Source organism: Capra hircus, chromosome 16 (genome assembly GCF_001704415.2).
Source record: "Capra hircus breed San Clemente chromosome 16, ASM170441v1, whole genome shotgun sequence".
NCBI classification, from domain to species: Eukaryota; Metazoa; Chordata; class Mammalia; order Artiodactyla; family Bovidae; genus Capra; species Capra hircus.
This window is the reverse complement of record NC_030823.1, coordinates 27357941-27493617: the sequence shown is the minus strand read 5'-3', so window position 1 is coordinate 27493617 and position 135677 is coordinate 27357941. Positions and strand designations below refer to the sequence as shown.

General features: G+C 48.2%; 4 protein-coding genes across 10 annotated transcripts; 2 read left to right on the top strand and 2 right to left on the bottom strand.

The window, feature by feature from the left end:
- On the top strand, positions 9813 to 12637 carry LOC102183441 (left-right determination factor 2). Of its 2 annotated transcripts, XM_018059978.1 has the most exons (5): positions 9813 to 10062; positions 11287 to 11317; positions 11417 to 11533; positions 11732 to 11974; positions 12274 to 12637. In XM_018059978.1, the coding sequence occupies exons 1-5, from the start codon at positions 9813 to 9815 to the stop codon at positions 12635 to 12637; spliced, it is 1005 nt and encodes a 334-aa protein (XP_017915467.1). The 2 variants fall into 2 exon arrangements, with proteins under 2 accessions (XP_017915467.1, XP_017915466.1); XM_018059977.1 differs by having other exon boundaries at positions 11287 to 11533.
- On the top strand, positions 14845 to 51549 carry TMEM63A (transmembrane protein 63A). 3 transcript variants are annotated; one of them, XM_018059927.1, is made up of 24 exons: positions 14845 to 14866; positions 18720 to 18888; positions 20700 to 20899; positions 23296 to 23375; positions 25511 to 25574; positions 26545 to 26582; positions 30911 to 31053; positions 32015 to 32066; positions 32471 to 32579; positions 33555 to 33625; positions 37312 to 37392; positions 37614 to 37737; positions 37831 to 37964; positions 39232 to 39369; positions 40765 to 40918; positions 43583 to 43689; positions 43832 to 43918; positions 44390 to 44452; positions 45412 to 45574; positions 46492 to 46597; positions 47774 to 47941; positions 48630 to 48745; positions 49104 to 49166; positions 50605 to 51549. In XM_018059927.1, the coding sequence occupies exons 3-24, from the start codon at positions 20711 to 20713 to the stop codon at positions 50767 to 50769; spliced, it is 2415 nt and encodes an 804-aa protein (XP_017915416.1). In that variant the 5' UTR covers positions 14845 to 14866; positions 18720 to 18888; positions 20700 to 20710; the 3' UTR covers positions 50770 to 51549.
- On the bottom strand, positions 52081 to 90473 carry EPHX1 (epoxide hydrolase 1). Of its 4 annotated transcripts, none has more exons than XM_013970075.2 (9): positions 90455 to 90473; positions 69572 to 69759; positions 67038 to 67218; positions 61181 to 61408; positions 60478 to 60607; positions 59745 to 59950; positions 57214 to 57322; positions 53186 to 53302; positions 52081 to 52586 (listed from the first exon to the last, which is right to left on the bottom strand). In XM_013970075.2, exons 2-9 carry the CDS (start codon positions 69752 to 69754, stop codon positions 52385 to 52387), a joined length of 1356 nt encoding a protein of 451 aa, XP_013825529.2. In that variant the 5' UTR covers positions 69755 to 69759; positions 90455 to 90473; the 3' UTR covers positions 52081 to 52384.
- On the bottom strand, positions 114134 to 124741 carry SRP9 (signal recognition particle 9). The gene is made up of 3 exons (XM_005690525.3): positions 124378 to 124741; positions 119927 to 119995; positions 114134 to 115706 (listed from the first exon to the last, which is right to left on the bottom strand). Exons 1-3 carry the CDS (start codon positions 124447 to 124449, stop codon positions 115587 to 115589), a joined length of 261 nt encoding a protein of 86 aa, XP_005690582.1. The 5' UTR covers positions 124450 to 124741; the 3' UTR covers positions 114134 to 115586.

The following is a 135677-nucleotide window of genomic DNA, read 5'->3' as shown; positions in this document are numbered from 1 at the left end:
CTGAGGATCTGGGGAGAGTCTGGCCTTCTTCCATTGGATTTGTCCTGAAAGGCCCAGAGGGGACTTCCCTGGTGGTCCAGTGGTTAAGACTGTCCCTTCCAATGTGTGTGTGTTGGGGGCGGTGGGGTGGTGGGGCGGTGGGGTGGTGGGGCAGGGGGAGGAGCTGGATCCCTGGTCAGGGAGCATGCCTCATGGCCAAAAACCCAAAACATAAAACGGAAGCAATATTGTAACAAATCCAAAAAAGAGTTTAAAAATAGTCCACACTAAAACACTCTATTTTTTAAAAAAAACAAAAGGTAGTAAAGTCAGATCTGCTGTCCTCGAGGACAGGAGGTGAGAGCGAGCAGTGAGGATGGGGAAACACTCAGTACCCCTGACTGAGGGCCTGAGGTTGAGGACACTGTAGGGGGATGGGTGGTGGGAGCCATGATCACCCTCCTGTCTCTAGAGCCCAGGATCTGACCCCCAACCAGAATCCAAGCTGCTAGCTGAGGCCTAGTAAGAAGACATGAGGGTCAGAGGTCATCTCAGGGGCTTGGTCAATGGGACTGAGCTGGACCTGGACTCAGAACCAAAGAAGACTTAGCTCAGTGAAGGGTGGAGCCCAGGAGTGGATTCCCTCCTAGATTAGAGCCCAGCATCTGAGGGGGCTCCAGGAGGGGTTCCCAGCCTGGTGCAGACACACTGTGTGTGACCCAGAGACATCCCTAGGCCCAGGTCCCCTGGCTGCCCCAATCCTGCACCCATCGGCCTATTGATCCCAGACCTGGGAGCCCATGTAGCTCCTTGGGGGTCTCCAGACATGACCCTGGGTGGGCAGTGGGGCATCCTTGTCCTCCAAAGCAACTTGGCCTCAGTGTCAGCTGGGCCAGTACTTCCCAGGGGTTCCCTGGGCTAAGGAGGGGTGGGGACAGGGAAGGACTAAGAACCCAGGTTTCGGTTCATCCACACCTTCCAGCTGAGGGTGGGTCCTTGCTGTGCCACTCATCAACTGTGTGGCCTTAGATGGGTTTTCTACCCACTTCAATATACGTCTCCCTCTACAACATGGGGATAATGTACTTTTCTTAATCCTGCTGCACCGCGCAGCTTGTGGGATCTAAGTTCCCTGACCAGGGATTGAGCCCAGACCCTCGGCAGTTAAAGTGCCAAGTCCTAACTACTGGACCTCCAGGGAATTCCCAATACTGAAATACGCTCTCTTTTTTGGACAAAAAACATGTCAGTATTAATGGAGAGGTCATCAGAGTGCCTTGCACAGCAGCCTCCCCCGCCATGCGTGCGCAGGCAAACACACACACACACGGTGCTCAGTAAATGGTAGGGGTCTCTCAACTGATAGTTACTTACAATGTTTAACTTTTTACAATTTTAAGTTAACAATGTCTTTGCATTATTTTATAGTTAATACACACAGTACAGAAGTCAAAAGATACAAAGGCGTTTGTGAAAAATGTCAGCCTGTGGACCCTCCCTGTCCTCCAGAGCAGCTTGGCCTTGGCATCACAGGGCTGGCCCTTCTCTGGGGCTCCCTGAGCTGAAGTGGGGGTTGAGGGGGAACTAAGGACCCACATCCAGTTTCGTCCACACCTTCCAGCTGAGGGCGGGTCCTGGCTTCAGTGTTCACTGAGCCACTCCCTGGCATGAGACCTCAGGAGAATCACTGCGCCCCGCTTTGACAGCTGTCTGTGGTCAGCTGGGTGAGGCAGAGAGGGGCCCGACTTCTGCAAGGAGGGCCAGGAAGGACACCTCTGCAACCAGATAATAATGGCTGGTCTTGACTGAGCCATGCTTCACTGAACGCTCACCATGAGCTTGCGCAATACGTATTATTAGTGTTCCAAGGTGCAGGGAAGGTAATGAACTTGTGCAAGGTCACTGGCCAGGGCTGGCTCCCCTCAGTGCTCTCACTGGCAATCTATGGCCTCGGACCAGGGTCTTCACTGCTCGGAGCTTTTGGTGTTCAGTGTCAACAATGTCTTCCTCCCAGGGTGTGAAGGAGAAATGGGAGGCGAGTGAAGCAAAGGGAGATCCCAGACCTGGTGGGGCGAGGGTGTGGAACCACCCAAAACACAGCATTTAGGGAACCCTTGGGCTGCCCGCCCCCCTTTCTGGCACTGAACCCAAGCTTCCTCTTGAATCCACTGCCCTTTTGACTCCTTAGCTGTCCCCAGGATACAGAGAAGGGGAAGAGTCATCAGTAAACATTTCTCTCTTTTTTTTTTTAGTTCTATCAGTTTATTGCTACCAACACACCTCCCTCCATCCTCATGCACGCATGTTCAGTCATGTAACCCCATAGACTGCAGCCCACCAGGCTCCTCTGTCCATGGACTTTTCCAGGCAAGAATACTGGAGTGGGTTGCCATTTCCTTCTCCGGGTAAACACTTCTTAATTAACAGAAGAGAGGGAGGCAGGAAGAGGAATGTATGGAGACAAACTACTTCTAGAAATTCCTTCTTCCGGGCAAGATTTGAGGATAGAGACTAGTTTATGTGGGTGTTTTTCTTTCTGGACATTTTTTATTTGGGTTGGGGGGCACAAATAAGAGACTAATACTGATAACAACTCTTTCAGAGGAAAAATAAAGAAAGAAAATAGAAAACAAAGGGAGAGGGTAAGGAAGAAAAAACAACTTGTGTTACAATCACAACTGTGCTTTTCTGAATCCAGGAAACTCTTGTCTCTTGTTTTTTCTTCTTAATTTTTCTTTTCCTTTTGGCCATACCGCATGACATGCGGGATCTTAGTTCCCCGACCAGGGATCAAACCCACACCCTCTGCATTGGAGTCTTACCACTGCACCACCAGGGAAGTCCCCAGAAAAGTCTTATCTTTATAATGGAGAGGCATGTTTGGACTCTACTGCTGGGCAGGGGTGCGAGGTGAGGAGGAGTCAGAGGGGAGTTTGCTGCTGTTGACGGAGAAAGACGGGCAACAGCTTACCATCAGCAGACTCACTTTTGTCCCCTGGACAAAGCCTGCCTACTGTGTGGTGTGGCTGACCACAGACAGGGATGTGCGGAAGTTGCCCTCACCATATACTCTCCAGGTGTTTGCTCTAACAAAAAATGTTCATTGACAGATGGAGCCTTAAGCCGTTAAGAAGAACAAAACAAACAAATACACAGAACCAAACAAAACCAAGCCTGTTTGCATCTCCTCTAGAGGCTCCTCTGTGCAGGCAAACATGGCCATTCTGCACACATGACCGATTCCAGAGCCTCCCAGGTCTTCTGCACTCTTGTCCTGGACAGGGTGAGAGCTCCCCCAGTAAGGCCCACCACAAAGGAAGGAAAAGATGAACTCTTGGGTACATTTTTAACGTTGGAGGGAAATGGCAGGATGGCTCCCTGCAGTGGGAACAGCGGTAGGCAGTGAAGGAGATGCTGTCGCTTTGATCTGGGCCTGGATTTGATCTGGGTGGCACAGCCACCCCATCCCCTCCAGCTGCCCAGCCTGCCCCAGCCAAGACCCGACCCTAGAAAATGGGTGGCCGGCTCACCATGCAACTGCGTCTCCTCTGAGCTCCACTCACTTAGTCTGGTGTAGATCCCCTTGCCCTCTCCGGTGGCACAGAGAAGGGACACTAGGGAGCTGGTGGTCTCGGCTCACGGCAAGAACCTCAAAGGCTCTGGCAGCTCCCTGTACCCTGGGAGACCCCAACCCAGGGCCGGGGGGAGCCTGTGGAGGCCACATCTCCTCTGCCAGAGGCCCATGGGCTTGGCAGCATGGGTGGTGGAGGAGTCTGGGCGGGCGCACTCACTCGGGCAGAAGACAGTGCTCCCTGTGTTAGGGGAGGGAGCCGCCCACCCTGGCCAGGCACCACAGTAACCATCTGCGTGAGTTATTTTATGACAGGAGGCCCCAGTGAGGAACATGGAACTAACACGCCACCACCAACCGGAAGAGTTCGGGAAAGGTCAAAAGGAGACACCACTGTCTGACCGCCTCCCAGAATCCTCTCGCTGGCATCCATCTTGGCTGAGCAATGCGTGCGCCACCAGGCAGGACTCTGGGTCAGAACGATTGGCCAAAGACAACCTGGAAACTGATCCCATCGCTACAGAACCTGAGACTGTGGACAGACTGAGGCAGAGCCGTTCTCCTGGGCTCCCTTACCCTAACTGCTCTCCGCCCAGGTGCCCCTTCCCAGTAAAATCTGTTGCTTTGCTAGCATGTGTGGCACCTCAGACGATTCCTTCCTGACTGTTAGACGAGAACCCACACTCAGGCCCTGGAAGGGGTCCCGCAACATCTGGAGCTCGCAGGGTAGTGTTGGTGGGATGGCTTGGGGACTGTAGCCTCCCTGGGACTCTCATGGGCTTTGAATATAGGGACATAGGTGGTCTGACAACTCCCCCCACCTGCCCCCACTTCCTCTTCCTGTCAGCTCTCATCCAGGAGACAAAAGGGCCAAATGAGGCTCTGTGAGCTGGGAAGTCGCCCTTCCTCCAGCCACTGCTGTCCCGTCACCCCATGCTGCTCTCCCTTCCCTCTGAATCCACCCCTTTCCCCACGGCCAGCCCCCTCCCCGAAAGCCTCCTGGCGGGAGCGAGTGTCCACCCACCGCCCTGTGGGTCAGGGTACAGCACGTCACTCAGCGCAGGCCTGGGTCCTAAGCCTGGACACCCTTCCTCCAGGCCTCGACGGCTGGCTTCTGGTGAAAGGGCTGTGGAAAGGCGGTTGCCAGGCCAAAGCTACGAGGCTACAGATGGACTTTGTTCTGGGTCTGTGGCTGGGAGAGAGTTCCCCCAGGGTGGACTCCCACACCTCTGACCTTGGCCTGCACCAGAAATTGCAGAAAAGCCTCTTCTTCCTGAAGGACAAACCCCTCCCCCCAACTCAATGCCCTCTCTCAGGTACACTTAATATCACTCTCCCTTTCAGGGAACTTCTTTTTTTATTTTGGCTGCTCCAAATGGCATGTGGGATCTTGGTTCCCTGACCAGAGATCAAACCTGCGTCACCTGCATCAGAAGGGTGGAATCTGAACCATTGGACCACCAGGGAAGTCCTCAAAGAACTTCTTACTGAAATTCCTTTGTTCATCACAGAGCATCTATTGAAGGAGGCACCCAGCATTGAGGTGATGGATGGATGACTCACACAGTCCACTCCTTATAACTCAGCTTCTGTGTCCTCCCTTCTACACATCACAACTGCCTGACCACGAGAACATGATTGTATGTTTCTCTCTAACAGGAGACAGTTGTCCTTCCTACCTATGCAGCAACTCTCTCTCGGTTCCAAAGATTAGAAGACTCATCATCCCAACGGTTATTGTATCGATCACAGGGTGTATTAGTTCCTCCTCAAGTTTGGTCATGGTCTCACTGAAAATTCTGTTTCCTAAAGTTAACCTTCAATAACTCGTGTATAGAGACCTCTCTGGTAGTCCAGTGGCTAAGATTCTGCAACTAAAAAATTCTGAGTGCAGCAACGAAGACCCAGCACAGTGAAATAAATACTTTTTAAAAAGAAAAAGAATAAGTTACGTATATAATTTTTTAAAGACGGGTAAAGGAGAGAGGAGAATGATTACTTTATACAAAACAATACACTCGGACTTCCTTTTGGGCCAGTGGCTAAAACTCCATGCTGCCACTGCAGCAGGCACATGTTTGATCTCTAATCTCTGGTCAGGGATGTTCTCTAGGTCAAGCAGTATGGGCAAAAAAAAAAAAAAAAGTCAAACCAAACAAAAAACAAGCATAGAGAGACTGTGCAAAGCTGTCAGTGACCCACCCTTTTAAAGGGATGATTACACTAAATGAGGCCCCTAGGGTGGGTTCTAACTCAATCTGTCTGGTGTCCTTCTAAGGAGAGGACATTTGGACACGTGGAGAGACACCAGGGATGTGTGGGCACAGAGGAAGACCATGTGGGCACACAGCGAGAAGGCTGCCATCTGCAAGCCAAGGGGCAAGGCCTCGGAAGAAACCAAATTTGCTGGCACCTTGATCTTGGACTTCCAGCCTCCAGACTGTGAAGAAACAAATTTCTGCTGATTTAAGGCCTCCCCTCCCCACCCCCCCACACAACATTTTGTTATAGCAGCTAGAGCAGCAGCCTGAGACAACCTTCCTCAGAAGGTGGTTGCACAAAACTGTCCCAACCTCCCCTGACTGACAGGGATTGAGATACATTCTGATTTCACAGAGGCAAGTGTGTCAGAATTTGAACCAATTGAACTAACAACACTGGTGGGTAGGTGGGGGGGAATGTGGATAGGGAGATGATGGGGGCAGTGATATAGGCTTACTTTGTGGCTCAGCTGGTAAAGAATCTGCCTGCAGTGTGGGAGACCTGGGTTTGATCCCTGGGTTGGGAAGATCCCCTGGAGAAGGGCAAGCCTACCCACTCCAGTATTCTGGCCTAGAGAATTCCATGGACTGTATAGTCCAAGGGGTTGCAAAGAGTCGGACACAACTAAGTGGCTTTCACTTCACTTGCAAAATAGAGGACCTCCCTGGTGGTCTAGTGGTTAAGAATCTGCCTACCAAGGCAGGGGACACGGGTTTGATCCCTGGTCCGGGAGGATTCCACATGCGGTGGATCAACAAACCCTGTGCGGCACAACTACGGAGCCTGCACGCTGCAACTACTGAAGCCCACTCACCTGGAGCCCGTGGTCTGCAGTAAGAGAAGCCACCACAATGATAAGGCCGTGTGCTGCAACTGGAGAGCAGTCCCCCAGCTCACCGCAACTAGAGGAAGCCCGTGTGCAGCAACGAGGACCCAGGTGGGGAAAAACAAATAATTAGAAATTATTATTTTTAATTATAGAATTGTACTTAACTATAAGAATTCTAATAATAAAATTATAATTTGAAAAGGGTCACAATGATAGATTAGTAAGATTCATGTGGTGGGGAAAATATCTGAGTTTCTTGGTAAGCAGACTGTCTCTGGGAAGGTGAAGTGGGAGACGAGCAGCAAAGTCACAGAGGCTGACATTTTTCACAAACACCTTTGATCTTTTGACTTTTGTACTATGTGTATTAACTATATAATAATGCAGAAACGTTGTTAACTTAAAATTTTAAAAAGTTTAACATCGTTAATTAGTATCAGTTGAAAGATCCTTACCATTTATTGAGCACCTATTGTGTGTGTGTGTGTGTGTGTGTGTGTGTGTGTGTGTGTGTGTGTACGGGAGTGCTGTGCGAGGCACTCTGATGACCTCTCCATTAATACCGACAAGTATTTTGTCAGAAAAAAACCATATTTCAGTATTGGGAATTCCCTGGAGGTTCAGTAATTAGGACTTGGCATTTTCACTGCCGAGGGTCTGGGCTCAATTCCTGGTCAGGGAACTAAGATCCCACAAGCTGCGCGGTGCAGCAGGATTAAGAAAAGTACATTATCCCCATGTTGTAGAGGGAGACATATATTGAAGTGGGTAGAAAACCCATCTAAGGCCACACAGTTGATGAGTGGCACAGCAAGGACCCACCCTCAGCTGGAAGGTGTGGATGAACCGAAACCTGGGTTCTTAGTCCTTCCCTGTCCGCACCCCTCCTTAGCCCAGGGAACCCCTGGGAAGTGCTGGCCCAGCTGACACCGAGGCCAAGTTTCTTTGGAAGACAAGGAGGACCCGTTGACCACCCAGGGTCATGTCTGGAGACCCCAAGGAGCCACATGGGCCCCCAGGTCTTGGGTTGGTAGGCTGATGGGTGCAGGATTGGGGCAGCCCAGGGCATCTGGGGCTGGGGCTCGGGGTGTTTCTGGAGCACCACAGCAGTGCCTCCCTCATCAGGAAGGGGATAGGAGTCCCTTTCCCCTCACTTCTAATCCAGAAGTGAACCCACAGTCAGACTCCAATCTTCACTGACCTCACAGCTCCCTTTGGTTCCAAGCCTAGGCTTTGGTCCAGTTTGTCCCCATCCGCAGAGTCTGCAGGATGACCTCTGACCTCACATTTTCTCTCAGCCTTCAGTGGGCAGTCTGGACAAAACCAGCCTGTAAGAGATAGGAGGGTGGTCGTGGGCACCTGGCCCTGCTTCTTACCTGCCCTCCTGCCTCAGTCCCTGTCATCCATCTTTCCAGGACTCTCTGGGGGCCGGGTCTGTGGCCCCCACCTCAAGACGGCCGGCCCATTGCCCTCCATCCTACCCTCAGCTCTGGGCAAGGTCCAAATTGGTCCTTCAACGGGGTGAAAGTAAAAGTGTCAGCTGCTCAGTTGTGACCAACTCTTGTGGCTTCATGCACTGTAGCCCGCCAGGTTCCTCTGTGCATGGAATTCTCCACGCAAGAATACTGGAGCACGCCCTTCTCCAGGGACTCTTCCTGACCCAGAGATCAAACCTGGGTCTCCCACATTGCAAGCAGATTCTTTACCACCATCTGAGCCACCAGGAAAGCCCAAACCCTCTATTCCCTTGGTCCCTTTCCTCCTTCCAGACAGAAGATCTACCTCAGGGGCCACTAAAGCATCTCCAGCCAACCTGACCTGGCAGGGTATTGGGCCAGACACAGGTGAGAGTGGAAGCGGGGGAAGCCGGGCTCCTTCTTCTGCATGACAAAGGGTGGGGGCTGCCCTCCCTGCCTGACGGCTAATCAGCCCATTGTCAGAAGTCTCCCAATCCACACTGGCTTTTTCTTTTTCTCTTTGGCCTCTGGCTAGGGTTACCAGATTTAGCAATTAAAAATATGAGACTCCTGGTGAAAGGTGAAATTTGAATTTCAGATAAACAACAAATGATGTGCTAAAGTATGTCCCAAATTGTGTTCTGTATTTTATCTGGCAGCCCTACCTCCTGGATGATTGCCCAATTGTTTTACTTCCCCACTAAAACTCCTCTACCATGCAAATCCACATTCATTTGGTGAAGCTTCAGGAAATTGAAGGACATGCCCCCTGCCCACACCGAGCCCCGGGTCACCTGGGTTGAGTCCACTTGGCTGCTTCAGAGGATTGAACAAGGACTCTGGCTGGAAACATCTGGAGGCTGTGGAAAGAGCTGTGGGCTAGGAATCAGACTTGACTTCATGCAGGCATCCATCATTAACTGTTGTGAGCCAGGGGTATTGTTGCCTCTCTGAGCCTTGGTTTTCTTAGCTCAAAAATTGGAGGAGGGAACAGGCACTATGGTTTTTCAACTCCAATCTCTGAATCTGTGAACAGCCAGGGAGAAGGAGAGGATGAGGTTCCTTATTGGACAAAATCCCATTGGTAATAAATTACCTCAGGCTCTCTTGTCTAGGAAGGTCACCCCTTCCCCCCTAAGCACTGGGAAAAACATTGGGTTTTCCAATTGTGGACAGCCCAGGAGCTCAGCAGCCCCCAGGAGTCCTTTGAGCACCAGGCTTAGGTGCTCATCCTTGTAGGCAGAATCGGTCCTTAGCCAGAGAGCCAAGGTGTTGGTGTGCACACAGAGTAGCTGTAGCAAGAATCAGGACTCTAAGTCCACACCAGGGACTGGAGTTTGCTCTGTGACTGAGGGACAGGGAAGAAAGCACATAGAGATCCTGCCTCTTCTTCAGGGAACAAGCTTTTTAACTTAACTGGTCCGGCAATCCCGGCCAAGGTAGAGGCACCTGACCACAATAATACCATCTGTTCACAGTCTAGACAGCCCCCTCCTCGGGCTCAGGGACCTGTCTGGATGCTGAGCTCCCAGGAGGTCTGAGGGGTGTGACCTCCCTTCCTCCCGGCCTCTCCCCCCTCCCACCATCCTGGCCCAGCCCAGGGCTGCTATAAAGCTGGCCCAGCCTGGCTCTCAGCACACCCCACTGCTGGGACCCTCCTGGAGCCTCATCTGGGGACACGTCTACTCTGCCCCTCCTTCTCCCCAGCAGTGCCATGCGCCCCCTGTGGCTCTGCTGGGCCCTCTGGGTGCTGCCCCTGGCTGGCCCTGGGGCGGCCCTGACTGAGGAGCGGATCCTGGACAGCCTGCTGCAGCAGCTGCACCTCAGCGAGGTCCCCATCGTGGACAAGGCTGCCGTGGAGGGGCTTGTCATCCCCGCCCATGTGAGGGCCCAATACGTGGCCCTGCTGCAGCGTGGCCACGGGGCGCGCTCCCGGGGGAAGAGGTTCAGCCAGAACTTCCGAGGTGAGGCCCGCCCTCCTGCTGCAGCCTGGTCCTCGTGGTGGTGGTGGTAGCTGTCTGGGGTGCAGGGTCCACAGGGTGGTGAGGGGGGACCATGGCCTGTGAGGACGATGGGCCTGGGCTTCTGGTCTCTGTCTGCACTGAGGACCCCGCCTCTCAGGGCCAGGAGGAGCAGGGCCGGCTGGACTGGCTGACAAAGCCAAGGCAAGAACAGGGAATCATGGGGCAGGAAGCAAAGTGGAAAGAAGAAAGTTAGAGAAGACAGATGTTCAAGGTGCCTTTGTGCTAGGGGACAAAGAGGCTGGCCTCCGCAGAGTGTTGCCTTAGAGAGAATGGACCTCTGCATTCAGTTTTCAGCTCTGGTATTTGTTTTTGGGCAAGTCTCCCAACAACTCTTGTGTTTCTTGAAATGAAATGAAATTAGCTTTGACTACTTCCCAGAGTTGTGGGTATTCTCATGAGATGGAAGGTACCAGGTCTGAGTCCTATGGCAGCCTCTCACTTCCCCAGGGCTGGGGCTCACCTCCTCAACACCCACAGATAGACCAGGCCAGGCACCTGGGGAGACGAGGAGGTCGGTGCTGGACACCTCAGCAGGGTGACTGCTGGCAGCCATGGGGCTGGCTGATCAGGTGATCGCACTGCCAACCTGGGGTGCTGGGGACCGATTGCTGGGGCCTCTTAAGAGCGTGTTGTGCCTGACCTCACCATTTCCCTCAGGGCTTGGTAATTCCACAAAAATTGCCCCTGTTCCTTTTCACTGGCAAGAGTCCCCTCACCAGGCAGGGAAATGAAAGTAAATTCAGAGCTCTTTCTCTGCCTCTTAGGAAAAGCGGGTTTCAGCTGGTGACTGTAGATTTTCACTGGCAGGTCCTCAGCCTTCCACCCTCCATTCCCACTCCTGGCCCTTTGCCTAAAGAAGCCTGCAGGTCTGGGGTCTTCACTCAGAGTCCCAGCCCTTGCTCAGTATCCCAAAGCTGGCCCTCCGCTCACTAGTGGTGAGGGGGGGTCACCACTAGTACACAAGCCCCAACCCCAGATGATGGTTTTGGAGAGCCTGCTTGGGGAGTGGAGGTGCTCTGTTTCTGGCCTGGCCCATCAGTTTCCCAGCCTCCAAACTCTCCCTGGGGATTCCTGGGGAAACCCCGTTCCTTCGCCCTGAGCCCTGCATCCTCAGAGCTCGCCTGGTGCTCAGAGGGGCCCCGCTGACCCCGCTCCTGTTCCCAGAGGTGGTCGGCAGGTTCCTGGCATCCGAGACGTCCTCGCATTTGCTGGTGTTCGACATGGAGCAGCGGCTGCCACCCCGCAGCGAGCTGGTGCAGGCCGTGCTGCGCCTCTTCCAGGAGCCGGTCCCCAGGGCAGCGCTTCGCAGACACGAGCGCCTCTTCCCGCGCAGCGACCGCGCCCGGGTCACCGTCCAGTGGCTGCACGTCCGCGACGACGGCTCCAACCGCACTGCCCTCATCGACTCCAGGTGCGGAGGTCGAGGCTGCGGTGTGGGGCTGGTGGGGAGGGAAGGAGGGCTGAGCCCGGGGCGGGAGGAGGGGCGGCTCGGTCCCGGCGGGGACACGCGGGAGCGGGTGGGAGAGGTGCCGCCCCCGGGGCCACCCCGGGCAGTCCCAGTCCCCACGCCTGAGCGCGGGCCTGTGTCTCCCTCCGTGCGGTGTCGCAGGCTGGTGTCCATCCACGAGAGCGGCTGGAAGGCCCTGGACGTGACCGAGGCGGTGAACTTCTGGCAGCAGCTGCGCAGCCCCCGGCAGCCGCTGCTCCTGCAGGTGTTGGTGCAGCGGGAGCACCTGGGCCCGCTGGCCTCCAGCGCCCACAGGCTGGTCCGCTTCGCCCCCCAGGGGCCGTCGAGCGGCCGGCAGGGGGAGCCCCAGCTGGAGCTGCACACCCTGGACCTCAGGGACTACGGGTAGGTGCTGTGGGCCACTGCGGGTGAACCTATTTTGAAAGGGGCAACTTTACAGGGTGCTGTGGGAATGAATGAATATATAAAATATCTCCTTCCACTCTTGGGAGTAATGTCAGCTCTAATGATTATTTTGGGGGTTATTTCTGGTTATCCATCCTTATGACAAATATCCAACATTTTGAACATAATGAGAGATAGATCAACAATCTTTCCAGGTGTGCCACTAGGTCTCACCCTGGGCCCCATGACCCCTGCCCTCTCAGCTGACCTCTGACTCTGCCTCTCTTTGCTCCCCACAGAGCTCAGGGAAACTGTGATCCTAAGGCACCGGTGACCGAGGGCACCCGCTGCTGCCGCCAGGAGACGTACATTGACCTGCAGGGGATGAAGTGGGCTGAGAACTGGGTCCTGGAGCCCCCAGGCTTCCTGACCTATGAGTGTGTGGGCACCTGCCAGCAGCCCCCAGAGTCCCTGACCTTCAAGTGGCCTTTTCTGGGGCCTCGACAGTGCATCGCCTCAGAGACAACCTCACTGCCCATGATTGTCAGCATCCAGGAGGGAGGCCGACTCCAGCCCCAGGTGGTCAGCCTGCCCAACATGAGGGTGCAGACGTGCAGCTGTGCCTGGGACGGGGTGCTTGTGCCAAGGAAGTTGGAGCCGTAGGTGTGGGGTATAGTCATTGAAGGACTTGGCTTGTGTGTGTTGAAACTGTCCCGGGTGCCAGAAGAGATGGGGATGACTGAACTGATGATGGCACATGCCCTGTGCTTCATACTGAGTTCTGACCAGTTAGCTCGCCTTCTGATTTTTGTTTCTCAGGAACAAGACTCCCTGGACACTGGGAGCCCCTGCCCAATCTTCTCTCCTCGACATTTTTTCACTGCACTGTATCCTAAGCACTTACCTGTGTAGATTTTGTAACCTAAGAAGAGAAACCCCAATTTGTCATTGTTTCCTTGTCCTCTTATTGGACCTGGGCTGAGCTCCGTGGTATGGCTGGGAGATACAGTTGCTGCTCTGGGCTTAAAAATCTATAGTAAATAGAGGTTATGCATACCTAACTCAAATAATAAGGGTATTCTGCAAGAAACAAATAAAATACATTTTATTCTGTTTTACCCAGAACCCTGCAAATTGTGAGAGAACAGAAAGTTCTATAGGAATTAGGTCAACCAGATTAGAAAACTTAAGGAAAAGACTTTCAAAGACTTGTTCAAGGTCTCAATTAAGTGATACAGGATGCTAGAATTGGAATGCATTGATTCTAATGTGCCTGTCCTCTGAAGATTGAGGCAGAACTTTTTTTTGTCATTGCTGTTGCTATTTTTACTTCTCTGGGCACAGGGAGTGGGCTTTATTTCAATTCTAGTTGATACAAAATTTTTAAAATCTGTGATTAAAATCATCAGCTACAAGAATGTGAATCACTTCTTTAGATTTGAGGGCAGATAAAGGGAGCAGGTGATAAAATGCTGATGTAAGATTTTGGAATGCCAAGATTACACGGGCTTTAAACTGAGTTTGATACAGGATTCAGGCCTGGGACATGGCTGTCTTGGATTCCTTCCTTATCTTTACAGCTCAAATTAACTGTAAATTTCTACATCCTCTAAATTTCCATTTTCTTCTCTATCAGATAGGAACAATCCTTGACTTCTCTGTACTTCTACTGGAAATTTAAGGAAGTAGTGTTTATAAGCACTCCACATGCTGCCTGATACATAGTGGGGCTATGGTTATCTCACCTCACATGTTGATCTGTCTAACCTTCTCTTGATTTTGAAACGACCTACTGAAAGTCAATTTAGAAATACCTTCCCTCTCTGAAATCAAGGATCCTAACTTTTCTTTTCAGTGTCTCCACCAATGTAATCACTGGGGTTAGAACCTTACACTTCCCTGGACCCCACAGCACAGATCAGGGGTGGCTGCATTCATTGTGGAAGGGGAAGAATAAAGACGCAAGGTGGAGGATATTCGGGGAAGAGAGTGGACAGAGTCCGTCTGAGGCGCCAGGGGGAAGCCCAGTGGCCACACGCAGGCACCTGCTGGAAGTCAGTTGTGGGTTCCTTGGCCGCTGGAGGGAACCGCAGGAGGAGAGATGGCCAGGCGCTTACGGGTAGGCCAAGGGCTGTGTTGAGCACAGACGTCAAGGGCAAACTCTGGAAATAACTAGTGACTGGGGGTTGGGGAGAAGGAGAAAGCCAGCAAATGGGTCAGAAAAGCACTGCTAGAGCAGAAGACACCCCTGGCAGGCTCCCTCCAGAGATCCCCAGGCTGGCTGGGGAGGGAGATAAGGTGAATACATTTACCACGACAACAAAAGATGAAAGCCCAGAAATGGAAGAGGGCCAGAGCCCTGCAAAGCTGTGCAGGTACTGAGTGCGGAGCTGTTCAGCATTCACAGATTTTTAGTGCTGGAAGGGACCTGAGAGAAAGCTTTGGTCCAACCTCCTGCGGAAACGGAGGCCTGCGGAGGAGGGCGGACTGCTGCAGCCGGCGGGCTGTGCTCTTCGGGTTCACTGGGGGCGCTGTCCTCATTGAACGCCAACCTGTGTGTTGCCCAGAGCACACCCCAGCGCCCTCGGGGAGCTTACAGTCCAACTGCGGGGGCTGCCGCTCAAAGGGAACTCTCTGGGACCCAGAGCTCAGCGAGCTGGGCTAGAACGGTGACCCTGGCGGCCCAGTATTGGCAGTTCCGGCTTTGGCTCCGGGGCACCGCCGAAAACACTGCGACTTCTATTTGGGGCCAAACGCAGGAACCCCCCGCGGCCCCCTCCCCCGCCGCTGGCCCCAGGGCTTTCACTGTCAGGCTATTCAGAAAGATAGCGGAGCCGGAGCCGTAGTCTTCCGCACTGGGAACCAGGTGACGACGGACTACGTGGAGCCGAGGTGCGGGCTGAGCCTACCCGATTTCCCTACCCCCCGACCCCACTCCGCCCCGATACAGGGGGGCTTAAAAGCTGGTCTAGGAAATTCAGTGCACTACAGAAAAATCAAGAACTTTCGCCCATGCGCTGCCCCCGCCTCCCACGGATGTGATCACCCTGTACTAGGCCTGGGGCGCCCCAAGGTGTCTATCGGGGAAAGGGGGACGCGTCGGGGGGCCGGGGAGGGGAATCAGCCCTGGCGGCACTCTCCTCGGCCCCAGGACACAAGCTGGCCGGAACGGGGCCTGCAGACTGCAGGGAGGAGCTGAGCGCAGTGAGCAGTGGCCCCGCGCCGGGCCTGGACGGAGGATCGCCCAGGGGCACACGGCGCCGGGGGCGGGAGGCGGCGGCAGAGCTGACACCCACTCGGGCGTAGCTGCAAATTGGGCAAGCCGTGGACGCGGCTCTGCGCATGTGCAGGAGAGCGGGGAGTTTCACTTTATAACTTTTAAGTGGTCAGGACGCAGCCCCGCCCGACCAGGTGGAGCCAGACAACTTCTGGTCTGCTCGGGTCGCTGCGCCGCCGCCGCCGCAGGTAAAGGGGAAGGGGCGTTGAGAGGGGGGATGACGCCTTCTTCCTTTCCCCGAGACCGGCAGGACCCGGGGTCTACGCCAGGGTGCCACGTCTAGTGTCTGGTTCCGGGGTGCGGGCCTCTTGCCTCCGCAGCCCCAACTCCGGAGCAGGGGTGACCGAGTGGCTGGGAGGAGGGTGTCTGTCCCCGGGCTGCGCAGACCTCGCGCCTCGCTTCCAGCGCCGCGCCTGATGGCTTTACGCAACTTCCCAATCCAAGGCTCCAACTTTTCGCTTTTAAGGCTAATCCCTTTCTCTTCCCACCCTCTCTCTGGGGATTTGTCAGCTGGAATCGACCTCCCAGCCTAGCCCGGGGATCTCAGCCCAGGGGCTGCTTTTTCTCTATGCGAGGCCGGCCTGGGTAGGGGCCGAGTATCTGAGTCCCCTGCCCATGGGAAGGTAGAAACCACTCTCTGGAGTCCTGAGGAGGGAAGCTAGGGGTTTTGGAGGATAGGGGGAAGAAGAGAGCTCTGCTAAGAAACCAAAACCGTAGAGGTTCCAGTACCTGATAAGCCTGGCTACCTGAGACTCTGGGGTGGCCTCTCTTTCAGCTCAGTCGGTGTTCTGAAAAACAGGAGACCACAGGGGTATACAAAATTACACCCTTAACCCCCTTTGCTTCCTTCTGAGCTGAAGTTGTGTGACGGTATCCAGCCCCTAAAGTGTGGAAGGTTTGAGGTTAAGCCAGTGGATTGTGCTCACCAGTCCAGGCCTAGTGTGTACAAAGGGGCTGTGTGTGGGGGCATCCTGAGGACCTTCTTGGGCCCTGGCTCAAGCAGAGTTGTGGACTGTTGCTGGGGATGAGGGAAGACTCCAGGTCATCTCTTATTGGAGAAACAACCCGTATTTCCCCTCTCCTACTCCATGCTTGCCTTTCTACTTCCCTTCTCTGACCCCTGTCGGAGAGTCCTGAGTCTGCTGCTATCTTGAGGTGGAGTATACAGGAGAGGCTTCTTTCTGCCTTCACACACCTCTTGTCTGGGCTTCCCTGGTAGCTCAGATGGTAAAGAATCCACCTGTAATGCGGGAGACGTGGGTTCAATCCCTGGGTTGGAAGATCCCCTGGAGAAGGGAATGGCTACCCACTCTAGTATTCTGGTCTAGAGACTCCCATGGACAGAGGAGCCTGGGGTCACAAAGAGTCAGACTCAACTAAGCAACTTTCACTTCACTTCACCTCTTATTTGTTTAGTTTATGGGCAAAGATCTCCCTTGGGTGTTCACTGTACTCTAATGGGAAAAATGTCAGATGGGGTTTTGCTATCATGTTTCCCATTGTCTGGAGAGGTGACTTAAAAGCAGATTTGGAGTGCCCATGAGGGTTCAATGCTTTATGGGCATTGCCTCCCACTCTCACCCTGCAGGAAGCACATCATTGTCTCCATTTCACAGAGAAGGAAGCCAAGGCGTGGAGTGGTGAAGCCACGTGGTGCTGGGAGCCTCACTTCAGAGTCTGCTCAGGGCTTCAGGCCACTGCAGTGGGACTCTGAGCCATTTCCCTAGTCCCCCACTGCTGGTGTCTGGGAGGTGAATGGTTGTCCAGGTTCCTGGACCCTGTTTGGTGGGGCTTTAAGGAGAAGTATGCAACCTGCCGTCTAGAACATCAGAGTCTTCTCTTATGGCAGAGGGCCTGGACCTGTTTGTCGTCCTGCCATCATAGTAACAAAGTCAGAAGATTTGATGATAAAAATACCCTGAATTTGCAAGAGCTGATGATGCTCACACATTCTGCTCCTGTTTGTGGCAGGGAGGAACAGAGATCTTCTGGTGTGCTACAGGGGCCAGCAGCTGCCAGCTTGGATGGGCAGGGGGTTAGCATGGGCGGCTGACTTCTTTGGCAGTTTGTGGAATGGCCATCACATTGAGCCCTCTGTCCCCTCGCCACAACCAGACTCTGGGGTGTACGTGGGTTGAACTTTGAGTTGAGTCCTGAGTCACCTGCTGCTCACCTGACCCCAGGGCCTCAGCAGTATATCTTGGCTTTCCTGAATGAGATGATGAGCAGAGAGCTCCCTAGAGAAGGGATGGATAAGACCAGGCATCCATAATGTGTATCTGACAAATATGGGATGACTGAACATGACCAGGCAGGGCACCCATGGCCACAGGGCCTAATTGCTGGTTTGGCCCCTGCCCAGCGCTATCAGTCTTTCAGCCACTAAGCCAGCTCTCTCCCAGTCGCCACCAGCTGAGTCTCCTTTTCTCTCCCTCCTGCTCCTCCTGAGCCTGGGGGGGCCACCCTGTGGTCAATATGTTGCCAGCTGCCCTCTCAGCATGCCCGTTGGGGAGGATGAGGATGCAGGGGGCTGGCCCTGGAGGGACTGTGATGGTTCTGCAGTCTTGCAGACTTGTAACAGGTGGAGACAGACCTCAACTAAGCAGAAAGGTCTGAGAGACACTGCGGCCCCCCAAAGCCATGCCCACACCTGGAAGGCGCAGAGGGGACAGGCCACCTCTGAAGAGTCCTGAGGTTTCATCCCAGGCTGGCTGGCTGACCTCACCGAGTCCTTCTTATCAAACCTTGTTAAACCACCCGGGGGAGACTGTTTGACTTAGTGGCGTGACTGGGGTGGAAAAGATGGGGAGGAGCGTAGGTCCCTCCCTCCCATTAGGCCTCTGCTCTCTCAAAGCTCCACACAAAGCAGAATTGGTGAGGCGCCCCCCACCACACCCCCCACCGCAGCAGCGCCTCTTGCCCTTGACAGTGCTCCCTCTGTGACCATTTTATGGGGATATTTTTTCCCCCACTTCACTATTCAGGGCTTCCTTGTTGGTTCTGTTGCATTCTTTTTTTTTTTTTTTTTCCTGATTCTAGTCTTTGGGGGACCTGGAGAAGCCTTCCCAGCTACCCTTGGGGCCTGTGTGGGGTCCTGGACTCCGTCTTCCCAGAGCCCACAGCTCCCAGTGCTTCTGTGGGAGGAGTCCCAGTGCCCGGGGCTCACCAGGGCCTTGAGCCCTCGGACAAGAGAGGCTGGAGCTTCAGGTGATGTTGGGGAGGAGAGAGGAGAGAGCAGGGTGCACAGAGGAGGGTGGCCCCTTCATAGCACTAGGTGCTTGGAGAGAGAGCCAGGACAGGAGGGAGCCCGTTGGGGAGAACCGTAGGCTCTGGACGCGTGTTTGAGTTCCGAGACACCGGGCAAGTGTGAGTGCAGGGGAAGTGTGCGGAAGGGTTTCACGCCAGAGCACCCGGCCTGGGAAAAGGACAGCTCCCACGTGACTCTGGTTGTCTCCTGTGTTCCTTCAGGGAAGTCTGCAAAGGCTGGTGCCCCATGACCTCCATCAGGAAAGCCCAGCAGGAAATGAGCAGCGGACCTGAGGCAGCTTGGGAGGCGGCCAGGGCCACCGCTGCCTTTGCCAGCGCCAACTGAGGCCCTCTCCAGGGGACACATCCACACTTCCTTCCCCAGCATCTGGTAAGCGTGGGACAGGAAGGAGGGGCAGGCCTTCGCCAGCCAGCGTCAGGCTGGGTGTTGCATTGGGGCGGTGCCACTGGGTGGGGTTTAAAGGAGAGAAACTAAGACCATCTGTTTCCCAGAGGCAGCTTTTGTGACTCTGCGCAGGGCCAGCAACTCCGTGGCTCTGCCATCACACCCTCCAGCCACTGCCAAGTCTCTAATAGGGATGACAGAATGACTTGGCCTCTCGGGGAGTCCTCCCATGCCCCCGGACCTACTGCCTCCCCCATGCCTCCTGCACCTCCTGTCCTGTGTGCATGAGATTGTCCCAAAAGAGCTGTCCGAGTGGCCAGAATTGGAAATCACTGGCTCCCCAACACACACCCAGACTGTATTACTGCACAGTACAAATATCTGTCTGTTCTTTGTACCGTTTCTTGCCTCCCAGATTTTTGCCCCTCTAACAGGTAGGAAGACCAGACTTAGCCAAAGTCCCCTGGGAATCTAGTCTAACTAGGTTTAAGGAGATGGGACCTTGAGAGGAAGGGATGCTGAGCATTTTTCCAGGCTCCTCAGCTGCAGACAGTGTGAAAGCAGGCCAGAACCTGGGCACTAACACTGGGGCCTTAGGAGTTTGGAGATTTCCATTAGTTTCACCTGCGGTTACCAGGCGTCTCTGAAAGGAAAGGTCAACAACTAGCCTGGAGCAATATTTGCTTTGGAAATGCTGGACCTTCCAGAAAGGCCAGGAGTGCAAGAATGAGAGGGCAGAGCCTGGGGAGTGCTCCAGTGATGCACAGTGGGTGACTCAGGGGTCCCTGAAGAGGCTTAGGGCCCTGTCCTCCTCCCCCTTTGCCTTCTCTGTCTCCTCCTCTCTGCTGCTCTTTCCCTGGCTTTTTTCTTTTTTTTTCTTCAAATCTTTCTCTCTTTTAAAAACATATTTATTTGGCTGCATTGGGTCTTAGTTGCATCATGTGGGATCTTCATCACGGCACAGGGATTCTCTGGGTGTGGTGCACGGGCTCCAGGGCATGTGGGATCTTAGTTTCCTGACCAGGGATGGAGCTCACATCCCCTGCATTGTAAGGTGGATTCTTATCTACTGGGCCACTAGGGAAGTCTCCTTCTCTGCTTTTTAATCTCTCACCAAACAGGTGTGGGTAGTCAGCTGCAGAGGGAATGTGGCAGAGCAGAAAGGGAACTGGCGTCTGAGACCCAGGAGGCTGGGTCTGAGGCTCGACTCTGCCCTGACCAGCTCTTTAATCTTAATGGAACTCTTAAGGCCCTGAGCCTCAGTTTCCAAGTGTATGGTGTGGGCCTATCTCTGAATTCCCAGCCTGACATCTCTTGAGCTCTTGTCCATGGCTCAGACGATCAGCAGTTGTTGCATTTGGACACTCTTCCTCCTCTGTTGATTCCTCTGCCCCATCCTGTCCCCTGCCTGCACTCCAGGGCTCCCAGGACCACTCCCGCCCCTCACCCCACAGGAATGACTTCCTGACAGTCATCCCTGAGGCTGGAGGAACTTGGCACCCTTTAGGCAGGCTCCTGTCCTTCCCTTTCGTCCTGTTCATCCTTGCCCCTGGGGAGGCAGCCAGCTGTGTCTTAGATGAGCCATCTGCCCCGTCCATCTGACCCTTGGGCTACATCTACAATGGAGCTATTCTCTGTAGACTCTGCCGGGCACTCAGGGCTGGTGTCTGCCTCTACCGGATCCCTGTGCCCCAGCAGCCCCTGGTGGAGACACCCGCCCTTGGCTCTGCCAGCGCTGGCTGCAGAAACCACGGGAGAGTTGGTGCCCTGACTCTCTGTTGGGTCTCCTTCTCCAGGGAGGACCAGCATGATGACCGACTCCCCTTTCCTGGAGCTGTGGCAGTCCAGAACAGTGGCCATCCGCGAGCGGCTGGGCATCGGGGACCAGCCCAATGATTCCTACTGCTACAACTCGGCCAAAAACAGCACCGTGCTCCAGGGGGTCACCTTCGGGGGCATCCCCACTGTCCTGTTCATAGATGTCAGCTGCTTCCTGGTGAGACCCCTGGGGATCACATCAGTTATTTGTTTAGCACTAACCCCCTCCCCCGCCACAGGGTTTCTGGAAAACTCAGATGAGGAGCCAGACATCCCTGGGTTTATGTCCCAGTTCTGCTTCCTGGCTGTCACCTTGGGCATATTACATAGCTTACTGGGGTCTCAGGTTTCTGCTCTGTGAAAGGGAGGTAATAATTCTTATCTCGGAGATTCTTGGAGAAGGTTAAATAAGGCGAAGCATGTAAAGAATGTACATTACTGCTCTTTTGTTTATTATCATTGTTACCAAGTTGTCAGCCCATCATGTGTCTAAGGCCCTTAGGAAGGGTCAGTCTGCTGGGATGAGAGATGTGACTGGAGAGTGTGGATGAGAATTAGAGAAGCTGCAATTCCCAATTTATAGATGTCACCCTTGTTCTCCGCTGGGGTCCTTGGGCCTTTAGAGAATCAGATGTGGGGAAAAGGAGAGAATTGGGGGAAGGCGAGTACACCCTATTAGCACCACTCCTCACAGTGGACTTTTGTTAATTGAGACCTCCTTGTTCCCAAAGACCCCCACCACCATCACCCAGTTTGAAATATGCCATCTTCCCCCCTAGACTGGCTCAGACTTGCTAGGTGTGATTTACTGGGGTGCTAGGGCACCTTCTTTTCAAAAGTGTCCATGGGATGGTTGGTCTCTCTTGTCACCTTCTCCTCACATGTAATGGAGACCATCTGGGTAACCAAGGTAAGAAGGGGTGGAGGGAATGGACCGCTTGGACTGCTTTGGACCAGAGGCTAGGCTTGGGTGGGAACCTGGGAGAGGGGAGTTAGGGTAGCCTAAAGTGCATGCTAAGTCACTTGAGGGCCCTGTGCCCTAAAGGAGGCAGCTATCCAACCCAAGTTTACTTGCAGGAAAAATGTTCATAGGGAGAGAGGAAGGCGGTTTTTACTCCTCTTTCCATCTTCCTCCCTAGGATTAAGGCCTAAATTGTTGCCTTAGAGTTTTGCTACATTGTTGATCTTCTATTGGCAGATTTGGAAACCTGTGTGCTACTCATGCTGCTTTTACCATAAAGGGCTCTTCAAGTGTCAAGTAACCTACCTCTTGGGGCCAAAACCCATTCATAGGTTGAGAACAGTCCTCTCTACTAGGCGTGGTTGGGTGGGGGGAGTAAGCGCGAGTGTGGTGATGGATTTCAGGGTTGGTGGGGTTAATGGAGGAGGGTCGTTCTGGAGCTGTTATCCAGCGTCTTCAGGGAGGGGAGAGTCTGGGCCAAGGAGAGAAGTCAGGAAACACAGGCTGGGGTGGGTCTGTCTTGAGCAGGGTTTGATGAGAAGAGAGAGTCACTCTCTGTTGGAGTGTGCTGGTGGGGTACATTTTTATTGCAGGAAGATTTGAGGACTGGAGCCAGAGGAGCCTGAAAGACATCAAGGCGTGGGAAACATCTACCCCACTTGAGCCAAGGCAGCAGCCAGGGCAGAGGGCTGGCACTCATTGAGCGGCTTTCATATTTTTCTGATGACAAGACTCACCTGCCCTTGAAACTATATCACCAACTTCCACCTTCACCTTGAGAAAATTCAGCTGGAACTTAGCCACTCTGGAGTCCAAAACCTACATTTAAAAACCACAGTCCCTGACCAGGGCACTCGGGGATATGCTGATTAAAATGTGTCTTTCTACCTCCCTGGATTTTGAAGGGGGGGAGCCTATCCAGGGTAGGGAGAGAGGCAGGGGTAGGGCAGAGGACCTGCAAAGGAAGGGAGGAGAGAGTATAGAATCCATGGGTTTTTAGAGCGTAAATGGGGTTAGACTTGAGTCCAACCCCTTCCGTTGCCATTGGGCATGCAGGGCTGTGGATGGCCCTGGCTTGTGGAAGGGAAGCCAGCTAGCACTGGGCCTTTGGTGGGCGTTGCCTCCACGTGCTCTGTGCCAGGTGTCCCCAGGGATTGCCTCCTGGAGAACCAAACTCAAGGTAGGGATCTGACCACTTCTAGCTCAGCCTGCTATCATGGTTCTGTGATTAAAAATGCAACCTGATGTGAGGGTGGGAGCTGGTCCCAGGGGTGCTGACAGGGCCTCCCTACTCAGGGGCCCTTGCAGGCAGACCAGGGCTGAGGAAGGTTGTGGCTGCCAGTGCTGCCTTGAGAGCAAAGGATAGGCCCTGGGAGCTTGGCCGGGAGGCCACCAGGGCAAGCTCAGTGTCAGCACTGACGGGGATGGGGGCTGGTGGAGGGGGTGGGCACAATGTTGAGCTCTGGAGCTGTGTGGCCTCGGGCAGCTCAGCACCTTCTCTGGTCCTCTAGCCCTCTTGAGTCTAGGCAGGTGGCCTTTGCCCTGAAGACAGTGGTCTCTTCTAATTAGAAGCCATCCAGTAAGATTTTACTTGGTTTCTTTTCTACTTTTAGTTTTTAATAGTGGTATTTTCCATCATAAGAAGAAAATTCTGGGATTATGGCCGCATTGCCCTGGTGTCAGAAGGAAACAGGTAAAAAGACTCATTATTTAAAGTGTGTGTGTGTGTAGGTGGGGGAATGGGGAGAGAGAGCACGAGAGGCTGGGAGGGGCTTGTGAAGCCCACCAGGCATAGCCCGCATGTGATGCCCATGTTAGATGGTGCTCATTAGTATGTCTGCCAGGCCTGTACCAGAAGCTGTTGTCTCTGCTCTTTACCGCAGACCCGTGAGGTTGGCCTCGGTACCTTCTTTGTGGTGGTGAGAAAACCAGGGCCCACACGCTCAGCTCTCCCTTGGGGCTTGGAGCTGGCCGTGGCCATGAACCTTCCGCTTCAGACTACAGAAGGAATCTAGTTGCTTCAGATAATTCAGGCTTTCATCATCGAAGAAGAATGCCTGCTTTCTTCCTTGCCTTGAGCATTTCCAAGTGCATCTTCTTTGAGATTAATTAATTTGGGGCTGGGGACGAAGAGAGCCGGGTTGGGAAGGGCAGCAGGGCTGCAGGTGAGCTGCTCCCATCCCCGGGGCAGGGTCCGCCCGTGGCCTGAATCCACCAGCTTCAGAGGGCCTGGGTCAGAGCACAGACTGCCATGGCCGGGACTCAGGGCCTTCCACCTCCACCTTGGGCTCTGCTGGCTCTCTGCGCATGTCACCTCAGCGGGGAGAAAGAGTTCTAGGTCTGCACAACTGGAATTTCCAGCTCCAGCTGATCCCCCTCACCCCAGGATTTTGTGTCAGAGGCCGAAATAGGAAGTGAGTGGGGAAACAAGGACAGGCCCAGGCTCCCTATCCTCAGCCTCCCCAGGGCTTCCCCAGGCAGGGCCCCACTCTTGCTCCACAGGTGGCTCCTGTGTTGAAATGTGGTCTGTGCAGGAGGGTCGATGGGGGTTGTCTATCGATGCACCTTCTTTCCCCACAGTCTCCACTCTGGTTTGCAGAAGCCCGGGGTTAGGCTCCGGGGCCTCTTGCTTCAGCTGTATGTGAGCCTTGGGCCATTTAGGGGAACTTTTGAAACACCTGGTACATTTTTGGTGCATTCACCCTTAGGAGGACTGAGTGCATGCTTGCGTGCGTGCTTAGTTGCTCAGTTGTGTCTGACTCTTTGCAATCCCATGGATGCACTTGGAAATGCTCAAGGCAAGGAAGAAAGCAGGCATCCTATAAAGCTCACCAGGCTTCTCTGTCCATGGGATTCTCCAGGCAAGAACTGGAGTGGGTTGCCATTCGCTTCTCCAGGGGATCTTCCCAACCCAGGGATCGAACCTGGGTCTCCTGCGTTGCAGGCAGATTCTTGACCACCTGAGCCATCAGTACTACTGAGTACTACAGCAGAATAGAGCACTTGGAAATCAGGAGACACTCCCACTTCCGTGGCTCTGTCATCTTGGTCAGGACCCTGAACTTGAGCTCGTTGGATAGTTTCCTCTGGCCCTTTCTTGCCTGGAGGGTTACCGTGAAGGTCACATAAGGCAGTTCTTTGGAAAGGCTTTGGCAGTTCAGTTTCACCAGGCCTTGTGCCATTAGAAGTGGGATAGTGAAGCTGGGTGCAGGAAAACAGAGAGAAACAAAACTTAGCATGTTGCAAACACCTCAAATTGGCAGTGCATCGGAAGCATTTATGGGTTACTCAGAAGAAAGGATGTGCCCAAATCAACAATGTAAAATGCCCCAATTTGTCAAGTCCAAAATACATGTTTTGGACATTTCCTCATCTGTGAAATTAGGTGCAACCTGTTATCAATGGTGGTCATAATTTAACTGACAGCATCCTTTCCTTCTTAGCGATTCAAAAAATAATTGTGCCATTTATAACCAGAGCTGTCTTAGATTTAATAAGATAGTAGTTATTCCAAGTTTTACTTGCTATGTTGGGAAATATATTGTAAACAGGCGACGCTTTGAAGTCACTTTATCTATATCAGTCACAGGGCTGAGGTTCAAGGGGGTGAAACACAGGATGGTCCATTGACACTCTGGCCCCCTGTTCTTCATCCCACATAGCAGAGTTTCATGTCTCACCATTCCTTGCAGCGGTCAGTGTCTTTGCCTATAGTTTTATGAAGGCTAGTTGCTTTGGTCCTGAGCTCCAAGAGGGAGCAAGATACTAGACACAAGTTTTAAATTTTTTACAATAATCATCTGTCATTTTTCCCCTTTGTGTTTCTAGTGAGTCCAGATTCCGGAGACTGTCATCTTCCTCTTCAGGGCAGCAGGACTTTGAAAGCGAGCTGGTTGGTATTTAAGGGGCTGGTGTGGTTGTGGCTGGGAGGCGGGGCTTTGCATGGATGGGCAGGAATGAATTGGCAGGGAGAGGGCAGTTGTACTCCTGGTGAGCTGCTAACTTTGCTAACCCTTGACCTTGAGGGGCAAGTGCTGGTGACAGCGCTTCTCTGCTTTGACAGAGGCACCTGAACTTGAGGATTACTATGGCACAGATGGCGGCTGAGTGACCCAGAATCAGGAGACTTGGCTGATTCTCGGGCGCAAGGCTACAGCACTTGTCTGTGTTACCATATTTATGACTTTGTGTGACAGTTAATTGTTAACTTGCCTGCTGGTTTATGAGTCAGCTGCAGGCAGGAACCAAGTCTTATCCAGCTCTGTTCCCCATCTCCTGACACCCAGCAGGTCCTAAGTAACTGGCGAATGAATGACAAGCCAATATTTGTCTTTCCCAGCTGGGTGACAGTCCAACTTTAAGGCGAGCTAAGTTTAAGAAATGTGTTGGACAATAACACCCACGACACCCTGTCCCTCTCTAAACCCCCCTCCAGGGAACTGGCCAGTTAAGCAGGCTTGTTTCCTTGGCTTTGTCTTGCATCTCATTCAGTCATTTTGAAATGAACAGAAGCCCTCATCAACTTCTCCAGAGTGGCGCTGAACTTTCATCAGCTCTTGATTTGAATTTCACCACTTGACCCAGGAGCCTGTATAATTCCACAAATTGTCAAAACTTGAGAGGTTTTCCCAAGATGTTCAGGCCCAGGATGCACGTTACAAAGGACTGGGAGCACGCAGACTCTGTCGTATTTGAACAAGAGTGTTGCTTGCTGAATTGGGGACAGAAGCAGTTTGTTGTTTGTTTGTTTGTTTTTATATAAAACAGGAAGTTAGATTGTTGCTTAGTGTCAAAGCTGATGATTATATCTGCCTCGGAAAAACAGAGATTATTGGAAGCTAACCCGTGTTCTCCATTCCCAGGGATGTTGCTCCTGGCTGACCGCAATCTTCCGCCTGCAGTGAGTACAGCGTGGGTGGCTGGGGATGTCTTGTTTGGGTGGGTTTGTTTGGGTCCAATCAGGAGGAGAGAGCCAAGGTGCTGATCCTGAGCTGGAGTCTCTTAGATACTTTTCAGGCCCAAAGCAGTATGTAGGGGCAGAGAATTAAAGTGGCCCAGGCAGCCTCTATGCAAGCTAATTAAAGCTAATTTTTTGCTTTAGGCAGTAATTCTGTCTGCTTACTATTTATCACTGATATATTTGCATGGAAGCTCTTCTAGGCAGCATCACATGTCTTTGAATTGGTGAACAATGGAGAAATAATGATTGTTTAATATATTCCGCTCATTTGGTTAAAAGTTAGCTGTTTTTCAAAACCTGGACCCCTTGGAGAGAAAGAGGTGCTTGGGGCCCAGTTAGCTGCGTAGCATGTGATTGGCAGAGTCATGATATGAGGCTCGGCTCTGCTGCCTGTGGTGTCTTCTGTCCCATCTGAGAGATCACTGTTGTAAGGTGCACACTATTTTACACAGCACCAAGAATGAGAAAATGCTTTCTATTAACGCTGTGATCAGCTATGATCCCACCCCATTTCAGAGGTGTTGAAAAATGAAAAGGTTATCTTAGAACTGATGAAATGTGGTACTTCCAGGACATTGGGTAAATCCTTCTCTCTGGCACCCTTCTCTTTGGCCTTCATTTTTCTCAACTAAGCTAAGAAACACAACATTGTAAAGCATTTGTACTCTCCCTGCCCTCACACACACACAAAGACTGAGCGCAACAGCAGCTCTGCCTAATTCAGGTGCATTCATATGTGTGAGACCATGTTATAAAGAGCCGAGGTTGCTAAGGCTTGTTCCCAGGGGAACTGGCAGGAGGCAGTCTGTGCAGAATAAAGCAGAAGTCTATTCTGAAGCCAGAGGAAGCAGGGGGAGAGGTTTCTGGCGGGGAGGAGAGGACTGAGGTCAGGAAGGGTGGATTTGCTAGCCTCTCCCATCCCTGCCCATTATGAAATCATGTCAGTGTTTCTTCTTTGCATTGGAAGTTGTCACACTCTGTGTAGTAAGTCTATCACAGTCAGAAAAGAATCAGCGAGAAGACATTTAAGCCACCCCTAGCCCTGCCTCTGAAAGGTACCTACCTCTGGCGCGCTTTCTGCCCCGCCACTGTCCATATCACTGCTGGTTGTGGCTCAGGTGATCCCCACCCCAGACTGTGGCCCCAACTCTCCGCCTGGATCGGGTGGGGCAGAACAGAAATTTTGACTCATTATCTTCATGGTGACTGGAAAAGACTGCTTACAGTTTGCCCTGGATTCCACCCCTATGGTTTCCATCTTTGCATGTCCCCTTCCAGCGTAGACCTCGCCTCTCACTGAATGGGGCTGTAACCTATACAGCTGTGTATTCTGCTTTGTCATATTAATGCTATTTGTTGCTTAGTCGCTAGGTTGTGTCTGACTCTGACCCCATGGACTGCAGCACACCAGGCTTCCCTGTCCTTTACTGTCTTTTGGAGGTTGATCAAACTCATGTCCATTGAGTCAGTGATACCATCCACCCATCTTGTCCTCTGTCACCCCCGTCTCCTCCTGCCCTCAGTCTTTCCCAACATCAGGTCTTTTCCAGTGAGTCTGTTCTTCCGATCATGTGGCCAAGTATTTGCTGAGTAAGCACATGTTATGGCAAAGTGTATGCATTTTGGTAGTTTATTTAGAAGTGAACACAGTGTAATCAGTTGCAGCGTTTTTCCTCCAGTTAGGCAGTAAAAAGGAGGGATCTTAGCAAGCATCCCCACCCAGTGCCAGGCAGGCATCAGGCCTTGATCCTCACTGCCCCTTGTGTGCCTGCTGAGTGGCCAGATAGTCAGCAGGTAGCGGCCTCTCCACTTTAGGTCCTAGCCTCCCGTGGTTCCCATGACCCTCTCTGGAGGGGGGTTAGCTGGATTCAACTGTGGTCTGTCTGTGTGGCTGCAGAGCCCACTCACCACACCATTCACCACAACTTTCAGACCTGCCTTTTTATCCTGTTCAGTTCAGTTGCTCAGTCATGTCTGACTCTTGGCGACCCCATGGACTGCAGCACATCAGGCCTCCCTGTCCATCACCATCTCCCAGAGCTTGCTCAGATTCATGTCTATTGAGTCGATGATGCCATCCAGCCATCTCATCCTCTGTCGTCCCCTTCCCCTCCTCCCTTTAATCTTTCCCAGCATCAGGGTCTTTTCTAATGAGTCAGTTCTTCGCATCAGGTGGTCAAAGTACTGGAGCTTCAGTTTTAGCATCAGTCCTTCCAATGAATATTCAGGACTGATTTCCTTTAAGATTGACTGGTTTGATCTCTTTGCAGTCCAAGTGACTCTCAAGAGTCTTTTCCAACACCACAGTTCAAAAGGATCAATTCTTCAGCATTCAGCTTTCTTCATAGTCAAACTCTCACATCCATGCATGACTACTGGAAAAACCATAGCTTTGACTAGATGGACCTTTGTTGGCAAAGTAATGTCTCTGCTTTTTAATATGCTGCCTAGGTTATTTATAGCTTTTCTTCCAAGGAGTGTCTTTTAATTTCATGGCTGCCATCACCATCTGCAGTGATTTTGTAGCCCAAGAAAATAAAGTCTGTCACTGTTTCCATTGTTTCCCTGTCTATTTGCTATGAAGTGTTGGGACCAGATGCCATGGTCTTCATTTTAAGCCAGCTTTTTCACTCTCCTCTTTCACTTTCATCAAGAGGCTCTTTAATTAGTTCCTCTTTGCTTTCTGCATAAGGGTGGTGTCATCTACATATCTGAGGTTATTGATATTTCTCCCAGCAATCTTGATTCTAGCTTGTGCTTCATCCAGCCTGGCATTTTGCATGGTATACTTTGCCTATAAGTTAAACAAGCAGGGTGACAATATACAGCCTTGACACACTCCTTTCCCGATTAGGAACCAGTCTGTTGTTCCATGTCCGGTTCTAACTATGGCTTCTTGACCTGCATACGGGTTTCTTAGGAGGCAGGTAAGGTGGTCTGGTATTCCCAGCTCTTGAAGAATTTTTCAGTTTGTTGTGATACACCCAGTCAAAGGCTTTGGTGTAGTCGATAAAGCAGAAGTAGATGTTTTTCTGGAACTCTCGTGCTTTTTCTATGATCCAGCATATGGTGGCAATTTGCTGAAGCGCTTCCTTACTTGGGCTCTTTCCTCCTTTCCTTTCGGCTGCACTGGATCTTCATGGTGGCGCCCAGGCTTCTCTCGTCTCAGCGTATGGGCTTCTCTGGTTGTAGCCTGTGGGCTTAGTTGTTCCACAGCCTGTGGGGTCTTCGTTCCCCTGCCAGGGATTGCACTCACAGTCGCCTGCATCGGAAGGCAGATTCTTAACCTCTGGACCACCAGGGTAGTCCCTCCCTGAGTTCCTTCTTCCCAGTGCGGTGCTTTCCTGGACTTCTGAGACCAAGACCCTCAGGGTACCTTCATGTCAGGAACAAGAGATACCCCCCATGCCTTCTCCCTCCGTAGCAGGAAAGTCTGGCTGTCAGAAACCAGAATTTTAATTTTCTGAGTGCCCGGATGACCCAGAGCCTCCAGATATAGCCCTGAGGGTGGGAAGGGGTGGAGCAGGTTGCCTCCGCTCCCCACCTCTGGGGCCACAGCAGGGACACAGGGAGGAAGCAGGGCTGGTCGGGTGGACAGAGCCTTGCAATGTTTGAAGCAGTGACCTCACCTCTCTTGCCCAGTTTGTCTGAGGGAGATGGGAGAAAGGGTGGGGGCTGTGAGCCTGACACACACAGCTTTGCTCAGAAGATTCCCAGCAGCCCTCTGGTCAGTGGCTCCGCTTATTCATGGATGCAGGAAAGGGCCGAGGGATAATTGTACTTACATGCCTCACTCCCATACAAATGCAGGCACAGACGTTTCTAGAGACAGTGAGTGGAGTGGTGCAGGTTCTTTCATCCAGGAGAACGGGGTGGAGGCTGAGAGGCAGGCTCTGGAGTCCACGTCGTCGCTCTGCTGTTACAGGCTGGGTGATTATAAAAGGTTTATTTTTCAAAAATGTTTATTGTTTACTTGACTGTGCTAGGCCTTAGCTGTGGCATGTAGGATTTAGTTCTCTGACCAGGGATCAAACCCGGGCCCCCTGCATCGGGAGCATGGAGTCTTAGCCACTGGACCACTAGAGAAGTCCCAGATTGCAGAAGTTAATGTGATTTTTCTGTTCCTGTTTCCCCACATGTAATATGGTAGTCAAATTGGGACTTACCTCCTAGATGGTCGTGAGGATTATATGGGATAATCCGCGAGAGGGCCCAAGGGCCTGGCCCGGTACCACTACTCATTAGGATTCTGTGTGTGTCTTGGCCAGCGATGACCAGATCCTGGAGTGGTGTGGGGAGGACGCCATCCACTACCTGTCCTTCCAGAGACACATCATCTTCCTACTGGTGGTGGTCAGCTGCTTGTCCCTGTGCATCATCCTGCCTGTCAACCTCTCAGGGGACTTGCTGGGTAAGGACTCCTCGTCTTGCCTGCATTGGGCCCCGGGCAGAGCATCAGCCCTGGGGAAAGGGCTCATGGTGCTGGGTCAGAGCCCCGGGATTCCTGCTGAACTCAGATGTGAGAAGGTCTCAGGGTGACTTTCTGAACTGGCCCATTTGATTAAAGACCTGGTGGAGAATCCACCCCAAACCTGGGCCAAGAGTTGGGGACTCTAATATCTAAGTAGGAGGAAGACCTCAAAATCTGTAAGATCAGAGCTTTCAGAGTGTGTTTTATAGCTTCCTGCCGCCACCCAAATCAGGTGGCCACAGTTAGTGGATCTGGAAGATGGTTGTGATGCTCAGAGTGAAAATAAGAGCGTGGAATTCTATTTCCAAGCACCCACAGAAATCCAACATCCAAAACACCATCATTAATCCACTTCTTTTTTTTAAAGAGTTTTTGATGTGGACTATTTTTAAAAAAATCTTTGTTGAATTTGTTACAGTATTCTGTTTTATGTTTCTTTTGTTTTTGTTTTTGTTTTTTTTTGGTTGTGAGGCATGTGGGATCTTATTAATAATTCCCTGACAAGGGATCAAATCTGCACCCCATGCATTGGAAGGTGGATTCCTAACCACTGAACCACCAGGGAAGTCCCATAAACCCACTTATACCCAGTGATTCCCAGCTTTGGTTTTGGGAACAGTTTAGGATGTATCTATATTTCCAAAGGGATGCCACGAGACTCTCAAAGCAAGATGAAGTCAAATTTTGACTTTAGGTAGGTTGAGAAGAAGTTGTCAGGAGCATCTTGGAGTAAAGCAAAGACCTTGGGTGGTGTAGCTCTGAAGACTGGATAAGTGTCACCATCCTCGGACTGGTCTGGATATCGTATCCTTCCCCTCCTCAGAGCTCCACAAACCAAGGTTGCTCCCCCTACCCGCCGCATGTCTCTAGTGTGACCCTGAGTATCTGTGCTTCTCTGCAGACAAAGACCCTTACAGCTTTGGGAGGACAACAATCGCAAACCTGCAGACTGAGTGAGTACAAGCTGGCCGGGCATGAGGGTGCTGATGGGTGAGACCGAGGAGAGGGTGGGCTCTGGAGCCCAGAATAGGCCAAAGCGGGAGGGTTAGCACCCCAGAGCTTCTTTGCCGCTAGCACCTGTCACTGGGCTATGGGCGTGGACATGCCCCAGGCTGCTGTTGTCTTGCAGTGGGTCTTAGGAGACCCGGGGGTGTCATTTGGGGCTGGCGTGCATTTGCCAGCACAGCACCCTCTGTAAAGGGGCGCTGGCCATGCCACCTCTGCCAGAGGAATCTGTTTTGATGAAGCCTTTGGCCTTCAGCTCAGGGCCATGAAGGTAACAAGCCCAGCCCCTGCCCCTCAGCCCCTGCCTGGGGGCCCAGCCCTGATGGCAGGTGCTGTTCCCCTCTCCCCACAGCAACAACCTCCTTTGGCTACACACCATCTTTGCTATCCTTTACCTCATCCTCACTGTGGTCTTCATGCGACACCACACCCAGTCCATCAAGTACAAGGAGGAAAGCCTGGTGAGTAGGGGATGGTCTGGGCATGTGCTGGGGAAGGTCTCAGGTGGGAGCCAGAAAGGACTGGCACAACGCTTATTCCCCAGCACCACAATGGCAGTGAGCGCAAGGGGGCCTCAGGCTTGCGTGTGTGTGCTCAAAATTGGCATTTAGAATTTCTTTTTTTTTGATAGATTGTTTTAGGATTTGGCTATTACCCGCCGTTTGGGTTTGGGCTTGTAGTTACTGATTCTAAGTAACTTCCAAGAAGTTTGACTTGAGAGCAGCTCCTTCTCTCTTTGCAGCCGACAGCTTGATGGGGGTAGGGGAAGTTTCTGTTGTTACTGAGTCACTCAGTCATGTCTGACTCTTTGTGACCCCATGAACTGCAGACTACAGCATAACAGGCTTCCTTGTCCTTCACCATCTCCCAGAGTTTGCTTAAACCCATGTCTACTGAGTTGATGTTGCCATCCAACCATCTCATCCTCTGTTGGCCCCCTTCTTCTACCCTCAATCTTTCCAAGCACCAGGGTCTTTTCCAGTGAGTTGGCTCTTGGGTCTTACTCTGATCTGCTGTGTGACCTCTTTTGAGTCACCTCCCCTCTCTGGGTTCTTTCTCAGTCTCTTGTCTTGCAAAGGAGGCTCATAGAAATTGCTTTGGAAATGTATTTTTTTCTTGGCTGTGCCACTGTGTGACATGCAGGATCTTAGTTCCCCAACCAGGGATTGAACTCATGTCCCTGCAGTGGAAACACAGAGCCCTAACCTCTATACTGCCAGGGAATCCCCTGGAAGTGTATTTTTGACTGCCTAGAAAAGATGCTATGTAAATAACAGACTTCAAGGCTCTGTCAGGCTTGGAAGATGAGCCTCTAAGCCCCTGAGCCCCCATTGTTTTCCTTGGGGAGGAAAACAGGGTGAACAGCTTGAACAGGATGTCCTTCTGCATACTGGCTTGCCCTTGTGACTTTTCTCGCTGGTGTGTTTCTCTGGCAGGTGAGGAGGACCCTGTTTGTCACAGGACTCCCCAAAGATGCCAAGAAGGAGACGGTGGAGAGCCACTTCCGGTGAGCAGGGCTATTTCCGCTGAGAGGGAAGGGGAGCACAGCCACCCTCTTGGTGGGACGGGCACCTTAGATGAGCTTGGGCACCCACAGAGACCCCCCAGAGTGCCTGGCCCAGCCACAGAGCCTTGGATACTACTGCGGGCAGGCTCTGCTGGGGCTGCAAGGGCCTGGGCTGGGGTGATGCATCCTCTGCCAGAAGCCACATGACTGCAGTAACCAGAGTACAGGCCGGCATGTGGGAACAGAGAAGCATCTTGTGAGCTAGTGGGGAAAGAAGAGGATTCATAGGAAACCCCCCCTCCCCACCAAAAAAAAAAAAAAGGATTCACTCTGGGCTTCTCCGTGTCCACTTTGCAGAAGAAGAGATACCTGAGAAAGACTAGTCTCGGAGGGGAGGGACCTGGGCCTGCATTTCATGGTCCATTCTTCTGATCAATGTGTTTCCTGAGTAAGCGCTCTGTGCCCAGAGCTCTGTCCTCCCAGAGCTCACTCAGCCCTCCCGGAACCTTCCTTCTGGCAGCCTCCTCTGAGCACCTGCACAGGGATTCCTGCAGGGGGGAGGCTGGAGAAAGGGCTTTCCTGTACCAGGAGCCAGCACGAGTCCCGCGCCCGCAGCAAAGGTCATGAGGTTAAGGGGCCCGACAGGCAAAGGCAAGTCAGGCCTTAAGGGAGCCTCGCTGGATCTGCTCGTGCATCTGCCCCAAAACCAGAGTCCGCCTGCCTTACTGCACTGTGCTTTTCGCTTATGCTTCTGACACTAACAGGGGCTGTCCCCCCCACCTTCCTCTAAAAGGAATTAACTTAGAGCTCCAGTTAATAAGTCTCCTGGGCGTAAAAAAAATGTCTCGGCTTAAACCCCTCTGATAGCTTTCTAACTTACCTGACCGGTCTGCCCGTATTTTTACGACTGCACATGTAAATTGTTTACAGCCTCCCAAGCTTAAGAAGTTCTAAGAAAAATCATTAGAATAAAACTGATTAAGGGTTTCATTATTGAGCCAATACTTGCCGCCAAGTTTTCTTATCTTTTAATATAACTTTATTTAGTACTTTGAAGGTGATGCAGATTAAAGAAAAACACTACAGGGAAAATGCAATTAACATTCATTAAGGAAGAGAGCCAAGAAATGTTAACAGGCCTTTTGGCCAGAAGATAATGTAAATCACCTGAGACCCTTTGTATATGGAAACATTTACAAAGAGAAAGCCTGGTCTTGATAAGGGTCAGGGCTGCTGACCCTACATAACTTTATATTATCCATTGATCTCTATGTACAACCAAAAGTATAAAAAGCTTTCTTGAAAAATAAAAGACGGACCAGTTTCTCAGATCAGTTTCTCAAACTAGTTTCTTGGAAATCTGGCTCCTCCCGTGTCAACTCTCGCTTTCTCCCTCTCTCCCTCTCCTTTTCAGGCTGATCCCTTGGAACACAGAGGCTCTCCCTGTCTACTTATTTGCCAGGGCTTCTAAGACCCACGCGAGAGGGAGCCCAAGGCGGGGCACCCTCCACTATTCAAGCAGGTGCCTATGGCCTAATGTAGACGGTACAAGTTTCTTGTCTTGAGACTTTATTAGCTTTCTGTGTAAACCAAGGAATATCAGCCTCTTTTCTCCACTAATTTTCCTACTACACTATTCTTTCCTAATCTCTCGTTAAATCTCTAATTAAATAAGTCTCTCCTTGCCGACTTCGTCCCCACTTCAAATTCCCTGGATCCACCGGGGCTGGACCCCGACATTCCTGTGAGAAGGAAATTATGTGTGTACAGTGCTATGAATGCAGAGCATCATATGGCCCATCAGGAAAGGGGGTGGTACGGGCAGAGCAGGCCAGAGACTCCCAGGATCCTGGGCTGGAGGGCTGGAACCCCAGCCTGGGAGCTGAGGTTCCAGTCTGTGTTCCTTCCTCATCAGCAGTCAGTAACTTGTAGTATGGGTTAAGGGTTGGGTGTGGCTTAGCTTGGGCTTCCCTGGTGGCTCAGTGGTAAAGAATCTGTCTGCAATGCAGGAGACCCAGGTTTGATCCCTGGGTTGGGAAGATCCCTTGGCTAGGAAGATCCCCTGGAGGAGGGCATGGCAACCCACTCCAGTATTCTTGCCTAGAGAATTCCATAGACAGAGGAGCCTGGCAGGCTACAGTCCATAGTGTCGCACAGAACACATCTGTGTTCTTTGAACACAGCTGAAGCGACTAAGCAACAGCATGGCTTAGCTTTGCCTTATTTATGAAGAAGACTTTCTAAACAAATGACTCAAGTTCAAGTTCAGTCGCTCAGTTGTGTCTGACTCTTTGCAACCCCATGAACCACAGCATGCCAGGCCTCAAATTACTAATATAAACAGAATTGTGAAATGAAATGTTTAAAATTTATTGACTAACCTCTTTTTCAGAAACTCAAAGCATTTTAGAAATATTTTTCTCTATGTAAACACCGGATACTGGAATCATTTTTCTCGATTCCTTGAAACAGCTCCCCCATGTGTCCTGTTAGGCAACATCTGGAAACAGTGCGTGTGTACGTGCCCATCTGTGTCCAACTCTTTGTGACCCATGGACTGTAGCCTGCCAGGCTCTTCTGTCCGTGGGATTTCCCAGGCAAGAATACTGGAGTGAGTTGCCATTTCCTCCAGGGGATCTTCTCAACCCAGGGATCTAACTCGTGTGTCCTACATCAGCAGTCAGGTTCTTTACCACCAGGGAAGCCCATTGGAAACAGTAGCTCCACTTAATGTATTACCTAAAAGAGAAAAAAAACAGTCCTTGCATTCCCATTACAAACACCAAATCACATTTTCTCCTATTTTAGGAAGCTCTTCTAGTGAACACTGCTGCAATCCACAGGGACTGATGTGTGAATCAGCCTTTTAGCAAGGATGCTTTCACTGTTGTTCTCTTCCTCAAACCTCCTGTTGGGACCTGAAATTGTGACAATTTCAGGCTGTCTTTTACTTAAATGTAAACTTAGTAGATAGGGATTTACATGGTTCAGGAATGCCCAGGAGTTGTACATGTGATTATGTGTATATGGTGAGAGAGCATCGTGTGGGGGACAGGTGTGGGCCCTGGACCTGGGCCACCTGGATTCCCTTCTTGGCTCAGAGATGCACTAGTTTCGTGATCTTGATCACAAGTCATTTTGCCTCTCTAGCATTTATTTTCTTCATCTGTAAAGTGGGCACAGAAACCTCACAGGTCATGGTAAGGATCAGATAAGTTAATGTTCTACAGTGCCTAGCCAAGAATAAGTATACATGCAGTATTTTACTATGATTTGTGAATGCATTTGCTGGGCTAAGTGTCCTTTGCTTTCATTGGACCTGTGATTTTCAAAAGGGTCACAAACTGAATAGGATTTCAGTGATGGTCTAAGGTAGATAGGACCTGGAGCAAACAACAAATGTATTCCCTTGCGTGGGTAGAAGAGGTAATGGATAGTGTTATTTTTTTCTCCAAGAGAAGTGCTGATTTAAAGCCAAGTAGATGTAAACTTGTCAGTTTCAGGCAGTTACTTTCTTGCTATTAAAAAGGACCTCTTTGTATTATATTTCAAAATTTCCCCCTTTGGTAAAAGACAAAGAGGTGCAGAAATGAAAATGTAATTGCTCTGCCACCCTTGGAGTCTTTGGGGTCTCTCCTGCCAGGGGTTCTCTTTCCCAGTGGTCTTCTTTTGCTTCCGTGGCACAGGGACGCATATCCCACGTGTGAAGTGGTGGAGGTCCAGCTGTGCTACAACGTGGCCAAGCTGATTTACCTGTGCAAGGAGAGGTAAGGGAGGGCTGGCAGGGCGGTGGGCATGGGCAAAGCTGGCCTGCAGCTTTCTGACCCTTCCCTCTGAGATGCCCACCTTCCTTCCTTGCTGGCTTCAGCTCCCCCAGCGAGGATGGGAGGAGGGTGGCTCTGCCCTTTCCTTGCTTAGAAAGCTGGTGGTGACCAGTGGGTAATGACGGGTATCATTGCGAGTCTGATGTTTGTCCCTCCCACTACAGAAAAAAGACTGAGAAGAGCCTGACCTATTACACAAACCTGCAGGTGAAGACAGGCCAGCGGACCTTCATCAACCCCAAGCCTTGTGGCCAGTTCTGCTGCTGTGAAGTGCGGGGTTGTGAGTGGGTGAGGGCCCACACCCCACCGGGGGCGTGGGTGCTGGGCCCCCTGACACCCGCACAAGGCCATGTCATCACACGGGGTTGTGTCCTCTGATAGGAGGACGCCATCTCCTACTACACGCGCATGAAGGACAGGCTGATGGAGAGGATCACAGAGGAGGAATGCAGGGTCCAGGACCAGCCCCTGGGAATGGCCTTCGTCACCTTCCAGGAGAAGTCCATGGCCACCTAGTGAGTGTGGGTGTGTTCTTTCCTTCCAGACAACTGGCTGTTCCTCTCGGGTTGAGATGGTCCTGCTGGACCACCATCTCTGGCGTTTGTTTGTGGCGTTTGCATCTCCTTCTCTGGGTGTGGCTGGCGTGGGGGCCAGTCACCCACTCCACTCACTCCCTCGGTGAGCCCAGCCTGTGTTTGTGTGACGACTGGGCTTGGGTGATTGTAGCTGAGCCCCTCTCTGGTTGTCGTAGCCTTACCCCACTGCTGGCTCTCATCAGCTGCCCAGGGATCCTCTTGCCTCTGTGGCCCAGCATTTTCCCAGGTGGGATGTACCCACCCTCCTTCATATATCCACTCTGGAATCAGATTCTCTTTCCGTGTGTGTCCTTCCCATCTCCCTGCAGAGGCACCACTGGGGGCGGAATGCTCACTGCTGACAGGAGCCTGGCCCAGGGGAGTGGGTTTTCACCTCGGCTCTAGCTCCTAAAGCACTCTCATGCCTGGGATCTCCATGTCACCTTGTGCTGGGGGCAGCAGGGGATGAGGGCAGGAGAGGGAGGCGGAAGGGAGGTGACCCAGCAAATGCCCCTCCCCCTGCTTTCCCTGCCTTGGGCTTCATGAACCCTGGGAACAGACCCCCTGGATGTGCCCTGCAGACCCTGAAGTGAGGCGGGGTTGGGAGGAAGGCCAGTGAGAAGGGGAAGGGTGTTCTGAGACGGGAGTGGGGGCTGGTGGGTTCTTTGTGGGAGACTAAAGGGGGAAAGAGTGGTGAAGGTAGATGTGGGAGTCCCAGGGAGGGGTATCTTGGGGTCATAAGTAATGCAGTCTAATGCTGCTAGGGGGTCTGGGGGGAGGTGAGGGAGTGAAACGGTGAGGCCACGGCCCCGGCAGGGGGATGCAACCAGCCCAGCTTAACAGGCAGAGTGTAGCAGGGGGGCAGCACGCAAGGAGGAGCCCCCTGTGCTGGGGTGATGGGAACAGTACAGGGGTTTAGTCAGACAGCTGGGATGCAGACCTCACTCTGAGAGCCTGCATTTCCTCGTCTGTAAAATAGTAATGGTAATCCCTGATTGGCAGGCTTGTTCTAAGGATTGAACAAAGTTCTGCACATAGTGGGCTAAGAGTGACATCTCTTTCGCAGCATTAATTATAATAAGCTAATGATAAAGTAGAAGTCCTGTGCCACGGGGCTCCCAGTCTCCCATGGTCCTATTTGCCCCATGTGTCTGTACATGGTACCCTGAGGGGTCTGGACCCTGGTCATTTCTGCATTTCCTGGCAGCATCCTGAAGGACTTCAATGCCTGCAAGTGTCAGGGCCTTCAGTGCAAAGGTGAACCACAGCCTTCGTCCCACAGCAGAGAGCTCGGCATCTCCAGGTGGTCGGTCACCTTCGCCGCTTACCCCGAGGACATCTGCTGGTGAGCCCACAGCCAGGAAGGGGTGAGAAAGAGGCCGGGGTGTCCTGTGGGGCTGCCCAAGTCACCTGGAAGCACAGGTGTGACCTGGCACTCAGGGAGACACACACTCTCCTGCACCCCTCTGGGCCGGGGGTGGGGAGTATCATGGGAGGGCCTGTCCACATCCAGGGCTTCACTCCAGTGTTTCTCCCTGGCATCAGTGGTGTCCAGTAGGATTATAATAGGAGCTGTGTGTGTAATTTTAAGTTTCCTTTTAGCCACATTAAAAAATGTAAAAGAAACTGGGGAGTTCTCTGGTGGCCTAGTGGTTAGGATTCCAGGCTTTCAGTACTGTGGCCTGGCTTCAGTCCCTTGTCGGGGAACTGAGATCCTGCAAGCCATGTGGTGTGGCCTAAAAAAACCCAAAAATTAAAAATAAAGAATAGGTCTAAAAAATGTACTAAAATTAACTCTCATAAGAATTCTCTCTCTATATATTATGTTATCATGTCAACATGTAATCAATTTTTAAAAATTGAAAGGTTTTACAATCTCCTTTTCCTGTGTTGTGGTCTTTGAAATACAGCATGTATTTGACATTTCTGGCCCATCTCTGTCCAGACCAGCCACATGTCAGCACTCAGCAGCCACCTGTGACTCGAGGCTGCTGTATCAGACAGGGCAGACTTGCATTTAGTGCCAGCTGCCTCTGGCCTAGGGTGCAAACTGGTGACCTGAGCTGTGTCCACGGGAGCCTGAAGCATGATGCCCAGGGCAAGGAGGCCCGGCAGAGGCCCCAGCTCGGCTCGCCGTCCAGCCTGGCCTCAGTTCCTTGTTCAGAGCGAGCTTTGGGCCCTTGCCTCTGCTGGCTGTGCGTCAGCCCCTGGGAGTTCTGCTCTGGTTTGCTGACCTTTCTAAACTTGGGACTGGTTATCACTCTGCTCTTGGTGGAGGCAAGAAGCCAGGGAGTTCCCAGCTGGGCCTTTCGCCTTTGCCTCCTGCCTCCCTCCTCCTCACACCCCAGCTCATGGGCCCCTCGGGGGTCCTATGTCTCTAGTGTGTCTGAGAAATGCCACATTGGAGCCTTGTTTGGTCTGCTTGGAGGCTCCTGGTGTCTCTTCAGGTAGGTTCTGGCCCCAGACTCCAGCTGAGGAGCCATGTTAGCAGCAAATAACTTGTTTCCCCCCTGAGCTCACAGGGACCCCAAGTTTGACCTTCTTGGAGCTGAAGGTCAGTGCAGGACACTTGCCTGTGCTCCTGAGGTCAGAATGAGCCCTCAGCTGGAGCCCTCGGTCTAGTCGCTTGCCTTGCCTGAATCTGACCTTCTGACCCACCTTAGCCAAGTGCACTGTTGGTGTCTTAGGTGATCAGAGCCTGAGAGATAAGCCTCCAGGGCCCATGTCCTCCTCTCTGCAGGAAGAACCTCTCCATTCAGGGCTTCCGCTGGTGGTTCCAATGGCTGGGCATCAACTTCATCCTCTTCGTGGGGCTGTTTTTCCTGACCACACCCTCCATTATCCTGTCCACCATGGACAAGTTCAACGTCACCAAACCTATCCACGCACTGAATGTGAGTGACCTTTCTGCCAAGCCCCTCCTGGGGGGCTGGCGATAAGAGGGTGGAGTGGGAGGTGGAGGGATGAGGCCAAGGGCTGGCCTGGCAGGGTGGGGGTCAAACTAAACCAGGAGTTTAGTTTCAAACTGAACCACTCGACTCATGTCTGTGTTTTTGAGCCCTGGGCATATATGGCAGCATTTATTACAATGTGTTTATAGTAATGTTATGTGTATGTGTGTGTGTGTGTGTGCATCCATGTATATGAATATGTATAGTGAAGTCACTCAGTTGGGCTGTAGCCTACCAGGCTCCTCCATCCATGGGATTCTCCAGGCAAGAATACTGGAGTGGGTTGCCATTTCCTTCTCCAAGGATCATCCCAACCCAGGGATCGAACCCGGGTCTCCCACATTGCAGGCAGACGCTTTACCCTCTGAGCCACCAGGGAAGTCCGTGTATGTGTATATGTGTTACTATAAAGATATAGATACAGCTCTAATGGAATCAATCCACATGCTCAACAGTAGGGGAAATTTGAATTGAATGAGGTGTATTCAGTCTGATAGATCATTAAGCTTTCATTAAAAAATTACATAGATTTTGTGGCAGACATGGGGGGCTTATGATAAGATCAGGATGTAAAATTATCTCTCAGCAGTGGTCATAGTGATGTGCTTGTGAAGTGTGCTGCTGTGGGAAGTGGCTAGCAAAGAATGAAAAAACGTCTTTTGCTCTCTGGGATAGCAGGATCATGAATCAATTATTATTGTTGATTTTTCTTTACGTTTCAGCTTCTGGTAGTCTTATTGTATTTACTCTAGATAGCTAATGAATGATTTTTAAAAAAAATCTTACATGAATTGATAACAACTAAACACTCCCTAAAATGGCATCTACCTGGTTTCCCATAATTGGCTTTGCTGAAATATCATCCTCAGTCTTGTTTTTTTCAGTTCCACTTGGCATTTGGTTAATCATACCCTGGGAAACACACAGTGGACAGAGGGCCTGAGGGCCTGGTCCTAACTCTGCCATTCCCTAGCTGATGAATTCAGAGCCTTGCTTTTTCCTCTAAAGACTGGTTTTTCTTCTATAACACTCTGCCATGTTATACTCTTGGGGCTGTTGTGATAAATGGCTTAATAGATAATTTTAAAAATGCATAAGTTTTTGTTGAGATTTTCAGCATGTCATTAAAGAATTGATGCTTTTTGAACTGTGGTATTAGAGAAGACTCTTGAGAGTTCCTTGGGTAGCAAGGAGATCAGACCAGTCAATCCTAAAAGAAATCAGTCCTGAATATTCATTGGAAGGACTGATGCTGAAGCTGAAGCTAAAGAACTGACTCATTAGAAAAGACCCTGATGCTGGGAAAGATTGAAGGCAGGAGGAGAAGGGGACGACAGAGAATGAGATGGTTGGATAGCATCACCGACTCAATGGACATGAGTTTGAGCAAGCTCTGGGAGTTGGTGATGGACAGGGAAGCCGGATGTGCTGCAATCCATGGGATCACAAAGAGTTGGAAATGACTTAGCGACTGAACTGACTGTATGGTTGGGCTTCCCAGGTGGCTCAATGGTAAAGAATCTGCCTACTAATGCAGGAGATGCAGGTTCGATCCCTCAGTTGGGAAGATCCCCTGGAGAAGGAAATGGCAAGCTACTCCAGTATTCTTGCCTGGGAAATACCATGGACAGATGAACCTGATGGGCTATAGTCCCTGGGGTTCCAAAAGAGCTGCACAATAACTTAACAACAGTGTATGGTCAAGGCCTGTTCTTTTGAGGAAGGATCTGCTGATTAGAATTCCCCTTTGTCTATTTTATAGAAAAATACCCTTATTTCATTGTTTGTGATTCTAGTTTTAGTTTCTTACAGTAAAGCAAGATCTTTGCAAAGATACTTGCAAAAAGTACAGAATCCTAGATTTCATTTTCCTTGCTCTTTTCCAGTTTATTTACTGTTAAATTCAACAGCATTTTTCAGAAATTCACCTTTATCAAGTCTTTCCAAAGTGTCCAACCTAGTATTCAAAGAAATCTTCTATTGTTACAAGATTCATTTTTTCAGAGAAGGTAATAAGTTAATCAAATCATGAAACTGCAGTAACAAGTACAACAGGCATAGACCGGATTGGGAACTAACATGGCACCGCTTTGGGGAGCTGTGAGTGGGCCAGTGGGAGCTGAGTGGGCAAGAGGCTGGGGAAGGGCCCTGGCCAGCAGTACTATGTCTTCCTTTGGTGTCTGCTGTTGGCTTTTTATAGGTAACAGAAGAGGTTCTCTATCTGGCCAGGAAGATGAGCGGAGCTCAGTTGTATGTGAAGTTGCTTTCGTCCCTCTAAAGCGCTATATAGGGACTTGCCTGGAGATCCAGTGGTTAAGACTTGGTGCTTTCACCGTAGGGGCGTGGGTTCAATCCCTGGTCAGGGAACTAAGATCCCACATGCTGTGTGGCATGACCAAAATTTAAAAAAAATAAAGAGCTGTACAAATGTCAGGTGCTGTTATCATCTATTCAGCCAGCATTATGGAATATCTACCCTGTACCAGGTACAGCATTGGTTCTAGGGGACAGATGCGACCAAAACCGAGTTCACTGAGTCACCATGGCAACAGGTCATGACCCAGATCGCCCAGGCTCACAGCTCTCTCTGCTGTGGACTTTTTCTAGGACCCCATCATCAGCCAGTTCTTCCCAACCCTCCTCCTGTGGTCCTTCTCTGCCCTGCTCCCCACCATCGTCTGCTACTCTACACTGCTGGAATCTCACTGGACCAAGTGAGTGTTCTGAGACTCACCCCTGAGGGTGGGGGTCTCTGGCCCCGCAGCCTACCAGCGCGATGGGCACACAGCAGGGGCCTTCCTGGGAATCCCTGGGGCATCTGAGGGACTGCGAGGGCTCACGTCTGACTTCCTGCAGGTCAGGAGAGAACCGGATCATGATGACCAAGGTCTACATATTCTTGATCTTCATGGTGCTGATCCTGCCCTCCCTTGGCCTCACCAGGTACACATTACCACCTCCTGCTCCACGTTCAGAGCCAAGGTCACATCCAGAGAAAATGCAAATGGTTTGGAAGTGGATCCAAATTGTTAACAACATTTGAACCTGTCACACCCTCTTGGAGTGCAGTTGTGCTGGCACACTGATACTGTCAGAGAAATAGGTTCTTTCTGCCTTGAAAACAAAAAAGCTTAAAAATGAAACTTATCATGGACCTTCCACTTAGGGAGCAAGTCTAATCATGGCTTTGGTTATTCAGCGGAAGGAAGCTTTTGTGAAAGCAGGCCCTGATGAGTTATGGTGTAATAAGTAACCAGTGTAGATGCAATGTAGAAAACCAATGTAGATCTTGAGATTAGGCCTTTTACAAAACAAACAACAATCAAAAAAAGCAGAAAGAAAAAAAAAGAAAATATAGGTATGATCACATGGAGTACTGGAAATAAATTCTTATAGGATTTATTTTTCTTTCAGTTTGGATTTTTTCTTCCGGTGGCTCTTTGATAAAACGTCCTCAGAGGCCTCTATCAGGTTGGAGTAAGTATCAGCCACATTGAGTTCTGGCTCTAGGTCCCAGATGAATGTCCCCCAGAGGCTGGGACTCTGGCGACAGAGGGGGAGGGTAGTCTGTGCTTCAGCGCCTGTAGCCTCTCCATCACCCCTCCAGCTTCCTGGCTGGGCTGCACCCTGGGAACTGACCCACTTTGTGCTACGTGTGCAGAAATGTGGTTAATCTTTTAGGTTAAAACTCAATTAGTGACAGTCTCCTTCATCCTTTGAAACTTACTTACTGAGAACAGAACCGCTTGGGGAGAGGGAACTGCTAGGTCTCAGGGGTGCCAGGGAAGGGAAAGGGGAATAGTAATTAACACTGCAACCAGAATAACTGTCTGGTCCCGGGTTATTTTTGCTATGAGAGTGGAGTTAAACTTATTTTTAAATGTGTGTCCTTGTTAGTATTTTCAGCTTATACCACACCTTTTTAATAATAATACCTGTTATTTAAGAAGATGCTCTGCTAAATGCTTTATTCTGTTTCTCATCGAATCTTCACAACAAGCTATGAGGCAGAAATGAAGACTATTTCCATTTTACTGATGAGGAGACTGAGGCCCAGAGGTGTTGAAGAACTTGCCCAAAGCTACCCAGCCAGTTAAGAGACAGCTGGGATACAGTCCAGCCCCTCTGATACTACACTGTAGGTCCTGATGTAGACCCTAAGGTTCAAGATAAACTTTTCCAAGGGAGTGTTCACAGGGAGGCCTGCGCATGCCTATCTGAAAGGATAGAGCGAATTTTCTTAAGTTCTCGCTGGGTAACCTGAGGACTTGGGAGCTGGCAGCTACAGACAGACTCACACCCAGCCAGCTCAGGTCTAGGTTGACTGTGATAGCCAGATGGCCGAATCCATGGTCAGCTCTCAGTCCCTCCTCTGCCCAGCTGCGGGCTCCTCTCCCTCCCTGGGAGCTCAGCTCGCACACCCGGTGGCTCCCCAGGTGCGTCTTCCTGCCCGACCAGGGCGCCTTCTTTGTGAACTACGTCATCGCCTCGGCCTTCATCGGCAACGGCATGGAGCTGCTGCGGCTGCCTGGCCTCATTCTCTACACCTTCCGCATGGTCATGGCCAAGACCGCGGCCGACCGCAGGAACGTCAAGCAGGTACGAGGGGGGAAGGCGCTGCCTTCATCCCAGAGCCTCCCCACCAGCCACATTGACCTAGTGGAGTGCCAGGCACCGTGCTCAGGGCCTCCTAGTTAGGCTCAGGGCCCCACTGTGGGGAGTGGAGGTGTGAGGAGCCTGTGTGAAGGTGGCCTGGCTGCACCATCCTCCATCCACTCTGTCTCAGGCAGAGGAGAGAGTGGGGAGTTTTGCATTTCAACCGGCCTGATCTCTCTCTCTCTCTCACACACACACACACACACACACAATTAAGATCCATACATTCCTTTCCCATAGCCCTCCATTTGCATAAATTGTTAGATTACCCGAGAGGTCAAAGACATTTGGAACTGATGGCATTTGTTTTAAGACTCTAAATTGGGTGTGTGAGCTTCTCTTTTACTCTCCTTTGCTGTTGTGGGAACCATGAGCGGAGAGGCCCTGCATCCTATCACTGAATCTTCAGAGCCCCTGTGAGATGGGCCCTACTGGAGCCCACCTTGCAGATGCCCAGACTGAGCCACAGGGAGGTCAAATGCTTGGCTGAGACACACGGCTCGAAGGGGCAGAGCTGACCTTGGGTCTGATGCCAGAGTCTGTGGAGGATCATTCTATAGTCAGACATATCCCTTCTGTCCTTTGGAGGCTCACAGGCCTGTTGGGTAGACACGATTAGAACAAGAAAAACACTATGAAAACATGCGTCATCATGCCTTGAGAGGTCTGGGTGTGAGCTAAGTGAAGCTGGAGGAGGCTTGTGGAGGGGCAGAAAGGGCCTTCCTTGAGAGGTGGGGGTTGCTGTGAGTCTCCCGTTTCCAAAGTCCTCCCCGATGTGTTCTCCCTGACCACCTAAGAGAGCATGGAGGTGGGCTGGGGTGGACCAATCCCCTAAGTTCCTTACCGTCTCCCCCTCCCAGCACCAGGCCTTCGAGTACGAGTTTGGAGCCATGTATGCGTGGATGCTGTGCGTCTTCACCGTCATCATGGCCTACAGCATCACCTGCCCCATCATTGTGCCATTTGGTGAGTGGCCCTGGAGCGGTCCCAGGGTAGGTGGGTGGCTGGTTCCGCAGAGTTCCCCAGGACAACCAGCACCAGGACGTCATGGAGCGCCCCAGACAGAGGGCCTCTTGTAACCCCGAGAACCACAAGCTGTGGCTCATAGCCACCAGCCACACCAAATTTAATTTCATGTCTCATGGATTGCCGCCACTGGCCTTGCAAACTGAGACCTCTCTGAGTCCTCCTCCGGTCTGATGGCCTCTGCTGGCTGAGTGCTTCATTCTCAGCTGGTTCTCAGCCAGCAGCACTCGGGGAGGCCGTGTTTGTCGCGGTGGCAGCCACTGTCGCCCTCCATGTGGATTACCACGCTTCACTCTCTCAGGATCCTTCAAAGCAGGTCTTATTTCTGTCCCCTTTTCACAGAGAAGCACTTAACGCTGTGTTAGTGAGGAAAGGAGGCAGGATTTGAACTTAGGACTTTGAAGGCCAAGGTCTCCTTGACTTAGAAGGCCAAGGTCTTGCAAATAAAATATATCTTCAGGAGCTGGCAACAAATGGAAGACTCTGGAAGGAAACAGAACACCCAGGAGACTGTTGACGGAGGTTTAGGAGGAAGTTTTCATTTTCGCTATATAATCTCTTGTACTGTTTTAAAGATCTACAGTAGTGTTACTCTTTCAAAGCAACAACAAAAATTTTTTTTTAAGAACCTGACATAATGGAAGAGGCAGCACCTGCGTACCTTCTGTGCCATCCCTGGGTTTAGACCCTTGGGCATCTGTTGACAGCGATGGTGCAGGGCGTCGGCTTGGGTGGGAAAGGAGAGTGGGAGCACTGAGGGGCAAGGGGAGGGTCTCAGCTTGCTGGGGCTGCTCAATGTGGGAGGAAGTTGAAGCCAGACATCTGGGTGTAAAATCTCTTTCCCCAAAATGGTCCTAGAACTGTAGTGATCCATGAGGATACACAGAAACCTCTGCTCCCTGGGGTCAGAAAGAGGCTAGGAAAGGGGAAGAAGAGAGGAGAGGAGAGAAGGGGAGGGGAGGGGCTGGGGAGAGTGAGAGCCAGGAGATGCAGGTAGGCGTGGAGCCCAGCAGCTGCCTGGGCTCCAGCTCCGGCACAAAAAGTGCCTCCGGGAGGCAGGGGGCAGAGCAGCCCCTGGTCCCAGCCGAGGTCCAGCTCACAGCCCTGGCTCTGCAGGCCTCATCTACATCCTGCTCAAGCACATGGTGGACCGGCACAACCTCTACTTCGCCTACCTCCCGGCCAAGCTGGAGAAGAGGATCCACTTCGCGGCCGTGAACCAGGCCCTGGCCGCTCCCATCCTGTGCCTCTTCTGGCTCTACTTCTTCTCCTTCCTGCGCCTGGGTAAGGGCCCTGCCGACTAGGGCAGGGGTGGAGGGCAGGAGGCCACCCCCAGCCTCCCATTCCCACACCAACACCAGCCAGTCAAATCTCTCACTGCTTTAAGAGCATCAACTCGGTGTCCAATCAGAAGGTGGTACCCCAGCGTGAGGACTGATTGGGTGCAGCACTGACAACCCAGTTCCAAGCTCCTGAGGTCAGCTGTAAGCTGGGGAAGGCCAGCTCCATTGCCCCAGACAGCCTTCCAGGGAAGATGAAGGGACTGGACTGCAGGAGAGCGGGAAGTTTGTCCGCGTGATTCTTTTAGGGTCCTCACATGTCACAGTGTGGAGGAGGTAGGGGCAGGCAGGAGGGAAAACTGCTACTCTTGGGAAAAAGGAAAATGCAGAAGAGATGCCTGACTCTGCCCAGGGCACTGGAGACTGGAGGGAACCAACCCAGCAAGGAGGTTGACCTCTTGCCATTGACTCAGTGCCCCAGTGTCCGAAATTGATGCCGGGATGATGGCAGCTATTCAGTGCATCACTGTGTGCCCCTGGGGGTGAAGACAGCGTCCCAGCTGCTGGAGGTGGTGGGAAGGGGGTGGGAATGATGTCTTCTCTTTTATTTTGGCCTGAGGGAGAAGCCACACAACAGTTCGTGCAGCAGGTGTGACCTCCCTCCATCAAGGCTGGCATCCCTTTGTCCCCAGGTCTGAAGGCTCCCCTCACCCTGTTTACCTTCCTGGTGCTGCTGCTCACCATCCTGGTCTGTTTGGCATATACCTGCTTTGGATGCTTCAGGCACCTCAGCCCTCTCAACTACAAGGTAAAGGGCCCCTCCCTGATCGCTGCCCCGCCAGAATCTGGCAGAAGATGGTTGGGTTCATCCTCCAGCCCTCCTCCACCTCTTCCCATAGCAACAGATCAGCAGCCCTCTCCAGATTTTATTTATCCACGGGGAAGGCGTGGGTAGTTGGCTGTGATGTGTAGCTTCCCCGCCCTTCCGCTTCCCTGCTCCCTATGCTGCCTTCCCCCTGCCACCCCATCCTCTCTTGGGCTGCTGCTGGTAGCTTTGTGCCAGCTGGTACTATTATTCTGGGTGTCAATAGTCTGTTTGTTTAGAGGGTGTTAGTTCAGAAAGATCGGTTATGTTTATCATTGCAAGTTTTTGCTGTTATCTGCAGACAGAAGAATCGGCGAATGACAAAGGCAATGAGGCGGGGGCCCACGTACCTCCACCGTTCACAGTAAGTGTGTTTCTCACCCGACGCTGAGCACCTGGACAGGCCCAGCCAGATGGGCCTCGCAAACACGCTTTGATCTTCTCTCTTAAGACAGAAGTCCCCTGACCATGTGGCAGGAGGGTTTCTGAATTAATGTCATTTGAGAAGGAATCCCTGGTCCCTCCGGATGTTTTCTCTCGCATGTGTGAAGCCACATCCATCACTGAGAAGATAATTAGTTTTACCACGATACATACCCATCCCCCTCAGTTTCAGTTCCCTGCTCACTTTCCTTCTCTGCATATTTCATGCTTGGTGAGTTTTTGTTGTTGCTGCTGCTGCTGTTGATTTTTCAATTGGGGGATCGTTACTTTACAATATTGGGTTAGTTTCTGCTGGACAACAGTGTGCATCAGCTGTAAGTACACATATACCCCCTCCCTCTTGAGCCTCCCTCCCACCCCTCAACCCCTCATCTCTTTCCTTCTCTGCATGTTTAATGCTTGGTGAGTTTGGGCCTTTACTGAAGCCATTTCGCAAGGCCCTGTGGTTTGATGAAGGTTCATCAGAGCATTTCATCAGCACCTGCCTATGTGAGGTGCTTCATGAGGCATGAAGAGGGTGTCACACTAACTCCTCTGAATTCAATAGATGAGCATGGCACCTGCTCTGGAGGAGGGCACTGTTAGAAAGATACCAGGACTTCTTTCCTTCCTCGTTCTCCCCGTTTCTGGCCTCCAGGGTCCTGCCCCTATGCTGGGCTTGGGAAAGGAGAATGGAGCCCCAAGCTCCCAGAGCTGTGGCTGCTGGCCTGGCAGATCAGGCTGGGACTGACCGACAGGGCTAGGACAGTGCCGATCTGGGTCAGTAGCAGTATTCTTTGCGATGGCTCCCTCCCACGTGTCAGGCACTCTTATTAGTGTCTGTCCTTGGACCAGCCCTGGAGGTTTCAGGAAGATTCATCGCCCAGAGGTACAACTCTTGAGTGTACCTGCCAGACACGGCAGGTGGTGGATGTAAACCCCTCATTCTCAGCCTGGTTTGGGGTTGGCAGCCAGAGTCTGGGATTGAGAGGAAGCACAGCCTACATAGATTCGCTCAGCTACTCAGAAGTCCCACTGACAGCATTCTAAACCTGTCCTGTGTTGATAGACCTGATTCCTATAAAAAGTGGCTCTAGAATTGAGGATGTTTTGTCTCCTCTGAGAAAGAGGTGTGCTTTCTTCTCTAGGACCTTGAGACCAAGTGGCTGTGCTTTCTGATTTGCTCTGGCTGCTGGGAGAATGTGCTAGTTGCTGTCTTTTAGGTCCTCATGTCCTAAGCTGATGTTGTTTCTTTATGTGTCCTTTATGAGAATTCTGTGTGTCTTCCTGCTGGAGGGAGTTGGGACAGTAGGGGCAGAATGGGGTCTGGAATCTCGTGCCCAGCCCTCCCAAGCACTAACACTCCCATTTGTTGGCAGCCCTACGTGCCCCGGATTCTGAACAGCTCATCCTCAGAGAAAACAGCCCTGTCTCCACAGCAGCAGACCTATGGCGCCATCAACAACATCAGCGGGACTGTTGCAGGGCAGGGTCTGGCACAGAGCCCGGAGGACAGCGTGGCAGCCGCCGACCAGGAGGACTGAGAGCTGGGGAACTGCTGGGCTGGTCCAGGCTCGGGGCCCTGGGGAGTCAGGAGGTGAAGAGACACAGGTGGAGAGGTGGCTGGCCCTCGAGCTCAACCAAGTTCAGGACTTCTTTCCATCTGCTTTAAGCACAGCCAATCTAAAGAGATGAAAGCAGAAAGGGGCTCTGGCCCTTGGCTGAGCAGGGAGGCGGGACCGCCATCAGATGGGGTTCTTTTGGGCGCGCAGACCTGGACTCTCACTTGCTCGCCTGAGGTTCTATTTCTTTCCAAGTCCCCTCCTGCACAAGCGCCCAGCTCTGTGGCTGGGATGATGGCCCTGGTGATTTTTAGCAGGATCATGTGTTGAAACTGTGTCCCTCCAACCCACGAGTGTGGTGACAGAATCAAGCAAGAGGAGGCTGCACCATGTGGAAGACCTTCTCCCTCTGAGCATCCAGACACTGCCCACCCCTCTCCAGGCACACACACATACCACTGATAACCAAAGAGGCTGCAGCAGCCACAGGCCTGAGATGGGTTCCTGATGGTGATCCAGGTCCATCCCAGCTTCCCCTCACGGGTACTGGACCCTTCCCACCCCTGCCCCCACCCCGGGAGTGAGTTGCAGGAAGCAGGAGGGGTTGTGGGCCAGCGCCAGGCTGCAGCAGGCTTCTCCACATCCCCACCAGGGTTTTTTTTTTTTTTTTTCATGTTGCCAGTGACATAGTGGCTGGTCACCTGGAGTGGCAGGGATCATGAGGACCACTAATAAAGTGCCCACTCAGCCAGACTGCAGAGATCCAGCCTTCCCTGCCTCTTCACATCCAGTGCATGGGGCTCCATCTGAAGCCCTTGATTCCATCTGTCTGTTCCCTCCAGAAGGAACAGTGCTCAAGGCCTCCTTGAAGCCAAGAGAGAACTATACCCACAGAAGGAGGGGCGCAGCCTCTTGCCTTTCTCTCCCGACCAGACCCCATGGCTGCAAGGCTTCTTTGGGCACTTGCTGGAGAAGCTGCCTCCAGGGGGCGCCAGAGGCACAAGCCTGCATGATGGGTGCGGGTGGGGAGAGCTGGGAGGCTGCCTCCAATCGCTGAAGCAGACAGTGAGGGTCCCCACTAGTCACTTGGCCTCGCTGCCTCTGCTCTGAGCTGCCCCTGGCGGGGACCCGGATAAGCAGAGTGGCCTCTTGGTTCCCCCAACAGTCCATCATGCCTCCCAGCAAGAGTGGAATGGGACATCGCCCCAACACAGGCTGCAGGCTTGCCAGCTCGGTGGGAAGGGGCACCCTATGTGGGATCGGGGCTCAGCAAGTCACTTGTTCCAGCCACTCTTAGAAGAAAAATCATTTATCATCAAAGCCATGTTGCTTAGCAAGTGCGTGGGGAATTTGCGTGGAAGGGTGAGCCTGGGGTCCCAGCATGGGCAGGGGACGGCAGCAAACACATTCCTGAGGACAGGGGCATCTCTCCCCACAGAGGACCAGAGATGGGGAGTGGGCTCCTTGCCAGCCCCACTGCTACTGGGAGCTGGGCTGGGAGACCAGGGACTTCTCTGTAAAAGGGCGGGTGTCAGGAGGGAGCCTGCCATGCTAGGGCAGGGGCTGCTGGGGAGGTGACAGCCAGGTCCCGCCGGGGTCACTGCCGCTCCTGCAGCCCCACAAACTTGCGGATGTCCTGGGCGAGCAGCTCTGGCTCCTCAAAGGCGGCAAAGTGGCCCCCACGGGGCATGTAGGAATAAGAGATGAGTTTCGGGTACTTGGTCTTCACCCACTTTTCTGGAGAGTGTATCAGCTCACAGGGGAAGGCAGCAAAGCCCGTGGGCACGTACACCTTCAGCCTGGAAGAGACGAATATCTCACTGAGGGGGAGGCCGGGCCGGCTCTCCCACACAGCCGGGGTTCAGGGAGCTGGGGTGGGGGTCAAATTCGCTCAGCCACATGGATCCATAAAAGGACAGACCTAGGTTTTAAGCACCCACCTCAGCTCCAATCCCATAAGGGCCCTCTTTTCTGGAAGCGCTGCCCTAGCTGGAAAGTGTGGCTGAGGTGGGAACAGCCTCCACCTCCCACCTTTGCTCCTTTTTCCCTTTGCTGCCATCTGAGGGTCTCCTTATGAGATCTGTCAAGGGGTTCCTGAACCATTGTGCCACCTAAGGCTAGCCTTGGCCCTGGGGGAGCCCCTGCGGATGTTTGGGGACCAGGCCTGGCAGCAAAGGGATCTGCTGTCTCCATTCGCTTCTGTCTGTGAGCTAATTCTAAAGAGAGGCCCCCCTCCTTTAAATTGTGTTCCTGTTCTACACACCTGGTGTGCACCCAAGGCTTGGCTGCACTTATCCATATCAAATGTCCTCCTCTGAGTCCAAGCAGGCCACCCCCCTGCTCTCTGTCTCAGGGGCACCCTCCCCAGAAGCCCCTTTCCGGGCTCAGCTGGACTTACGTCTCATGCTTATTGACCTGCGCCAGGTTCTCCTTGTAGAAGCGCTGGGAGGAGGTGATGGTGCCCGTTGTCCAGTAGAGCATGATGCCCGTCAGCAGGTCGTCCAGGGAGAACTTCCTGGGAGAGCAGACGGGAAGGCCACGCTCAGTGCCAGGAGCGCCTGAGAGCTGCCACTTTCAAGCTATGTGTCAGTGCTGTGTCCACCTGGCACGCCTCTTGGGGCCTCACCGCCCACTCAGTGACCTTATTTCTCCCTGTGCTACAGGCAGGCCTGGTCCAAGGTCACCAGTCACCGTGAGGACAGGTAATGTAGAATGATGAGCACGTACAAGGCAGCCTGTCATCCTGGGTGGTATCAGCCAACCCCGTCCCTGACCTGCCTGCAAAGGTTCAGGCCAGATGGGAAGAAGCAGGTGTGGTCAACCGAACCAGGAGCTTGGCTGGTCACCGCTGGGTGGTCTGTGGGGAGGGTGCTGCAGCCTCTGCTCAGCCCACCCCTCAGTGCAGGCCCACCCCTGACCGGTCCTGAGCAGACCCTGGTCTCCGGGCAGCCTTTGGGACCCTGGCACCAGGAGAAGCAGGCAGGGTCAGCAGCTGCTGGGGCATTTGTATTCACCAGCTGCCAGCTTACCTCCTGCCAAACCTGTGTCACCCCAGGAAGGAGCCGTGGGCCCTGCAGAGACCCTCCCCAACATGCTCAGCACAGGATACCCCTTTTCTTCTCTAGCCTGAGAACTGCTGAGCAGGTGAAGCCCACCCAGACTGCAGGGGCCCCCACTCTGGGAGGAAATAATCATTTGGTACCTGTTGTTAGAGCACGTGGCCTGTGGACTCTGGAAAGCTCCACACCCTCTCCTGCCCGCCTGCCCCTTGGGCCGTCGCCCTCTCCAGTCGGTGCGGGCCACTCAGCCCAGCCTGCGTCCACAGCCCGGAACTCTCCATGACCTCCCCCTCTGCCCATGTCATCGGCTGCGACCCATGGGCCATGCCTCCTGGGCCTCCATTTCCTCACTGCTCTCCCCAACTCATCCTCCACTCGCCAGCCTCTGTCCTTGTCTCCTGGAATAACCACCCACCACTCCTCAGCCCCTCTAGTTTCCCTGACATGCACTCACCCCTTCAGGGTCTTTTTCCTGGGGGCCCTCTGCCACCTTGAACCCCCCTACAGCCCACAGACCCAAGGGGACTCCAGCCGTCCTGACAGCCGTGCTTACCATCCTCAGTTGCCACGTCCTCAGAGGGTCCCAACAGCCGTGTGCCCACCCACAGCCTCCCGCGCACCCACCTTCCTCTGTGAGGAAGTCTAAGTTCATGGAGCAGCCATCCCTAACTGCCCTCCCCCCTCACCTCCCAGGCCGTTCCCTGGTAGATTCCTGATTCGGGGCTCAGGGGGAGCTGTTGCTCCCTTGTCCTGAGTCCTAAATCCCTCCACCTGCCTCTTCAGGCCCAAACGCCACTCACCTCCCACACTGTCCCCAGGCCTTCCCTCCCTCCCTCCCCTGCTCTCTCTCCCATGCCTCCTCACTCTGCGCACCAAATATCCTTGCTGCCCAGGCCTCGTGGGGAGGGTCTTCTCCCTAGGTCTGTCCTCCCAGCCTCTCTTCTGGAGCCAGTAAGGCTCCTCCCAGCACCCCTGGACGCTGCTCTGCTGTGCTCTGTCTTGAGGAGATCCGCCCCGAGACTCCAACTACTAACTCACTGAGAACACAGTGGGAAGAGCTGCTCCAATTCGACCCCTCACCTAAAGCTCCAGATCTGTGAGCCCAGCTACCAAGTGGACACCCCTGCCCGGGCATCCTGCCAGCATCTCCCACTCGGCCTGTCCGTGACAGAAACCAGCTCAGCCTCTTGGCATCCCTTCCAAGCGCACTGCCTTTGCTCGTATATATCCACTCCATACTCGATGCCTGGACTAAAGAACATTTGCTGCTCCGCCTGCAAGGCTCCTCAGCTCCAGGCAATGAGCTGAGTTGATCCGGCAGAAGCCAATTTGCCAAAAATGGTCAAAGGTCAGTTGGCTAAGTGTACTTGTTTGCTTCAGCTATTTAGATACAGTTGGTCAATCATATTTTTATCCTCAGAACTGCAATCTAAGGAATGTGCAATTCACCTCTGCCCTGCTCCCAACTAGCGCAGCCTGAGACAGGAGCAGAGAAAGGAGAATCTGAGGGGCACAGGAGGGGGACAGAAGAAGGTATTAATGTTAAATATGAAAATAAAGTAAGAAAAGAGGCTTCTCAGAGACAACATCTTCATAAGACACCTTCGTATTCAGGGATTATATTTCTCTTAGCTCTCAGTCCCTCGTCTCTGAAATGCTAGATCTCTAGCCACGGCGGCATGAAGCAGGGATAGAGATAAAATGAACATTTTCAAAACGCAGTTTTGATAACAAAATTAAAACCAGTCAATGAAAGCTGAACAGTTACAAGAAGCACTTACACTTGGGAACTGGCTTTTAGCGAGTTGGCCAAGTGCTTCCCCCTCCCCTGCAGCTCCAAGCACAGCTTGAAAACTACCACAGCAACCATTTCTACCCTCCTGCAGCTAGCGATCTTTCTAGAACACAGATCTGATCATGTCTGTCTGCTGCTCAAAGCTTTGGTTCTCCAGGCACGCAGGTGGGCAGAAACTGCAGGGGGCAGCCCGCGGGCAGTCTGGTTGGCCTCATACCGGGTTCCAGGTATTCGTGTGCAAGGAGCAGGGCCAGACCCCTTGCCAAGGTGCTCTTAGTGGCATCCCATCAACCCTTGGGTGCTGCCCTGTGTGGGACTGGGGAGACAGATCCCATGAGAGGCTCTTCGAGGATCCATCTGTAGGTCTGGCCCCATTGTATTTACACCAGCCTGGGGACAAATTACCCCTTCCAAGTACACCATGCATTTTAATCAATCCAACTTCTGCTTCTGCTTTTCTCTTTGCCTATATTCCCTTCTTCCACCCTTTCCACCTGGCAAACTCCTATTCATCCTTTAAGGCCCAGGTCAAACAGATTCTCCCAGTCATTTCCCCTCCCTGTCTCTTAAAGCGAATCCCCCTTTCTCTGCGCGCCCACAGTCCTTTGCATGTATCTTTAGAGTTCATTTCATCAGACAACTATTTGTGGAGCACCTACTATATGCCCACCTTTACCAGCTGGTGGCTGAAATGGTAAAGAACCTGCCTGCAATGCAGGAGACCTGGGTTCAATCCCTGGGTCGGCAAGATCCCCTGGAGAAGGAAATGGCAATCCACTCTAGTATTCTTGCCTGGAAAATTCTATGGACAGAGGAGCCTGGGAGGCTACAGTCCATGGGGTCTTAAAGAGTTGGACATGACTGGGTGACTTTCACTTCACTTCACTTAGTACATGCTCAGTGCTGTTTTAGGTGCTGGGCATGGCTTAGACCAAGTCCCTACTTCCGGGGCCAGATCCATACACTCCTTCTCACATATTAGACACTGGTGCTCTGAGTGTCTCTGAAGGGGTAAAAAAAGGGCTGGGCCCTGGAGCAGGTGGATCAGGGCCAACCTTGATGAAGCTCGAATCAGGCCAGGGACCTGGGAATCATGTACCGTACAGGCTGCAGCCTTTAAGGTTCCAGGAGACAGGACAGCCTCCCCACATTTTCTGTAGCCACCCTGTAGGACCAGCTTCCAAAAATGATGCAGACATACAGCCATGATGTCAGGCTTGTCCAGGATTCGGGAGGGACGGTCCTTGGGCTGCTCTCATGTCTTAGTGACAAAGAGGCTCTTGCTGCCCTCCGGACTCCTTGATCCCAGGAGGCTGTTTAGCAAACAGAACCGCCTTGAGCCCTGCATCCTATTTTTTGTATCTCCATTGCGCGGCTAGACCTCTCTGGGCCTCAGCTTCCTCATCCAAACATTGGGGCTGGGTTGGTCACAGGCTGAGGATCTGTGGGACACCCAACAACAGATGGAACTCGATGATGATCCCACTCAGAGCAACCAGAGATGAAATCGGTGAGAAGGGAGGTGGGTGAGGAAGGTAAGCCGACAGCAGGCAGGGGTGGATGGGGTCTTACCTCTCTAGGCCTCCATCCTCCAAGTCTCGGAATTCTGAATTGGTCCAGGTAGAAAACTTCTCTAGAATATAGGCAGCCAGTCCCACAGGAGAGTCATTCAGAGCACAGCCTGGTGGGGGAAGAAGCAAGGGAGCGACTCAGGGCTGGGATCAGACAGCTTGCCAGCAAGAGGGGTGGTGCTGGCCCCACAGAACAGCAGTGTGGACAGGAAGCCTGTGTCAGAGCACAGCTGTGCCCTGACTCTTGGGGTGCTCCTGCACCTCACTTCCTTAACCCTGGGCCTTGGAATCCTTACCTGACAAAAAGGGATAACACCTCACCCACTACTTCATTGATATCCATATGCTATATGGGCAGCTTCCTTTAAACCAAAGACTACGACTCCAGGTTTTGTAGGATCCAAATGAGAAATATATATAAATGCTGTTTTTAAAAAGTGTGTTTTTTTTTTCATTTCTATTCTGTGATTAGTGAAAAATTAGAAACAACCCAAAAGCCCAAAATAGGGAATCAGTTGTAAATAAATATCGATCCACTCATAGGCCCAACGATAAAGCAAGCATTAAAAATGGGATGGATGGGGGCTTCCCTGAATGGTGAAGAATCCGCCTGCCAATGTAGGAGACACGGGTTCCATCCTTGGTCCAGGAAGACCCCACATGCCAAGGAGCAGCTAAGCCACAACTAGTGAGCCTGTGCTCCAGAGCCTGGAAGCTGCAACTACTGAGCCCACGTGCCACAGCTCCTGAAGCCCGCATGTCCTAGAGAGCCTGTGCGCCGTAATGAGAGAAGCCACCGGAATAAGCCAGCACACCGCAACCAGAGAGGAGCCCCCCCCGGCCACAATTAGAGAGAGAAAAGCCCGCAGAGCAACAAGGACCCAGCACGGCCCAAAATAAATAAAATTGTTTTTTAAAAAAGAAATCCTTTTTAAAAACGGCATGGATGGATCTCACAAGTAAAATATTCAGCCAAAGAAGCCAGACTCAAAACAGCACCTATTGGAGGATTCCAATGCATGCAAAGTATAAAAAGCAGCAAAAGCAATCCATCTGTCAGGTCAGGAGGGTGGCTGCCCTGGGCGTGGGGGGCAGTACCCAGAAGAGGGTGCAGGGGCTTTTGGGCTGGTGGGTCACGCTCTGTTTCTTAAATGAATGCTGGTTGTATGGACAGATTCCATTTGTGAAAATGCATCAGTCAAAATGCTAGCCAGTTCTTCTGAAGGCCTGGGAGAGGAGAGGTAGGGAACGAGGTTATAGGTGACTGTCTTTTCTGTTTCATGCTTTTTTGCATCTTTCGATTTTTTGACATTGAACATGGGTTACTTTTATAATCAGAGGGAGAAAACTGGTTCTATAAAACACTGTTCTTATTACTGTGAGCTGCCCAAGGTGTGTGAGTATGGACTGTCATGGAAACTCTAAAAGACCACGGCAAAATAATTCCTAGGTGTCCTCTGAGTGGGGTTCAAGGAGTTTCTAGTGGACCCCTCTGATATCATATGATTGTAAAGGGGGCCTTTCTTCCCTTGTCTTACAGATATTTTACAGGTCTGCAAATTGTTGAAAACTAATAGTAATGCAAGTGAGTCTAGTTCACAGAGAAGCAAGTGAATTTTGTCCAGAGGGTAGATCCTACAGATTCTCTTCACAAGGTTAAAAAAATTTTTAAGTTTTTTAATCTATATGAGATGTTGGATGTAAACTTATTGTGGCAATCATTTTACAGAAGATGTAAGTCAAATCATTATGCTGTACACCTTAAATGTATACAGTGCTGTATGTCCATTATATCTCAATAAACCTGAATGAAAAAAAATCCAGTGGAGATATACTTGATTATTACCCTATAGATTTTGACAAGTTTTGTATCTATTAGCCAATTTAGTGTTCCTAAATGCCTTTGAACTGTTCTATTTTGCATGTTACTAGTTGCTTTAGTTAGTTAAATAAAATTTTGACATGTGTTCATTTATTTTTATGATTTTATCTTAAAAAAATTTTTTTTTAGAATTTGGAAATTACTTTATTGACAAAGATACATAGTATGCCCCTCCACATTAGTATAGCTATATGATTGATACCTTAAAAAAATATATTATCCCTTAACAGGGCCCTGATGGCAGAAGCTCCATCTGTGCTGTCTTCGCTCACCGAATTGGGGAGCTCTCCCAGCCCTGGGGCACCCCCCCTCTTCCCACAGTCCCAGAACTGAAAAACACTAGGCTTTGTCTTACCCCCTCCTCTGTCCATCTCTAGGCTTCTCCCTGTAGGACTCATGGGTAGAGAGACCAGGGGTCAAAGTCACTAGGAACGCTGATTCTGCTCAGTGAAGCTGTTCAGGAATTTGGCCAGGCAGCGTAAGGGTGGAAAGAGCTCTGAGTCCCTCACAAGAGGTTTTCACCCCACGAGCAGTGTTCCCAGGGTAGGTGAGGCTTCCCCCGCTGGTTGGGAGCCTTGCTGAATGGATTGGATGTAACCTCACCCCCACCCCCCACCGCTGAGCCAGGTGCCTTGCGCCTGCGCACTCACCCACAGTGTCCGGCTTGGTACTCTGGATGTGCATGTAGCCGCTCTCCCTCAGTAAGCTGAAGAAGATCTTCTTAAAGGGGTATATCAGCTCCATGTCTCTCTCGGTATAACCGAAAAGCCCCCCGAAACACCGTCCCAGAGGAAGGGTCAGGGTGTAGAAATTTCTTAAAATCAAAGCCATGTTCAAGTGCAGGCCCTTGATGTGGCTGGGGGCAGAGAAGGGTCAGGTGAGCCTGGGTGCCATCAAGGACGGGGAAGTTGAGGGGGAGATGGAGGAGGAAGCAACCACAGAGCTGGGGAGCACAGGGCCAGCCCCCATCAGCAGCTGCCCCCTCGGGTGACCACATGAGGTGAAGGAGCAGGCTGGGGAGAAAATACAGGTTCTACAAAGTTCTGGTCAGCTCTCTCCCAGGACTTGGTCCATCAGAAAGGTCTGCTCCCTGACTGTCCCCCTCCTCTAGCTGGCTCTCCCTGCCTGGGCAACTGGCCCAGACTCACCAGTCCTGTGTGACACCACAGGGAGGGAGGATCCGTGTTGAACTGCCCCAGGCAGAGCTGAGTGATAGGGACCCTCCCTTATCTCCCCTGGGCCCACAAACATCCCGCCCGCGTGGCCGCTGTGCCGAGCCTCAGAGACTGTGCCCAACCTTCCTCCCTACGCAGACATTCACCTCGCACGGGCTATGCACACACACCTGCATACATACACAGAACGCCTGACAGCCACCCTCACCTGGGCACCAGCTGGGCTATGTTGGTGCAGATCAGGGCCCCCCAGTCCCCGCCTTGAATATAGAATTTCTGGAAGCCCAACCGCAGCATCAGCTTATAAAAGATCCTGGCAGTGGCCACTGAGTTGAAGCCTGGTTGTTAAGGGGAGAGAAGAATCATGGGAGGTCACACCTTTGGTCCTGCCAGAGACCTTTGCGATTTCTCACCACCACCCCCCTCCCCGCCCACCCTGCCCTACGCTGAGGGGAGAGCAGCTCAGAGTGGGTGAGAAGGAATCCTGGGGCCCAAGGGTGGGGTGCCCAGTGCCCAGAGGCAGTGCTCCTCGTGCTAGCCTGGGTGCAGGAGACGGTGAGGCCAGCCCTGCTGAGGGTCCATGGGTCCACACTGTGTGCAGTGCTTAGTCCGCCTTGCTGGTCCGGAATAACACAGAGTCCAGATGTGGACCCGCCCCGAGTGGGCAGCTCCCAAGGACACGAGCATCCAGGCCCTGAGCCCACTCTGGACAGTCATGACTCTGCCTGGTCCCTGGCCCGCCACGCCCCTCAAATCCTGAGAAGACACACTGGCCCTTTGGCAATCAAATCATCCCCATTGCTTCTCTTTCCTCAGGGCTCAGACCCTCCCCTCCCCCCAGCTCCCTCAGGCTCTGAAGGAAGCCGGCTCCCCACCCTGGGGCAGGTGCCCGGCCCGCAGCAGCCCCATACCCTTCTTGGAGGATGCCTCGGAGAAGCCGTAGCCAGGAATGGATGGACAGATGACTTCAAAAACATGCTCATCACTCAGGCCGTGGTTCTTGGGGTCAGTCAGGAGCGGGATGATCTTATAAAACTCGTAGAAGGAGCCAGGCCAGCCGTGCACCATCAGCAAGGGCTTTGGGGTTTGGCCGGAGGGGAGGTTGGGGGGCTTCACATGGATGAAGTGGATGTCCAGCCCTGGGGGGACAGAACACAGCCAGGGCTGGGGGAGAGGGCCCTGTGGTGGGGGAGGCTGCCGTCGCAGCTCTCGGGGCAGCCAGTCAGGCTTTGAGCCCGCCTGAGCGGGACCATGGTGCTGCTACCCCAGGTGCCCCATGGGTGCTGACCACAGTCACCACCAGTGGCGCTGGTTGAGCGCTTACACTGAGCTCCAGACCCCCAAGGGGGCTTACTCCCAACCACCTGCAAGTGATGGACTGCTGTGGCCCTGCAGGTGAGAACGTGAGCTGTCTGTGAGGCTGGGCCAGGCTGCTCTCAAACTGCTGCTCGTGGCAACGCTCAACGTATTCACTGTTTAATAATTTACAAATTGTGGAGGGGGCAGGTAGCCCTATATATCCAGCAGTAGAGAATGAAACCAGAGAAGGCAATGGCACCCCACTCCAGTATTCTTGCCTGGAAAATCGCATGGATGGAGGAGCCTGATAGGCTGCAGGTCGCTAAGAGTCGGACACGACTGAGCAACTTCACTTTCATTTTTCACCTTCATGCATTGGAGAAGGAAATGGCAACCCACTCCAGTGTTCTTGCCTGGAGAATCCCAGGGGCGGGGGAGCCTGGTGAGCTGCCGTCTATGGGGTCGCACGGAGTTGGACACGACTGAAGTGACTTAGCAGCAGCAGCAGCAGAGAATGAAACAAATTATAGTTTAACAGTACACTGTAAGGGACTTCCCAGGTGATGCTAGTGGTAAAGAATCTGCCTGCCAACACAGGAGATGCAAGAGACCCAGGCTGGGAAGATCCCCTGGAGGAGGAAATGGCACCTCACTCCACTACTCTTGCCTGGAAAAATCCCATGGACAGAGGAGCCTGGTGGGCCACAGTCCACGGGGTTGCAGAGAGTCAGACATGCCTGAGCTATGATCACACAGTACACTGTAATACAGTAGAGTCCCTGTAATACAATAGAGTCATCTAAAATGACAGTGTCCGTGTGCATTGAATATGGAAATCAGTCCTGTATATGTTGCTAAGTAGTAAAAGCAAACTATGAAGCCAGATCCATGGTATGACCCAATTTCTGTAAATACTTACATGTATGCATATATTTATATGGTGTGTATAGGAACTTTAAAGTCTGAAAAGATAAACTACAGAAATGTAAAAAGTAGTCCTTTCTGAGCAATAGAATTTCAAGCAAATCATAGTCTTTTTTGTGGTTGTATAAACTTTAAAATTTTTCTACAATGGACATATGCATAACTTTTTTTTTAAGTGGAGAAAATTATTTTAAGGTAGCGTGCTGGGCATTGAAACAGCACCCTGGCCAAAGATGGGTGAATGGATTCCAGGCGCCCCCCCCTGCTCCGCCCCAGAGTCCCTTTGAGAACAGTCTCTTCCCAAGCAAGTGGGTGTTCATAGCAAACACGGCCAGGGAGACTGTCACACCTCCACCATGAGGGCTGGCATTGACAGCAAGGTCTGTGGTTTATTCACTCTACAAATAATATGTGCTTTCTGTAGGAAACAGAAAGCAAAGATAAATCAAAAGCCGGGGGTGGGGAATCACATGTAATCTCATGATCTGAAGAGAACACTGTGTTACCCGTCCAACATTTTAAAATAATTTTTTAATTTGGGGACAATTTTAGATGTATAGAAAAATAGTGGAGCTAGTACTAGAAGTTCCCATATACCCATATTTAGTCTCCCCTACTATTAACATCTTGTGTTAGGATGTACATTTACTATAACGCATGAGCCAGCACTGATACATTAATAACTAAAAGTTCATATTTTATGTATTCAGATTTCCTTAGTTTTTTTTTTGTTTTAAGTGGTGGTAGGAACATTTAACACAAGACTTATTGTCTTCACAAAGGGATTTTTTTTTGCCTTTTTTCCCAGAGTTTTAAGTGTGTTGCAGTGTACAGTGTTGCTATCTATAGGTTCACTGTCATTCAGTGGCTCCTTAGAATTCGCGTGTGTGTTGCGTGTGTGTATCCAGACACTGAGTTGTGTCCAACTCTTTTGAGACCCCATGGACTGTAGCCCGCCAGGTTCCTCTGTCCATGGGTTGCCATTTTCTTCGCCATACTTAGAATTTACTCGTCTTGGATAACTGAAACTTTATGCCCGGTCATTAGTAATTCTATAGTTCCCCACCTCCCAGCCCTTGGCAGCCACCATCCTACTCTCCGCTTCTATGAGCGCAACAATCTTAGATATCTTATATAAGCGGAATCATGCAACCTTTGCCCCTTCTGTGACTGGCTTATTTCACTTATCGTAATATCCTCAAGGTTCGTCCATGTCATCACATCTTCTGAGATTTCTTTCCTTTTAAAGACTGAATAATACTGGTACATACACACATACAATGGAGTATTACTCAGATTTCCTTAGTTTTTACCCAGTGTCCTTTTTCTATTCCAGGATCCTATCCAGGACACCAAGTTACATTTAGCTGTCAAGTCTCCTTAGGCTCCTCCTCGGCTGTGACAGTTTCATACGTTTTTAAAAACAGAGAACATAACTTGCCTTTAACAAAAATAGAACCCTACATACGTTCTATTTTGGAACCTGATTTGTTTTTTCCCACTTAACAATATATCCTGGGTGTCCGTCTATGCTGCTAAATTTACTCCTAAAGTTGATTTTAGTAGTTAATGTTAACTCCTTTGGAACACACAGATTCGTGTGAGAGATTATTTTTGATTCAAATTCTATCACATTATCATCTGAGTTTAAAATTAGAAAAAACACACATATACATCCATTCTGTATAGCAGTGTATACACAGGCGATCCCTGGAAGCATGTTATTTAACAGAAGCAGATGCTGTCCCTGGGGAGGGACGAGAGGGAGACTCTGTCTCCTTCTGTACTTTTTGAATTTTAAATATTGAAAATTTAAAAACTAAAAAAAAAAGTTAAAATTTGCCCTACGGGTTCTCCTTCCCTTTGGGGTGAAAGTGTTCTCCTGGTCGCCCTGTGGATCTGTGGTGCCTGTAGGATCTCTGTGCCCAGGCTGCCGGGTCAGAATTGAGGAGACAAACTGGGCTCAGAGGGCAGCCACGGGCTTGGTGAGGGGAGAGGGCAGTGGGGAGCAGTTGGTCACAGCTGAGGGCCAGTGCTGAAACAGTGGCCACAGGTGAAGGAGGAGGGGACAGGCTGGGACACCAGAGAGCTGGGTTCCAGCCCTGAACCTCCACTTCCCTGTGACTTAGGCGACTCCTCGCCCCCACTGGGAGGTGGTGGCTCCCTGGAGGCCTCCGCGTGAGCGAGTGTGTGTGCATGTGAGCGCGTGTGTGTGCACACGCGCGCAAGTCGTTTTGGTTGTGTCTGACTTTTTGCAACCCTACAGGCTGTAGCCGGCCAGGCTTCTGTGGCCATGAGATTCTCCAGGCAAGAATACTGGAGTGGGTTGCTGTGCCCTCCTCCAGGGGATCTTCCTGACCCAAGGATCAAACCCACATCTCTTATGCCTCCTGCACTGGCAGGTGGGTTCTTTACCACTAGTGCCACCTGGGAAGCCCCCGAAACCCCTGCATGTCTCAGACTCTCTGAGAACAGAGACTGATCTGTAGCAGGACGTCCAGGACATGGCCTGGAGCCAGAAGCTCATCACAGAACAGGGAAGTGGCGGGGCCAAGAAGGCCGAATAAGGGGGCCAGTGGGGATGAGGAGAGAACGTCGAGGAGAGGTCACAGATCGAGCCGTGAGCAGCTCCCGCACAGGGGTCAGTGCGGGAGCAGAAAGGACCCTGAAAAGGCCTAAACGTGAGGGAGGAGGATGGCAGCAGAGAGAGTGAGAAGGGAGGTCCTCTCGGGCGAATTTCAGGCCAGGGAGTCAGGAAAAGAGACACACTGACACACACACATACATGCAGTATGTGAGCAGTTAGAATTTTCCATTTATACGTATTCCTTGGGTGGAAAATTAGGAACCTGGGCAATTTCGACACTTTTCAGCCTTGGGAAGGTAAATTCAACTTTTCTGAGTATTTTTTTTAAAGATAAACTTACATGGTACAACTGCTATGGCAAACAGTATTACAGTTCCCTCTAAAATTAAGCATAGAATTACTAGTTGACTCAGCAACTTCACTTCTGGGTATATACCCAAAGAACAGAAAACAGGAACATAAGCAGATATCTGTACATTCATAATCACAGCAATATTTTTCACAATAGCTAAAAAGCAGAAGCAACCGAAGTGTCCATTGACGGATGACAAAGTGTGCCCTTATTCAAAATGTACCATTACTCAGCCTTAGGAAATTCTGACACATGCTACAATATGGATGAACCTTGAGGACATCATGCTAAGTGCAATAAGCCAGTCAAAAGGACACAGAACACATGATTCTACTCATGCAAGGTCCTTAGATTCAGAATTCATATTTAAGTTTACAGAGACAGAAAGCAGAATGGTAGTTTCCAGAAGCTAAGGAGAGAGAGAGAAACAGGAGTTAGAGTTGAATGACAGAGTTTCAGTTTTTGCAAAATAAAAAAAGTTCTGAAGATAGAGGGAGGTGCTGGCTGAATAACAATATAAAAGTATTTAATCCACTGTGACATTACAGGTAGCAAGGTACACTTAATGCTTTCAATGGTCAACTTTATGTTATGTGTATTTTACTATGTGGGTGTGCTCAGTCGAGTCTGGCTCTTTGTGACCCTATGGGCAATAGCCCGCCAGGCTCCTCTGTCCATGGGATTTTCCAGGCAAGAATACCAGAGTGGGTTGCCATTTCCCACTCCAGGGGAATATTTTACTATAATTAGAAACAAATAGATAAAGTTGTACAAATTAACAGCATGAGTTTGATTTTCTTAAACATTTCTATATCTGATTCTAAATCTGTGTTGGGCTAAAAAAATACTTTTTCACTATGGAAACTATTATCCCAAATTAACTTAGGTTGGGCTTCCCTGGTGGCTCAGAGGTTAAAGCGTCTGCCTGCAATGCGGGAGACCTGGGTTCGATCCCTGAGTCGGGAAGATCCCCTGGAGAAGGAAATGGCAACCCACTCTAGGATTCTTGCCTGGAGAATCCCATGGACAGAGGAGCCTGGTGGGCTACAGTCCACGGGGCCACAAAGAATCAGACATGACTGAGTGACTTCATTTTCACTTTCACCTTTCCAAGAACATTTTGAAGATAGCTTTCCTTCCAGGTGAAGTTGGGTGACAACTTATGACACTGTTGGGACAGGAGGTCTAAAGCTACAGAGACAGGACAGTTTTTATTCAAACCTTGACTGACAGCTTGAGCACCCTTAAACAGTCACAGTATCATAGACTCCAAAGCCTCAAGGAGAGGCTGAGTTGACTGAGGTCATGCCCCGATCTAGGTCTCATCTCCATCCTCTCAAAGATTGTTCCATCATTCAACTGGATGGTGCAATTCTTTGGTTTTTATTTATATGTTTTCCCATTTAGCTCAAAAGACCATTGGATTTGTTGGGATTTTGCATTATTTTTGTATCTGAGTGGGGTTATACCTTCCAAATACATCTCACTGACCAATAATCAAATTCTGGGTCTCCCAGCTTTATTTAAGTCCCAGTGTTATTTAAGTGTCTATGAAGGTCGTTTCTGTCATACACATCCCCCTCCAGCTGGTGTTTTGGAAACATACCTTCAATCTTAGTTTTGAAGTGAGGGTATTTGTTGAGAATCTCCACCTGCTTCCTCCAGTCAAATTCATTCCTCCAGTAGGAGATGATTTTCTTCAAATAGTTGGAGTTGAAACCATAGTGGAAACGACTGTCCTCCAAAGGTGGAGTTAAACGGACCCTGTCAATCCTCTGATGTAAGTCCTGGAGAAAATGTGAGACCCCAAGGAGAGGAGGTGAGTGGGGCAGAGCACAAGAGAAAGTTTGTTTTCAGAAGACAGAGAAAGTCCTGCAGCCACCAGACCCCATGCTACAGCAAAGGCAAAGCAAAACTCCACCAGACGGGATGAGGAGGCTCCTGACCTGCAGACATGTGCTCTGGGTCGTCAGGTTTATCCCAGAATAAAGCTCCTGGCTTCCCAATGGTGGCTGTTCTCCAAACACACAGTTTTCACTTTCAACTTCAGGTTACTTCTCATTTTTGTTTTTAAATGTATGAACAAAATGTGTTTTTAATTTATCGAGGCTTATATATAGCAAGGGGGGCTTCCTAGGTAGCTCAGTGGTGAATCTGCCTGCTAATGCAGGAGACGCAGGAGATCCCTGGGTTGGGAAGATCTCCTGGAGGAAGAAATAGCAGCCCACTCCAGTATTATTGCCTGGAAAATCCTGTGGACAGAGGAGCCTGGTCAGCTACAGTCCATGGGGTCACAAAGAGTTGGACACAACTGAGCGACCAAGCACACAGCACATAGACGGCAGGGGGTGGCCAACTTTTTTGTTTCTGTTGTTTTTTTGGCCAACTTTTTTCAAAAGGGCTAGATCATAAGTAGCTTAGGTTTTCTGAGCCGCAGCTAACCTACTCCGTTCTTGTAGGATGGAAGAAGTCATAGATGGTACATGGACAAATGGGAGTGACTGTGTTCCAATAAAACTTTACTTATGGGCACTGAAATTTGAATGCCAGGTAATTTTCATGTTACAAAGTATTATTCTTCTTTTGATTTTTTCCAACCATTTAAAAGTGTAAAAACTGTTCTTAGCATGGGAGCTGTACTAAAGCAGGTGGCAGGCTATTACACATAAAATAGATAAACACCAAGGACCTACACTACAGCTCAGGGAACGCCACGCAATGCTCTGTAAGAACCCGTATGGGAAAGTGAAAATCGCTCAGTTGTGTCTGACTCTTTGCAACCCCATGGGCTGCACAGTCAATGGAATTTTCTAGGCCAAAATACTGGAGTGGGTAACCTTTCCATTCTCCAGGGAATCTTCCCAACCCAGGCATCAGACGCAGGTCTCCCACATTGCAGGTGGGTTCCAATCTGAAAAAGAATGGATATATGTAATATTTATAATTGATTCACTTTGTTGTACATCTGAAACTAATACAGCATTGTGAATCAACTATACTCCAACGTAAAATCAAAATTAAATTAAAAAAAAAAAGAAGGCAGCAGAATAGATTTGCCGACTCTGATACCAGTGTTAAGTGCTACACTATATGTGAGTATGTGTGTGTTAGTCACTCAGTCGTGTCCAACTCTTTGTGACCCCATGGACTGTAGCCCGCCAGGCTCCTCTGTCCATGGACTTCTCCAGGCAAGAATACTGGAGTGGGCTGCCACTTCCTTCTCCAGGGGATCTTCCCAGGGATCAAACCCGGGTCTCCTGCACTGCAGGAGGATTCTTCATTGTCTGCTCCTCTTCTCACCTGCTAGATGAGAAGCTCTTTGAGAGAAGGCTCTCTCTCTTCTTCCAAGTACTTGGCACTAGGTCTGCACACAGAAGGTGCTCCCATACCCACAGAATGAAAGAAACGATGGGTAGGGATGCCCCAGGTCCCACCCACCCTCCCGGTCCTGCTCAAGCCTGGCTCTCAGCTTAGCCTACTCCAGGGTCACACCTATCCCTCGTGATTCCAGCTGTGTGTGGAGGACGGGGCCCAGGCTTTGGCATTAAAAAGATCTGAGTCTAAATCTGCCAGCTTATTATCTCGGTCACTGTGCATCAACGGCTTTGGCTCTCTGAGCTTCAGTTTCTACATGACCGCAGTCACTGCACGTGATCACGGGGGGCTAAACGCACAGCAGGTGCCTGGCTGCAGCTGGCCCTGGGCCAGGCTCTCTGCGCTGCAGCTTTTTATGTCACCACAGCCTTGGTTTCACTCATGATCTCCACCCAGGCTCCAAGAAGGCCTCACTTCTGCCTTTAAGCTCATCCCCAGGGTTTCAGGTGGGGCACAGAGGAGGCAGAAACAGCTGCTCTCTGTGACCCTTAATGTAGATAGCTGGATTCAGCGGGCAGTTGTTTCCTCACACAGGCACTACTGGGCCTTGGGAACCAGGAACATGGAGACAGAGGAGGGGGAAGGAGCAGAAGGGATGCGTGGGCAGAGTAGGTGAGTCCAGTGGGAGAAAAGCAGGCAGAAAGCAGCCCTAGAGGGAACACTTCGGAAGACCCTCCTTGGTGCCAGGCCTAGCCTGAGGCCCAACCCCAGATGGGGCCTCCCCGCCCTCCCCTCTGCTCAGCCGCCTGGAAAGAGGTGTCTTACGTTGATCTCCTCATCTGATGTTTCCACCTTGAATGGGCGGATGCTCTTATCCTCCCCAGCTGTGGGCCTCACCCCAGGCCCCCACCATCCATCTTCAAGGGGCAAAGTCTCCTCCTTGTCCTTGGAGACGAACCAGTAGATGACAAAGCCCAGCACTGAGGCGAGGAGTATTTCCAGCCACATGACTCCTGCAAAAGCAACAGCCCATCAACAACAGAGTCTGCCAGATAGCCCTTGACCTCTGGCTGGAAACGCCAGAATCCTGATTTCTTTCCCACCCAACCCTCGATTTTGTGTACTTTTGACATGAAAAATAACATCAGCATTTGTTGTTTAGTTGCTAAGTCCTGTCCAATTCCTGCCACCCCATGGACTGCAGCCCGCCAGGCCCCTCTGTCCATGGGATTTTCCAGACAAGAATACTGGAGAGGGTTGCCTTTTCCTTCTCCAGGGGATCTTCCTGACTCAGGGATCAAACCTACATCTCTTGGACTGGCGGGCGGATTCTTTACTGGTGAGCCACCAGGGAAGCCCAACTTAAGCATAGTATGGAAAAATTGGAAAACAATTGAGAAAGCCACAAAAATCACCATAATCCTACCAAGCTATGGAATTCATAATCAGATTTAGAAAAAATGAAGCTGGGTTGGCTTCTGCATAGCCTTGGATGGTGGGCTCTGCATGTCTGAGGCCTCATGGTTCTCTGAGGGGGTCTCTTCCTCCAGACATTTCTGAGAAGCTTCTCTCCACTGTTGTGACATCCCTCCCCCACAGGAGTAGCAGGGACATCTCTGAGCAGCGGGCTCAGGAGAGAAGATAGAGTCACGCTTGCCCTTTGCTGTCTCTCCCTGAGAGGGGCCTCTCCTCAGGGTGTACATACAGGGCAAGTGGGGAGGTCTGAAAAGCTGGGAGGTTAAGTGCATCCGGGGTTGAGGGGAGTGTTCGGTGGCCCAAATGTGGGCATATATCTCAGCTGGTTGTCAACAGTTTTATTGAGATTTAATTCACATACCATGTAATCCAGTGGTTTTCAGTATATTCACAGATACATACAACCATATTCACAATTCAAGAAAATTTTCATCACTACAAAAAGGAACCCTGTACCCTTTAACTATTACCGGCACTAGTCCCCCACACCACTCTGGCCCTAAGCAGCCACTAATCTACCTTCTGTCTACAGACTTGCTTATTACATTTCATATAAACTCAGGTGTTTTAATCATTTGTCTGACTCCCCTACTTTTTTCGCAAAAGGGTAAAAAAGAAGAGCTTAGTTCCTGCAAACCAGTATCAGGCCGACAATGGCTCGGCATTATTATCTAGCTATTTGTTTTGCACGTTTCCAAGGAAGTAACCCCCCTTCCCCTGAAGGTTCACAGTCAGAGAAGTGTGTGTGAATATGGGTTCCATCCTCAGGCCAGAGACCTTTGCAGAGCCACCTCCCAGGCCTAGCCCAACTGCCCCCTGGAAACCTGGGGCACGGGAAGGATGCCGCTACCAAACCCACCCCAGTGTGCCCTCTATCCACTGCTGGGGGCTTGCCAAGGCCCTGCGGTTTGCTCTGCCAAGAAAACATGCACAGGCTTCTCCCACTTCCCACAAAGAGATGCTGTGTCTCTGCCAGGGAAACCCCTCCCCTTTGAGAAGAGCCAGCTGCTAGTCTTTGTGTTATTCGAAGGCAAGGACTTTGAGGTGCTGGGGAGCATGTGGGAAAAGACGGAAGGCAGAGAGCAGAGCTGCCCTTGGCAGTAGGAAGAGACAGATGTGGTTCACTGGCCAGGTGGGTCATAACGTAAGAGTCTGGAGCTGGGAAGACAAGAACTGTGTCTATCCTAGTCCCTGCCCTGACCACAGTGCCCAGCATAATGTCTGGCAAAGAAAGGCATTTTGCCAATATGTGTGCGATCAACATATACAGTGGATGCAATTAAGATGTTGCAGGATGGGAGCTGCAGTCATGATGAACAAGAGGGGTTAACTTTAATCTCCCAAGTGAATGATACACATCATCTTCCTTACCTGACTTCAGCACAGAGAGGTCAAGAGCACGCTTGTCACTTTCCGCTGGGTTATAAATGCCCTACTTTCCCTTTTCTGTGTTGAATTATCCCAGGGCTTTCACTTGTCCATATGAACTCTGAGTTCTCACCCTTTGAGCAGCTCCTTGGGAAGCAGCCAGGGAAACAGAGTTGTGAAATACTGCAACCAGCTCCATGTTAGGAGACTGCAGGTGCCACCTTCACCCTCCACCGCCTTTTTACAATTGCTGGGTACTACCCACCTAGCAGATCTGATATGTGTGCAGAGAGTTATCTCCCCTGGACTTCGACAACAAACAGAACCATGAGCTAGAGTGTTGAAATGATCAGTATTCAGGCACTGCATCTAAACTCTGGGGACCTGGACAAGGGGCACCATGATGGGCCATGCTGGCAGAGCCCAGGGCAAAGTGACAGATTCAAGGAGAAAGTTTAAAGCCCTTTCTCTTGCACCTTAATTAAGATAATGAGAGTATTAGTTCTTGGTTCAAGGACGGTACTTTAGTGCTATTGATCTCAGATTACAAAGCAAGTTTCACTGCAGCGTGTTAATTTGCCACCTATTAACTACCCTTTATTTATTAGCAGGTATTAAATGCACCTGAAGCAAGGCGCTCTAGGTTAGCCCAGTGTAACAGGCATTGACTGTCTGCTGGTGGGTTTTCAAGGGATGTGATAAACCATGGCCCATGCAAATCCATCCACTAAAGAACCAAATTTCACTGAACTTTCCTTATCACTTAAGGTAAGAACCAGGGCAGGCAAGGCACTTGCCGCAAATCACATCGCACTTTCGAGGATTAGAATCTGTCGTCAAAGCATTCATTCCTGGTCTGTCGCTGAGTATGTTGCTCCTGCCACCCCGACCTACCCACACCATCTTATTTCCTCTCAGCATCTGTTTCCAGCCTCAAGCCTTCATACCTGCCCTTTGGGTCCCAGTCAGAGCACAGGCGAGCCACGACTGCACGGGAAGCTTCTCTCAGGTCAGAATATTTTTTCCCCCCAAATTAAATAATAATAAACAAGACCTTCCCCTTCCTCGCGCACTGGAGCAGCGGGTCCATAAGGAAGGAGGTGGTTGGTCCGCGAACTCCGAGAAGAGGCGGGGCCTATGAGTCCGACCAATCAGAGTTCAGGCCCCACCCCCCGCATCCTTAGGTTTAACTCTGCCCGCACTCTCCCAGGCCAGTGAGTGAAAGCCTAGACAGACGCTCACTGCCAGGGGCGTGGAGGGTCTCGGAGTGCTGAGGCTGCCCTCAGACCTCCGGATCTCCCCAGTCAGGGCTGCTGCTTTATTTAGAATATGAGGAAAGTGGAAGTCTGAGACTCAGGAGAGACGGCGCCACTCTGCCTGCCCAGCTCCTTGTACAAAGCAGGCGATGGCGTGGAGCCAGCTGATGGCTCTCCTCCCCAGTGCGGGCTCTCTGGGGGTGGGGCCGGTTGAAGAAACATCGCTCACAAGGGGGAGAGGCACTGTTCACCGGGAAAGCCAAGGCCAACGGCACTCTGGCTGTCGCAGCCTAGACTGGGGGAGGGGATGGCTCCAGGCAGTGACACAGCTTCCCACCCCATCCCCCAACCCCCACCTGCAGGGGAAGAGAAGGGCTGCACCAGTCCAACTTCCCTGGGCCGGCCAGTCTCCCTAGTTTGGAGCCATTGAACAGCCAAGCTGAAGAGGAACTCAGCAACCTGAGCCCAGCCCCTTCACTTCATAGCTGGGGAAACGAAGTCCAGGGGTGGCCATAACTCACCCAAAGCCATGTGGCCAGGGAGCAACACATCTGGGAAAAGAAGAAAAGGAGAAAAGAACCACTGTACTCCTCCCATCTATTGTAACTGGCCTAGGGCAAGGTTTCTCAACCTTGGCACAACTGACATTTTGGACCAGATAATTCTTAGTTAGTAGGCCTGTGCATTGGAACGGCATCCCTGGCCTCTAGCCAGTAATACCACCTCCTCCCCAGTATGGGATGACATTACCTGTCTCCAGATACTGCTACATGTTCTCTGGGGGAGAAATTGCCTTCAATAAAGTGGAGAACCCACACTGCGGGTCAGTGATTCAACTTCAGTATGTGTTGGATCATCTGAGGAGCTTGTTGAACAATTCAAGGGATCTGCGGTATGGCCAGAGAATCTATATTTCTAACTAATTCCCAAGCAGTGCTGCTGCTCATGGCCCATGGACCACACTTTGAGAACCCTTGCTCTAGACTGGATTATAAACTCAAAGAAGGCTGGCCGTCTGTCTTGCTCCCCAAGGTATCCCAGTGAACACTGAGCCCAGTTCTGGCAGATGCAGGAATCTCAACAGTTATTGAATAAACACTTGGGTCTGACCAAGATAGGAGGGACTGTGACTCTTCTGCAGAATCAAGAGGCAAAGAGAAAATATCATTTTGAAGGTAACAGGTGAGCATTGCAGAGCCTCTCTCTGTACACAGACTGGTAAACTGGTCCCATGCAGAAAGCTGGATCCAAGTACCCTCCTGGTTATGGAGGAAGGGTGGAACCATGACTCCACATCCACAGAGTCCAAGATACCAGCAGAAATTTGAACTAAATGTGACAGCTCCAGAGAACCCTGCCGCCCCCCAGCCAGGCCAGTGAAAGTCTCAGCAGCCCAACTCTCATGTTTTACCAACTTTCTTTTCCTGGTGAGGAGAAATTCCATAACCTCTCCTTCTTAGTCTGCAACTTCAAGGGCAGTGGGACCCCAGAAGGCTTGGAAAGAAGTTGGGGCAATGCTGCCATACCGACCAAGTCACCTTCCTTGCAGGAGTCTTTCCTATCTTCCCCCAGCCTCCAGCTTTTGTTTCTTTTGTCCTCTCCAAATCAGTGCAAATACACACTTGAAGCTGGGGGGTTTGGGGTTTCAGGCCCACTTCTGGCTGATGGGCCTCAGTCCAACGACTGGACACAGATAAGACATTGACCTTTAAGATGGAAGGGCAGGTGGAGGGTCCCATCCAAATTGGAACTGAGGTAACAGTCCTAGGAGAGAAACTAGGATGAATTAAAATGTAACAGGAGGGAATTCCCTGGTGGTCCAGTGGTTAAGAATTCACCTTGCAATGCAGGAAACAAAGGTTCAATCCTTGGTTGTAGAACTAAGATCCTACATGCCTTGGAGCAACTAAGCCACAGTTACCGAGCCCATGTGTTCCGGAGCCACACCCCACAACTAGAGAACTGGTGCACAGCAACAAAGGATCCTGAGTGCTGCACCTAAGACCTGATGCAGCCAGACAAATAAATATAAAAAAATAAATAATAAAAATTGTTAATCACTATAAAAACATGTAACAAGAGACTCGTACAGTCACTCTGGAAGACTGTTTAGCAGGATCTACTAAAACTGGGCAGATACCAACTCTATGACTCAGCAGTTCACTCCTAAGTAGAGATCCAACCAAAATGTGTCCACATGTGTTCACGTGTTTGCCAAAAATCACAACCTAGAATGTTCATAGCCACATGATCCAGGTCTGATGTGTAGAAGCCAAAACTAGAAATAATCCAAATGTCCTCCCACTGCAGTTAGTGGTCTGCTGATACGATGGAACACCCTACAAGGAGAACAAATAGTCTATAATTACACACAGTGACATGGATCTGTCCCGCAAACAGCGCTGGGCCAAAGATGCCAGACACAAAAGAGAACTCACCACGTGACTGACTCCGTCTGTATAGAGGACAAAGACAAGCAAAACTGATCTATAATAAGAGACTTTAGCACGGTGCTTTTCTTTGGACTCAAGCACTATATTGTACTCTCCAGTGAGTGCAGTATATAGACAGGTCTAGAAAAGAAAGGCTTGAAGGGCAAGACTTGGGCAACTTCACTGATGCAGTTCAGCAGTACACTGAGGAGTCACCCCCAGGATGCCCTCTAAGGAGTCTGGGGTGGCAATGGTTGCAGGCCTCCCCATTGCCTATATGCCACCGCTCAACTGGGGCACCCCAACCCGAGCTTTCTTTACTCAGTAAGACTTACTGACTCAGAAATCAGCCACTAGTAGCTTGATTCCTGGAAGAAGGTGGGACATTAGAGGGCAGACCTAGTCACTGGGTCCCTGGGAACAAAGTGTTGCCCAGTCCCACGATAACATCAAGGAAAATGCAAACACCTTGCGAATTTGGGGAGGCCCAGTGGCCTACTTTGGTGTTCCCATTTGAGGAGCCAGCCTGGCTTTCTTGCAGAACCTTCATTCCATGGGAATCCCCTTGCTTCCAATAGCAACTCGGACTACCTTTAAGAAATGGAACATTTTGGAGTTTACAATAAGGGATCTTCTAGCGTGCATTGGAGAAGGAAATGGCAACCCACTCCAGTATTCTTGTCTGGAGAATCCCAGAGACAGAGGAGCCTAGTGGGCTGCCATCTATGGGGTTGCACAGAGTCGGACATGACTGAAGCGACTTAGCAGCAGCAGCAGCGTGCTTCCGTGTTCAAGTAATTCAAAGTCCAGCTCTGCCATTTACCAATTGAAGGGCTTTGGCCAACTTACCAAACCACCCTGAGCATCTGTGGTGGGGGTGGTGGTTTAGTCGCAAAGTTGTGTCCAACTCTTGGGACGTCATGGACTATAGCCCACCAGGCTCCTGTGTCCAAAGGATTTCCCAGGCAAGAATACTGGTGGGGTTGCTATTTCCTTCTCCAAGGAATCTTCCCAATCCAGGGATCAAACCCAGGTCTCCTATATATTGCAGGTGGTCTCCTGCATTACAGGTGGATTCTTTACCAACTGAGTACCAGGGAGCATCTGTGGTCTCGTCTGTAAAGTGAAGATAGTGCCAACTTCACAGGCTCAAAGCAGGTACTCCACAAATGCATGATCCTATCACTATGTGAAATTTTCATGCCTCAAGAGACCCCAGAGGACCCTTGTCCCTATCCCTGTTAGATGACAGGCCAAGAACCCTGCCAAAGACTTGCATAAGCAGACTGGGAACAGGAGAGTGCATGGCGTGTTCATCTACTGGCCTCCTCTCACCGAAGACAAACTTGAAGGTTAAGGAAAGTACAAGGTTATATACATCTTGGCTACTAGAGTTTTGCAATAGATGTCTCTGGAGGGTAGAACCCATTCTTCTTTTCTGTTCTGAGAAGTTACATTAGGGTGCAGAATTCTGTTTACTAAGCCTTCCTGTTTCCAAGGAAAGCTATATTTATCTCATCTGTGTGGTCAGCTCCTGCTGGTGTAGAAAATATTCTATCCACATAAAAACATCAATATTTAGGAGATACTATGAAAAATTCAGAAGTAATACAACATGAAATGAGAGTCTCTGCTTTATTATGCTAGCATCTGAAACTGGAGGTTAATTCATCTACTCCAAAGCTTCCAAAAATATATTTAATCTAATTAGGTTGTTGTTTTGTTTTGTTTGTAATGTACTTTTCCAGAATACTGGCAAAATACTTTGTTGAAAGAATTGGGGAAGTGAGGAGCCTTTCAGAATGAAAACATTTTTTTTCCCCTGGAGCCACAGTACCCTTCCTTAAAAAATGATTAGTTGGCCTCAAAAGGGAAAGTAGTTTTTGTTGCAAAGCAGCCAGATATTTTTAAAGACACAATAACTGGAAGATGGTGGTCATTTAGTTCTAAGATGTTGAACTTAGAAGGAAATCTGAACAACAATTGACTACTCTGATAAGCTATGGGATTGTATGCAACTTAAGTCCCCCAATTTTTTTTTTTTTTTTTTAGGGAGGGTTTTGTTTGTTTATTGGCTGTGCTGGGTCTTCTTGGCTGCACAAGGGCTCTCTTTAGCTGTGGCAAGCAGGGGCTACTCTCTAGTTGCGGTTTATCAGCGTCTTATTGTGGTGGCTTCTCTTCTTGTGAAGCACGGGCTCATTAGTTGTGGCTTAGTTGCTCCACGGCATGTGGGATCTTCCCAGATCAGGGATGGAATCGAGTCCCCTGCATTGACAGGCAGATTCTCAACTGCTAGCTTTTCCCCATTGCTGCTGCTGCTAAATCACTTCAGTCATGTCTGACTCTGTGCGACCCCATAGACGGCAGCCCACCAGGCTCCCCCGTCCCTGGGATTCTCCAGGCAAGAACACTGGGGTGGGTTGCCATTTCCTTCTCCAACTTAAGTCCCCAAATTTTATATCGAAGGTTTGAGCATGTGCTTATGAAACTTGGGGGAAAAAATCAGGAATTAGTTCAAGCTGAAACAGTCAACTGCACAATATAGGGATCTTTACCCCTAAAAGATACAAACAGAGCAATTTATTATTTCACTTTTCTTTTGTTTTTCTGGATTTGACTTGTAAAGGACAATTTTAAATACAGGAGATCAAGTAAAAGCTGTGCTTAATTCTCTTTAGCATTGTTAAAAGGAAACTCGGGCTAAGAATTTTACTGAATATAAAGTATTTCTGTTATGCCTGGGGCAGAAACACCAGTTTTAAAACAAACAGTTCGCTATGAGATTGATGTTAAAAGTTCAAAAGAAAACTCTGTTTGCAATTGGAATGTACAAAGTATCAAGAAGTCATTTTGCTCCTTTAAAGAAAATAAAAGAGCTGGATTGGTGCCTTGGAAAAGCAAGTATAAACTTGCTTTTGGATCAAAGGGCGGTTTAGCAAACACTGCCTGTGATGGTGAGCTGGCTTCTTTGCAGGCACAAGGAATAAGACACAGTCTTGTGCCTGCTGAAGTTCATGCTCTAGTAGGACAAACAAATGAACAAATGACATCCCTCGAATGATAGATACAATAATATCTACACAGATGGAAGAGAAGTGTACAAAGGTAAGAGTGGTAAGCCTGCCACAAAGATTTCATGGAGTAGGGGGGTCGATGAGTAGGGTTTTTAGGGATGAATAGGAGTTTACCAGACAGAAAATAATGGTGGAATGGAGATATACCCAGGGAGAAAAGAGAGCATGTGCAAGGACTTCCCTGGTGGTCCAGTGACAGACTCTGCATTTTTAATGCAGGGGGCCCAGGTTCATTCCCTGGTCAGGGAACTAAATCCCACATACCACAACTCAAGATCCTGTGTACCGCAACTAAGACCCAGTGAGGATTAATAAATAAATAAATTCATTGGGCATTTAAAAATCCACAAGTAAAAAAAGAGAGAGAGCATGTGCAAAGACATGAAAGTGAGGAAGTGCATGGTATAAGCAAAGATCCACAATAATCTACATCCACGTTCAGTGTAAGAGTTGAGTACAAGCTTTGGAGGGCAGTCATTCCTGTATTAACTGAAAGGAGTCCCTATCTTATCTCTTTTATAAATTGTTACTTCATCATGATGAAGCTGACTCAGGAGTTTTAACTTAGAAATCGTGTTTGCAATTCAGAGGACCCTTCTGTGAATTAGATCCCAAGGGGATCAAGGGATGGAAATATACTTGGGAGGTGAGTCTTTCATGGTTGTGTGAGAAACGGGTGGCCAGGGCAGGAGATTATTCAAACCCAGCATTCCACCCCAGTTGCCCTTAGTGATTTGGCTCTCCAGCAGACATGCTCCCAGATTGAGATATTGTGGCAGACTGCCAGCTATGTTTTCCTCTTCCTTCTCAGCACTGAAATTTTTATTTTAGTCAGAGAAGCCCGGCTAAACACTACATTTCTTGGCTTTCAGTATGACAGGGTGATTAGGTGTTGACAAAGAGCTGGAAGTGTGTTTGAGGCAGAGCCATCTGTGATCCAGACAGAACCTTCGTGTGAATTAGGAAAAGACATCCATTCCTCAAAATACTGTCAGAAAATGAACCTAATATACTGCTTTTGTTACAGGACACCTCACTGCCATCTGCTAGAAAGCACTTGTAAATAAAAATACAAATCCATGATGATGATGATATGAATGGTTTCCTTGTCCAGGGAACAACCTGCACAAGGGTACACTGGTCTTGTATGTGTGTGAAGACTATGTAGAGAGCTCTGACTCAGCTGGAAAGCTGCACATTTTGCCCTTCCCCTTCTTTTTCATGCTTCCTGGGACACAGACATGATGGCTGGACTCTGGTAGCCATTTTGGACCATGAAGTGATCTTGAGGATGGGAATCAGAGATGATGGGGAAAGATGGAAGTCATCATGGAACCACCAGCCCAACGCTGGACTACTTACTCGCAAACTTCCTTTGTATAACAGAAAAATAAACTTCTATATTGTTTGAGCAGAAAGTGAAGAGGAATTAAAAAGCCTCTTGATGAAAGTGAAAGCAGAGAGTACAAAAGTTGGCTTAAAGCTCAACATTCAGAAAACGAAGATCATGGCATCCAGTCCCATCGCTTCATGGGAAATAGATGGGGAAACAGTGGAAACTGTGTCAGACTTTATTTTTTGAGGCTCCAAAATCACTGCAGATTGTGAGTGCAGCCATGAAATTAAAAGACGCTTACTCCTTGGAAGAAAAGTTATGACCAACCTAGATAGCATATTCAAAAGCAGAGACATTACCTTGCAGACTAAGGTCCGTCTAGTCAAGGCTATGGTTTTTCCTGTGGTCATGTATGGATGTGAGAGTTGGACTGTGAAGAAGGCTGAGCGCCGAAGAATTGATGCTTTTGAACTGTGGTGTTGGAGAAGACTCTTGAGAGTCCCTTGGACTGCAAGGAGAGCCAACCCATTCTGAAGGAGATCAACCCTGGGATTTCTTTGGAAGGACTGATGCTGAAGCTGAAACTCCAGTACTTTGGCCACCTCATGCGAAGAGCTGACTCATTGGAAAAGACTCTGATGCTGGGAGGGATTGGGGGCAGGAGGAGAAGGGGACGACAGAGGATGAGATGTCTGGATGGCATCACGGACTCGAGGGACATGAGTCTGAGTGAACTCCGGGAGTTGGTGATGGACAGGGAGGCCTGGCGTGCTGCGATTCATGGGGTTGCAAAGAGTCGGACACGACTGAGCGACTGAACTGAACTGAACTGATTGTTTGAGCTGTTGTTATTTTGAGTTTTCTGTTATACAAAGCCTAAAGTAATCCTAACTGATTGAGAAGTCAGGGAGAAAAGAAAATATATCAAGTCCTCCAGGGCACATACTCTTAGGAACAAACGCTCAGTTTTCAAAATTTTCAATACTATATACAATTTCAATGCTATAGAACATGATAAATAAACATTTTTCCTGCTGCCCCAGTCACAGAAAGGTATGTTCTCAAAAGACAGACACAACACAGTAGCTTGCTCCTCGAAGAGGTGTTGTCAAGAATGGTGCCATCATTCTTGAGAAAAGAAAAGGATATTATTCCACTTGACTCCCAACTATTCAGACTCTCCTTTAAATAAAAACCTGGGTGAGAAGCAATTTTGTAATACCTATCAGGATATAAGATACAAATGACCTTTGACTCAGCAATTCTAGTTCTAGGAATTTCTGCCTCCAAAATACTGAGTTTATGTTTAAGTAAAATGCCACATGTACAAAAATATTCACTACAGCTTTTTTTTTGGTAAAAGCAGACGACCGAAACAATATAAATATTTATCTTCTGGGACGGTGAAACAGTCTGACATTCATACAGTGAATATGTGCAGAAGGTAAATCTATATGCTAATATGAAAAGATTTCCATGATAGGTATGTGAAAAAAGTAGTGTACAAAAAAAGTGTGTATGATTACTGGGTGACAATGGGGTAGACCAAAGGACACACACAGTCATGCGGAGACTATCAGAGTTCACGCAGACACCAGTGACAGTGGCCTCCGGTAAGGAGGAAACACTTTCACTGGATAAACTTCTGTGTGTCGAAAAAAACTTTTTTACCACATGCATGAACTATCTACCCCCAAATAAAATAAGCATACATTTTCTAAAGTATAGAAGACCGCAAGAGTGACTATTCCCTGTGATCCTGCTCCAAGAGTGAGTCAGACACCTCGCAGCACCAGAGCTGCACAAACTCGCTAATGTGACTTCCCAGTGGCCAAGAAGCCCCTGACACAAAGGTGAATCTGGAAACCTGGAAACCCAAGGGCATCTGAGAGCTGGGGGCCTGGCAAACATATGAAATGGGGTAAAGAAATCTGACTGGGCTGTGGGAGAACTGGTGTCCAAACGGGGCTGTCCTTTCTGGGCACGTAGTTCCCACTGCCACCTCTGGACAGAGGACACACACATGAATCTCTAACCCAGACCTACTCTGAGCAACAGATTCAGGCACCCACCTGCCAACTTGACAGTTCCTCAATGTCTCAAAACCTCCTCCAATGCATCTGAGGTTGCACTTGTCTCCTGAAACTTTGTCTTCTTCTGTGGTTCCCTCTCCCTTTTGCTGGAAGTACCCACTTCTAACTGCCAAAAACCCAGGCGATGGCCTTGAAACACCCCCATCCTCCATTTCATCCACTTCCAATCTATAGGCGAGTTCCACAAGCTCCACCTCCCAATTATACCACAAACCCAGCTCCACCACCGCCAGCCAGCCCACGTGCCCAAGTGGTGCCCTTCTCTCCCTAGACTACAGCTGGGTTCACTTACCCCTGCTCTGCCTCCTCCAGTGTGCTCTGCAGCCAGAGCCATCTTCCGGAAACCCAAATCTGACCCTATCATGCCCCTGTTAAAACTCCTAAATAGCTTTCTGCTACTTTGGGGACAAAACTGGAAAAGGTCACTTATCATTCCAATCCCAAAGAAGGGCAATGCCAAAGAATATTAAAACTACTGCACAATTGCACTCATTTCACACGCTAGCAAGGTCATGCTCAAAATTTTCCAAGCTAGGCTTCAACTGGGCTTCCCTGGTGGCTCAGCTGGTAAAGAATTTACCTGTAATGCAGGAGACCTGGGTTTGATCCCTGGGCTGGGAAGATCACCTGGAGAAGGGAAAGGCTACCTAATCCAGTATTCTGGCCTGGAGAATCAGTCCATGGGGTCTCAAAAGAGTTGACAAGACTGAGTGAGTTTTCACTTTCAGGCTTCAACAGTACATTAACCAAGAGCTTCCAGACGTACAAGCTGGGTTTAGAAAAGGCAGAGGAACCAGAGATCAAATTGCCAACATCCAGTGGATCATGGAAAAAGCAAGAGAATTCCAGAAAAACATCTACTTCTGCTTCATTGACTACGCTAAAGCTTTGGACTGTATGGATCACATCAAACTATGGGAAATTCTGAAAGAGATGGGCCTACCAGACCACCTTATCTGCCTCCTCAGAAACCTGTATGCAAGTCAAGAAGAAACAGTTAGAACTGGACATGGAACAATGGACTGGTTCCAAATTGGGAAAGGAGTCCGTCAAGGCTGTATGTTGTCACCCTGCAGCAAACATGGCGAGAAATGCCAGGCTGGATGCAGCCCAAGCTGGAGTCAAGATTGGGATCTAGAGGGTGAGGATCAGCCTCAGGATCCTGGCAAACACAGTGGGGAGGGGCACAGCCTGAACTGGGAGACTCTCCTTCCTCAAACCCAGGCAGGTGGTTAGAACCTCGCAATTGGAAAATGCTCCCTAAACTATAGAAAGCTACCAGCTAACTCCAAGTCAGCGCTCACCATGTACCTGGCCTTCAGCCAGAAGAGGCCAAGAAGGTGGCCACAGTCCTGAGCCTGCGGAGAAGGCCCAGCTCTGGCCTCCATCTGGGAATTCCTCTGTCTACCCTGTCGTCCAAAGTCTTCCTGACAGGGATTCAGACATGAGAACCTCACGCTCCTTCTGGGAGAAGCCAGCCACTGGGCCAACAATGGCATGGCAGAGGGGTACGCTGTGGGCCCCTGGACTGCAGGCCAGAGAAAGGTGGGGCTGGGGATCTGTGTGCTTCGGCAGGCTACCCTTCCCCGCCCTACCCAGCCTTGCTGCTCCTCTGTGGGGGAAGGCACGCCTGCAGAATGGGGAAAACAGACAGCCTCCTCTCCACTTCAGGCTGGCCTGCCAATACAAACCTTGAACGTTCTTCCTTAAATGCAGGCCGACAGATGGCCACATCTGGGGCTCCCGGAGCTCCCCAACCATGACACTCGATGTGGCAGAGAGCACTCAGGCCCAGGGTAGGTGGGGGAAAACCCTGGGTGCCGGCGCCTCCCCTACTCTGCACAGCCCAGCACGTGACCAGCCTCCCCACTCACAGCCCTCTCCCTGAACCCCAGTGGCTGGCAGGGCCTCAGGTGGATGGGGTCCATGGGTGAGGTCAATTGGGTTGGGCTGATTAGAATCTTCTGCAGGAGGTTAAGGGCTGTGTTTATCTCCCTGAAAGACCTGGAGCCAAAACTGGGAGAGCAGCCTGGAGCCGGAATCCGGGAGAAAGGAAAAAGTTGTTTACAGGCAAAAACAAAGGGACGTAAAAAAGTATAAGCAGTGTCGGGGGGCAGCCTTCTGAGGGGGCAGCCCTCTGAGGGGGCAGCCTTCTGAGGGGGCAGCCTTCTGAGGGGGCAGCCCTCTGAGGGGGCAGCCCCTGTTCTGGGTCCTGAGGGAAGGAAGACACATCCCTGTCCGCCCTGGAGAGTCACCCCGCCCTCTGCTCCCAGCTATAGATGTATACACACACCTGAATAGACAGACAGGAAGAATACAATTAGTGACCACTGATCTGATGAAAATCGTGGAGTAGGGTGCCAGCTCGGCTGGCGGTCAGGTACTAACGGCCTGCTTTGAATCCTGGCTCTACCACTTGCCAGCCATAGGCCAGGTAACCTCAGGCCAGTGACTTCATTCCTCCATGCCTCAGTCTCCCTGTCTGCAAGATGGACAGAATAAAGTACATCTCCTACTGAGTGAACAAAGGTAAAGTGGCCACACAGGGAATTTTTGACTGTGAAAACAAAAAGGGCATTCACTTTTTGTTTTTAGATCCTGGAACACGAAGGTGGGGGAGACAGACCTAGCCTGAAGCTGAGGGAACCTTCTCTGAGGAAGTGCTACCTGAACAAAGGTGGGAAGTTAAGGAGGTTTCTTTGTAAGAGGGAAGAGCAGCGGGCTCCAAGGTGGATATGTTGTTGTTGTTGTTTAATTGCTCAGTTGTGCTCGACTCTTTGTGAACCCATGGACTGTAGACCACCAGGCTCTTCGGTCCTTGGAATTGTCCCAGCAAGAATACCAGAGTGGGCTGCCATTTCCTTCTCCAGGGGATATTCCTGGACTGGGGATTGAAGCCGCGTCTCCTGCATTGGCAGGAGGATTCAGTCTGGGATAAGGAGGGGGCAGCCTCAGCATCTGACAGGAGAGTCTGGAACGGTGAAGGGGGCCATGCAGTGAGCTGGCTGGCCCGGAGCACCTCCAGGGAGGGGACGGCGACCTCCACAGATGTTAAACACCCCTGGAGCAGGGGTGGCCACAAACTCATTCACTCACCCTTCAGCCCACACTTTTAGTTAAGCAACACAAGTGGGGAGCAGACTCTCTCTCTGCCCCACAGGGTGCACATGCTCACACTCAGGGAGTTTTATTTGAACCCTTTCCATCTCATGTTTGCCAATTAAAATAAGACCTGTCAAGTTGTCCGTTGGTTCTAAATCACCAAAGGAAAAACCCAAGTGGAACACAGCTCACTGCCTATGAGGCAAAAGCATTACCTTCCTGGAATTTCAATACGTGGCATTTTCTGTTTGAGGATAGAAAGACTCCTATTCAGGAGATAATAGGCGTGGGCCATATAATACACCTGTTGGATTTCCTTCCCACCATTAACCACACCCTCTCCCCTCCCTCCCATCCAGAGCGGCTTTTCTCAGCAGTGTGCTCCGGGTCTGGGAGCTTCCCCAGTAGTGTGTCACAGGATAGCACTGCAGGCTGGGCCACAGCGCGGTCACCTGAGCTGGCTCCCTTATCTAAAATGCACGGAAAGGCGTCCCTGTGCTCACGTACTGCAGCCCTAAGGACTCGGGTCGGGGTTTAGAGGAATATTCTGCGTTTCTGCTGTCTTGGTGGGGTCAGTCTGCTTGTGGAAATGTCTAGGCTGCAAAAAGAAATGCAAAGGCTAAAAATACTTCTGGTGTTCAACCAAAGGTCGAGTGGGCAACTTGGAAATTAAGATGTTCCATCTTGACAGTATCACCGTGACCCTGAGACCTGACTGTGGGAAGGGGGCACATAACCACATAACTGGGTGAGGGCAGGGGCCACCTCCCCGCAGCTGGCCACCAGGCTGCCTGCTCTTGCCTTCTCACAGGGACAACTTGGTTCACAGGGAGAAAACTGGAAAGCAGGAAAGGCCGTCCATTTTCCCCCAGAGAGCTGGTAAGAGAGGCAGATTTCCCTGAGCCCTTGGCACTCATGGGGTTAATCATGGAGCGTGGCGTGGAACCTGTGTTTCTCTTACTTTCCAAAAGGTTCAAGTCTCTCCAGTTCTGACAAGAGTGATGCAACCGGAAAGCCGTACCAGTATTGCAAAGGTCACTCATTCCGCAGGAAAAGCCAAGCCCCAGGTTGAGCTGCTGGTGGACATCCCGAGGTGGTGGTCCTCAGGGAAGGGTGGAGTCCCAGGCCCAGCCAGCGAGGAGCACAGTAGGGATCTCTGAGCCGGAGGCACCTGGCCTCCCGCTCACTCCTGATCAGCTTCCCACCACCCTCACGGTTCACACTGCAGACCACAGCCCAGCTAGAGCCAGCTCAATGGGCCCACAGTGGCTAGGGGTGCTCAGAACCCTTCCAGAATATCACTATGTATCTGGGTGCCACCACCTCCCTGGACGAAGCCCTGGACCGGGCTATGGGGGTGGGAAGACTCTAAGCAAAACATCTCACGGTCTACAATAACCCCGAGAAGTAAGGCATGTTAATAGTTTTGTTTTTCTGTTTTAAGGAGATTTGAAAATGAAGCTTCAACAAGTTAAATAGTTTGCCCAAGTTAACCCAGCTTGTAAGTGCCAAAACTGCACTTTAATGCAGTCTGTTTATGAATCTTCCCAAATGTTAAAGGCAGCCAAAACTCCTGCTCCTGCCTGACTCGGGACAAGCCCCATGGTCTCTGTTTCTGGGTTAGCAATGGAATCCTCCGGAAAGTCCTTAAACTCCCCAAACAGAGGAGTATTTCTTTTTCCCCCATAATGCAATCACTTTCAGTTGGGTGATGGAGAGTTTGCAGATGTGGCTTTGTAGTAACTGGACGGTGCCCTCAACTGGCTCCTTGTGACAACAGTGTCCGCTGTCTGACAGCAAAGCCAAGACACAGACAATGGGGTCCAGTGGACAGGAAGACTCCCCTGCAGGTCCTGGAGCCTGCCTGGAGATATGCTCTCAGGCTAGACTTTAGAGAGTGAAAATAGCTGCTCTCCAGTGACAAAGGATAAAACTCCGTCAGGAATGTAAACAGAGTTATTCTTCAATATCCATGGGGGAATGGTTCCAGGACCTCCAAATACCAAAATCCATGGATGCTCAGGTCCCTTATATAAAATGGTAGCGTGCAGTCAGCCCACTGTCTTGGCAGATTCCACATCCATTGCCTCAAAACCCAGGGTTACGAGGGCTGGCTATATACCCTTGATGGCAGAAGAGACGGTTTCAGTTTGAACCTGGTTTGTATAATCGCCTGTTCAGTAATACAGTGTGCAAGGGCAGGACTGCACAGCTGTCCCCTTCACAAGGGAGCGTCCAGCACTCCCCGTCAGGGAGGGAGGTGGAGGCGGCTGGCTCCTTGGCAAAGCTTCAGTTCCCTCTAGGGCGAGCTTCTGGGGTGGCTTCTCCCTGCTGCAACCTCCCTACCTGACCACACAGCCCCTGGATCCTCTGCTCTTAGAGTCTGGGCCAAGAGCCACCCATAGGCAGTCCAGGGGTAATCCGCAGGGCCAGCTGGGCTGGGAAGGGATCCTTCTGCCTTAACCCTTGGCCCCCAACCTCTGCCTGGGGTTTTGTCCCGGGCCCACACCCCAGGTGTGGCCCTTCACTCCATTTGACATTGCCCGCAGTGGGCCTGGCATAGGATGCAGGTCCACCCCAGCCCCTCAAAGCTGATCATTCCCCACTAACCTATTTCCTTTTCTGAAGATCCCTTTGGATTCTTATGCACAGAATCATCACATAATAGAGCTATAAGAAGCTTTGCAGATTATAAAGTCCAACCTCATTTCATGGATGAGGTCCACAGAGGGGACCTGACTGGCAGGGTTGGGACACCAGCCGGATCTTCTTTCTAGCCAGTTCTCTTCCACATCATTGTATTACCTCTCAAAGGAATGAATCACTCATGATGGGATGTAGGGTTTGATCAGAGGTGGGGTTTGAGCATGGGATCCTAGAGGCCCCTCAAGTCACCACAGGCTTGCTCTTTGCCCACTCCAGCCCAAGTGGGTCTGCACTGAGCTCTTTCTTTGGCAGCAGTGAGCAGCACACACTGAGCCCTGCCTTGTGTTTTAAGCCCAGTTGTGTCTCATTTCTTTGACTATCTCAGCTCAAGGATGGAGAACTAGAACCTGGGCAGACCCTCCCTTCTCATGTCTGGGGCAGGAAAGGATGCTGGGAACAAAGTCAAGGTGCAAGTCAGCAAAGACCAAGTCTGGGCATGTTGGGTTATGTCCATGGGTGGGTCACTGTGCAGTGATAACACGGGGGCTCCTTGTGACCTCCAGCTAGTGCTGGATTTAGACCTCAGACATGAACAATGACACCACAGGAGGGGGCTAGGAGAGGCATTCCATTTCCTCCAATGATCCGAAGCCCTTTCGCTAAGGGTCCCTCTGCCCAAAAAGCCCCCAGTATGTCACTTCCCACAGACCTCCCACTCCCGTAAGTCTGTACCAGCCAGGGTGCTTAAGGCATAGCTGGGAGGCAGGTGGGATCACACAGGGAGCATGTGGGTTGGAGCAGATGGTGTTGAAGTTCATCCTGGCTGCCTTGCTGAACAGTTATTTTCCATGGAAGACTTTCTTTTTCTTGGAACTGGAGGTGGGGGAGCCTCTTGTTCTCAGGCTGGGCCAGTTCAGTTTATCCAGGTCACTCACACCAAAGGACATGGGTGGCCGCTTGGCCCACACTCAGCAAACAGACATAAAGGTCACCCATGCCAGGCACATGCCTGGTGCGGGGCCTTTGCACTTGCTTGACCTGGTGTGCCGCCACTCCAGAGAGCGGCCTGCCACTCCCTCATTCCACCTTCCAGCTCCCCACCCCCAACTTCTCTCTTCAGTGCTTTGTTTTTCTCCCTGGCACACATGGCTTTCTAACATACTTTACATTTTGCAAATTTATTTTGCGTATTGTCCATCTTTCCCCCAACAAAACTATAGACTCTATGAAGACATGTTCCCTGCTGAGCCCCCGTGCCCAGGGCAGAGCCTGCACACATGGTCAGTCCTCTGGATTTGCTCGGGAAACATGAAGAAGTCAACACAAAGCCCTTCTAGGTGTGGACATTTGGGAAAGAGAAACTGCTGAACCCTCTCAGTGCTGTGCTAAGTCACTTCCGTTGTTTCCGAGTCTTTGAGATCCTATGGACTATAGCCCACCAGGCTCCTCTATCCATGGAATTCTGCAGGCAAGAATAGTAGAGTGAGTTGCCATGCCCTTTCCCGGGGGGATCTTTCTGACCCAGGGATACAACATACATCTCCCGCTTCCCCTGCACTGCAGGCAGATTCTTTACCCCTGACCCACCGGGGAAGCCCAGAGTTTCTTGCTAAATCAGACCTACTAGGGCTAGTGAAAGACCTCCACAAGGTCCTCAAGCCCCTACTCCCAGAAGGATGCAACCACCACACCAGAAGACAGTGCTACTTTCCAGACTGGGGCCCCTTCTTTCAAGTGTTAACTTTTAATGGTATATTCAGAGGAGTCTGCAGAGTGGCACCCAAACGGGCATAAATCCCAATGTTCTCAACAATTTCCTGCAACAGCTCATACATCCGATGTACTGGGTGCTGAGGTGCCCTATGCAGAGGTCCCCGCCCCGCCCCCGGCCCCTTACCTTTCAACCCTATTCTCTGTACAGAGCCCACGGGGCAGGGACAGGGCTAAGGGAGGGCTGTCTGTCCATCCCTGCGTCAGGGGCCCACACATGCTTTGTGCAGCCAGAAGTTTATATAGTAGAGGAGAGTGAACGCGGTGGGAGGCGCAGCTTTAAAAGAATAAAAATCAGAGTCACAACATCGTCAGAGCCCGCGCCCGCACCCTGAAGGCTTCAGAAGGGCCGGACAGGCGAGGGGCCAGAGGCTAAGTTCCCCAGCATCCCTCCGGGGAGGGAGGCTTGCAGGAGTCTCTGGTCTCTGCTGCCCTTAGACTGGTCACATCTCTAGGCTCCTACTGCACGGTGAACTCTTTTCCCCGGACCCAAGTTTCCTTTCCTGGGCGCTGAGCTGGGCGGGGTTGGAGCGGGAGAGAAAAACTGGAACCGCGGTTAGAGATAGTGAGAGAGGACGTCTCAGCCAAAAGACTTGAGGTCTGTTTAGGACGCCGGTGACAAACAAGTGCATTATGAGCCACACGCCGCCTGGAAGCTGCACTCCCCGGGAGAGCCAGGCAAGGGGGCCGCCGCTGCGCTTCCCCGCGCCCCCTCCCCCCGCGTTCGGTTGGCAGAGCGCGTGCGGGCCTCTTCCCGGAATCCCAAGCGCCTGCGCACCGCACGCGGCGAGGCCGCGGTCGGGACCCAGCTGCGGGCGGCGGGGCAGGGGCGGCGGCGGAGGCCTGTGTGAAAGTCTCCCCGGAGCCCTGGCTGTGCGGCGCCCGCCGCCAGCGTCCCCCAGCCCTCGGGATCGCGTTGTGCCCCTGCACCCTGGGAGCGCCCGGGCCCCCGGAAACTGCGCAGACGCCCCGGAGCGCTTACGGTCGTCGGCTCCCTGGCTCCTGGGCTTGGCGGTCCCTCCGGCTCCGGCTCTCCGGGTTCCCCTGCTCCCGATTCGCGCGTCCCCTGACTACCCTGCGCTGACCCCGCCCGGGCTCGGCCCCCCAGCGGGCGGGCCGGGCCACCGAGGTTCAGTCCCGCTCCGCCCCTGTTACCTGGGCCACCCGGATGACTCTGCACCTTCCTAAGCCCGCCTCTGCTTTGGAAGAGGGCTCTCAGAGTGCAGCCTGCGGTCAGAAACGGTGCTGAAGTTCTTGGTCACTGAATCAATAAACAAACAAACCTCAAGCTTCAGCCTTGTGTAACTTTTTAAACCAGTTCATTATTATTGTATTTTACACGTGTGTTGTGTGTCCAGGACAGATTGGGGAATTTTAAAGCAAACAAACCTGTCTTTCAACACACAGTCTGAGAAACACTAGTCTGAGTGAAATTTGAACCCGCACAAAGAGGTCTTCATGGTGAGGACTGAGATATACAAAGTGGAGCTGGACGCCTGGAGAGTAGCTTGTTCCTGGCTAATAAAAAAAACTCAACTTAGTTCCCTCTCCAAACCTTTGCTTATGTAGTATTCCTGGAAAGGATGCTCTCCTGCATCCAAATATGACCTACTGTTCTTTAATCCCACACCTTCCTAGTGAGGCCTGATCTCATCCCTGCAGTCTCTGACATCTCTGTACGCCTTCAGAACTTGCAGTCTGTGAGATTCCTCCATGCCTCACCAAATCTTTCAAACAGAAGCTCTGCCTCTGGCCATTTTACCAAGGGACTCAAATTTGTTATCTTTCAAACTCAGTGATGATGAAAGCATCCTAAAATTAGATATTGGTGATGACTATATCACCATAACTCTGTGAATACACTAAAAACTACTGAATTGTACACTTTAAAAGGATTAATTTTATAGTATGTGAATTATATCTCAGCAAAACTGTCATTTTTGTATTAAAAAAAAAACTGCACTGAGGTTGTAACCGCACTCCTCATTCCTGTGTCCTAAAATCCTCGTCATACGTCCTTGGTTAGATTTCAACAAACTCACTCAGAAGGATAATGCAGATAGTGGAGTGCAGTTTATCACACCAGCGGGCCCAAGGCAGAGTCTCCTCTTAGCCAAGGACCCCGACTAGCATTTGTAAAAATCTTTTATACCCCATAAGTACGTGTCTGAACCCACCACTCCAAATTCCTTGAGACTTACATAAACCAAGGAAAATACAATCCCAATAACTCCATGATTCACGTGCTACGTGCTCATGTGCTCAGTCAAACAATTAGCCAGTAACCAATAAACCCGAGGTTACACTCAGATAGATACAGAAAGATGTATGGCCTGTCTGGAGGAAAGGGTGATTAGTGTATGTTTTCTCTTAGGCGATGAGTAACCTAGATACGATCTTCAAGGTTCCCCTGTCAGGAGGGGGTCTTTTCCTTCTGTTGTTGTTTTCATAGGCACTAAACACAGAGTTCAGAGTCCATTGGAAAGGTGGCCGAGCATGATCAGCATGAACAGGCCTAAGATGGAGTCCAGGCCCTATGAATTCCTTCTTTAAGATCATTCACCCAGCGTTAGAATATGAAATCTAAGCTAGTGCTAGATATTCCAAAGTACAATCTACCTAGACACAGTAAATAAATAAGGCACTGAGTCCAACTCAGCAGGGCAAAATTTAGACAGTCAGATTTCAGATTTCAGCTTTCAGTCAAAAGCTACTGAAAAGTTTATGGACTGAAAGAATGGGTATAATGTGCTCTCTAGAATAAACTATGTGCTTTTTAAAAGTCAAAACAAAGGCTGTTCTTCTGTACAAACGTCTGGAGAGTTTCCAGGTACATCGGGGAGAATTAAAGATGATGTGTGTGGGGGGATGAAAACTGTAAATCGATTCCTGAGTCACTGGAAGGAAACAACATCTTTTACGCCAAAAATGCATAATATGAGTCTAATCATGAGGAAACCTCAGGAAAGAAACCCAGTTAAGTAATATTCTGCAAAACAACCAGCCTATACTTTTCAAAAATGTCAGGCTCATGAAAGGCAAGGAAAGGCAGGTAAAAACGTTCATGGTGAAAGGAGCCTGAAGAGGCATGGAAACACATATGATGCTTTTAGACTAGATCCTGGACTAGAAACCGTTTCTATGAAGAATATTATTGGAATGACTGGGGATGTTTGAAGAAAGTCTATAAAGGATAGCAGTATATTAATGCTAAATATTTTGATTTTGAGAACGAATTTTTTTCTAAGTGACTATCCTTGATCTTAGACACTGAGGGATTTGAGGAGTCATGTCTGAAATGTTCATTCCATTTCATACACTACATATACATCTCATATTTGTATATGTATATATATATACATGTATATATAATGTATATAAATGGAGAGAGAATTACAAAGCAAATGCAGTGAAATGTTAGCAATTAGTAACTCTGGGTAGAGAGTTTATGGGAGTTCCTTGTACTATTCTTGCAACAACTTTACTATAAATTTTAAATTATTTTGAAATTAAAAGTTTTAAAAATTGTGGATCAAATAAACATATATCTTTATCTCAGCTCCCTACTGAAAACACCATGAAAATCACCACCGAGGTGCAGAAAAGCTATAAACTCCAAAAGGACAAGGTGATTGGGAGAAAAGATAACTGCAGAGGAGGGATATCATGATGAAAATCATCTTTTATTATCATCTTTTTTAAGATGAAAATCAGTCGACTAATTTAGCAGAACAGATAAAGCTAAAAACCTTTCTACACCCACAAGCAGGGAGATTCTTGCCCTGGTCTTGTAGAGATCATCAAACTATAGCCCTCGGGCCAAATTGGACCCACAACTAATTTTTGTAAATAAAGTTTTCCTGGAGCACAGTCACACTCATTTGTTTATATACCGTCTGTGGCTGCTTTCAGACTATAGTGAGTAGTTAAATGTAAAGCCTAAAATATTTATTATAAGGCCCTTATACAGAAAAGGTTTGCTAGTCCCTGCCTTACAGCCCTGCAAAATCTTAGGAGCTAGAGGTATGGGGAGTCTCTGAAGGTAGGAGTTTGGGTGGATGTGGGAAATGGTAGATCTTGAGTGTCCCTGCAAGTCTGCCAAGAATGTAAGGAAAAGACTCAATAATGGGGAGTTATTGTTTAAAGGGTTCTAGAAGTTCAGTCTTGCAAGATGGAAAGAGACCTGGAAATGGGTAGTGGTAATGACTGCATGACAATATAAATGAATGTACTTAAATACTACTCAACTAACTGTACACTTACAATGGTTCAGATGGCAAATTTTGTGTTATGTGTATTTTACCCACCGCCGCCCCCCTCCTCCCTACCACACACGCACACACATACAAATTAGAAGGAAAACAAAACGAAACCTTAGGAGAACGAATTTAAACTTCGTATAAGGAGAATTTGTACCTTCTGTTGCTTGTTCTTACTTCAAGCCAGTGACCAGCCGTCCCTCACTGGCCGACCAGGGATTTATTTTCTGGAAACTGAACTGAGACTCTTTCCATCCCAGGGGCACTACTGGGCCCAGGTACAACAGGGATGAGGCACCTGACTGAAAATAGTGGAACCAAGTGAAAGTCTTCACTTTAACCTGTGAGTCCCTTCTCAGCGCCTTCCCACTTGAGTCCACAGAACACCGTTCCCAGGTACTAATCCCTAAGCAGGAAGAAGAGGATCTGCCTCTTAACTAAATGAGCCAGCCTGCAGAAGAGCTGCAGATAGAGACACCTGGGGGCCTTGTAACAAAACAGCTGGCTCACCATCTAGCCACCCTCCCCTGAGGTCAATTAGAGTACTGGGCACCATGTGCACAGTTCTTCCAGTTGGTGTTTTAACGCCTCACTTCTAAATAGTAAAAGACCACCAGATACTGGGGAAAGCCTCCCACTTAAAAGGCAGAGCCACAGTTGAGAGAGAAAGTACTCACAGGCAACAGAGGAAACTACAGTATTCTCAAAGACATAAGAAAGGGTTTGTATCTATGAAGAAGGGACAAGATACGATTAAAAAAGGAGCAATTCAGAGAATTAGAAAGCCCTTTTTAAAATTAAAAATTTAAGAGAAATGTCCAAAGATAGAATTGAGGAATTCTCCCAGAAAAATGGAACACAAATCAAAGAGATGGACAGTGGAAGGAAAAAGAAAGAAAGAAAATCAAGTCAGTCCAGGAAGGCACCAGACATATAAGCTCCATAGAACAGAAAGGAGACTATAGAGAGAAGAACATTATTAAAAAAGTAATCTAAGTATTTTTCCCAAACACAGCATAGGAACCTTCAGATTAAAAAGACACCATGGGGAAATCAAACAAACAGAAGAATACCAATGCAGGTCATGTCATTGTGATATTTTAAAATACTAAAGAAAAAGATCTAAAAGCTTCTGGAGAAAGCAGGGGAAAGCCCCCAACCAAAAATAGTCAACACAAAGACTTAATAATCAGAATATCCTCAGACTACTTAGCAGTAACAGTGGAGACCATAAAACAGTGAAGCAAGGCCTTCAAAAGTTGTTAGGAAACTATTTCCAACAAAGAAATACTTTGTTGGAAAGTATATACTTTATTATATAATAAAGTATAAGGGCAAATTAATAAAGGACATCCTCACACATGTAAGGACTAAAAACCTTTTCACTTCTCATGTACCCATTTCTAGACATGTTACTAGAGGATGTAATCCAGCAAAACAAGGGCGTAAAATATGAAAGAAGATATGGTATTTGGGAAACAGGGAATCTAACAGAGGAGCAGCAATAGGAGGCCTAAGCTGACAGCTGTGCAGGCTTAGAAAGCGGAGTGTCCAGAGGGAAAGAGGAAGACAAATGGCTGGGAGGCAGGTCTCCGAAAGTGAAATGACACATTAACTGAATTAACTTTTTGGAAAATAACATGGACAGATATTTGTCAAATCTGATGGCATATTTAGGGGGAAAAAAAACTACGGAAAGGAAGATAGAAAAATAAAGTGAAGGAAGAAAATGATTAACAACAGAAAAAAACAGAAAGTTGTTCAAGAAAGGAAATGTAATCATGGTATATTGCTTGGCTGTGTAGTGAGCAATATTAACCTCATCATTATGTAAGTACTATTGATTGAACACAAAATTATTATTGTTCCTATCTTGAGAGGATCAATGGGAGCCGCAGTGATGGGTGTATAATACGTTGTCTTTATCTATTCTAAGAGCAAATCAATAGATAATGTCCAAAACTGACAAACCAAGAAGTGTGCATTATAAGCATATTATTTAGATACCTAGAGGTAAATGCCAAAAGACTTGAAACTAGATTGAGAAAAATGAGGGAAGGGGGTTGTTGTATTTTACTGTAAGCCTTGATTATTTGATTTATCAAAAAACATATACAAATAAAAATATAAATTCATTAAACAATCTTATTTTCTAGATTCCCAGGTCATTGGACACTCCAGACTCATTGCTTTTCTCCCTAGATTTCTAAAGCATGGATTGCACTGCTCTTTTCAGTTCTAGGCTTTTGTCAGTTCCCGTAAACTGGTATTTCCTGCTGCTTCCACTCAAGCTGTTTCTTCATGTTTATTCGCCACTGGGCTCTTGCCCTACACTGGCTACTCTCTGGATGCTTATCAATAAATTCCTTTTCAGATGCTAATTGAGAGATTATTGATTGCACTAGACGCTGTATATAGTTTACTAGAGTTAGAGTCTCATATCACCTGCTGCTCATCACAGAAGTGTTACCTACTTCAAAATAAATGGATTACAGATCACTTGGGACATTAAAGAAGTGGGGATGGTGATAGCAAGTGGCTGTTTTACAAAACACCCTAAAAAGACAGCATTTTATAAGAACATCAGTTATACAGAATTGTTTCATAGCTATATTTTTTCATCATTTTTATAATCAACTATATTTAACAGTCATCTATTAGCATATGGTGCTACCAATTGATGGAAGAGATTTTCACATAGTAAAGTATGAGAAGTTATTCTGGCTTATACATGGTTTAGTATAAGTATTACATAAGACTTAGTATACATGATTTAGACGCTGAAGAGATCAGAGATGGAAAGAATACATGGAAGAACTGTACAAAAAAGATCTTAATGAGCTGGATTACTACAATGGTGTGGTCAGTCACCCAGAGCCAGACATTCTGGAAAGTGAAGTCAAGTGGACCCTAGGAAGCACTGCTGGTAATAAAGAGAGTGGATGAGATGGAATTCCAGTAAAACTATTCAGAACCCTAGAGGACGATGCCATCAGGGTGTTGCATGCAATATGTCAGCAAATCTGGAAGACCCAGCAGTGGCCACAGGACTGGAAAAGGTCAGTCCTCATCCCAGTTCCCAAGAAGGGTGGTACTAAGGAATGTGCTGACCACCAGACAGCTGCACTCATCTCCCATGCTGGAAAGGCCATGCTGAAATCTTGCATGCTAGGCTTCAGCTTTACGTAAATCAAGAACTTCCAGATGTCCAAGCTGGGTTCAGAAAAGGCAGAGAAGTCAGAGATCAAATTGCCAATCTTTGCTGGATCATAGAGAAAGCTAGGGAATTCCAGAAAAACATCTACCTGTGTTTCATTGACTACGCCAAAGCCTTTGTGTGGATCATAACAAACTGTGGCAAGCTCTTAAAGAGATGGGAACACTAGACCATCTTACCTGTCTCCTGAGAGACTTGTATGCAGGTCAAGAAGCAACAGTTAGAACCCTGTATGGAACAACTGATTAGTTCAAGTTCGAGAAAAGAGTATGACAGGGCTCTCTGCTGTCACCCTGTTGGTTTAACCTACGCGCTGAGCACATCATGAAAAATGCCGGGCTGAATCAGTTACAAGCTGGAATCAAGACAAGCAGGAGAAATATCAACAGCCTCAGATATGCAGATGATATCACTCTAATGGCAGAAAGCGAAAAGGAACAAAGAGCCTCTTGATGAGGGTGAAGGAGGAGAGTGAAAGAGCCGGCTTAAAATTAAATATTAAAAAAAATAAGATCATGACATCCAGGCCCATTACTGCATGGCAAAAATAAGGGGAAAAGGTGGAAGTGACAGATTTCCTCTTCTTGGGCTCTAAAATCACTGCGGATGGTGACTGCAGCCATGAAATCAGAAGACGTTTGCTTCTTGGAAGCAAACGTAAGAAGGCTATAACAAACCTAGACAGTGTGTTGAAAAGCAGAGACATTACTCTGATGACAAAGGTCTGTATAGTCAAGGCTATGGCCTTCCCAACTGTCACATCTGCTTTAATCATTAACAAAAAGATTGCACCAAAAAAATTAAAATGAAGTAACTGTGGTTCAAGGCTTCCAAATGGAGCTGAGTGGTCATTTTGGACATGGTTTCAGACATGTTCCTAGATTACTAAGAACTTATATTTTTTGTATCAGACTCAAGGACACAATCGTCTATTCCCAAAACAATATAACTGACGCTTGCAACTTCCTGGTCTTTTAGCTATGCAACCATCCCACACTGCAATCAGTCCTTGCTTGGCAACCAACATTACTTTTCACCATCTCCAATTACCATCCTTGACAAAGAGCTAATGTAATTTTGTGGGTTTTGCCTTTATAAACCTCTTCCATTTTATAGTCTGGTGGAACACAATTCAAGTGCTTCTTGAATCTGTGTCTCCTGAGCTGTAATCTTCAGTTTCTGGCATAAAACTCTTTTCTATTGTTATTACAGATTGGTTTATTGGTTATTTCCACCAGTACAACAAAGCAATCAATAAAAAAAACACAAACAGAACCCCCAGTTTCTAGAAACTTGGCCTTGTACAAAGGATAAGATAATTTACAAAGATTATCTTTTGGGAGATTATCAAGAATGACAAAATAATATGTCCTATCATGTAGCAACCACAAATAGAAAATAATTTTAGATTTTAAATAGATATCATAGTTTTATAAAAAGAGGCAAATGAAGAGAAATGATGCAAAATGTTGAGTTTTTTAAGCACTTTTCCTATGTCCACAGTAAGGCAGAAGAATACATTATTACTCAACAATCCTGCAGAGAAGGCAATGGCAACCCACTCCAACCCACTACTGGAGTGGAAAATCCCATGGATTTGCCTGGAAAATCCCATGGACGGAGGAGCCTGGTAGGCTGCAGTCCATGGGGTCGAGAAGAGTCAGACACGACTGAGTGACTTCACTTTCACTTTTCACTTTCATGCACTGGAGAAGGAAATGGCAACCCACTCCAGTGTTCTTGCCTGGAGAATCCCAGGGACGGGGGAGCCTGGTGGGCTGCCACATATGGGGTCGCACAGAGTCGGACATGACTGAAGCGACTTAGCAGCAGGAGCAGCAACAACCCTGAAATTTCTTTTGTATGATTTCACACTGACCGCTTTCTCCCAGGTTTCTTGAGATCACCAACTATACTACATTCCCAGGACTTCAAGGTCAATGATCAACAGTATTATCGCAGGAAGATCAAAGTCAACAGAAAAATTTAGTAAAGAAGCCAGTTGTAAACAGTTTATGCACAAAGTTCAAATGCAGTCAAGGCCCTCTTGAGCCCTCTATGGGCCTACACTGGACACTGCATTGTGACCATGCCCTATTTGAAGTTGAGTCATTTCACTTTTTAAAAATTATTATGAATTTTATTGGAGTATAGTTGATTTACAATGTTAGTTTCAGGTGTGCAGCAAAGTGAGTCAGTTGTGCACATACATATATCCATTCTTTTCAGATTCTATTCCCATATAGGTTGCTACAGAGTACTGAGTTTGGAATTCCCTGTGCTATACAGTAGGTCCTTATTAGCTATCTATTTTATATATAGTAGGGTCTATTCTTGCCTGGAGAATCCCATGGATGGAGGAGCCTGGTGGGCTACAGTCCACGGGGTCGCAAAGAGTCGGACATGACTGAGCGACTTCACTTCACTTCAGGGTCTATCTACTAAGTATTTTGATAGAAGCAAGAAGTCAGTGAAAACAAGTTTTTGCAAGAAAAGTTTTTCACAAAAATAGTCTTTTATAGCAGGGGTCTAGTGCCTGATGATCTGAGATGATTGTTGCTGTTTAGTCATTAAGTCATGTCTGACTTAGCGACGGGGTCTTTGTGACCCTCTGGACTGTAGCATGCCAGGCTCCTCTGTCCATGGGATTTTCCAGGCAAAAATACTGGAGTGGATTGCCATTTCCTCCTCCATCATTCTTGTTTTGCCCAGGATGGGGGTACTGTTGTTTAAACTCGGTATTTTAATCAGTCTTTTGGAACCTCAGTTGTTACTCCACGGTTTTAAGACAACAGCAATTTCAGCACTTTTCCCCACCCCATCCCCATTCTCCTTGAAGAGCAAAAACCAGGTTTCACCCTTTTAACTGATTTTTAAAATATTATTAAGTGTTTTTCTTTTTAGCCTCATCTTAGGCACTACCTGTTGAAGACTTCAACAGATAAGGAAATTAGCTCAATGGACTTCACTAGGTGAATATCTTCCTGCCCCATATTTCCCATCCCGCAAATTTTAGTTACAAATATTCGAGTGTTTTCATTATCATGAAGGCGATTCAGGGCCAAGTTATCATCACTATGATTTTCTTTTCCTGTATAACGTATTTTCCCTAGACTTAATAATTTTAATATTTGATTGGTTTTTCTATGTGCCAACCACTACTATACCACAGACCTCCTTATGCTATCTACATCCTTTCCTAGTAAATTTATTCACATCAGATTTTCTTCATTTTCTTAATGAAGTGCCTCAGGAGCCCTCTGGTCTGCCGCGGATCTGATCCGGTTGCTCTATGCCTGTGGCATCTGAGGTCCGCCTCCACCGTGTCTCAGGGATTCCTTTCTGTTCCCTCCTGTGTTAGGTATCCACTTCCTGTATCCCAGGCCCTCCTCTTCCTTGGTTCATTCCATTTTAGAGGAGCATTTCGTTGAGTGAGTTCCTGAAAAGGTGTTATGTGGGAGGTAAATTTCTGAGGAAACAAGTTACTGTTTCCAGGAATTTGCTGGATGTATATTCCTATATTCCTGCCCTTTGCTAGGTGACCTGCAGTGCTTCTCGACAGATGGATATAATTCCCCATGTCACTGATACCAGGCTTGGGCATGTCATTTGCTCTGACCAATAGAGTATGAGGTGACATCTGAGCAGAAGCTTTATAAGCTCTCTCTCTCTAGGTTCTGCTCTTTCATCCTGGATCCTAGAACGAGGGCCTTGGAGCAGGGGAGGGACTGTGGAGGCACAGCTTTCTGTAATTTGAGCAAAAAATAAACTTTTTTTCAAGGTACTGAGATTGGAGGGGTCCCTCAATAAAACTTAATCTAAATGTGTCTGGGAAATGTCTTTATTCAATGCTTCCCTCTAATTGTTTGGATGCATACATATTCCAGGATGGAAATAGTTTTCTTTCAGAAATTTGAGGGCATTGCTCCATGATCTTCTAGTATTGCCCTTGAGAAGTCCAAAGCCACTCTGATGTCTGATTGTTTTAAAGAACCCCTCCTTTGCCTCTGGAAGCATGTAGGAGCTTCTCTTTATCACCATTATACTGAAATTCTGAGATCAAAGGCCTTGACATTTCATCTACTTTCATCCTTGTGGAAGGCACTAAGCAGGCCCTTTCAGCCTGGAAATACATGTTCTTTAATTTTGCAAAAAATTTTTAAATTATCTTATGGATGATTTCTTCCACTCCGTGTTCTTTTTTCTGAAATTCCTGTATCCAAATCTTTAACTGTTTTTCTGCCTCTTTTTTCTTTTTGACTCTATTTTCTGGATATTTCTGCAATTTCTTTTTTTTTTTTTTTTCAAGCTTCTTTTTCACTTCAGTTGTTCTTAATTTCCAGGAGTCTTTTTGTTGTTGTTCTTTTCATCTCGTTTCCCCTGAAAGCTGAGCCTGAGACAAAGGCTTGCTTATGGTAGCTTATTTGGGAAGTCATCCCCAGGATAAGAGGTAAGGGCTGGGAGGTGAAACTGTAAAGGAGGAAAAGACAATACAAAGATGTGTTTCCAACTTGGCCACTGCTCGGGGTAACTGGTGTTTGATTCTGTGGGGCCTTTTGAGAAGGTTTATAAAATGAGTCTCAGGACTGTTCACCCAGGGAGCAAAAACTAGGAGCATTAGCTCCATCCCTCTTTGGTCGAGGGGGAACCTCACAGACTTAGAATTTCCTGTTTCCACGTTGCTTATACATGATTGCCAAGAAGACTGGTTTCCCATAGAAGCCACAAAGGAATGGACTAAGAGAGTAAGTGACAATATCAAAATCTGAAATTTGTTTGGCCAAAGGTATCAGTGGTGGGCTGAACAATGATTCCCCCAAAAACATCCCGAGGCATCCCAAAGACAACTTGTGCCTGTTTCCTTATATGGCAAAAGACACTTTGCAGATGTGATTAAAATGTGAAGATTATCCTGAGTTATCTGGGTGGAAACGAAATGTAATCGCCAAGGTCCTTATAAGAGGAAGTCAAGGGTCTTCCCTGGTGGTCCAGGGACTAAGACCCTGTGTTCCCAGTGCAGGGGGCCCAGGTTCAATCCCTGGTCAGGGAATTAGATCCCACATGCCATAGCCAGAGATCTCATGTGGCACAACTAAGACCCAGGGCAGTCAAATAAATGCCTTTTTTTTTTTAAAGAAGGAGTCAAGAAAAGGCCAAAGGAGGTGACATGGTGACAGAAGAGAGGTAGGAAAGGCGATGCAGTGTGGAGCCACGAGCCGTGAGAACAGCCTCTGGGGGCTGGGAAAGACAAAGAAACAGAGTCTCTGCTGGAGCCCTTAGGTACAACCACCCTGCTTGATTTTAGCCCTATAAGGGTCATTTTGGACTTCTAATCCTATTAGAGAATAAATTGTGGGTTTTTTTAAACCACTAAATTTGTGAAAATTTGTTATGGCAGCAATTACAAACACATTTGTTACCATGGGATCAAAACAGTATCCATACACAGAGATAAAATATGAGTGACAGGATAGGAAAAAATGCTTGAGGCTTATTTAACAAAGGACATTCTGAAAACATATTCTTTTTTTTTTTTATTCAATGAACACATAGAAATGACTATGTGCCAGGCACTAAGTGCTTTACCAATGCTAATTCATTTCATCCTCATAACAACTTTGAAAGTGGAATTGCTCAGTTGTGTCAGACTCTTTGCAACCCCGTGGACTGTAGCCCGCCAGGCTCCTCTGTCCATGGGATTCTCCAGGCAAGAATACTGGAGTAGTTGCCATTTCCTTCTCCAGGGGATTCTCGACCCACGGATCGAACCCAGGTTTCCCACGTTGCAGCCAGACGTTTTACCCTCTGAGCCACCAGGGAAGCTCATAACAACTTTATGAGATCCTTATTATTTACCATTTACATCAGAGGAAACTGAGGCACAGAGGTTAGGTAACTTGTCCAAGGTCCCAAGAATCCTTAAAGAAATGACAGCAACCCAGCAGAAAATTAGCAAAAAATTGTAAACTCAGACAGCACACATTTGAAGATACCGTGTCAACTCAAGCCTCCGGAAAGCACATACCAAGATGGAATAAGAAGTGTTGTGGTCTCCTGGCAGAGACGCCTGTGAACAGGAAAGGGAGCAGTAGTAAGAGCCTTGGACTTCCCAGGTAGTCCAGTGGTTAAGAATCCGCCTGCCAATGTGGGGGACAGGGGTTCTGCCCCTGGTCCGGGAAGATTCCACTTGCCATCCAGCAACTAAACCCATGTGCCACAACCATTGAACCCGAGTGCCTGGAGCCCATGCTCAGCAACAAAAGAAACCACCGCGATGAGAAGCCCACTCACCACAACTGGAGAGTAGCCCCCGCTTGCCAGAACTAGGGAAAGCCTGTGTGCAGCAACAAAGACTCAGTACAGCCAAATATAAATAAGTAAAACTACAGGGAAAAAAAAAAAAAAAGAGCCTCAGACCACAGTGCAGGTCTGACACTGGCATCAGGAGAGCAGGGAGGAAGGAAGAGCCTCGGCTGCGGTACAGCTCTGTCTTGGCCAGGCCGCACGGGGCAGGACTGGCCCAGCGCTAGTGTCCCAGCCATGCTCAGCCACAGGCTGGGAACAGCTCCGCAAGAGTGGCACGTCAGTGTGAACCTGCAGCAAACCTCACAGATGTGGCGATTGCGACCGGAGGCTGTCAGCTAACTGCAGTTTTTTGCAGGATGTTCCTTTTTTTTTTTTTTCTCCTCATAATACTGTGTTGAGGTATAACTGGCATATAATAAACAACAAATATAATATTCAGAATATACAGCTTTTCAAAGTTTGGTATATGTACACCCACGAATTAACACAGTAAATAGATCCCTCCTTCCATCCACATCTCCCCTCTTCACCAAGGAAACCGCTGATCTGCGATCACCGTACACTAGCTTTCACCTCCTAGAATCTTGTGTGAGTTGAGTCATGCCCTATGTACTCTATTGCACCTGGCCTCTTTAACTTAGCCTAATTATTTTGAGGCTCATCCACCTTGTTGTATGTACAAATAGTTCATTTCATCACTGAATAGTATTGCTGTGTACAAATGTGCCACAATTTATTTATCCAAAAACCTACTGATGGACTTTTCAGTTGTTTCTAATTTTTTGGCTATTAATAATTAAGGCTCCTATGAACATTCAGGTACAAGTCCTTGAATGGAATGCTGGATATATGCATAACTTTTAAAGAAACTGCCTGTTTTCCAATTGGTTATACCAGTCTACGTTCCCACCAGCAGTATGAGAGTTTTGGTTGCCCCGCATCCTTGTCAGCACTTGGTATGGTCAGTCTTTCAGCCATTCTAATAGGTATGTGGGCTCTCCCTGGTGATTCAGTGATAATCTGCCTGCCAGTGCAGGAGATGCGGGCTTGATCCTTGAGTCGGGAAGTTCCCCTGGTGAAGGAAATGGCAACCCACTCCAGTATTCTTGCCCAGGAAATCCCATGGACAGAGAAGCCTGAAGGGCTACAGTCCATGGGGTTGCAAAAGTGTTGGACGTGACTTAGCGACAAAACAGTAGATATGTAGTGGTGTTTTGTGATTTTAATTTTCATTTCCTTAACAACTGATTATGTCAAACATCTTTTCTTGTGCTTATTTGCCATCTTTACATCTTTTCCAGTTGAGTGTCTGTTCAAATCTTTTCTGTATTATTTATGCAGGGTGGGGGATTTTACTGAGATTTCACCATTCTTTGTGCTATGGATATAAGTAATTTCCCAGATATATGCTTGTAAATAAATTTTTTTTCTGATATGTGCCTTGTTTTCTCATTCTCCTAACAGTGTCTTTGGAGGAACAGAAGATTTCAATGTTGGTGTCCAATTTTTTTCTTTTATAAATTTTGTCTCTTGTGTGGTACCTGCCTAGCCAAGGTCCTGAAGATTTTCTCCTGTTTTCTTCTGGAAGTTTTATGGTTTTATACTTGTACTTATGACCGGTTTTGTTGTACATAGCGCAAGGTAGAGGTCCAATCTCATGTTTTTTAAACATATGGATATCTAATCACACCAGCATCATTTGTTGAATAGAATATCCTTTCTCCATTGACTTGCCTTTGCCCTTTAACTGAGGCTTTATAATAAGACATGAAAGAAAGAGGTTTTACCAGAATTGAAAGAGACACGTGTACCCCATTGTTCATTACAGCACTGTTTACAATAGCTAGGACATAGCTATTGTAATCTATATGTCCATCAGCAGATGAATGGATAAGAAAATTGTGCTACATATACACAGTGGAATAATACTTAGCTACTAAAAGAACACATTTGAGTCAGTTCTAATGAGGTGGATGAAACTGGAGCCTATTATACAGAGTGAAGTAAGTCAGAAAGAAAAACACCAATATGGTATATTAAGGCATATATATGGAATTTACAAATATGGTAACGACGACCCTATATGCGAGACAGCAAAGGAGACACAGATGTAAAGAACAGCCTTTGGACTCTGTGGGAGAAGGTGAGGGGGGATGATTTGAGAGAATAGCATTACCATATGTGAAATAGATGACCAGTCTATGTTTGATGCATGAAACAGGGCACTCAAAGCGGGTGCACTGGGACAACCCAGAGGGATGAGATGGGGAGGGAGGTGGGAGTGGGGTTCAGGATGGGGGACACATGAACACCCGTGGCTGATTCGTGTCAATTATGGCAAAACCCACCACAATATTGTAAAGTAATTAGCCTCCAATTAAAATAATTTTTTAAAAAAGAAGAGGTTTTAGCTCTTCACTTCAATTCTTCTTTTGTGGAATTGTTTTAGCTATTCTAGGTCTTTGCTTTTCCATATAAATTTTAGAATCAGCTTGCCAATTTCTAAAAAAAAAAAGGCTGCTAGGATTTTAATTAAGATTGAACTGAATTTATAAATCAACTTGGGGAAAATCAGTATCATCAAAATACTGATTCTTCTGACACATGAATAAGATCTATGAAATTTTTTTAATATGACTCACTTTTTAATTGTCTTCCTAATTTCTCTCAGTAATGTTCTATAGTTTTCTGTGTATATCTTGTGACTTTTAAAGTTTTTTTACAGTAGGTCATTATTCATTTTATATACAGTAATGTGTACATTACTCTCAAATTCCTAATTTACCCCTCACCCCATGTCATATTCATCCATTCGTCTGTCGATGAACATCTAGTTTGCTTCCACGTCATGGGTATTATAAACTGTGCTGTTATGAACACAGAGGTACACGTGTCTTTTCAAATTATGGTTAGGGTATACGCCCAGAAGTGGGATTGCAGAATCACATGGTAGTTCTAGTTTTGCTTTTTTAAGGGACCTCCATACTTTCTCCATGGTGGCTGCACCAATTTACACTCCCACCAACAGTATCGGAGGGCTCCCTTTCTCCACACCCTCTCCAGCACATGTTATGTGTAGACCTCTGGATGATGGCCATTCTGACTGACGTGAGGCGATACATCACTGTGGTTTCTTCTTTCCGTTTTCTCAGGTTTTGCTTCATGCATTTCAAAGCTGTTTGTGCGTAACTTAGAATTACTATGTCTTCTTGGTGAATTGACTCTTTTATCAATACATTCGGTCCCTCTTTATCCTTGGATATCCTTATCCTTGGAAATACCCTTGGCTCTGAAGTCTACTAATTAACACAGTCATGCTCGCTTTCTTTTGATTAGTGTTGGCATGGCCTGTTTTTTCCCCTCCTTTTACTTGGGACCTACTTGTATCATTATATTTAAAGTAAGTTTCTTGCAGAGAGGATACAGCTGGTTCTAGTTTTTTGATTCTGTGTGCATAGACTACTTACATTTCATGTAAGTATTCATGTAAGTATTGATACGGGCTTCCCAGGTGGTGCAGTTGGTAAAGAATACATCTACCAATTCAGGAGACACTGAGATGTGGGTCCGATTCCTGGGTCAGGAAGATCCCTAATCCCCTGCAGGAGGAAATGGCAATCCATTCCAGTTTCTTGCCTAGAAAATCCCAAGGACAGAGGAGCCTGGAGGGCTACAGTCCATGGGGTCACAAAGAGTCAGACACGACCAATCACGTGTGTGCATGTGCACACGTGTCTACACACACAATTGATGTGTTTGCATTTAGGCCATTTTATTATTTGGTTCATGTTTCCCGTATTTTGTTCCTGATGCCCTTTTCTTGCCCTCCTTTTTTATTTAAATCTTTAGTATTTCATTTTATCTATTGTTTATTAAATTTCTTTGCAGCATCCTTTAGTGATTGCTTGAGGGATGAGGATATACATACTTACCTTTTCAATCTACTGACTGTTAGGACCAAACTGAACCCAGGACAGGCTCTAAGGGGCAGGCTAGGCCTGAGGTTTAGTCTCTAGGAAAGCTGAGGCACTGGAACTCCCACAGGCAGTGTAGCTCGACCAATCAGAAAAAATCCCTGTAGCCCCCCGCCCGCGCCAGACCTGAGCCAATCCGGATAGGGATGCGAGGTTAAAAGTCCCGGGCGCATGTATGGTTTAACCAATCAGCTATGCTGTTACAGGAACAAAGAACCGTCTGTATAAGAGTAGATGTGATTCAGAGCTCGGGCTCTCTCGTCAAGACGCCACTGTGCTGGATGAGACTTGAGCCCTAGCTTGAGCTAGCAATAAACCCCTTTATGCTTTTGCATTGCTGCGGATGTCTTATTCTCTCAGTTTTGGGGACTCAGACACTGGGCATAACACTGACAATAACCATTTTTTACTTCGAGTGTATTAACAGAAATTTTACCATCATATAGGTATCTTTTTCTCCTCTATGCTATTGATGCCTTATGTACTACATCTACACACAATGAGAACATTTATGTCATATTTTATTTCTATTATCAAATATATCTTAAGAACTCAAGATAAGAGCTTCTTCATTTAACTCAGATAATTGCCATTTCTATTTCTCTTCATTCCTGAATGTTCCAATTTTCTTTATGGTGTCATTTCCCTTTTAACTGAAGGACTTCCTTTAGTAATTATTTTTAAACCAAGACTGATGGCAACGGATTCTCTTCCTTTTTCTTTACCCAAGAATGACTTTATTTCACTTTTGTTCCTGAAGGTTGTTATCTGTGGATATTGAATTCTGGGTCAACAGTTCTTTCCTTTCTGCAATTTAGAAATATTATGCCACTTCCCTCTGGCCTCCACGACTTCTGACGAGAAATCCAGTAATTCAAATCAGTTTCTCTTGAAGTTATCCTTTTTGCTGGCTGCTTTTCAGATCATTGTCGTTTCATTATGACTGTGAGTAGATTTCCATTATGATGGATTACTTTGGCCTTCTTGAATCTATCGGTTCAAGTTTTTCACCAGATTTGAAATTTCCAACCACTATTTCTCCAACCATTTTTTTCAGCACCACACTTTCTCCTGTCCTTCTGGTATTCTTGATGGCACAAACATTACACATTTTATTATTGCCCTACAAGTCTCTAAATTTCTGCTCATGGTTTTGCTTTATTTTCCCAATCTTTTTCTCGTTTTTCAGATCAAATTCTCTTAGTTCATCTTCAAGTTTACTTGGAAGAAGGCAATGGCACCCCACTCCAGTACTCTTGCCTGGAAAATCCCATGGATGGAGGAGCCTGGTAGGCTGCATCCCATGGGGTCGCACAGAGTCGGACATAACTGAAGTGACTTAGCAGCAGCAGTGGCAAGTTTACTATGCTCAAGACTGTTGAGTGGTGTTTTTTTCAATTGTAAAATTTCCATTTATTCTTTTAAAAGTATCTATTTCTTTGATTAGGTTTCTTTCATTAATTTCAAGAGTGTTCATGATTATTTGCTAGAGCACTTTTGTAATAGCTGCTTTAATGTCTTTGTCAGATAACTCCAACATCTCTGACTGGGATCTGTTGATTGTCTTTCTCTAAGAATTGATACTTTTTCCATTTCCTGGTATACTATTTTGGAGACAGTTTGAATATTGTTACCAACTCAGGCGGGGCCTTGGTTAAATACTATGGAGAATATAGAACTTTCGTCTGTTTCAGCAGGCAGTCAACCTGGTTAGGTTGCAGGCAAAAGTTTTTTTGGTTTCTTTTAGTTCCAGGTGTTCTACACAAGGTAAACGGTTTTGAAAGCTGAACTGACATTGGAATCATAGCCTGCAGAAGACAGGTTGGGCTGTCAGTTCAGCTTTCAAAATATTTGCAGTGCATTTTGGACCTACTGCATGTGAATGCCTCCTCATTGCCAGTCTGGGATTTATTTGGATGTAGTCTATTTGTTGTAGCCACACGTTCTGGGAAACAAACTCACTCTGAAGGACAATGCAGATAGTGGAGTGCAGTTTATTACACCGGCGGGCCCAAGGCAGTCTCCTCTTAGCCAAGGACCCCAGCCGTTTTTGTGAAAACCTTATATACTCTTAAATGTACTTGCTCAAACCCACCTCCCCAAATTCCCTGAAACTGGTCTGAACAAAGGAAAAAAAAAAAAGACACAATCAAAGTTAACCCATGATTCATATGCCTTAAGCCTAGGTAGTTAACAGTGGACAATTATCAATAGGCCTGTGGTCATACCCCAATACACAGAATAGAATGGATGATACTATTCTGTTTCACAGATAATTAGGGTACTCTTTCAGGCAAGGGAGAGTCTAGGTATGAGCCCTGGGGCTCTTCCTTCCGGGGGTCTGATTTTCCAGTTGGTATGTCATTTCCAGATACTGGGCATATAGCTCAAAGTCCACAGTCCGGCCCAAGATGGAGTCCTGCTCTCAAGATAAGAGCCTGTTCTGTTTCCCCCTTCATACTCAGTTTCCAAGTTTTTAACATGCTAAAAAGAATCAGATCCATACACATATGCACACTGGGGGTAGACTGAGAACTATATAAACAGTTTGATGGGGTCATTTATTTTTAGTTCCTTCTTCTCTATCATCTCCCTGGTACTTTCTGGTTCCTTCTATTCACTGTCTGGCCAAAAGACTGAGGTAGCTACTATGTGTACTTTCCCCGTCATCATCTGTATCCAGAGCCAAGCAAATAGACAACAAAGAGGAAAAAATGAAGGTTGGTTCCAACCTCTGGGAAACAAAGCTGTATGGAAAGGAAGGGCTATCTCCCTGAGTTTTGGCTCCTACTGGCTTCACTGCAGGTAGTTCACGCTGTCACCACCATGGGATTGCTTGGGGGTGTGCTGTAAGAGGGCAAAGAAAAGGTGGAAAAAAGAAAAAGGATCTCTGCACTCTCTCCAAATACAAGCACCCTTCTACTTCTTGGACCAGACCCAAAGGTTTCTGACAGTCTTGGTCTGCAACCGAGTACTCACTTCTAGGTTTCCAGTACATTGAATTCAATGCAGTGGGGGACTGAATTCAATGTGCTGGGGGATATCCCCAGGGGGAAGATTGATAAGAATCAATCATCACTGGTTCAATGGTACTTCACCTGCTGGTCTTCCTGCCCAATCCACCTCTTTTCAGAGTCCTCAAACAGATGGTCTGTGTATTCACAGCTGGATTCAGCGGAAGAGCCAAGGTGGAGTGTGCTTATACCATCTTTCTCTGGAACCAGCCCAATTACCACTTCTAATGTAAGAAAGAATGAAATATTTTTCTTTCTTCTCATGCTATCATAAACTTTAACTGCAAAACTACATGAACGTGTGCGCCTGTGTGCTCAGTCATGTCCGCCTCTTTGCGACCTCATGGACTGAGCCCACCAGGCTCCTCTTTCCATGGAATTCTCCAGGCAAGCACACTCCAGTGGGTTGCTATTTCCTTCTCCAGGGGATCTTCCTGACCCAGGGATCGAACCTGTATTTCTTGCACCACCTGCACTGGCAGGTGGATTCTTTACCACTTGTGCCACCTGTGAAGCCCAGCTAGGGGAGTATTTATTTTTTAAAGTATTATTTTTTAATTGAAGGATAATTGCATTACAGAATTTTGTTTTCTGTCAAACATCAACATGAATCAGCCATAGGTATACATGTCCCCTCCCTCTTGAACCTCCCTTCCATCTCCTTCTCCCATCCCACTCCTGAATATTTTTAAAGGAAATAATACTAAATACTATATTACCATTACCACAAGGTATTTTTTACTTAAAGAGGAAAAATAGGGAAAAAAATAGGGAAGCAATAAATGTTACTTGGGGATTTGGTTTTCTTTCATTCTTAGTAGGCAGAAACTTTACTGTTCTTGGGCAATTCATTTCTTTTTTTGTTTTTGATGTGGACCATTTTTAACATTTTTATTTAATTTGTTACAATATTGTTTCTGTTTTACATTTCGGTTTTTTGGCCAGAGGCATATGAGATCTTAGCTCCCAGAACAGGACTGAACATGCACTCCCCGAGTTGGGAGGCGAAATCTTAACCACTGGACCACCAGGGAAGTCCCATATTTAACTCATTTAGAATTAGTTTTAGAATACAGTTACCCTTAAACAATGAACAAATAGGAAAAGGAGTACGTCAAGGCTGTATGTCACCCTGCTTATTTAACTTATATGCAGAGTACATCATGAGAAACGCTGGGCTGGAGGAAGCACAAGCTGGAATCAAGATTGCGGGAGAAGTATCAATAACCTCAGATATGCAGATGACATCACCCTTATGGCAGAAAGTGCAGAAGAACTAAAGAGCCTCTTGATGAAAGAGGAGAGTGAAAAAGCTGGCTTAAAACTCAACATTCAGAAAACTAAGATCATGGCATCCGGTCCCATCACATGGGAAATAAATAGATGGGGAAACAGTGGAAACAGTGTCAGATTTTATTTTTCTGGGCTCCAAAATCACTGCAGATGGTGACTGCAGCCATGAAATTAAAAGACACTTACTCCTTGGAAGAAAAGTTATGATCAACCTAGACAGCATATTAAAAAGCAGAGACATTACTTTGCCAACAAAGGTCCATCTAGTCAAGGCTATGGTTTTTCCAGTAGTCATGTATGGATGTGAGAGTTGAACTATAAAGAAAGCTGAGTGCCGAAGAACTGATGCTTTTGAACTGTGGTGTTGGAGAAGACTCTTGAGAGTCCCTTGGAGTGCAAGCAGATCCAACCAGTCCATCCTAAAGGAGATCAGTCCTGGGTGTTCATTGGAGGGACTAATGTTGAAGCTGAAACTCCAATACTTTGGCCACCTCATGTGAAGAGTTGACTCACTGGAAAAGACTCTGATGCTGGGAGGGATTGAGGGCAGGAGGAGAAGGGGACGACAGAGGATGAGATGGTTGGATGGCATCACCAACTCAATGGACATGGGTTTGGGTGAACTCCAGGAGTTGGTGATGGACAGGGAAGCCTGGTGTGCTGCGGTTCATGGGGTCGCAGCACTGGACACGACTGAGCGACTGAACTGAACTGAATAATGAATGTAAGGGTTAGGAGTGCTGACACTCCCTGCAGTAGAAAATCCAATTTTAACTTTGTTGCCAGCCCTCCAGAACTTAATTCCAACCAACTGCAGATTGTATATTACTGTATTATGTATTTATGAAAGGAACTGGCATGTAAGTGGACCCATGCAGTTCAAACTCATGTTGTTGAAGGGTCAACTGTACTTTCAAGACTATTACCATCATACTGTTACTAGTGTTAGATTTTTCTAAGGGTAACAGAAGATACCAACTATAAAATGCTGCCAATACAGCCTCTAATCACTTAGAGCTCTGACTAACAGATTTTATATTTTTAAGACAAAACATTGACAGGCTAGGGAGAAGGGAAAAGCCAGCCCTTTATAACAGAGAACACATGTAGCCAGCAATGCTTAACACTCCAGCAATGCTATGTGCTCCAAGGAGAGTGGGTCTTCCTAAGAAGAGAACAAAATGAAATTATTTGAACTGCTAACTGTACCTAGAATGTTAATTACTATGATAAGTGCATTTGGATTACTTTAGGATCAGTAACATTTGATTAAATACATCACAAAACAGTTTGCTAAAAATTAATCCATGGGAAATCCCCTGGCAGTCCAGTGGTTAGGATGTGGGGCTCTCACTGCCAGGGTCCTGGGTTTGATCCCTGGGTGGGGAACTAAGATCCCATAAGCCACACAGAATGATTTAAAAAAAAAAAAAAAATTAGTCCATGAAAAGTGTGATTATAGTATCCAGAAATACCTCCTGATAAAAGAAAAAAGTATACAGCACTGTGACTTTCAGAATATATAATTTGGAGTTTTATTATTATACGGTCTTTGAGAGACTTAATATTTTCACCATTAGTTAGTTCTCTTAATAATTTTGTGTAGGTACAAATGAACATGTCTTAGATTTAAGATTTCAGTTTCCCCCACTACATAAAAACACTCTCCATGGAGACAATCTTGTTTTACTTCCCATCTGCCAAAAATAGCATTTGATAGTAGACACAGCTTGGTAGAAAAGGCAGATATTAACTTATAAATAACTATTCAATTAAAATGAGAAAACTTAAGAGCTGGCTACTTATACCTATTCTACTGGAAAATAACCGTAACAGTAGGATTCCAGGCAATGTGCCGAGGACTTAAAGTAGATTAAGCCATTTAATTCTCAAAGCCCTATGAATACTGCTTTCAGCCCAATTTCCAGAGAAGAAAATGGAGGCTTGGAGAAATATCCTCTCAAAACCCACAGAACTAGGAAGTAGAAGTAGGGGAGCCAAGATTGCAACACAGTCTGCCTTGGAACTTCTGCTCTTAATCACTGCTACAAGTTACAAGGATTCAAAGAACTCAAACCTATGTCCCTCCCCTTCCAGGTTATCTTCATAGAGTAGTATTAAAAAGATTTAAATGAGAAAGACAGAGGCCAAAAAACCCTCCAGTTATCCTATTATGGGCGGGAAACCGCCAAAACCCAAAGAACCCCTACATTACCTGATGTTACTTTTCTAAATATTTGGCTGTGCTGGGCCTTAGTTGCGGTACACAGGATTTTCTGTGAGCCATGCAGGATCTTTCATCACAGTGCACAGACTCTCTAGTTGTGGCTCACAGGCTTAGTTGCCCTGCAGCATGTGGGATCCTCGTCCCTGACCAGGGATCGTATTCACATCCCTTGCAGTATAAGATGGACTCCTGACCACTGGACCACCAGAGAAGTCCCTGATGTTATTTTTCTTACTCAAGAAAACAAAACGCCCTGGAGACGGAAATGGCAACTCACTCTAGCATTCTTGCCTGGGAAATACCATGGACAGAGGAGCTTGGTGGGCTACAGTCCACGGGGTGGCAAAAGAGCTGGACACAACTTAGCGACTGAAAAACAACAACAGTGTTTTATGCGTCAGAATGCCAAAACCCCGGAATTTGTGCTTCTGTGCGGCAATGTTGTGAAAAAACAGCATTCTCCTGCATTTCTGCTGGGCGTGCAAAATGGGACAATCTCCGCGTAAAGCGATTTGACAGTATCTATTAAAATTAGAAATACATATGGCCTTTGATTCACCAACTTTATTTGTAGTAATTTAATGTACACATATACAACTCATGTGTATATTCAGTGCAGCATCCTAACAGCAAAAGACTGGAAACAACCAAACGTCTATCAATAGGAGACTTGAAAAAGCTAGTATGGTTCTTTTGTAATACAACTGTGAGAAACAGTGGCGGGGCGGGGGGCAGGGGGGAAACAAATGCCATAACACAGAAAGCTGAGTAATAAAAGTACGAAGAAACAAGTAAAACGTACATACAGCATAATTAGGCTCACTTTAGTCTAAACTAATATAGAATATCCCAGTCAAGAAATCAACTATTCTTAAGAAGTTGAAAACTTAAAGAGACATAATACACATTTATGTAATATTTTATTTACTGACCTCTCTGAAACATGCCAAAATTCATACAGTTAATGGAACCTTATATGTTGAAATGCTGGTCAACACAACGAATTCCAAACAAAAAATATTTCAATGTAGGAATCAACATATAACATTATATTTAGGTTGGTAAAATTAATTGCAAATATAAGATAAATGGCAAATAATGCCATGTTTCTGGTTTAAAGGAAACAGTTGTGACAGTCACGCTCAATACCTTGGTTAAGTAAAGACAAGAGACGGGCTGGGGTATCACAGAGGTATGCAAAAATTTAACAGTTCAAATAATCTTTAGCCCTTCTGAGAAAAGATAGATGGCAAATATGTGGCAAATATTTCTGTAATATGGTGATTTCAATCCATTAGTGATCATTCTGTTCATGCATTTAAAGCAACTACAGATGTTTCAGAGCACTGAAAATTAGATTCAAAGTCAGTCTTTGCTCAACAAGTTAATGATAATATGAATCCCTTATATTTAAAAATATAGCTTAAATTTGTAAAGTTTAAGGTAAAGCATACTTGTCTGCATAATTATTTTTAGATATAATTGAGACTACACTACTATATATAATCAGCTACACTGCTGTGCACAGTTAATTCCAGTTACCTTATTTTATATTTGCTGGTCATCAACAGCACAAATTTATGCTCCGAAAAAAATACATCAATCTAGCAAAACAATTATATTCAATTTTCTTTTAAACACAGATTAACTAAATTTAAGGAAGAACTGGCTTTTCTTAATCTCATTTTCAAGTTACTGATACAAACTTAACAGTGAGTAATTATTTATTTTGCTTACCACCAAGTAATCTACAAAAAGTTTCCAAGATAGATGCATTTCTTGTTCAATCTCCAAAAAATAAATAGAGGCTTTCTAACTGAAAGCATTTACATTCCTGGCTCTCTAAAGTAAACATTAAAAAACAAAGTACAAAAAAAATGATCTCTTGGCTTCTGAACAGCCCACTTAGTTACATAAAGTATTTTCTCTCCCAATACTTTTCCAAATTCAAAAGATATTTACTTCCTAAGAACATAACAGTCTTCATTTCAAACCATTCAGTCCGTTTCCATGGCAACACTGCGGGATTCCTTGGCCACCATAAGTCGCATTAGTTGACTGTGGAATTTCTCAATCTTCTTTACATCTTGAGCTTGGTCTGTTCTATACACCAAACACTGTCAGGAATTTTAAAAGCACACATTAACTATGCAAAACTAGATTACTAACAACGTAGCAAACATATTCTTGGGTAAAAATCTGAGTCTTTCCCTACCACTGTTTTGCTTTACTTCCTCCAGAGATCATTCAAGTTTCCAGGTTCCCACAATTACATTCCTTAAGTTTAGTATAATATTTAAAATGCCACTGCTATGGACAAAAAACAAAATGAACTCTATTCGAAACATCTCAAAAATGATCAGTAGACTAATGTAATCAAATTCTGCCATGGTCTGATGAGAAAAATTAAAGGCTGGAATCAGGTGTTTTCTCCCGGGGATCTGGTTATAAATGATTCTATAGCTATAGTGGGAAAAGCATATACATTTTAGGATCTCTTTCTCTGTTTATGAAATGGGAAGTATATGGTTAATGTTAATCTTTTAAAAATCAGGAATTCCTTGCTTACTGCTGGTTGCTACCTACATCAAGTTAGATAAATTTGTTCAACCTTGATTTCTGGTATTATTTATAACTTTTAAACCAATTCAAACTCTTCCTTGCTTTACATTCAATTCTTCATCTAAAATCTTCCAAATTATTAAACTTAAAGCTGGCAGTCTCATTTTGTAACACAAATCCATTTTTCTTCAGCCCATCTTATGGATTCATATGAGTTTTAAGCAATGGGAACTTTGCAATCCTGCAGTAATATTCATCAACTTAAACTGATTTGGAGTTCAACCTGATCGTGCTGTCAACTTAAAAAAACCACACATCAGAGTTGTGAGTTAAAAGTTTTATTTGGGGCAGTACGAGGACTGCAGCTCAGGAGACAGCACCTCAAACAGCTCTGCAAGACTGTTCCAAAGACATAAAGGAGAAGGACAGTATACATGCAATCCTGGTGAAGGGGGGAGTACACGCAATCAAGCATGCTTATTTCTTAGAAAGTTTCTGCTGGTCTCGTGACGCTTCTGCTTGTCATGAGAAACAGTCATCACCATGAAAGATTTTAGTGTTTTTCTAGGTACGAGGAGATGTAAGAACTGGGCTCAGAAAATCAGCTCCTGAGAATATCTAACTATCAGAAGACCTGTCCTGCCAGGTTTCGGGGAGCAGAGTGTGCCTCATTTCTGCTCTCCATCCTGGGCTCCTTCAAGGGGTGCTAGAGGTCAGCAGCTGCAGCAGCACATGATTTGATCCTTGTAGAGGTAGAGGGCAAGTGCCAATTTGTGGTTGACAACGCGCAACTGATTTGAATTCATACAGCCCTCAAACCACTTACTTAGAAAAGTTCACACATTGTACAAATCTGTCTAACAATCTTATAAAGCGGCCATAATCATCTCCAGAGTTTCAATTTTAGTATATGTACTACAGGAGAACATATACCTTCTCACTACAGTTTGACATAGAAGAGGTCCAAAGAAAACAGTATTATAAATCAGACATGGAATTAGAAACAAAAGATGCATAAATGGGACTATAAAAAAGTCAAAGCTCTAAGACAATAAAGTCTAAGAAGAGTTTTCTAAGCCATTAAAATGAATTACTGAGGGAAGTATACAAACTTTTCTTTAAAAATCATTAGAAAAGAGATTTTTTCATTGGCGTTGGTTCACACATTTATTGTTTAGTATGATGGATGTGATTCTATCTTTGGTCCCTTCTAGATAAGGACTAATTATCAGTAATTTTAAGAAAGGGAACAAAAAGTATCCTTCATACTTAGATCTTATCATGGAAATCATTAATGTTAAAGTTCTTTCCAGTATTGCTTACCATGGATCTTTATCTATATTTAATCATTACCAGAGGCCAAAAGTTATCATTTGGAGGTAAAGTCTTTTGTATTGAATTCAATTCTGCATTTTCCTCTACTTTTAAAGCAGAACATACTAATTTCTCTGCAGTAGATGTATCTATCCACTCCATGACAATCACAAGTAACATTTTTCTCAATGTGAATGCTCAGGATTCAAGTATACATTTATTGAACCTACTAAGTAGCAGGCACTAGTGCTAAGCACTTCCACATATTTCATTTACTTTGTACAACAACCCAATTAGGTGAGCAGACTATTACTATGGCACTTCATAGATTAAGGCCCCCAAAGCCAAACTTTTGGCCTGACTTTCCCCAAGACTAAAATGCTGTTAGATTGCTAAGCTAGGATTCAAATCTCCTCAACCTAGGTTTAGCACACAACAGCTCAATTTACTCCTTTTTTGCATTTCACATTCACCAAACTCAATAGGTTCTTAGAAGATATGATACTAATTTAAAAAGATCTGACTTCATGCAACCTCATAATGAAACCCTGAATACAAATACAGTAAAAGATATGACCAACAGTCATTTTTAAAGTCACTATGAGATTTTTAAAAGAGTTAATCCATTAAAAGAAATGTTTGCTAAGTACCCTTTGGGTAAGGACTAGTCACTACAAACACAGTAAGACTATCACTCATCTATTCTTGTTATTTTGAAGCCCACAACCTATTAAAAGTCAAATGTGATTTTTTTAAAAAAATTGTGAAACAGCACAAAAAGAGGCAGAAATAAAAACAAGAAATGAAGCAGTCCTTCTGAGGTAGGTTTTGAAATATAAGCAGCTGGCTTGTCACACTGGGGCAGGGGTGGGATTCAACACTGCAAAGATGGAGACAGGCTTGTTCAAAAGCTCAGAGGCCTAAGACTGCATGGCATATTAAAGAACACAAAAAAGACAGAGATTAGCGGGGATGTGAGGGTGGGGTTTACATTATGAGTGATGAGAAGCCACTGAAGATTGTTAAGCAGGGTAGTAAGAACCCAATTTGCATTTTTAGAAATCACTCTGGTGGGACAACTGAAGGACGAACTGGAAGCAGGGACACAGAGCTACTAGTCCAGGGAAGCGACAACGAAGCCTTAAGGGGTTAATGCAATGAAGATGGAGGGTTCACCACAGGAAATGAGATGAGACCTTGAATCAATAATTCACAAATGCCCAGCAAAGCATATGGAACTTATCAGAGGATCAAAATACAAGTTTTTCAAATGAAGGAATAGTAAATGTGAGAATAAGGGAAAGGAAGGAACCAAAAATGATTCCCAGGTTCTGAGCAGGTAGATGACAGTGTAATTAAAGACAGGAAGCAGGAGAAACCAGTTTGATAAGCGATGAGGACTTCCATTCTAGACAGGCTAACCTTACGAAGTAGAGGAGGAAAAATGCTCAACTCAGACCTAGTCAGGAAGCCAAAAGAAAAATATGAGCTAAAGGTTCAAAATTGGAAACAGACATACAGGCAGTACTGGACTTAATGGACTGATCCAGAAGTGATAAGACGACATCAAGGACAGAACCCTGGAGAAACCAATATTAATGGAGCAAGTCAGCAAAATAACTAGAAAAGAATGAAACAGAGAAAAAGAAAAACAAGATAAAAGGGAGCCACAGATGCCAAAACAATTTCTACAAGAATTGGTTTCCTGTTTCAAAAGCAGCCAGGAGGGGGACTTCCCTGGTGGTCCAGTGGCTAAGACTCTGCGCTCCCAATGCAGGGGGCCCAGGTTCGACCCCTGATCTGGGAACTAGATCCCACATGCTGCAACTAAGAATCCGAATTCCACAATTAAGGATCTTGCATGTCTCAATGAAGACCTGGTGCAGCCAAATAAATATTAAAAATATTAAAAGCAGCCAGGAGGTCAAGCAAGATATGAACTGCTGGGTTTGAAAATGAAGGGGCTGCTGCTGAGCCCTCACTGAGAGCAGGTTCAAGGAAAGACTTCATGTAGAAACCACATGGCAGAGGGGTAAGAAATAAATGGGGTGTGAGGAAGCGACAGGAATGAGCAGACAGGGAACGAGAGAAACTCAACTACAGAGCCTATAACTTCTGTTCAAATACCACTTACTCCTCACACATCTACAAGGAAACCTTTACCCCTGTATCTATGTTTGGTCTCTATGTTCCTCTTGTTCGGCTGTTACTAAACTATACCTGACAAACTGTATTAATGAAGCAAGTTGAATTATCTTTCCAAGTGCCTACAAAAATAGCTTCAAGAACAAGGCTCTTAAAAAAAAAAAAAAAAAAAAAGAACAAGGCTCTTGTCTTGGGAATGAAACACAAAATAAGCATTCTAATGGGTGACCTGCATAAATTCTATGTAAATAATTTCAAACAAATGATTAACTCAAACAAATCTGAAAGTATGCAACAAATAAAAATGTATACTTACAACTAAATCATCTGTTACTTTAATACACAAACTCCCATCAGAATGCCTATATTTGAGAACCACACGGGCCTGAAATAAAAATACATATTTAGAAACAGTGAAGTCAGAAGACATTTCTCATAAATAATTTAGTCTTCAAGTGAGCTAAAATAAAATAGATCCTTTTAGAATAGCCAAAATATCTAAAGGCACCTTTACTGTAAACTTATGACTGAAATGAGGGGAAACAGCATTTTGTGCATTCCTATTGCTACAATATTTTTAAGACTTAAAAGAAAGTCAGGTATTTTCTCTGCCCCTTCTGATCAAAAGCAGGACATAAATTAAGCTTTGTAAAGATTACCTAAGTTTCCAATTGTAAAGGTGTTTCTTCTCCCTGGGAAAAGAGAAGAAGGTTTGTTCCCTACCTTACCAGACAACTCTAATATTGCCTATACATTCCCTGGTCACCTTCTCAGAACGTACTCCCTCCCAGAAGCCCCAAATCTCTTTTCCTCTGTCCAACCTCCCTCCCATACTTTCCCACCCTGAAGATGGTATACAGGTCCCAAATTCCTCCTCTTTGTAAACTTCTATGTTAAGCGTAAAGTCTTTCTATTTATTAAACTGTCTTTTGTCAGTTTAATTTGTAGAGCCCCAGTTATGAAACCTAGGAGAGTAAAGGAGGTTTTCTTCTCCCCTATAATACCCACACACCTAGCCACAGAGGACTGACAGGAAAAAGGGCGGGGGGGAGTAGAAATGGCTAGTAAAATTCAAACCCATTTCCCAGGAAAGAGCACTGCAGTTGCAGTCCATACTTTCCATTTCCCCATGACTCTCAAGAGGTGGACTCAGACTAATTACTCAGCAAAATCGTATCTTTCTCATGATGGCACGACATGAGACACAATTTTCCACATCTAGAATAACTCCTACATTGAGTGCCATGCTACACAGCACTTTTGCTATTGGGTGTTCTACAGTTAGGAAGCCAAGAAAATGATTTAGATATTAGTACATTCCAATAAAAGATAACAGCTCCCAATAGAGTTTACAACCTCCATGAACATTATTTTTATTTCTTTAAATGATGGATTCAAAACAGTGTACTGCAGCAGAGTCAAGTTCCTTCTTAATAAAAATATAATAAACAACTCTAGTTTAGCTTTAGCTAGCTGTTTTAAAAATTGCTAAGTATCTACCAGACAAAACAGGAACATATATTTAAAACGGCTCCAATGCAGCACAGGACCATCAAGATAATTCTGGAAACTAGATAAAAAGGGCTATTAGAGCTTTTTCTACAGCTTTTCTCATTATGCCTTCTACTCTCCTGGGTTTGCAAATTAAAAAAGGTCATATCATCCTGAGATTTGTCTTGGTGAGGGAGGAAAGGGAACTCAACAAGCACTTAAGTAGGTGTAAGTATCTTTAGACTACCTAATAAGATTCTACTTATTGAGCCAGTAAATTCAGTTTCACATATTAAAACAAAAGGAAACCAACTTAAAAATGTACTAAGCATGACAACTATGTAAAGTTTTAACTCCTGCTTAAAAGAATACTTAATGGCTTCATTAGGAGAAATGAGTTAAAAAACTCTTTGCGGTCCCATGGACTGTAGCCTGCCAGGCTCCTATGTCCACAGGATTCTCTAGGCAAGGATACTGGAGTGGGCTGCCATGCCTTCCTCCAGGGGATCTGGAACCCGCTAAGTCTCCTGTATTGGCAGGCGAGTTCTTCACCACCAGCACCACCTGGGAAGCCCCAACCTCCGTTCTATTGGTAAATTAGAAAGCACCTAAGTTACCATGTCAGACGCCACTAAGAAGAAAAAGAAGTCAAGGTTCTTGCTTTTTTAGTAATTCAACCAACTTAAATAATCAAAACATAAGACAACATGAATTAAGTCCTAGAAAGACATATACAGGTAAAATGCTAAAGGAAGAAACAAGTAATTTAGATTGGGGGAAGGGAAAGTGTAAAAAGAATTTATGGAAATGGCTGCAGAAATGCATTTTTTGTTTTCTTTCTTTTAGGGAAGAAGTTAGGAGAAAGGCTGAAGCAGCAGTCTGAATGAAGATATGATGCACCCTGTAGCTTTCTGAGGCTAGCTAGGGCTGAGGATGGTGGAAATGGTGGGAGACAAAGCCAACAAGACTGGAGAGAGGGTCAGACTGGGGCCTGGAAGGTGGGACTTTTACCAGCAATCAGTGAAGAACTAGTTTTAAAACAGGAAACTGGGAATTCAATTTTTGTGTCTGAGATAGCTGCAGTATGTATGAGAATGAAGAAGGAATTTTAAAAGCAGGCAGGCAAAGAGGTTATTACATGGTCTAGCAATAATACCATCTTTACTTAGAGCGGATGCAATGGAGAATGGTAAAAGGTGATAAATATGATCAAGAGGAAGAGAAGACAAAGAATTCTGTAAAACAGATCCCAAAGAGTTCTGACAAAATTTCTTTTCTTCTTTAGTTTCAGCAGTATAGACTGGTAGAAACAGCATGAACACAGTGTTTAGAGATGTGGGTTCAAATTTTAGCCTAATCTCTTAATGATCACCAGGCAAATCATTTAATGTATCTAAGACTGTTCATTCAACTACCTCAAGGGATTGTCAACTGTATACATGGAAGGTATTCAATACAACTGTCAGTCAAGCTCTCTTCCCACTCATCCCTTTACCAGCCTATCAAAAAAAAATCAGTTAAAAACCAGTGAAGGTTATCATGAAAAGGCACAAGTTTTTAGGCCACTGGAATTTTCTGAAAAGAACTCACAGGTTCTCCCTCCCCTGTCTATTCTACACATGCTTTGTTCATAGCAATGCTCAATAATAATCATTTTATTTTCATTTCCCCTATAACTATGACCACATTCTTATAGTATTATTACTCTTACTGTGGATTTGTAGATTCTTTACTATCTTTCCAAATATTAGTTTACACTGTGGGAACTTCTACAAAAGTCCTGTATAGTCCTCACGGTACACTGCTTAAAGAAAACAAATGGTCCTACGAACAAAATCAACCAAATGGAGGAGCGAGAAATTGTGTCATAAACGAAGTACTCAATTTCACAAGTATCTGATTCATTTTATCATTTATTACATTACATCACTTTATTGCAAAGAATGGAACTAAGACTGTTTCTGGCTTGTTACTTTTCTAGGTCTAAAAAGCTAGCAGGGCTTTTCAATATTTCAAATAATATTTAGATGACAATAAAAACCAAGAGGAAGAAAAATCAAGACCCAAATGCTAAATTCTTGTCCTTGCAACTTCTCTGGTTACTAACACACACACACGGATCCCTGTAATTCATTCACGGCCCTGGTAAAATTATGATAAGTCGATGTCAGAGGTTAGCTTATTATAATTTTATGGGGGCCATGAATGAATTACAGGGATCCATGTGTGTGTTACTCGCTCACTTTGTGTCCGACTCTTTGTGATCCCATGGACTCTAGACTAGTCCCACCAGGCTCCTCTGTCTATGGAATTCTCCAGGCAAGAATACTGGAGTGGGTTGCCATTCCCTTTTCCAGGGGATCTACTTGACCCATGGATCAAACACGAGTCTCCTGCACTGCAGGCAGATTCTTTACTGTCTGAGCCTCCAATGAAGGCCACAGGGATCCACGGACCCCCTAAAACTGTTTACAAACATTTATGTGTTAAGTGCATTCTCCTACTCTTAAAGGGCACTAACCTCCAAAATATTAAGAACCACTAATCTGCGGGAGGTAGATGCCTCCAAATGAGGGTCTTTGATGCTTTTGAACTGTGGTGTTGGAGAAGACTCTTGAGAGTCCCTTGAACTGTAAGGAGATCCAACCAGTCCATCCTAAAGGAAATCAGTCCTGAATATTCATTGGAAGGACTGATGCTGAAACTCCAATACTTTGGCCACCGGATGCGAAGAACTGACTCATTTGAAAAGACTCTGATGCTGGGAAAGACCTGGGAAAGGCGGGAGGAGAAGGGGACGACAGAGGATAAGATGGTTGGATGGCATCACCGACTCGATGGACATTGAGTCTGAGTAAGCTCCGGGAGTTGGTGATGGACAGGGAAGCTTAGCGTGGTGCAGTCCATAGGGTCGCAAAGAGTCGGACACGACTAAGCGACTGAACTGAACTGAAGCGCCACAGGAAGCCGAAGCTGCAGAGGGGAGGAGCCCTGCCCTTAGAGACACGTAAACCAACGGTAGGGAAGCTCAGGGATTGTAAGCGGGGGAAGGCTTTTTAGAGCCCTGACTTGACCCTGATTTTCCTGGTTTCAGGCTTCACTGGGCCCTTCTTAAGAGAAGAGACGAAAAGAACAATCGGACTTCCCGCGGAGTCCGTCTCTCTTCACACACAGCACCTCCTAGGATGCTGCAGAAGCTCCGGAAGCCGAGCGGACAGCAGAGAAGACATCCTGACCCGAGCTAGGACAGAGACACTGGCTCCGCCTGCGATTTACCTTCATTGGGTCGGCGAGGTAGAGTTTCTCCGCTGCGCGACTGAACTCCTCCCAAGTCTGGTACTGAGGCATCGTGGGACCGCGGCAGAAGGACAGAAAGAGGCACGGCTGTGGACCGGAGGCGGCGCAGCACGGCCCACCTACCTTCCTAACTCCCACAGCCGGCTACCGAGACAGGGGCCCAGAAGCTCAAAGATGGCGGCGCCGTCTCGCACCAACGCCTCGCTCCATTGGCCAGCCGGGATCGTCCTTGCCCAATGGGAAGGAGGGATGTTGCACAGGAGGCGGAGCCCCAAGCGTGTGAGTCTGGGAGAGGGTCCGAAGAGGTGGAGAGAGGGGAGACGATGGAGGTTGCCACAGCGCCCCTTGTAGGACTGGAGGAGGATCTGTCCCGCTGTCCTCCTGGCTGGACGACAACGGTAAAGCCCAGGTTTCTTCAGCAAAGATAGAGCGGCTTAGTGATAAGCGCTGGAGCTGTCTCGCCTACAGCTTAGTAAAAGGCGAGACAAAAACAGAAGAGTGCAATGGAGAGCTTTCTATGATAGACATCTGTGTCTAGAGGACGCTAACGGGGATGGCACAAGTTGAATCTTGAGAAACATGACGGGTGTTGAACAGGTGGGCAGGGCAGGACGTCGAGGCCCATTTTAGATCCGTAGTGTATTTAATGTGGGCATCCCTTGGAGGAGGGCATGGCTGCTGCTGCTGCTGCTGCTGCTAAGTCGCTTCAGTCGTATCCGACTCTGCGATCCCATAGACGGCAGCCCACCAGGCTCCCCCGTCCCTGGGATTCTCCAGGCAAGAGTACTGGAGTGGGGTGCCACTGCCTTCTCCGGAGGGCAGGGAGTGGGCAACCCACTCCAATGTTCTTGCCTGCAGAATCCCATGGACAGAATAGCCATAGAGTTGCAAAGAGTCAGATAGGACCGAAGCGACTTAGGATGCAAGCACGTATTTGGGGCACGGGGGAAGAATGGGAAGAAATCATATCACTTAAGCCGGAAGAAATTTGAACTTTGTTCTCCAGGCTATGGAGTGAGGTAGAAGGGTATTTTTCTTTAATCAAGTTGAAATATATTTTATGTATAGTAAAACATCAGTTTTAAGGCTTTCCTGGCGGCTCAGTGGTAAAGAATCCGCCTGCCAATGCAGAAGATACAGCTTCTATCCCTGGTCCCGGGAAGATCTCACATCCCGGTGAGCCACTAAGCCCGTGCCCCACAACTCCTGAGACTGCGCCCTAGAGCCTGTGCGCTAAAACAAGAGAAGCCACCACAGTTAGAAGCCCCAAGCACCACAACGAAACAAAGAGCAATCCCCCGCCCGCCAGAACTTGAGAAAGCCGTTGCAAAGCAAGGAAGACCCAGTACAGCCAAAAATAAATAAATACAATTATAGAAAGTAAATTATAGTAAACACATCGGCCCTGGACTTTGCTCTCCATTGTTCAGCAAGTGGAAAGCCGGCAGATGTTAATCACAACAGGACGCGGTATGATTAATTTTTATTTTTAGAACACGTCACTAGTGGCTGTAGGGAAGCTGAATCGGTGAAGTCCAGCCTGTGCAAGGTCAAAAGTGAAAGCCTTTGTTCTTTCACCTAAGTTGGTTACCTCCTATGATTGTTTCCATGCCCTTGCTTCCCATTCAATCTCATTCCCACCATAGTACCTTCTACTCTGTCCCCACCTCAACTCTCAAATGAAGTTGCTTTCACAAGGTCACTAACTGCTCTCAGAGTCACTAGTGACCTTCATATTGCCCAGTCCAGCTGACAATCCTTTCTTTTTTTAATTTTTAAAATATATTCATCTATATTTATTTCTTTATTTCCTTGCACTGGGTCTTCCTTGCGGCACATGGCATCTCTTTCTCTGATCAGGGATGGAGGCTGGGCCCCCTGCATTGGGAGTACGGAGTCTTAGCCACTGGACCACCAGGGAAGTCCCTCAATCCTTTCTTGACCAGATCATTCAGCCGCATCTGAGGGCACATGCCACTCCTTCATCCTTGAGATTTCTCAGCTGCTTGGTTTTTTTTTACTCCATCCTTCCTTGCTCCTTCTTCTGCCTCTTTGGTTTTTCCCTCTCTGGCTCTGTCCTAGCCTCCTCCACTCCCTTGGCCCTTCAACACTGGGTCCTGAGGTATCATACTTTGATTTCACCCTCTGAGTTTTTCCTGGGCAATATTTGGGTTTTCACTTTCGCCTCTATGCTGCTTAGTGCAGGTTCTTCCGTGAGCTTCAGATTCATATCCAAATGCCTTCCAGGCCTTGGGCTAACTCCAGAGTTCAATTTCGGGAGACGAAAACAATTTTTCAGCAAGTTGAAGCAATTTGTAAGCCATAAATATGATGCGTCCTTTTTGACATTTTACTATTGCCATTCGGCAAATTATTAGCCACTCATACACCATATTTGACTGCCAGGAATTCAATAACTTTTAAGGGTCAGTGTGTTGGGCAAAATCCTTATAAGCTAAAGAGGTCAGGGGTAGCGATAATAAGGCAAATTCACCCATACCGATAATTAAAGACAGGAACGTGGCACAGTGCGGGAGAGAGAAATCATCTCACAAGATTTAGTGCAGGACAGAGTCTTTCCACAAGATTTAGTGGTACTTCCTCCCTCTTTCCCCTAAGGAGGAAGGTCTGTTGTTGTTGTTAAGATAGAAACGGCTGTTTTTTAATTCTTTCCCAGAAGCCTTTTGTCCTTTGTTCCCCTCGGTTGTCTTCTAAAAGCTGGCAGCATAGGGTGTGTAGACTGTTGTAGGAGTAGGTTCTTAAGTGGGTTCTTACATTTGCAATCATAACAGTCCCCAGTGCTGCTGGCATGTCGGGAACTAAAGGTCATTATGTTGATTTTCATACATTAAGCATTTGTGGAACTCTCGATACGCCGGGACTCAAAGAAGTCCCAGTTCTCCTGTGCCTTCCTAGGTCTCATGAATTCAGTGCAGCACAGTTAGAGTGAAAGAGAAGCCAACAGAAAAACCGGTTTGCCCAGGAGCTGGATCCAGCATGGGGAGGGAAGGAAACCTGAGAGCGCCCCGACGGGGCCGGGCTGCTTTGGCCTGGTGTCCAGTGGAGGGCAGTGGTGAGCAGATGGTCCCACAGAGACGGATCCCTGAGAGCCGACTTCAGCCTTTTCATGATCCCTATGGAGTGCGGGAAGAAATATCAATAACCTCAGATATGCAGATGACACCACCCTTATGGCAGAAAGTGAAGAGGAGCTAAAAAGCCTCTTGATGAAAGTGAAAGAGGAGAGTGAAAAAGTTGGCTTAAAGCTCAACATTCAGAAAATGAAGATCATGGCATCCAGTCCCATCACTTCATGGGAAATAGATAGGGAAACAGTGGAAACAGTGTCAGACTTTATTTTTGGGGGCTCCAAAATCACTGCAGATGGTGACTGCAGCCATGAAATTAAAAGACGCTTACTCCTTAGAAGGAAAGTTATGACCAACCTAGGCAGCATATTCAAAAGCAGAGACATTACTTTGTCAACAAAGGTCCATCTAGTCAAGGCTATGGTTTTTCCAGTAGTCATGTATGGATGTGAGAGTTGGACTGTGAAGAAAGCTGAGCACCGAAGAATTGATGCTTTTGAACTGTGGTGTTGGAGAAGACTCTTGAGAGTCCCTTGGACTGCAAGGAGATCCAACCAGTCCATTCTGAAGGAGATCAGCCCTGGAATTTCTTTGGAAGGAATGATGCTACAACTGAAACTCCAGTACTTTGGCCACCTCATGCGAAGAGTTGACTCATGGGAAAAGACTCTGATGGTGGGAGGGATTGGGGGCAGGAGGAGAAGGGGACAACAGAGGATGAGATGGCTGGATGGCATCACGGACTCACGTGAGTCTGAGTGAACTCCAGGAGTTGGTGATGGACAGGGAGGCCTGGCATGCTGCGATTCATGGGGTCGCAGAGAGGGACACGACTGAGCGATTGGACTGGACTGAACTGAACTGATGGAGTGCGTAAGCCTGCCTTACCTGAGGCGGGTATTGGTGCGTTTTGTTTATCGTTTGCTCAGTCTCAACTTTTCCTTTCCAGAAAGAGCCTTAGCTCTTACTTAACTGTCAGGAACTTCCAACCCAGTTTAATTAATTACTGATTGAGCACCTCTTCTGTGTCAGTCACCCTGCCAGGCATTCTACAGTGAAAACAAAGATGTGCCTGAGCAGCTTGAATGCTAATGTGAGCAGAGCAGGGTGTAGGTATAAGGCGAGTTTATAAATGATCAAGACTGGAGGCAGAAACAAGCGTTTATGGGGATTCAAGCAGGTCTCAGCATCCCCTCCTCCCAGGTGTTTGGGGATGGGGCGGGTGGTCTGAAGGTAAAGACAAGAATGTGACTGTGTGAAGCCCAGAACTGACTCCCAGGAACCACATCCCACACTGCCCAGTTCTGTGGATCAGAAGCCCAGAGCTGCCTAGGAACAGTGAGGGTCACCTTGAGCCTGGGGGGACAGGGTGGGAAAGGGAGGGAGGGAGGGACACAGGCCAAGATAGAAGGCAGGTGGAGATAGAAATCACCCCAAGAAACAAAGCCCATTTCCAGAGCCCAGCTCAAGGGGGCTCAGAGACCAAAGGTGCTAGCACCCTCAAGCCACGCCTACTGATAAACCCACCGCCCAGGCAGATGACAGAGTTCCCAAGGCTGTCCCTCAGTGTCCTCCTTACACTCTGTTCTTAAAATGCTAACATGCCACGGTCTGGGCAGGTAATGATCCTTCTGTTGCTGTTGTGTTGTGCTTCGTCACTCAGCCATGCAGACTCCTTGTGATCCCATGGACTGTAACCCACCAGACTCCTCCGTTCATGGGGTTTTTCAGGCAGGAGTACTGGAGTGGGTTATCATTCTCTCCTCCAACAGATGCTCCCAATTCAGGGATGGGAACCACATCTTCTACACTGGCAGGCGGATTCTTTACCGCTGAGCCAATGATTCCTTTAAGGTGAAACAGATTTCAAGTAGAATGAACATACCTCAAAAACCAACAGGGGGATAAAGCCTTGTCTTGTCTGGCCGTGCTGACGAGAGAGTAGGCTCTGATTGAGTTGTGGGGATCAGAAAGGCCACCATCCATGCTGCCTCCTCTGGGGGAAGCTGGGTCAGGCCAGGACAGATGCTGCCCAACCGATGCCCCGGAGACCAGAGGGCAATGACAGGAGCACCAGGATTCCCGAGGCTGCTGGCTTGTCAGTTTCATCTGAAACTGATTAAAATGCAATGCAAACCCAAGTAGCTGGGAAGAAAAGGTCAGTATTTTACCCCTGTCTGCTCTCCTCCCTCAGCACACTGCGCTCTGGCCTGGGTCCCATCAATGCTCAGATTTCCCCTTCACCCGGGCAGCCCCGCACTGCCCAGAAACCCCAGAGAATGGTCCTATTGTAGATGAGACAAACCAAAATAGCAGCATCTTCTGTTCTCTGCCTTAGGGAGATTCACTTAAAACCCCAGAGTCCCAGATGTGGACGACAATGGAAGTTGTTGTTGCAAATTAGTGATCCTGGAACAGATGAGAGGCAGGTAGTCGGAAAGCAGCCAGGGTGGTGGGTTGGGCTGTGAAGAGAGAACAATTACACAGTCACTCCATTAACCCAATTAGTAGTCACTGGCAGGAATTCTGTTCACCACTCAAAGAAGCACGGTGGGAAAGGTGGGAAAAGGGGACAACCAACCTGTGGAGGGTGATTGGGGCTGGGGTTGGGGAGGGCGGGATTGCTGCTGGAACAAAAGGTCTAGAAATAAAGCTTCGTTTATTCCTAAGCTGGTAAATGTTATTTTTACCATTTTAAAAAATATTCTCTCTCTCTCTTTTTTTTTTTAATTAAAAAAAGAAAAAAACCTGTGCCCTGGAGCATTCGGATGAACAGTGTTTGCGTTAATTAAGAAATCGGATGACATCTCCACTCCACAGCAGGCTCTGCTGTGGAAACTCTCCGGGTGGCCTGGGAAACGGTGACTGTGGACTCTTGATTGATCACAGCTGTCACGTCCTCAGCCAGTCAGTCCAACAAGTCAGTCAGTATGTCCTACGTGTCTACCTGATACTCTCTGGAGTTTTAGGGGGGTGGGGAGTGGACACAGCATTAAGCAGGCTGTGGCTGTGTGCACAACTTGAATGAGTAAGGAGCATTTGCATTCAAGTCACAAAATTCTGAGCAGAGAAGGGATAGGTTAATGGGGGGGGGTGGGTGGAATCAGGAAAAGCTGCACAAAGGAGCTGGATATAAAAAAATAAAGGTCAGAGGACTTCCCTGGTGGCTCAGTGGTAAAGAATCCACCTGCCAGTGCAGAAGACATGGCTTTGATCCCTGATCTGGGAAGATCCCACATGCCGTGGGGCAACCAAGCCCATGTGCCACAACTACGGGGCCTGTGCTCTCGAGTCCAGGAGCCGCAACTCCTGAGCCCATGCACTGCAGCTACTGAAGCCTGTACGCCCTAGAGCCCTCTCTCTGCCACAAGAAAAGTCACCGCAATGAGAAGCCCAAGCACCGCAACCAAGAGTGGCCCCTGCTCGCTGAACCTAGAGAAAAGCCCACGCAGCAGTGAAGACCCCGCACAGCCAAAAATAAATAAACAACATTATTTTAAGAGATAAAGGCCAGATCATGACGTGGAACAGGCAGGCTTTAGAATACAGAGACGGAGAAGGCAATGGCAACCCACTCCAGTGTTCTTGCCTGGAGAATCCCAGGGACGGGGGAGCCTGGTGGGCTGCCGTCTGTGGGGTCACACAGAGTCGGACACGACTGAAGCGACTTAGCAGCAGCGGCAGCAGAATACAGAGAAGGTGTAAGTGAAGGCACAAACAGTTAGGGAGCCGATAGAGCCCTTCTCCAGGGTGACGCTGGGGTGCTCGCAATAGGGTGATTTTAGTGACAGAGATGACCCACTGGGAAAGAGAGCACTGGAATGGCCCTCGACGATGGGAAACATGGTGAGAAAGGTCCTCCCACACCCTGTCTCTGGATTTTATCTTTTTAGAGGCCAGGGTGAGGGACTGGCCTGGGAGCTTTACGTGGCTGCCTGAGGCTGCAGGAACCAGGGTGTTGATAACTCCAGGCTTCATCAGTAAGTCAAGGGAGAAAGGGAACTCTCCCAAGTCCAGCATACTGGGTGACTGTGGGAGGACAGATGGAGAAGATAAGCCCAGCCCCAGGGGAAATCTTGTCTGAAAAGGTGTCTGCCTGGCTTCTTCCCCACTTAGACCTGGGAGCTGCTGCCCCGCGGCTCCCAACCCCCACCTCTCACTCTATTACCACTCTCTCCATGCGCCATTGTGCTCTCTCTCAGTTTCTCTCCTGCTCTTACTCCCTTCTCACCTTTCACAGCCTTCCAGCCACTGAAACAGGAAAATGGTAAAACATGCAAAGCTTTGGCTTCAGCACAAAGGTGAGGTGTTCCATGTCTTTTGGGTCTGACCCGTTGCAAGCCATCTTTGTCTGGTTGCTCAAGCTCCTGCTAAGCTTTGTTGCCCTTCATGGTCTGTCTTCAGGAGGCAGGGACTGGGAAGGCAGACACTGATCTCTGACCATGCAGACAGTAAATATTTGCTGATGGCCAGCATGATGACATGTGGAGAAACTAACCCCTGCCCAAGGCTGTTAGGAAAAGATTCTTTGATCACTGACCGATGGAACTTCCGTATCCCCGGAGATGTCTCAGGCATATATGCTGGGATCTTTAAAATTGTTGTAGGCATTGGGGTGAGGGCTGGGAAACATGTCCATACTGGCTTCTGGGCCTCCTTTCTTCTGGGTGTGGGTCACCAATCTCCTCATGGACACAGCCTTCCTTTTTCCATTCTGGTTTGAAACCACTCAGGCTCCTGGAAAGCCCTTCCTCCCTCTGCACACGACTGGGATGGTGTTTGTATGTGAACTGATGGGTATTCTATACCCCCTCTGCACCTGACCCACAATACCTGCCTGTTCTCAAAGCCCAAGCCCAACGCCATTCCAACTTCTCGGGTTTCGTAACTGCCCCGTGAACTGCACCTGGTCCTTCTTCCCCTGGGGCTGTGGGGTTGGAGGCAGAGTAGACGGCCACCTGGTTTACCCTCTCCCTGATGACTGGGGTTTTGGAGGCTGATTCACTATTGCATAAGTCAGAGAGAGCCCCACGGCTCCAGGCATCTTCCAGGAGTGAGTGACCGCTCCCTCCAGGCTGGAGGAGACTAGAAGGTCTGGGGCTCACCCCTGGGCACAGGCAGGATAGCTACTTGGGGAGTGCAGGGATGTGCACACAAGCTCTGGCATGGTGCCTGGGGAGCTTCCCAGCATCCCCTCGAGAGCCCCTGGCCCACCTCCCAGTTGAGCTCAGCTGGGAGGCCCAGGCTCAGCTCTAAGCAAGCCTGGACAGAAGTGGCCATGAAGCTCACCATGACCTGGCAGCTCGCACTGCAAGCACAAACAGGCCTTTAAAAAGCCTCCTTGCTTTCTGGGGTGGGGGTGCGGGCAGACAGGGCAAGTGGCTGTTGGTGGCCCTGCGTCACGTTCTGGTGTGGTTCCAGGTGACCGGCGCCACCACCTCTTTTCTGTCCAGATGCGGAGGCCAAGGGGGCTCCTGGGAGAGAGCTGCTTTGAACTCCTGCGCCCTGTCTTGGTGTTGGGAAGCCTTACAGCTGCTCTGCACTGGCAGAGCCTTCTCTTGCTAACTTGGGGCTTTTTGGATCAGGGTGTTGGTGAAGCAGAGTTTTGGCAAGAGCCTTAGTAGCTGTTGCCAAGAGGAGAATGAAAGGAGATAATTAGACCTGGTAATTGGCTTGCTTTTTACTTTTTTATAGGCAACAGTGACTATGGCTGGGAGAAGAAGACACAGCAGAAAGCTGTCCTCCAGGATCAAGGCTAAGCTGTCTCAATTTTAGGGGAAAAGGCTGGTCCCCGACCAGTCCAGGACTTCCTGTCACCGCTTGCCTGACACATCCGTCTGGCTGTGAAGTGCTTCTCTGCATCCTATGCTATGGTACCCGGGTCCATATGAACCCCAGGACCAGACATCTTAGAACTTTGAATCCAAAGGTAACCTTTAGATGGAGTTACCCAATTCTGGCGCCTCCAAGAAGAGATGCCGTGGGACCTATTGCAAAGGGCTTTATCAAAGGCTTTTGTTTCTGGGCAGAGCTGACTCATCATTTCCCCCAGATAAGTTTGCTCTCTGGGAGGTTTCCAGGCCCCCATCCCTCCAGCTGGCCGTTTCTCCAGACCAGATGGTTCATTTTAGATCTCAATTTGCAACGTGCTACCCTTTGTGGGCACATGTTCTGGATTCATCCCAAACGGAGCAGCTGATTCACTCGGATGTTCTGGGAAGCCCTCCCGTTTGACTCCACCTCAGCACATCAGCATAGAAGCTGCGAGTCAGATTTCCAGTTTCTGTGGGGAGCCTATTGATTCTAAGCCCAGAAGTGCAGTCCTGGGAGACTGACGTCAGATCTCAGGCAGGGCGCCTGGGAGCCCCGCATAGGGTCTTTGAGTGCTGCTGTTGCCTTTGGGAGAGCTGCTCCCTCAAAGTTTGTCAGAGGTGGACTCTGGTGGGATCATGACCCGTTCTGTGGCCATTTAATATTTTGGATAAAAGTAGAAGAAATAATTCATGACCAATTTGATCTCCAAGATTTTAAGTTTAAACAGGATGGCTTTTCTGTAGCTTCTCTCCTTCCCAGTTACTCACTGTTTATTCAGTAGACAGTTGTTGATCACGAACTGTGCACCAGACGTTGTGCTTAGGGCTCAGGGATAAGAATAAAAAGACGATGCTTGCCTTCAAGGCACTTAATGACTAATGTCTGAGATAGGCAGGCACTGAGAACAAAGTGAGTGAGAGCTGACGTAACACAGTGGTCAAGAGCTGAGATTCAGGAGCCAGACCCCCCAGATTCCTGCTCTGCTATTTTGCAAGGATGTAACTTTGGACACATTACTTCTCCCATATGTGCACCAGTTTTCTCATCGGTAGAATGAGAATATAATAATGATACCCACTTTAGTGTTTTATGAGGATAAATTCGTTACTAGATTTAAAGTTCTTGTAACTGTGCCAGGGGTAGTGAGGGTGGTACATATTTGAGATAGTTTAAAGCTGGAACATCAAGAGGGTTAATTGGATGAAGGATTTAAGAAAAAGGAAGGGGTCAGGTTTATATCCCAGGATTCTGGAATATGGACATGTGTAGCCAGGAAAGCTCTTTTGAGTCTAGGGACCACTACCATATAAATATTTTTTTTCTTTTTGTTTTCAAATTTGTTTATTCTTTAATTGGAGGTTAATTGCTTTACAGAATTTTGCTGTTTTCTGTCAAACCTCAACATGAATCAGCCATAGGTATACATATATCCCTTCCCTCCTGAACCTCCCTCCCATCCCCCTCCCAATCCTACCCCTCTAGGTTGATACAGAGATCTTGTTTGAGTTTCCTGAGCCACACAGCAAATTCCCATTAGCTATCTATTTTACATATGATAATGTAAATTTCCATGTTACTCTCTCAATACATCTCCTCTCCTCCCCTCTCCCCATGTCCATAAGTCTGTTCTCTATGTCTGTTTCTCCATTCAGTTCAGTTCAGTTCAGTCGCTCAGTCGTGTCCAACTCTTTGCTACCCCCATGAATTGCAGCACGCCAGGCCTCCTTGTCCATCACCAACTCCCAGAGTTCACTCAAACTCACGTCCATCGAGTCAGTGATGCCATCCAGCCATCTCATCCTCTGTCATCCCCTTCTCCTGCCCCCAATCCTTCCCAGCATCAGAGTCTTTTCCAATGAGTCAACTCTTCGCATGAGGTGGCCAAAGTACTGGAGTTTCAGCTTCAGCATCATTCCTTCCAAAGAACACCCAGGGCTAATCTTCTTTAGAATGGACTGGTTGGATCTCCTTGCAGTCCAAGGGACTCTCAAGAGTCTTCTCCAACACCACAGTTCAAAAGCATCAATTCTTTGGTGCTCAGCTTTCTTCACAGTCCAACTCTCACATCCATACATGACTACTGGAAAAACCATAGCCTTAACTAGACGGACCTTAGTCGGCAAAGTAATGTCTCTGCTTTTCAATATGCTATCTAGGTTGGTCATAACTTTTCTTCCAAGGAGTAGGCATCTTTTAATTCCATGGCTGCAGTCACCATCTGCAGTGATTTTGGAGCCCAGAAAAATAAAGTCTGACACTGTTTCCACTGTTTCGCCATCTATTCCCCATGAAGTGATGGGACCAGATACCACGATCTTGCTTTTCTGAATGTTGAGCTTTAAGCCAACTTTTTCACTCTCCTCTTTCACATTCATC

Excerpts from the sequence above, each read along its gene's own strand:
- LOC102183441 (XM_018059977.1), top strand. The coding sequence starts at position 9,813 with ATGCGCCCCCTGTGGCTCTGCTGGGCCCTCTGGGTGCTGCCCCTGGCT. Across the intron at positions 10,063-11,286 it reads GTTCAGCCAGAACTTCCGAG|AGGTGGTCGGCAGGTTCCTG; the intron begins GTGAGGCCCGCC and ends TCCTGTTCCCAG. Across the intron at positions 11,975-12,273 it reads CTGGACCTCAGGGACTACGG|AGCTCAGGGAAACTGTGATC; the intron begins GTAGGTGCTGTG and ends TGCTCCCCACAG.
- TMEM63A (XM_018059927.1), top strand. The coding sequence starts at position 20,711 with ATGATGACCGACTCCCCTTTCCTGGAGCTGTGGCAGTCCAGAACAGTG. Across the intron at positions 20,900-23,295 it reads TAGATGTCAGCTGCTTCCTG|TTTTTAATAGTGGTATTTTC; the intron begins GTGAGACCCCTG and ends TTCTACTTTTAG. Across the intron at positions 49,167-50,604 it reads ACGTACCTCCACCGTTCACA|CCCTACGTGCCCCGGATTCT; the intron begins GTAAGTGTGTTT and ends ATTTGTTGGCAG.
- EPHX1 (XM_013970075.2), bottom strand. The coding sequence starts at position 69,754 with ATGTGGCTGGAAATACTCCTCGCCTCAGTGCTGGGCTTTGTCATCTAC. Across the intron at positions 60,608-61,180 it reads CGAGGCATCCTCCAAGAAGG|GCTTCAACTCAGTGGCCACT; the intron begins GTATGGGGCTGC and ends CTTAACAACCAG. Across the intron at positions 52,587-53,185 it reads CAGGTCAATAAGCATGAGAC|GCTGAAGGTGTACGTGCCCA; the intron begins GTAAGTCCAGCT and ends CGTCTCTTCCAG.
- SRP9 (XM_005690525.3), bottom strand. The coding sequence starts at position 124,449 with ATGCCTCAGTACCAGACTTGGGAGGAGTTCAGTCGCGCAGCGGAGAAA. Across the intron at positions 119,996-124,377 it reads ACCTCGCCGACCCAATGAAG|GCCCGTGTGGTTCTCAAATA; the intron begins GTAAATCGCAGG and ends TTTTTATTTCAG. Across the intron at positions 115,707-119,926 it reads AAGTAACAGATGATTTAGTT|TGTTTGGTGTATAGAACAGA; the intron begins GTAAGTATACAT and ends AATTCCTGACAG.